The sequence below is a fragment of the Typopeltis vanoorti genome, chromosome 18 (assembly GCF_054136105.1).
Source record: "Typopeltis vanoorti isolate ZY-2024b chromosome 18, IOZ_Tvanoo_1.0, whole genome shotgun sequence".
Taxonomy (NCBI): domain Eukaryota; kingdom Metazoa; phylum Arthropoda; class Arachnida; order Uropygi; family Thelyphonidae; genus Typopeltis; species Typopeltis vanoorti.
In genome coordinates, this window is record NC_143566.1 from 37517739 (window position 1) to 37661917 (window position 144179).

The 144179-nt window shown below is 35.7% G+C and overlaps 1 protein-coding gene across 1 annotated transcript; it reads right to left on the minus strand.

Annotated features, from left to right (window-relative positions):
• Positions 1–41637: 41637 nt before the first annotated feature.
• YL-1 (Vacuolar protein sorting-associated protein YL-1) lies at positions 41638–113086 on the minus strand. The gene is made up of 7 exons (XM_090408302.1): positions 112830–113086; positions 109836–109947; positions 93856–94008; positions 81170–81251; positions 67628–67816; positions 64714–64858; positions 41638–42006 (listed from the first exon to the last, which is right to left on the minus strand). The coding sequence occupies exons 2-7, from the start codon at positions 109944–109946 to the stop codon at positions 41658–41660; spliced, it is 1029 nt and encodes a 342-aa protein (XP_090264428.1). The 5' UTR covers position 109947; positions 112830–113086; the 3' UTR covers positions 41638–41657.
• Between the last annotated feature and the right edge of the window lie 31093 nt (positions 113087–144179).

Genomic DNA, 144179 nt, shown 5'->3' on the forward strand with positions numbered 1-144179 from the left:
GACTAATATGGTAATGAAGGCAAAATCAGATTATGAGAAGAAACTAGCCTAGCAGACAAAAGGAAATCACAATGAGTTCTTTCACTCTGTGGCAAGTAAGAGAAAGAATGACTATGGAAAATTAACATTAATGAGCGATGATGATCATGAGGTGAGAGAAGCATAAAAATACTCAAGTTACTGAGTGACCAATTTGCAAGGGTCTATCATCCTAGTGAGGTTACTGCTTTAACATATATGACAAACTAATGTTGGAACAGAGGTGGATGAACTGGAGGTACTTAGAATATTGTAGAATCTCAGTTCTTTAATTTAAGTCTCAGCTCTGGTAGAGTTCCAAGGGAGTGGAAAGAGGGCAAAATAATTCCATTGCATAAGGAAGATTCTAAGACTGCAGTAACAAATTATAGACCAATCAGTATCTTAGACATGATGGTAAAAGTACTGGAAAAATTGGTGAAAAAGAGAATTCAAGAATGGGTGATAAAAATGTGATACTGTATGAAGGGCAACATGGCTTTGTGTAGGATCAGTCATGGTTTAGTAATTTACTGTCTTTTTAAACTAGAGTAACAGGACTGAATAAAGGAGAAAACTACATGAAGATCCCACTGGATTTTGCAAAATCATTTGACAGAATACCACATGGAACTCTGCTATGCAAATTAGAACAAACATAGATGGATATAACATTGGTTAAGTGGATAAGAGGGTGGCTGTGGACAGATATCAAAAAGTGGTATAAGGAGGGCAGAATTGAGGCAAAAACAGGTGAATAGTGGTGTGCTGCAAAGTTCAATGCTGGGACCATTGCTGTTTAATTTGTACATAACTGATAAAATAATAACCTGAATAAATAACCTGAAAGGAAATATTCAGTTGTTTGCTGATGATGCAAATTAGCTAAAGTAATAGTTAATCAAGGCAATGTGGAAAGTTTGCAGGATGATTTAAATAGGCTTCAGTATGGGCAAAAGATAATGGGTATCAGTTTAATGTCGAGAAATGTAAACTTACACATTCTTGGGATAATTAGATTACAAGCTGTCTATCACATTGATTGGACTGCATTATGCATCACTAGACCAAGTGCCAAATTGATGTTTTAGGAAAAAACATCAATTCGGTGCTTGGTAAAAAGGAACTTATTCCGTTTGGTGGTTAGTTCTTTGAAACAAAACTGTGAAAAGTGTTGAAAGTTTATTTTTCACTTGGTTAGAGTATAATAAATTTAGATTAATCCTTTATCCAAGTGTGGGCAAACAATGTTTGCACCTGAAAGTATCTTCAGGACTGGGTTAAGGTGGTACAACACCAGGCAACTCGTTGCAAAGGTGGAGCAAGCTACCAACACTCCTATCTCAGTATCTCCTATAATGCAAAACACATCTCCTTGCGGATATGTCTAACGTTATGCATTAAGGGAAGGGCCACTACCCAGACTAGTTTCGACCTTTATTGAGGTCTCTTCAGTGGGAGCCAGGCCCAAGTGGAGATATTGAGGTCTCTTCAGTGGGAGCCAGGCCCAAGTGGAGATATTGAGGTCTCTTCAGTGGGAGCCAGGCCCAAGTGGAGATATCAGGCAGAACCATTAGCAGGTCATCTCTACCTATAGGAATTGCCAATTGGTGTGCCACCCTTTTTTTAATAATTTACTCTGGATTTAGAGAAAGATGTTGGAAGTTTATTTTTCACTTGGTTAGAGTATAATAAATTTAGTTTAATCCTTTATCCAAGTGTGGGCAAACAAAGTTTGTGCCTGAAAGTATCTTCAAGACTGGGTTAAAGTGGTACAACACTAGGGCAACTCGTTGCAAAGGTGGAGCAAGCTACCAACTTTCAGGCGCAAACTTCGTTTGCCCACACTTGGATAAAGGATTAAACTAAATTTATTATATATTATAAAAACTGCGAAAACATAGACTCCTGCTCTGTCTTGATTATTTTATGGGTAGGTCACACCATTATACTTCAGATGGCAAACTAATCTCCAAAACATCAATATGGTGCTTGGTCAAATTATGCATAATGTGGTCCGATTGCACTGTACTCCAGGAAATGTATGAAACTAGAAAGTTAGGGGGGTAGTGGTAGACAGAGTTAAAGTTTGGAGGATATATGACTAAGGTATCCCATAAGATTACTTGACTATTGAAAAACAAATTAACAAATAGATATGGAAGTTGTTATTCCTCTTTATAAGGCCTTGATAGATTGAGAGCGTGTAGATTGCAGAAGTTGGTTGATAGCAGAAAATGAGGGGATATGATAGAAACATTTAAGTTGCTTAAAGGGTTTTATAGGATTGATGAAGAGGAAATATTTCAGCACTTTGGCTGGAGGGGCCAGAACAAGAGGTCATCCTGGAAGTTGAATAAAAGTGTGATTAGTAGGGGTGTGGAGGACTAGATTTTTTGCTTAGAGAGCTGTGAATGAGTGGAATGGATTGCCACATCAGTTATGAGTGCTTGGATTCAAGGAGAGGTATGATAGATTGTGTGGATAGTTTGGGTCTCCCATGATGAGTCTTTGGACTCCATGGAGGTGCCCGTATAATGATAATAATACCGTTTTCCCCAATGAATACAAATGACTCTCCAGATCTTCAAGAAACATACATTACCAGATTCCTTCTTTCTTTCTGATCACTTGCTCACATGGAGCACTGATGTTATAGGGTTTGTTATATTATATTTTGTGTGCGTGTTTGGTTGATTAAAAATTTATATATAGATAATTATCGCCAGTCTGGTTGGCCGAGTAGTTAGCATATCTGCTCTCCAGCCAAAAGGCTGTGGATTCAAATCCTGCCATGGGCATGGATGTTTGTGACTGTCTGTGGAAATACTAGTGGTAGTGGGTGGTAGAGGGAGTGGTGGATTGAGTGGTGAAGACGGAGAGTCGTAGAGTAAGTACTGTCCCTTGATGAGTCTCTGGACTCCACTCCCTCGAGGTGTTAGGTAATAATAATAATATTTTCTGATGGTCTGAGAAACAACAACTGCTCAACATGTAATATTGACTATTTTTCATTGGATTCAGTGAAAATCAGAGTAGGTTATTTGACAAATCTAACTTTTTTTGGTGAGGGTGGGGGACAGTTCAATTTCCATAGGAAATAGTTGGCCCAAGACTGTCACTAATTATAAATGCCATCCAGCAAGGAGAGACAGAGAAGTGCCAATCTCATAGTCCCTAACTCTATCACAGTATACTATTTATCTGAAATAGTGTGGATTTTACAGTCAATTTTCTTGAGTTTACAGAATGAAAAATCTGAGTTTCCAAGAGAAAAGCACTTGCCCATGCCTGAGATCAACTAACTTGGGAACCAATCAAAGAAAGGGTTAGAAAAAGTTCCTTTAGTCGGAAACTAGAGTCAATCTAAAAACGGCTTTCTTCAGGTGGCCTAGATAAATTCCTATTGTAAATTAGAAACAAAATCATGGCTTTAATTTTGTAATGAATAAAATAATTTGTTACTGATATGAAGAAGATGATGATGATGAAGCAGATGGTCATTTCAGAGAACTGAATGAAATTCATAAGCTAAAGATTGGCTGCAAATCACCGATAGAAATAAGTTGAACTAATGAAGTGTGAAGACTGACTGCTACTGATTTCTGAGAGTTAGGAATAGAATAGTTTTGCCTAATTCCCCTGGAGAATGAAAAAGCAATGGTTAATTTATTCACTTAATAAGTAATTACATTACTGCTAGATATGCAAGGAAATATCTGCTGCTGCATATTAACCCGGTTCTAATGGAAACTTTTGTTAAAGCATCAGAAAAAATGAATATGCATTCCAGTACTTTACAAGATTTTCAAAAGACAAACTTAAGATAGGTATATTTGTTACAATTCAGAGAACTACTAAAACATAAATTCAAAAAGTCCCACTGCAATAAAGAAGCACAGAAACTGTTGAGAGATATCACTTAAGGATTTCTGAACAATAATAAAGCTGAAAATGATAAAAAAAAATATTTGATTAACTTATAAACAAAGTGTACTGCTAGATGAAGGAGCCAGGATGTTACTGAATATTTTCTTCTTTTATCGTAATCTGGACTTCTTTCCTGAAAAACCTTGGTGCAACAAGTGTCATACATGGTGAATGGTTTCACCAGGACAGTATGGAGCAATGCTGATATCACTGCCATGGGATTCTTCATAGAGAGAGAGAGAGATGATGGTGCTTATTGAGAAATTGAAACACTTTTCAAATTGTGTAGTTTACCAAAGAGCTCCTCTAGCCCTATTTAATTTTTTTTTTTTTTTTTTTTTTTTTTTTTGAAAACCGACGATAGCTCCATCCAGTGGCCATTACTGACAGCTTAAGGCTTTCAGTGGAGAGATTATTATTATTTTTGTGACCTCCAAGGAGTCCGAGGACTCATCGAGGGAGAACACCTACTCAACAACTCTCCATCCACCAACTGCACCGAACCTCTACTATTATCATCTACTGCCCGCCACCACTAGTATTTTTGTCTGTAAAATGCATGTCTGAAGGGCCGATTTATCGGTATGCGAAATGAAAAAACCGAGTTTCCAGGAGAAAAACCTTGCTACCTCCGTATGAGATCGGCTAACTCGCCTTCAACTGAAAAAACTCATATAAGGATTCCTCCTGTCATGACAGGAATCGAACTTAGACCTTTTCCAATTGAAAGGAGCAATGTACCGTCTTTCTTCCAATTGCACTACAACAGACAAATGCTGCTATCTCATCTTGTGGTATCTTTCACATTAATACATTCCCTTCTCCTCTTCTCATCTGTCCCTTAGGAATCTCTCTGCTGTCCATTTTCAGTATGTGTCCAATCCATTTCCATCTCCGTTTTTTTTTATTTTTTTTTTTTTTAATTTCATTGGTGATGTTTTTTGTGCAGTCAGCATTTGCTACATAACTGTTATATGTTGGGACCAAAATATTTTTAATATTTTATGCAGCCATTTCGCAGGTTTGAAAACTATTTAATTTAGTTTCCTGTTTTTTTTTTGTATCATATTACAGTTCTATTATTCTCTTCCATAGCACAGGGGAACATTACCAAAGTCAAAACATGAAGAAAGATAACTGAGTGTTTCCCTTCCCGAAACTCAGGTTTTTCATCTTACATACGGCAAATTGTTCGGAGAACCCATAATCGGCTCCAAATTTTCTGCATTTTTTTCCCTTTTTTTTTGTATGAGCTTGCGCTATTGTTGTGCAGAGCCAACTCCGCAGTAATAATTATTATTACTGCGGAGTAAAAAAAAAAATGTTGTGTTTCTGTTAATTTTTATGTAGTTTGCACTCAGGAAAGGCTGTAAACCTTTACATTAGCACCGGGAGTGGGCTAAGGATTTTATTTATTTATTTATTTTTGTATTGTTTATTTATTTTTTACACAATCCAGAAACCCTGCTCTAGAGACGAAACATGGAACTTGTTTTCAGGTCTCCAACAATCAGGGCGACGAAATTCTCCCACCTAAACACAATCACAAACATTCATGCACACGGCAGGATTCAAACCTGCTACCTGTTGGTTGTTGAGCGGATACTCGAATTACTCGGATCTCTGAGAATTGCAACCAGATTTGTCTTGCTATCACTTTTTTGCTCTGACGATGCTAGCACACACTAGAGAAATAAATGCTGCTGTTTTTAATAACCTTTACTCGTAACCTTCAATGTGTTTTTTTTATCTTTAAGGAGTTACTCTTCATTGCAAAAAATGTATAAAGAAAAAATAAATTAATATAACAAGTAATAATGATACAATAAATGTAGATAAGATTTCCTAACAGTTGTATTTTATCCTAAATCAAAGTCAGGGTAATCTGCAACCACTGTTCCTTAGTTTTAAACTTCTGATCCCAGTTAAGTGGCAAAACATGAAATATGAAGAACTTCTCTGTTTTTCAACTAATATTTCTCATAGCTCATGCATCCATGGCTAGAAGATATATCTTTTCAATATCTTCCAATGGGAGATGAAGATAATGTAGTAAATTTCAATGCCATAAAAACTCATGCCTGCCTTATTACCTGCAAGAAAGATCCTACTTCAGTCCTTCTTACTTTTGATAATGTTCCAATTTTCTTTCAAGATTAGCTTTCTCTTCTTAGGTTGACTGTCAAATCCACTTTCTCTCCATACTGTTTGTCCAACCGAGTACAACCTTCAACTCATTAAGAAGCATATCAATAGGAAAGAAACACATCTTTCTCATTAAGCATGGCTAAAACAACAGAGACTTGTCTAAAATATGGAAGGATGGATCTTTCCGCACAGATACAAAGTCGAGGATTGTGGATGCAGCTGTTTTTCCAACAGCAACTTACAAATGTGAGATTTGAAACTTAAAGAAGTCTGATATGAAAAGGATAGATGTTTTTATGTGGTGTTACACAAGGCTGTTGAGGATATCATATGCTGAAAGATGGTCAAACAATGAGTGGTAGAAAGAATCAGCAGAACTTTAAGGCTCCTTAAGGATATTGACAAAAGAAAGTTGAAATACTTATGGACACATTGAGACAATGGAAGAAGAGCTTCTCAAAACTGTAACAGAATGCAAAGTTCCTGAAAAAAGAGGAAGGGGTAGTGTGTCTGGTGTGAGTGATCTTCAGAAAGTTGAATCCTCCAGAAAAGTATACAACAGGACCACCTGGCAAGGACTGATGTGACACATCACTGAGCATCTGAGTGACCATACGGCACCTGCTGATGAGTAATTAATAGATGGTTGGAGACCTTTGTAATGACCTGAAGCCGTGAGCTGTAATTCAATTATGTGTATTAAATTCGGTCATGGCTAAAGCTTAATTATTATTACAATAATTCTTCAGGAGTCAAAGGCTCTTCAAAGGGGAAAAAGTAGTTTATACCATTAACAATTATATACATTATACAATTGTATATAACTGTTAATGGTATAAACTTCCTCTCTTTCCTCCTCAATGAGTCTTACTCTGGGAGAGAGTGTGTGTGTGTGTGTGTGTGTGTGTGTGTGTGTGTGTGTGTGTGTGTGTGTGTGTGTGTGTGTGTGTGTGTGTGTGTGTGTGCATGCACATGTACAGAGTGATTCAGAACTCTTGGGCCAAACTTTAAGGGGTGATAGAACACACCTAAAAAAGCATGGTCCGAACTCAAGCAGTGAAGCGCTAGGGGTTAGCAAGTACTGTGTCAGGAAATGAAATAACATAAGAATGACAGAGGAGATTTGAAACAAATAGAGAAATTACAAATTACAGAAACTGCTCAAAAGAGTGACTGCCAACATTAATGTAGGCTTCACACCATCGACGTAGTGATTGGCGTACATTGGTGAAAACAGCAGCATTTCTCGTGCAGCGGCAATAGAAATCCTGGCAATAAGTCCTCAGTGGAATCGATCGGGCTATCGTAGATCAGGCTTTCATATGGCCACATAGGAAAAAGTCCAGACATGAGAGATCGGGCGATCGTGGCAGCCAAGCGATGGGACCACCCCGACTAATCCATCGTCCTGGAAATGTTGCATCCAAGGTGTTCCGCACATCCATGCTGAAATGGGGTGGTGCTCCATCGTGTTGGAACCACATACATGTTTGAATGTTTGCTGGAACAGGGTTCAGTAATTCTGGCAAAGACCTCTTGTAAAAATACGAGGTACGTTCTCCCATTCAGTGAGAAGAAGGGGTCGAGAGTTAGAAAGATTTAATGATAGAGAGAATGTGTCGGGAGATTCGGAAAGTGAATTGGATTGGATGAGGCAAGAAATGAAATGGATGCGGAATGAAATGAAAAGAATTCAGGTCAAAACTATTAAAATAAATCATGATGGCATAAAAGAGTTAATGAAAGATGAGCGAGTGGCGTTGTATGGCGAATCCATTATTAAAGGTGTGCTAGAGGATAAAATGCACAAGGTATGTTTTCCAGGTGGTAAAATGAGTAGAGTGATTGAGGCATCGGATATGAGGCGAGAGCGAGCAAAAGAGTTAATTGTATTAATTGGTACAAATGATTTGAGAGAGAACAAAGAGCATGTCAGAATGAATGTCAGGAGGCTGCTTGGAAAGATAAAAGAGAATAGTGCGAACAGGAAGGGTAGTCAGTGTGTTGCCTAGGTATGACTGTGGTGAAATGAGACGGAGAGCAAGGATTATGAATGATATTCTGGCTGAAATGTGTGAGGAGATGGGAGTACAGTTTGTTAATGCGTGGAATGAGTTTGAGGGACGAAGTGAACTGTATGGGAGCGATGGACTGCATTTGAGTGGTTATGGTATGAGTCGCTTGGAGACTGCTGCTGGAAGGTAGAGAAGTGAATAGAGAGAATGAATCAGATCGAGCGGGGAGTGATGTGGAAGAGTAGGAGAATAAGACAGGAGAGATTGAAGAAGTGGAAATGACTGGGGAAGTGAGTGGTATGAGTACAGAAAATGAGAGACTGGGTGTGCAAGAGGAGCAGGGAAACGGGGAGGCTCAGGGTGGACAGGGGTACACAGCGTAAGACAGGTGGATGCTCCAAAAGGAGGTGAGAGCATGTGTAGGCAGGAAAGAAATGGGATGACCAGGGATCAAGAGGAAACAGATGAAATTGAAAAGAGTTCTAAAATGAAGAAGCAGAAAGGGAAATAGCCCCAGTCCAGCATGGAGAGATCACATCGAGTAAGTGGTATCAGTGGAACTAGCTGTAGATCCAGAAATGAGCTGTCGTGTTTGTATATATGAAATCGTTGCACTAATTGCGTCTGTTCACCCAAAGATTGTCGGAATAAGTGAGACATGGTTAGATGAGGACGACATCCTGACAGGAATAGAGATGGAAGGGTATGATATGTTTCGTGAGGATAGAAGGGGTAAAAAGGGAGGGGGGGAGTGCTAATGATGATAGAGAAAGAGTTATGACCATACAAGATAGAGATGCAAGAGAGAAATAGGGCCAGTGGTTTTGAGGCAGTATGGTGTGAGATAGAGGTGAATAGAATCAAATACTTGGTGGGATGTTGTTATAGACCTGGTAATGTGGATGGTGGTGATAGTGAAATGTATAGTCAAATAAGCCAAGCAAATAAGAAAAGGGTGATCATTATGGGTGATTTTAATTATGGCAATATAGACTGGAATGAAGAGATAGCAACTGGAAGTAAAGAAAATGAGTTTCTTGAGTTTTTAAGGGATAACTACCTCAGACAGTATGTAACAGAGGGCACACGAGGATTAAGGGTCTTGGATTTGGTCATCTCATCAGAGGATGTAATTATAAATGAGGTGTCAAATCATCCACCAATTGGTGGATGATTTGACACCTCATTTATAATTACTACTCTCACCAACCAAGTCACCCACCTCAAGGAGGGTGACTTGGTTGGTGAGAGTAGCTAAAGAGAGGTATGAACAGCAGATAGCTAATGAAGCCAAAAAGAATCCTAGGGAGTTCTTTCAATATGTAGCCAGCAAAAGAAAGAATGATTATGGAAGGATGAATTGATTGGAGGAAATGGTCTAAAGACAGCTGTTGCAGAATGTGTGGTGGAGATACTTAATGAGCAGTTCACAAAGATCTTTCAATCTTGTGAATGTGACTTCATGGAGAGATTGAGAGCAGTTGATGATGGGGAGGAGAGACTGACTGTAAGTGAGCAAGAGGTGTTTGGAGAGTTCAGTAAACTAGATGTAAATAAGGCTATGGGGCTTGATAATATATCATCGCATATTCTGAAGGAATGTGCCAGAGAGTTGACACCTGCCTTGACATAATTTTTTAAGATGAGTCTTGCACTTGGTCAAGTTCCTAAGGAGTGGAAGGAGGGCAAGATTGTGCCACTTCATAAAGAAGGTGATCGAACTCAAGCATCAAACTATAGGCCTATCTCTGTGTCAGGTGTTGTGGTTAAGTTGTTGGAGAAGCTTGTGAGAACTAAGATCCAGAGTTGGGTTGACAACAATGGTATAATCTTTGATGGACAGCACGGATTTTCTAAAGGGAGGTCATGTTGTTTTAGTAATCTACTTACTTATTACAATAAAGTGACTGCTTCCTTGGACAGAGGAGAAGGATACACAGTAATATACTTGGATTTCGCAAAGGCTTTTGATAGAGTACCTCATGATAAGTTGACAGTCAAACTAGAGCAGATGGGGTTGGATATTAGATTAGTGCATTGGATTGGAGACTGGCTATCTGATAGATATCAACAGGTTGTGTATGGGGGTGCGATATCCAGGAAAAGGAAAGTCACTAGTGGAGTGCCTCATGGATCTGTTTTAGGGCCATTACTATTTAACTTGTATATTAATGATATTGGCAAAGATTTGGATGGAGATATTCAGTTGTTTGCAGATGATGCAAAGTTGGGACAAACCATAAAGAGTAGTGAAGATCTTGTGGCCTTGCAAGAAGACTTGAATAAACTGAGTGATTGGGCAAGCAAATGGGGATGTGAGTTTAATGTTGCAAAATGTAAGGTTTTAAAATTTGGAAAACATAGATGGGATGTGCAGAATTTATGCTTGGTGAGAATATATTTTTGGAGGTAGAGGAAATAAGAGATCTGGGGGTGATAGTGGATAAGGATCTAAAATTTAGGGGACACATCGCCAAAATTGTGAAGACAACACAAAGACTTCTGGGAATGATGTGGAGGACACTGACGTGTAGAAGTAGGGAGATTCTTGTTCCATTGTATAAGGCTTTGATTAGGCCACACATGGACTATTGTGCCCAGATTTGGTCACCATGTTTTCAGAAGGATGAAGAGATGTTGGAAAGGGTCCAAAGGCAACTGACTAAGGTAGTTTCTGACCTCTGGAATGTTGAGTATGAGGAAAGATTGAGAAGATGTAATTTGCAGAGTCTGGTGGAGAGAAGGAACAGTGGAGATATGATAGAGATCTACAAGTTGGTAAGGGGTTGTTATAAGATCAATGGTGGAGAAGTGCTACAGAGAATAGTGGGAGATCAAGGGAGAACCAGAGGTCATCCCTGGAAACTGTATAAAGAGGGTGTGAGTAGGGGAGTGAGAGGCAGGTTTTTTTCGTGCAGAGTTGTGAATGATTGGAATGCCTTGCCTGAGAGTGTGGTGTCTGCAAGGAGTTTGAGTGTGTTTCAGACACGGTATGATGAGATGTGTGTGTGATAAAAGGATCTCCCAGATGAGTCTTTGACTCCATGAGGTCTTGAGAAATAATAATAATAATAATTCAGTCATGCTGGCAGAAGGTATGGACCAATGAAATGGTCATGCAGGATTCCAGCCCAAACATTTATGGAGAAACGTGGTACGAATGTGGACGTGTGGTGTGCAGATTTCTGCTCGCCCACACATGATAATTGTGGGTATTAAAAATGCCCTCACATGTAAAGGTGCATTTGTCAGTGAATAAGACGTGTATCAAAGTCCCGCTGCACTGCAGGAACCACTGCAAAATCCACACGAGGCCAGTAATCTGCAGGTGTCAAGGCATGCACCCTCTTTGCATGGTAGGGGTGTAATTGTTCGTCTCGTAGAACTCGCCACACCATCGATTGGGGCACACATACGGCATGGGAAATTGCTCACGTGCTAATTCGGGACGATCTGCAACCCTACATAGAATTTATTCTGTAACACGTGTCGTTCTCACACTCCTTGCACACCCTGTTTCCTGCATGCCACTGACAAAGGAACCTATTTCGCACAGATACCGGTGCAATCACTGAAAGGTTTTACAAATGCGTCTGGTCGGAAAGCACTCTCGGTACAGTCTTTGGGCTTCCCTCACATTCCCGTCCACAGCTCCCTAAATGAAATGCATGTCAGCCTTCTCCTGATTTGTGAAAGAATCCATCCGTTTTGCACTCCACAGTAGAAATAACGACTGCAAAAACCAGTGCTTATAAGTGTTCACTGGAAAGCGCCTTCTAGTGCTTGAGTTCAGACTATGCATTGTATGATGAAAAGTGCTTGTTTAGGTGTGTTCTATCACCGCATAAATTTGGCCCAAGAGTTCTGAATCACCCTGTATATATATATTATATATAGTTAATCGAAAATCCTACTCCAGATACCCAACATGGAATTTTTCAAGCCAATAAGGCCTTTAGCACTTAGGGCGGTTCATTCCAGGAAGTGAAATTCATCTACCACCTAAAAAACCTCTACAGACATCCAGGCCCCATGACGAAATTCGAACCCACGGTCTGTGGATTTGAAAGCGAAGAACTAAGCTCGGAAGCCAGCTGTTTATCGATTTCAAAAAAAAGTTATGGCTAAGAGTTCGCCTAATGAAAGGTGTTAAAGATTTATTTATTAGGTTTATTTATAAAGTGAACTCGCATTTTCTTGCTAATAATAGGCTTAATTTCGTACACAGTACACTGAGGGATGTAGCTATCGCACCGTAACGAAAGATCGTGATAGCGGTAAGTTCGAGAGCTTCGTTCTGACGAGCAGTAACAAAAATTTTGAAGATTCAAAAGGTCCATGGGAAGCTTGTTGCAAATCGTAGATGTTTCATTGGATAACTCTGACAACATTATATTATTATTATTATATAAGGTGCCTCCATTGAGTCAAAAGACTTATCGCGGAAGACACAACATTGACATACTAACCGTAACTTAATGCAATTAAGTTACGGTTAGTAATTAATGCAAGTTAGTTACTTTATTATACTTTTGTATAATAAAGTAACTCTGTACACGTCATGTAAATAATTTTTAATTTTTGAAAAAAAGCAATATTTCGTGGCCTATTAGTCGATGTAGCCACTCAACTAAACCTTATTTATGAACTTAAGGGCTAAGTATGCGTTTGAATATACTGAGTTTTATTCTGAACTATGTAACGAAATGAATTAAACTAAAAAAAGTCACAGAATATTGTTGCGCTTACTCAGAAAACGATCTGATGAAATTTTCTCCGCACTCTTTTCTTTTAATGCTAACCGTAAAGGTCACCAAAATAAAACAAAATAATATAACACTAAAATTAGTATTATCCTTTTTCATTCCTGAGAAAGCCGAGCAGTTCATAGTAACGAATAAACTATCTGAAATACTGTACTTTCGAATTTAACAAGGTCACGTGTTGCACTGTCAATATTGTTGGAATCGGCTTCAAACATCCCGAAATCTTTAAAATTATATGTATACCAAACAGTGCGAAAAGGAGGAATATGGCTTTCTTATTTATTACAGATTTATTTATTATTTGTAAACTACTGGTTGAAAGTAATGCTTATTTGTCGAACAATGTTTTTAAGACTTGCCTCTCTATACTAAATACGGACTTTATCTTTAATTTTTTCAGATTTATATTTTAAAATATATTGTTTGTAATGTGGTATTTTCAAAAGCATAAGAAAAATCGTTCAATAGATGAGTTTGTATTCAGCAGTTGTTGGATAAGTATAAGAACCAATTTTTTATTTATTAAAAAAAAAAAACCGAGTGGAATGGGTTGCCTGAGGTGGTTGTCAGTTCTTCGTCGGTGAATCAGTTTAAGGAGCAGTATGATAAGCACCGTGTTAATAATACAGTAGTTAGTTTCTTATTCCAATGTGGGAGGTATGATGGATATATTGTGAACGATGTTTGTGAGCCACCCGCTAACAATAATAATAATCTTTTTTTTTAGATATGTTATAATACTGTTTCGTGAAAACTTCAAAATTGCGTTAAGTTTTTTTTTTTTTTTTGTGAAATGGCATGATTCTAGATTCCTGCTCCAATGAAGGGTATGCCATTATTTAAGAATATTCATACGGATTCTTTCAGAGTTAAGTTTGCTTAGGAAATTGTAACTAGGTATATTTAGTACTGTGAGAAATTCTAATATGATATCCCATACAAATTGTGTTAACTATGTGCAATGCTTCCTCCCCGCCCTTGACTGAAGAAAGCCCCACAAGTTTTAATTTTCATTAGAGATCGTTTATTCAAAATTCTTAAGCGGACTCATCATTGGAGGTCCATTTTAAAAACATTAATAAACAATTGTCAATATCTGTCATGTTTTGCCTTGAAATAATTCATTGACAAAGTGCACACAACTGATTCTGGCCACCTGTTCCACTCATTCATCACTCAACAAGCAAAAAAAAAAAAAAAAAAAAAAAAGTACTGAAATATTTCGTCCACATAAATCCCGTAACCCCACCCCTGTAAGCAACTTATGTCTCTCTCATATCTCTCTTTATCCACCAATCAACCAGCCTCTATAACCACAAATCTTAAATCTCTCCTCACATGGTATCATACAGTCCAACTTAGTTACTTGCCTGTGAATTCTGTTCAACCTCATCCATATCTCCAAGAAATCCAGGTGACCAAATCTCTGCATAGTAATAACCAGGTAATTCTTTAACCAACTTCTCCAATACATTGATCACCACTCCTGAAATACTAATTGGTCTATACTTAGCTACTTCTGTTTTGGAACCACCTTTATGCAATGGAACTATTTTTACTTCTTTCCATTCTCTTGAGACTTCTACATGAGCTGAGACTCAGATTAAACAATCTAATCAAAGGGACTACTAATTTCCTAGCACATTCTCATAATACATGAGCTAATATCCCATCCAATCCCATAGCTGTATTAACATCCAGATTCTGTAAGATCCTGTGTACCTTGACTCCTGCTATTCTTACTTTCACACTGATCCCTGACATGTCTATTACTGTAATATCATCACCTGAATGATACACTGTTGCAAAATGCTCATTCGATAATTCAACTAGTTCATCTACTTCAATCACTTCCGTACCATCTGCATTCTTCATAATCACCATACTGTGGTCATTCTTTCTTTTGCTTGCCACATACTGAAAGAACGCTTTCAGATTCTTAGCTTGTTTGGCTAGTCTCCTCTCATACCCTAATTTTGCCTGGCTTACTATGCCAGTCACTCTTCTTGCTTGTGCTTTATACTGCTCATGGACTTGCTGGTTACCTCTATCTATGAATCTCTTCCACATGGTTCTCTTTCTTTTTAACTCCTGCTTAATGCTGTAACTTATCCATTTAATTTCCATTTTATTAATTCCCTTAACTCTTGGTATTAGCCACTTGTTCCTTCAAACACTCCTTTGCCACTCTTGCACTACTACTACCATCTTTTCCCTGAAGCATAATAATAATACGGTAATATACTTTATGTTCTGTCTTATCTTGAAATTCATCATATTTGTGTTTTTATTCTATTTTCTTTTTTAAATTCAAGAGTGGCAAGCTTCTATAGCTAGCCGATACTGATGATACCCTTTGGTTGATGAGACTCGAGTTGCTCATCTAGAACATGAAAAACATTTATAAGGGCTTTTCAACTAAAGATGAATGAGCTGGTTTCATATGGAGGTGGTAGGGTATTCCTCCCAGGAACTTGGGTTTGTCTTCCCACAAAACAGACAAACTGACCAGAAAGACATGCAGTTATCAGATATGGTACAATGGCTCATAGCCTTAGTTGTTTTGGTCATGGTCACAACTCGAATATGGTAAATAAAACCAATATAAATAGCTATTTCACACATTAAAAAACACTAACAATACTCACAAAAAACATACAAAAAAATCAGGTGTTTTGAGAACTCCTACACCACTGAATATACATTTCACTAGAATACCAGCTCAAATAGTAACTCAGTCTCTATCCTGTCAGCGACACTTATTTTACCTGATTGAAACACCTGTCAGCTTTTACACTAATCAACCACTTCACCTTTCCCTATTATATCCACCATCATGTCATAATGTAATGGCTTATGATGTGTTAGCCTATAACATGTTATAGGCAGACATGAACCTCCATAGCTCAGTTGGTAACAGTGTTATTATTATTATTATTGCACCCTCCATGGAGTTGGCAACTCTTTGTGGGTGATTCATTCAAGTGACAACATGTTTATCATACCAATTCTTAAAATCCTTAGCACTCCTTGCATTACGACACATTCTGGTAATGCATTCCATTCACTGGCAATTCTCCATGTAAAAAAATCTATTTCTCACACACCTCTTCATCACACTCTTACATAACTTCCAGGGATGACCTCTAGTTTTTCCCCTTTCACCTTTTACACTTTTTATAATCTTACCTGGATTAATCCGATAAAATCCTCTCACCAACTTAAATGTCTCTATCATACCACCTCTTTTCCTCGACAGTTAAGAGAGAACAGAAGCGAGAGCAATCGAAAATAGTTTGTTGGCTGACTTTTATCGCCTTTCTTTGTAATCAGGTGAATGTTGGTGTTGAACTGTGATTGGAAAGTTCAGTGTTCAAATGCCATCTAGGATGAAAAGAATCATAAAGTATTTTTAACTGACAGTGAGTTAGCTCATCTCATACAAAAGTAGCAAGTTTCTCTCTTGGAAATGGAGATTTTTTTTAATCCTCAAAACAGAAAATATATGCAGTTTATAGGCAAAAAAACATATTACAACCAATGTATTGGTTTAATAAGATGGTGCCATACCTATCCACATGGATAGTTCAAATGGCTGCCTCTGCCACACTGTATGGTGCCATACTTGCCTCATTCTGTATACAGTTCAATAGTTGTATTTTTCTCTCTCTCTCTCTTACCTTAATTCAACCAAAACCACTGAAGTTTTTAATTTTTTCTTTTTTTTTCCCAATATAGATCTTCTTCAGAGCAACTTCCTATCAAGTCAGTGCAAATTCAATATTCAAACGTTGACTGGCTAATTTACTCTGCTTTCACAAATCTAGCTGGAAGAGATACCAAAGCGTTTGCTTTTGACTGTGCATCTTACACAAATAGTACAACCAGAATTATTATTATTATTATTTCCCAAGACCTCATGGAGTCAAAGACTCATTTGGGAGGTCCTTTTATCACACACACATCTCATCATACTGTGTCTTAAACACACTCAAACTCCTTGCAGACACCACACTCTCAAGCAAGGCATTCCAATCATTCACAACTCTGTACGAAAAAAACCTGCCTCTCACTCCCCTACTCACACCCTCTTTATACAGTTTCCAGGGATGACCTCTGGTTCTCCCCTGATCTCCCACTATTCTCTGTAGAACTTCTCCACCATTGATCTAATAACAACCCCTTACCAACTTATAGGTCTCTATCATATCTCCCCTCTTCCTTCTCTCCACCAGACTCTGCAAATTACATCTTCTCAATCTTTCCTCATACTCAACATTCCAGAGGTCAGAAACTACCTTAGTCAGTCGCCTTTGGACCCTTTCCAACATCTCTTCATCCTTCTGAAAACCTGGTGACCAAATCTGGGCACAATAATCCATGTGTGGCCTAATCAAAACCTTATACAATGGAACAAGAATCTCCCTACTTCTACATGTCAGTGTCCTCCACATCATTCCCAGAAGTCTTTGTGTTGTCTTCACAATTTTGGCGATGTGTCCCCTAAATTTTAGATCCTTATCCACTATCACCCCCAGATCTCTTATTTCCTCTACCTCCAAAAATATATTCTCACCAAGCATAAATTCTGCACATCCCATCTATGTTTTCCAAATTTTAAAACCTTACATTTTGCAACATTAAACTCACATCCCCATTTGCTTGCCCAATCACTCAGTTTATTCAAGTCTTCTTGCAAGGCCACAAGATCTTCACTACTCTTTATGGTTTGTCCCAACTTTGCATCATCTGCAAACAACTGAATATCTCCATCCAAATCTTTGCCAATATCATTAATATACAAGTTAAATAGTAATGGCCCTAAAACAGATCCATGAGGCACTCCACTAGTGACTTTCCTTTTCCTGGATATCGCACCCCCATACACAACTTGTTGATATCTATCAGATAGCCAGTCTCCAATCCAATGCACTAATCTAATATCCAACCCCATCTGCTCTAGTTTGACTGTCAACTTATCATGAGGTACTCTATCAAAAGCCTTTGCGAAATCCAAGTATATTACTGTGTATCCTTCTCCTCTGTCCAAGGAAGCAGTCACTTTATTGTAATAAGTAAGTAGATTACTAAAACATGACCTCCCTTTAGAAAATCCGTGCTGTCCATCAAAGATTATACCATTGTTGTCAACCCAACTCTGGATCTTAGTTCTCACAAGCTTCTCCAACAACTTAACCACAACACCAGACACAGAGATAGGCCTATAGTTTGATGCTTGAATTCGATCACCTCCTTTATGAAGTGGCACAATCTTGCCCTCCTTTCACTCTTTAGGAACTTGACCAAGTGCAAGACTCGTATTAAAAAAATATGTCAAGGTAGTTGTCAACTCTCTGGCACATTCCTTCAGAATACGCTGTGATATATTATCAAGTCCCACAGCCTTATGTACATCTAGTTTACTGAACTCCCCAAACACCTCTTGCTCACTTACAGTCAGTCTCTCCTCCCCATCATCAACTGCTCTCAATCTCTCCATGAAGTCACATTCACAAGATTGAAAGATCTTTGTGAACTGCTCATTAAGTATCTCCACCACACATTCTACAACAGCTGTCTTTATACCATTTCCTCCAATCAATTCATCCTTCCATAATCATTCTTTCTTTTGCTGGCTACATATTGAAAGAACTCCCTAGGATTCTTTTTGGCTTCATTAGCTAACTGCTGTTCATACCTCTCTTTAGCTACTCTCACCAACCAAGTCAACCTCCTTGCCTGGTCTTTGTAGACCTCATGAAATTGGTTACTTCCACTTCTCTTATGCTTCCTCCACAATGCCCTTTTTCTCTGTATCGCATGCTTAATCTCTTTATTCATCCATCTCACACCTACCTTATTTAACCTTCTCACCCTTGGAATATATTTAGAGATTGCATCTACTAATCTCTTTTCCAGCTAACTCCTCATTCCATGCTACACCCGCAAGCTGTCTCCTGAGCTCTTCATAATCCCCCCCCCCCTTTTAGTTCCACATATACCCTTTTTTCACAGGGGTCCTTGCACTGCTACCAACCTACTCATGGTAACTTTCACCAATTGGTGGATGATTTGACACCTCATTTATAATTACATCCTCTGATGAGATGACCAAATCCAAGACCCTTAATCCTCGTGTGCCCTCTGTTACATACTCTCTGAGGTAGTTATCCCTCAAAAACTCAAGAAACTCATTTTCTTTACTTCTAGTTGCTATCTCCTCATTCCAGTCTATATTGCCATAATTAAAATCACCCATAATAATCACCCTTTTCTTATTTGCTTGGCTTATTTGACTATACATTTCACTATCACCACCATACACATTACTAGGTCTATAACAACATCCCACCAAGTATTTGATTCTATTCACCTCTATCTCACACCATACTGCCTCAAAACCACTGGCCCTATTTCCCTCCTGCATCTCTATCTTGTATGGACATAACTCTTTCTCTATCATCAATAGCACTCCCCCCTCCCTTTTTACCCCTTCTATCCTCACGAAACATATCATACCCTTCCATCTCTATTCCTGTCAGGATGTCGTCCTCATCTAACCATGTCTCACTTATTCCGACAATCTTTGGGTGAACAGATGCAATTAGTGCAACCATTTCATCTGCCTTGTTTCTTATACTTCTAGCATTGGTATACAAACACGACAGCTCATTTCTGGATCTATAGCTACTTCCACTGATAGCACTCACTCGATGTGATCTCTCCATGCTGGACTGGTGCCATTTCCCTTTCTGCTTCTTCATTTTAGAACCCTTTTCAATTTAATCTGTTTCCTCTTGATCCCTGGTCATCCCATTTCTTTCCTGCCTAAACATGCTCTCGCCTCCTCTTGGAGCATCCACCTTTCTCACGCTGTATACCCCTGTCGACCCTGAGCCTCCCCGTTTCCCTGCTCCTCTTTCACACCCAGTCTCTCATTTTCTGTACTCATACCACTCACTTCCCCAGTCATTTCCACTTCTTCAATCTCTCCTGTCTTACTCTCCTGCTCTTCCACATCATTCCCCGCTCAATCTGATTCATTCTCTCTATTCACTCTACCTTCCAGCAGCAGTCTCTCCAAGCGACTCACACCATAACCACTCAAATGCAGTGCATCGCTCCCATACAGCTCACTTCATCCCTCAAACTCATTCCACATATTAACAAACTGTACTCCCATCTCCTCACACATTTCAGCCAGAATATCATTCATAATGGTTGCTCTCTCTGCCTAATTTCACCATAATCATACCTAGGCAACACACTGACTACCCTTCCTGTCACACTATTCTCTTTTATCTTTCCAAGCAGCCTCCTGACATTTATTCTGACATGCTCTTTGTTCTCTCTCAAATGATTTGCACCAATTAATGCGATTAACTCTTTTGCTCGCTCCCGCCTTATATCCAATGCCTTAATCACTCTACTGATTTTACCGCCTGGAAAACATATCTGCATTTTATCATCTAGCACACCTTTAATAATGGAGTCGTCATACAACGCCACTTGCTCATCTTTCGTTAACTCTTTCATGCCATCATGATTTATTTTAATAGTTTTGACCTGAATTCTCTTAATTTCATTCCGCATCCATTTCATTTCTTGCCTCATCCAATCCAATCCAATTCACTTTCCGAATCACACGACACATTCTCTCTATCATTAAATCTTTTTAACTTTCTAACTCTCGACCCCCTCTTCTCACTTTCCCTCTCATTCATCCTTCTTTGTTTCCATACTTTCAGTCCAACATACGTCCAACTTTCACCATCATTCTTCTCACTTTAATCCTACCTGTGCCCTGAAAATGTATTATTAATTCATCTCTTGCACAGGAAGTTCAGATCACACTTTGATATAGACCTCTTCCTTACAACACCTGTGTCCCCCCACAGTTATTTCAGCCTTGTGTCATTTCACTCTACAAAATTATGAAATTGTATAAACTGCAGTTTCAACTTCCCATTTTCTAGTCACAGCCACTTTCAAATTTCCATATACTGAAATATGCTTTACAGAAATTATTGTTTGAGAAAATTTCTTTTGGATTTATATAGTGGACCATAGTTCTTATAAATATATATAATCGTCGACAAGTTTCGCCAGCTTAAGTCTGTCTGGCTTCTTCAGGACAAGAAATGGGTACGCTAACATTAAATGCTAAAAAAAAAGAAAAAGTAACATCAGTTAAATTAAAATTGAAAAGATGCAAAACATCAAGAGCATGGAACCTTAGTCATTGTTTGTTGACTGCGTTTTATAGTTTTTTGCGAAGTTGAGTTCTGCTAAACATAGTGAATTTATTAAACTTTTCCAAATGTCTTTTTGTATCATGCCTTGATTTCTGTTGAGATTGTCTCCTGTCCGGAGTACCACTGCAGCTTCTTTAAAGTTTCTACATCTGAAATCTTCTTCAATGTACGGCATGGAGCTTTTGTCCCAGTCAAGGAGTGGTTTGAAATCGAGAAATGATGGGCTAATCCTGAGTTATCTGTTCTGTTGTTGACATCCTCTATATGTTCTTTTTTTCGGATTTCTAGGCTTCGTGATGTTTGGCCTATATAATTCAGTCCACAGTTTTTCGCGAAGTTGAGTTCTGCTAAACATAGTGAATTTATTAAACTTTTCCAAATGTCTTTTTGGTATCATGCCTTGATTTCTGTTGAGATTGTTTCCTGTCCGGAGTACCACTGCAGCGTCTTTAAAGTTTCTACATCTGAAATCTTCTTCAATGTACGGCATGGAGCTTTTGTCCCAATCAAGAAGTGGTTCGAAATCGAGAAATGATGGGCTAATCCTGAGTTATCTGTTCCGTTGTTGACATCCTCTATATGTTCTTTTTTTCGGATTTCTAGGCTTCGTGATGTTTGGTCTATATAATTCAGTCCACAGGAACATGGGATGTTATATACACTTGCATACTTGTAGACGGCGATGCTGTCCTTAGGAGATCTTAACATGTGTCGTGTAGTTTGAATAGGTTTGAAAGACCTCGTGATTTTTGCTGAAACTGAGCCACATAAGGTATGACAATGGATGATGTATACTGCGTGACTGGAGAGTGTCGCTGTGGGTTGTTTCTATGGAGAATCTTTTGGATTATATTTTTTGGTAACCATTTCTGACTAGAGTTTGAGATATGAGTGAGAGTTCATCAAGCAGATCTTTTTCTTGTGATGATATTTGTTGCTCTATTTTTAAGCATATGTATAATGCTAAGTTTTTGTGCATGATGGTGAGTAGATTTAAAGTGAAGATAACATCCAGTGTCTGTAGGTTTGCGGTAGATTGTGAGCTAGATTTGTCCGTTCTTTTGTTTTTTTTATTACATAGTGAATTGATTAAGCTTTTCCAAATGTCTTTTAGCATCATGCCTTGATTTCTGTTGAGATTGTCTCCTGTCTGGAGTACCACTGCAGCTTCTTTAAAGTTTCTACATGTGAAATCTTCAATGTATGGCATGGAGCTTAATAAAAGTAATATTACTGAAACATAATATTACCTCCTCTGAAAGAAGAGCACTCTTAAACTTAAGAAAGAACAAAGACATTATCATCCTAAAAGTAGACAAAGGCAACTCAACAGTTATTATTATGAATACCAAAGATTACATAACGAAGATTGGTGATTTAGTTTCCGATATGTCTCCCTATCATATATTAGATGTAGATCCAACCATAAAAAACCACAAAGAGACCAATCTCTTAATACGTAATATGACTAAATGACCCTCGGAATTAATTTTCTGGCCTAGTGCGTCCAGAAAAGGTAATTGATTGCTATTTTCCAACTCTAACATGAACTTGATTTTTTGGTGGAAAGAATTTATATTTTGAAGGAACTCATGTAAGGCATTTTCTTTGTCTTTCCAAATAATGAAGACCGTCCACGTCTCCAGACTAATGGTTTTGGATTTATTTTGGATAGGATGTCAGCTTCTAGTTTTTCCATGAACAGATCCATGCAAGGTGGTGACTAGGAACTGCCCATGGCTAAGCCATCAAGTTGTTCATACATTATATTATTTACTTTAAAGTAGTTTGATTTGAGACAATGGCCGAAAAGCTGAGCAATGTCGTGTGAATAGAGATTTCCTATGATCTTAATCACTTCAACTGGTACGTTTGTGAATAATGACACTACATCTAGGCTTGCAAGTATGTCTGTATTTGAGATGTTGATACCTTTTAATCTTTCACTGAAATGCTTAGAATTCTTTATAAAAGAGTCAGATTTATCTTCTATTTTTAACAGACCAGCTAGATGTTTGGCCAGTAGGTATGTTGGAGAATTTCTACTGTCCACGATCGGGCGGAGCAGAACGCCAACTTTATGAACTCTTGGTACACCATATAAGCATGGTGGTAATGGATGTAGAGATTTTAGATTTCACTGTAATTCTGAGGGCCATCTAGTCATATTACGTATTAAGAGATTGGTCTCTTTGTGGCATGGTTGGATCTACATCTAATATATGATAGGGAGACATGTCAGCAACTAAATCACCGATCTTCGTTATGAAATCTTCGGTATTCATAATAACTGTTGAGTTGCCTTTGTCTGCTTTTAGGATGATAATGTCTTTGTTCTTTCTTAAGTTTAAGCGTGCTCTTCTTTCAGAGGAGGTAATACTACGTTTCAGTAATGTTACTTTTATTAAACTCTATGTCATACATTTAAGAAGATTTCAGATGTAGAAACTTTAAAGAAGCTGCAGTGGTACTCCAGACAGGAGACAATCTCAACAGAAATCAAGGCATGATGCTAAAAGACATTTGGAAAAGCTTAATAAATTCACTATGTTTAGCAGAACTCAACTTCGTGAAAAACTATAAATCGTGATCAACAAACAATGACTAAGACTCCATGCTCTTGATGTTACGCGTCATTTCAATTTTAATTTAGCTGTTGTCACTTCATTCTTTTTTTAGCATTTAACGTTAGTGTATCCATTTCTTGTCCTGAAGAAGCCAGACAGACTTAAGCTGGCGAAACTTGTTGATGATTGTATATATTTATAAGAACTATGGTCCACTAATAAATCCAAAAGAAAATTTCTCATATTTAGTGTAAAGGGACCAAATATTAACAGTTACAAAGAAATTATTGTTATTTGTGTGAGTACATTCTTTCTTCATTCCTCTGAAACTTTCATATAAACCAAGGTATGAATTTATCCATGGCATTTCAAAGTAAAAATGGAGCATAACTATCTGAAAAAAAAAAAAAAAAGTTCCACCCACATTTTCTGAATATCCCCATGTAGGCCCACATTCAGCTGATTACAAAGAAAGGTAATAAAAGTCAGCCAACAAACTATTTGCAATTGCTTTCACTTCTCTCTAAAACTGTGGAGGAGGTCATTAGCAGTGCTTCTGCACCACCTGGAGTCCTACCAATTAATCAGCGACCAGCAATATGGATTTTACCACTTGTGATTGACAGCTGACCTTCTAGCCTTCAACGCCACCTCTGGACTCAAGTCATAGAAAAATTTGGAGAAGCTCACATGGTTTCTCTCAACATTTCGAAAGCATTTGATTGGATTTGGCACAGGGACCTACTCATCAAACTGGTATTCTTATTTTTTATACAACGAAACCTGTGGTGAATTCATCACTAAAAACACATATACTATCCACAGTAATGACTATTTAATTCGTAAATATTTCATCCCAAGTATCTTTAGGCATCATCAGTACAGTAGTTCAAAAAATACTAGGCATAACATACAGTTTGGGCACATGATTAAAATGGAATCTCAATATGCGTGCAATAATGTGTTATAGAAGTAAATTAAATATAACTAAAAAACATATATATATATATATATATATTTTTTTTTTTAAAATTTAATTTAATTTTTATTTTTTTTAGTTATATTTAATTTACTTCTATAACACGTTACTGCACGAATATTGAGATTCCATTTTAATCATGCGCCCAAACTGTATGTTATTCCTAGTATTGTTTGAACTATTGTACTGATAATGTCCCAAGATACTTGGGATGAAATATTTATGAATTAAATAGTCGTTACTGTGATTAGTATGTGTATTTTTAGTGATGGTATTCTTATGGTTCTGCCTTCCACCCTCTGCAACTGGATTGGCAACTTTCTCAGTGCTCACTCACTACAACTATGGCAGATTGTTGCTTCTCCTCAGATTTCCCCACCAATGCAGGCATATCCCAGGATTCTGTACTTTTATTTATGCTCTTCCTCCTGTATATGTATAAATGTCTTGCTCTCACAAACTTTCAAATCCTGTCCATAGCTTTGTAGATAACAGTACAATCCATTCCTCCTTTTCATTTGACAAACCCTGTAGTGCCCAATTGCTAGAACCCTCAAGATCCACCCATGATCAATGTCCTAACTCTCATCTCCTAGCTATATCTCAATGGGGCAAGGATAACCTTAAAGACTTCAATGCCACCTAAACTCAGTCCTTTCCAATCTTTCTCAAGAAATAGCTCATATCCCTTCCCCTAACTTTCAGTAATACCCTGATATCCAAACATGATCAGATCTCCCTTCTTGGACTAACTACACCTCCAACCTTTTCTGGCATAAATACATCTCAACTATATCTTCTGCAGCCGAAACTCTGCACTTTTCCACTCCTTTACTGCTGCTAACTTTATATAAATCCCAAATCTGCCCAACCATGGAATATAACTAACATATTTGGGGTGGTGACCAAAATCTTCTCTAAGATTGCTTGATGCTATCTAGAAGAGAGCAGTCCAATTAATTAATGATCTCTCTCCCATGCATGCTCACTTTCTACCTTGTGTCTGTTCTACAGATACTTTCACAGACAGTGCTTTGCTGAAATAGCCATTATCATTTCCCCTATTTCTTCCAAAATTATAAGAACAGGAGCTGCTGCTGCTGCTAACCAATAACCCTTTACACTCTGACCTGAAACTTACTGGACCAACTTCTCTGCTTCATCTTTTATTCCATTTACTACTTCTGTTCTTTGGAACAGCCTCCCCCCCCCTCCCCCGCTTTCCCAAAAGAATGCAATCTTCTGCTGTTCAAAAAAAAGAAAATTGATTCCTGCTATTTTCTTATATGACACAAGATACACTGCATGTCATGCAACCTTTCATGTGTGGGTCATTATATATATATATATATATGTGTGTGTGTTAAAGATGCCAAGCTATTTTAAACCTGGTTTTACTCCATTTCCCAAGTAAGCAAACAGACAAATAAGTCAAGTTTGCGTCTGCATGTATTGCAAGTCTAGGCACAAGTTAGACACAAGACTTTTTTGTGTCTAATTTGGACAGTATTTTTCTGATCTCATCCTGGAAAAAGGATATAGGGGTCTATTGTATGTTGGATGTCTGGGGGACATTTACCATTGTCAGTTCTGCATGCATTGGAAGCAAAGTGTGAAGCCAGAAGATTGGCTTTTTCTGTGAGTGATGATGCAATAGAGCCATCTGGGTATGATAAGGTCGGGAATAGTGTTGGGCAGAAGTTACGGCCAATTGCTTTGGCGAGAGACCAAAAGGATCTATTTCGGGCATCGGTATAAGCTCTAAAGGAGGATGAGATTCTTGATTTCAGCCAGACATGTGTCTATCATATCACCGGATGTGTAAGACTTGTCTCTATCATATCACCTCTTTTCCTCCTATCCACCAAACTCTGCAATCCACATTTCTTCAACCTCTCTCCATAGCCAGAATTCCAGAGTCCTAATATTGTCGTAGTCACTCATCTTTGGACCCTCTCCAATGTCTCCACATCACATTGAAAACCAGGTGACCAGTTCTGAGCAGAATAATCCAAGTGTGGTCTGACCAGTGCCTTATTATTATTATTATTATTATTGTTGTTGTTGTTCCGGGCAACTCCAAGGAGTCGACAGACTCATCGAGGGAGGCCCTAACATCATGTCAAGAACAACTATTCGACATTGACACAGTATCTATCATACCTTGCCTTGAACTCATTCACGGTCGTAGCACCCACAACAGACTCTGGAAGCTTATTCCACTCATTCACCACTCACCAAGTAAAAAACCTAGCTCTAACTCTCTTGTCAACCACGCTCTTGCCCAGCTTCCATGCATGGCTCCTAGTCCTCCCACCACCAGTCATATTTTCAAAAATATCTTCTGGATCAATCTTATAGAAACCCTTCAGTAATTTGAATGTCTCAATCATATCACCCCTCCTTCGCCTATCGTCCAATCTCTGCAACCCACAAATCTTCAACCTATTCTCATAAGGTTCATTCCACAGACCTTCTGTCATCTTGGTCACTCGTCTCTGGATCCTCTCCACTTCCTCCCCATCACGAAGAAACCCTGGTGCCCATAACTGGGCACAGTAGTCCAGATGGGGTCTTATCAAGGCTCGATACAGAGTAACAACAACTAGTTTGTCTCTGCATGTTAAAGTATTTTTCAGAAGCCAAGTGATTTGATGAGCTGATTTAGTCACTTTTGCAATGTGCCCCCTAAACTTCGATTCCCTATCCACCAACACTCCCAAATCCCTGGCCTCATCAATCTCCTGGAGTATGGTTCCACCAATGCGATATACTGCTGCTATTCTTTTCACCCCAAAGTGCATAACCTTACACTTTGCCACATTAAACTGACATCCATTTTTCCTAGCCCAGTCCTCCAAACTATCCAAATCATCCTGTAAAATTTTGACATCCTGTGCACTCACAATTGCTCTACCCAACTTTGCATCATCAGCAAACAAGTGAACACTTCCTCTCAAATCCTTTCCTATATCATTGATGAACAAATTGAAAAGCAGTGGTCCAAGAACAGAGCCCTGCGGCACACCACTAGTCACAAGCCATCTTTTAGACTCCACTCCTACATAAACCACTCTCTAGTATCTCTCCTTCAACCACTCTCCTATCCATCTCACCAACCCTATATCTATCCCCATCTGCTCCAGTTTACTGATTAGGGTTCCATGTGGTATCCTGTCAAAGGCCTTACCAAGGTCCAGTAGTATCACTGTAAACCCATTACCCCTATCCAGTTCAGCCATCACTGTGTTATAAAATGTGAGCAAGTTACTGAGGCATGATCTACCCTTCACAAAACCATGTTGTCCCCCATACAATATCCCATTTTCATCTATCCAATCCTGTATTCTTTTCTTGACTAATTTCTCTAAGACCTTGAAAATGATTCCTGATATGCTAATCGGTCGGTAATTTACAACAGCAGTCTTGGAACCACCTTTATGCAGTGGAACTATTTTCCCCTCTTTCCACCCCCTCGGGAATAACCCAGACCCGAGACTCAAATTAACAAAATAGTCAAGGGTACTGACAATTCTTTAGCTGCTTCTCATACAACACGAGCTGGTATACCATCCAATCCCACGGATGTATTGACATTGAGGTTATGCAATAGACTACTCACCTCCACTTCATTCACCACAATTCCCGTATAATCTACTGGTTTATTCGTTTCTGCAATGTCACCACCTGGATGATATATACTTGCAAAGTGCTCACTCAGTAGCTCAACTATATCAACTGATTCAGTTACCTCCCTACCATCGGCATTCTTTAAAATCATTCTGCCATGTATATTTTTCCTTTTACTTGCTACATATCTAAAAAACTGTTTAGGATTCTCTTTAGCCTGCATGGCCAATGTTCTTTCATAATCCGTTTTTGCTTTTCTTACCACACTCGTTACCCTTCTGGCCTGCGCTTTATACCGTTCATGTGCCTGCCGGTCACCTTTCTCCTTAAATTCCCTCCATAGTTGTTTCTTTTTTTGCAGCTCAAGCTTAATGGTGTTATTCATCCATTTAATCCCTACTTGATTTATTATTCGGACTCTAGGTATACAGTCAGCCATTGCTTCATGCAAACACTTCTTAACTGCCTCCCATGCACTATCAACTTCTAGTCCTTGCAGTTGTACATGCCATGGCACTGAACCAATCAAACTCCTAAGCTTGTCATACTTTCCAGCCCGATAATTCCACATGTACCATGTCTTAATTGAAAATTCCACACCTTTAGCCACCTCCCAAGTCAAGACCCTATGATCACTGTCACCGATTGGTGGCAATGTGGTCATATTTGTTACAGCCAAATCCTCAGATGTAATTATTAGGTCAAGCACTCTCTGACCCCTAGTATTTTCTATTACATGCTGTCGCAGATAGTTATCCCTTAATAACCGCATAAAATCCAATTCCTTCCTCCCGTGTGTCCTCTCCTCACTCCAGTCAATGCGACCATAGTTGAAATCTCCCATAATAATTACCCTCTTTCCACTCATTTCTTCTATTTGCTTGTGCATACTGTCACCACCATCTTTTCCATCACCTGGTCTATAGCAGCACCCAATTGTATATTTAGTTCTGCTAGCCACAATCTCACACCAAATGGCCTCAAATGTGCTCTTTTCTCTATCCTGCAATTGAACTTCTATTCTCCTTGGCTGTAGCTCATCAGCTATCATCAACAATACTCCTCCCCCCATTTTATTCTCCCTGTCATTCCTGAACACACTATACCCATCACATTCAATCCCACTAGCTATATCATCTACAGTCAGCCATGATTCACTAATACCAATAACCTGTGGTCTGGAAGTGCCAACCATGGCCAAACACTCTTCCTTCTTGTTCCTAATACTCCTAACATTAGTGTACATGAATTTAAGACCCCCATTAGCCCAACCCTACCTTGATGCCTTATATTAACTATCCCACTCTGATTTGTTGTCCTTATTCACTCGGGCATGTTATATTCATTCATACATTCAACTGCCTCCCTAAGGTCTGTATATCTACCCCCCCTTAATAAATCTAGTTTCCCTGAATTTGCACATCCATTACATTCAGCAACACTTTCTCAAGTCTCCTTACACCATAACAATTCAAATGCAAGCCATCCTCTTATATAGATCCTTTCGCCCATCGAACTCACTCCACAAATTCCACACCACTCGTCATACATACCCATGCATAAAGTCATTTGCAATTATGGCCCTCCTTTTAAACATTTCACTGTCATACCGTGGCAAAAGACTAATCATTCTAACTCTCTCACTCTTTTCTTTTGGTACCTCAAACAATTCATTCAGGTCTTCTATCATTTCCATTTTATCTCCTTTCAAATCATTCGTACCTGCCACAACAATCATTTCTTTCACCCTTTCCTTTTGCTCTCTAATAGACTCAGTTACATCCTTTATGGTCGCACCAGGTTGGTACGATTTTGTCAAATCCTCTACTAACACACCTCGTACTAACGAGTCTCCATACAGCACTCTATCCTTCATTTTGTTCAGTTTCACACTCATACGCCTATTTTTTCTGTTATACTTTTTATTATTGGTTGGTTCATTCAGTCGACTTTTGCTCATATGCTCTAGCTGCTGTTTTGCCCTTTGTATCGCACCATTCACTAATTGCATCTATCTCATCTTTTTTATTCTCTGTAAAACCATTAATACTATCATTCACACTTTCACAATTTTCTGGTACTACCTCACCGTTTCTTGTCATATCCCTATTTTCTTCATTCTGAAGTTTGACAAAAATATCACACTCACGATCCGAAATACACTTCAATTCCTCATTCTCCCTACATTTTCTACACACACATTCACTCCTTTATTATCATCTAACCACACTCTGACTGCACTCCGCAAAGCGTACATTTCGCAGATAGTACACTGAATCATCTCCTTTACATTACCGTTCTTGAAAGAAGATGGCGAACCATCATTACTGGCCGCCATTTTCCTTTGTACTGGAGCCATACTTACTAGTAACGTATTTTATCAAATTATAAATTATAAACACCAAAAACACACAAACAGATGCACTAAGATACGCAAGGCAAACAAAACTACGCAATATTAAAGTAAATTTATCAATGATAACTGAAAATAATGCTTATCTTATCTGGAGCTTTCACGAACACTACACACTACGAATCCCTCTAGTGGTGACTTCCCGACATAGATTATGTTATAAAACACTTTAGTACACTAATTACACTAATAAAACTACAATAATATACTAAAATTACACAATTAAATCTAACAAAATATTAATAAATCAACAAAATTCACAAATCTTTCAACAGCTCTCAGCCAGTACATCCTTTCACCAGCTAGCCTCAACAACAGTCCTCAATACAGTGGCACAACCACTTCCGTATCTTGCATGTTAGAGTACTTCTTATCACAGTAGCACTACGATGTGCAGCCTTTGCAACAATAGCAATATGCCCTCTAAACTTCAGTCTGCTGTCAACCATTACTCCCAAATCTCTAATTTCATCCACTTCCTGCAGTATGGCACCATCGACTCCAAAATGCAACTCCTTGCACTTATTGATATTAAAACTGCAACCCCACTCCTTTGTCCAAGTAAAAAGTCTATTCAAATCTTCCTAAAGGGAATTAACATCAACACTGCTACTTATAAATCTTCCCAACTTGGCATCATCAGCAAACAACTGAAGATCCCAGTCAGTCCACATGATATATATATCGTTTACAAACAAGTTAAACAGCAGGGGCCCAAGAATAGAGCTCTGGGGCATGCCACTGGTCACCCTCCTTTTATGAGACACTGCTCCATCATACACAACCTGCTGATATTGTTCAGGGAGCCAAACTCTGATCCATCTAACCAGTATACTCTCTAATCCCATCCTCTGCATCTTGTACACCAACTTATGTGCTAATCTAGAGCTTATCCTGTCATAAATTATGTTTTTATATTTTCCTATTCTATAAACATTGTATACTGTACTAGTAGATTGTCAGTTTTGTCATCATTGTCAGTTACCTGATATGCACCTTCAAGGGTATACAAGATATTATGGCAGTACAACATGATTAAGTTTATATTATTGCTAATCTCCTGTCAACAATTTATCCCAATTTAGTCTCTCACTTCTCAGCACTCCAACCTTGTCACTCAGTCATCTAGGGCACTTCTGACTGCATCAGTTCCACCCTAGATCTTGGTTGCTTTGCATCTTTTTCCTGTCATCAAACACCTGTTTTGTTAATCTTTTCTCTCCCGATCTAATTAAGCAGCCAGTCTGGTTGGCCAAGTAGTTAGCATATCTGCTCTCCATACAAGAGGCTGTGAGTTTGAATACTACCATAGGTATGGATGTTTGTGATTATGCTACTAACTCTTTGTGGAAAGGGAATGTGCAACCCTACTTCCAAACCCTATGATGTATGGGAGTGACCATACAGTGTCCAGAGCCAAATGTGAATGACTAACTAGTTAAGTAATAATACCACCTTAAGAAATGGGATAAAAGTACTATGCTGTACATAGAAGAGGACTACACCTCCCGCTCAATAAAAGAAGCTGCAGAAGTAATTCGTTCATGAGGTAGCCTAAACAGAAACCCAAGGGATGATCCTTGGTGACATCTGGAAATCACTTATAAGATCACTTAGCACATCAGAGTTCAACTTCAGCAATTATAGGACGCACCTGCTGAACAATGACTGACCAACTGCTAACATACACGCTCCACGCATTTGTGTAACGGGTCATATGAATTTGATGTATTTTTCATCCATTCGGTTATGTATTAGTTGCAATTTAAGCTTTTTTGTTCTTTAAGCTGTTTTGTATAGAGTTATCTTGCTCAGACGAAGCCACCAGTCAGGTGGCGAAACTATTAGGCTAACATTATGTATCAAAAATTTCCAATGCCACCTTAGATTAGTTTTACTCACACATTTTTGAATTCTAACATTGTTCTTCACATCAAACATTCAATTTAAGTGGCCATACCACCTTAGATTAACTCTGCTTACACATTCTTGAATGCTAACAATGTCAAGTTCCTTTTTAACATCCTCATTTTTAATATGATTCTGCCATTGATGCCATCTGTTCACTTCCCTAATTTTTCTCAGAACCCTCATATCTGTTGTCTCTAGTCTTTGAACAAGTGCTTTATTTCTAACCCAACTCTCAGATTTGTAACTTAAAACTGGTTTGAATACGGTCTTGTATACTTCTAGTTTGGTGTTTTGGCTAATTTCTCTCTTATTCCATATAAATTTATTCAGCTGGCTACCCACCATACCAGCTTTAGCTGAAGTACTTTACTTGTTCTATAGGCTCTCCATTCAGAATGCAGTTGATGTGTTCAATGTTTCTGCCTATTTGCATAGTTTTGGTCTTTTTATTGCAGATTTTCATGCCAAATTTGTTACAGCTGTTTTTTAGTTAGAGAATCCTGAAGATTTCCACTAGATGTATTTAGAAGTACATCATCTGCATAAAACAAAGTTTGACATCTCCAATTGTAATATCAGGCCTAATGCTAATTTCATGATGTATCCATATAGATGATGAATAAAAGTGGAGATAATGTGCATCCTTGTCTGACACCCCTGATTTTACATCAGACCATCTTGTTGTATTTCCTTCAATTCTAACTGTTGACTTGCAACTTAAATATAGACTATGTATTGCTCTGTATAATGTTTCATTTACTTCATATAATTGTAGTGTTTTGAAAAAGCTTTTCTCTTAGTTATTAGTATGCAATTATGTGATGAAATTTATAGTTAGAGAGTGGCTTCTAATATTTCTTCAGTTTTTGAATTTATATTTGATTTTCTTTGAAATTAAAGCCAGCTGCCAGCCTGACTGGTTAACATACCTGCGCTTCAACAAGCTGCAGGTTTAAATTCTGCTGCGTGCTTGTGTTCAGGTAAGGAATGAATTTCATCATCTTGTGTGAGACCACTGTCCTCTTTATTGGAAGCCTGAAGTGGACTGACAAAGAAATATACCAAATGACTCTAAAGAAATATACCAAAAATACTAAAATTAAAAAAAAAAACACAAACCTTTAGTCCACCCATTATACTATAGGTTTACCATACTTTCATACCAGTAACTTATTTTTAGATTATATTTTACTTGATTTCATTTCAGTATAAAGGAATAACACAACTTTGCTGATATATTATTATTGCTCTGATTCAGCAAAGAATGGTTTTCAGTTGTCCATGCAACAAGCACACACACACACCTTTCTTAGAGATTATCTATTTGTAATAGTATCAAATAGTGAAGCTTTGTTGTAAGCAGGAAAATGCCTAAGCCAAGCACTTACTATTGCATAATCAAAAAACTTTGTTTTTTTTCAAAAATTAATCTATCTTTGGTGTTTTAGATTCACATTTAATACAAATCTTACATTCAGTATCTTCTAAGCAACACGTTTATTGTCATATATTTTTATGGTTAAATGTACAGGCAGGCCCATAAATCACGAAAGGGTTTAAAATGTGAATAACTTTTTTGATTATTAATTTTTTCAGGTATCCCCAAGGAACATTTGGTAAATTAATTATGGGAAAGTTTATAACTCAATAATGAATGAAAATTGAGCAATTTTATTTTTAAAATCATTTTGAGTTATAAACTTTCCCATAATCCCCAAGGAACATTTGGTAAATTAATTATGGGAAAGTTTATAACTCAACAATGAATGAAAATCGAGCAATTTTATTTTTAAAATCATTTTGCAAAGATCTGCAATTAATTGGCCTTCATGTTGTTCTCCAGATCTGAGAATTCCCAACTTCTTCCTTTGGGGTTACCTAAAGGAAAAGGTGTATGTGAACAAGTCCTAGAACAATCCAACAGCCGAAGGAGAACATTTGTGCAGAAATTAGGATGCTGCAACCAAAAACGTTAACAGATGTTATGGAACATGCTGTAGAAAGGGCTGAAGCCAAAAATGGAAGGCATTTACACAATGTGGTTTTTCATAACTACTAATAATAAAAAATAAAAAAACTCCAGGTTCTGTATTTCATTATAACAAAAAATAAAATAATATAAATAAAACAGTCATTAAATACTTAAATCCCTTCATGACTTATGGGCCACCATAAATGATTCAAGTATTAAAACATGGAGCTGCAAAATCCTAGTATTTTACGAATGCCTGGGTTGAAAATGATTCAAACCTTCATCTCTGTCAATGGTGGAACTTATCCCTAACTGAGCAATATAGTCATCCTGTGCATGCATTTAAACACACAGTTGTTCATACATTTATAAGTTAATTAGGAGTTTAACCATATCTCTAAACATATTTATATTAAGATATAAAATTGAATATCTGTATATGCATACAGATTTCAATTAAAAAAAAAATTTTTAATAAAAGATATGAGATTGATACATGTGTATACGTCCCCTCCTTGTGAATCCTAACCAGGAAAGGTTGTAAACCTACAATACATAAGTATATTGTGGACGGATATAAATTAAAGATAAGAAATTATATTCTTCACATCATGGATGAGCTAATTTTTTTTTAATTATACATTCATAATGCATCATTAAATATGCATTAATAATTTCCTATTAATTTTCTTCAAATTAATCTGTTGCTTATCAAGTCTACAATATGTACATCTAACCTTTTGATCTTCTAAAGGTATTTTTAACCGTAATCAGTCCATCTAGATTTTACATATCCTGTGTCTTTTTCCTGCTTTTCTGACACCAAACACCAGTTCTGCTCTCCTTTCCATTCCATTTAAGTGACCATATCATCTTAGATTAGCTCTGGTCAGACATTTTTGAATGCTAACATTGTCAAGTTAATACCTTCATTTTTCATGCAATTCTTCTATTGATGGCACATGTTCATCCTCTGAATGTTTTTCATAATTTACTCTCGTATTTGTAATCTTTAGTCTTCACTAAGCTGTTTCATTCCTGATCCAACTCTTCAATGCATCAGATAAAATTATTTAAACTGTGTCTACTGACAGTTTAATGTTTTGGCTGATTTTTTTCCTTAATCCATATAAAATATATATTCATATTTTATTTGGATCTCCACATACATACGTTGGTTTGTTCTAAATTATTTAGAATAAACAGAACAGAATTATTTCGAAATTTAATTTGCCCACCCTCACTAAATTATACCTAAACAGCTGAAGTAATTTACATAATTTACTCCTTTTATAGATTCTCTGCTGAGAATGCAGTTTTCCTGCCTGTATTAATTTTTTTTTATTGCCGATTTTCATACCAAACTTTTTATAGTAGTTGTTTAGTTAAAGAGCATTGAAGTTGCAAGGCTAACTAAATTTATGGGTTTCCACGGAGGAGCAGAGCACACAAGCCGAACATCACAACAATGAATAAGGCGGCTCATCTAGCCTGGTGCAAAGACCGTGTGAACTGGACAACCGACAGTGGAAAATGGTACTCTGGAGAGATGAATCAAGGTTCACCTGCTTCCGGTCTGATGGCAGGGTGTAGGTAGCCTGGCGAACACTTGTTACCACAGTGTGTTCTACCACAGTAAAGTTTGGTGGTGGAGGAGTAATGGTATGGGATGCATTCAGCTGGTTTGGAGTGGGACCACTGGTCGTTGTCCGTGGTACCTTGATATTCTGGATAATCAGGTGCTGCCTACACTGTGAAGTGTTTATGTAACAGACCCGTGTTACTATCAAGACAATGCTCCATGCCACAAAGATGCAGCTGTTCTGGAATGGCATGAAGAGATGGCTGTTAAACTACTGCCCTGCACAGAGTCCTGACCTCAATCCCATCGAACACCTGTGGGACAAATTGGAGCAGCGATTGAAGTCTAGAGCTACATATCCTTGATCTGTCGCTGAATTCAGTGCTGCTTTGATGGAGGAATGGAGACAAATTCCACCTGATGTCTGCTCCACATTGGTGGAAAGCCTCCCTCAAAGGGAGCAGGAGGTGATCAAAGCCAAAGGTGGACATATCCAATATTAGGGTTCACCTGCTGGTAATTGCTAAAGTGTCCAGACAATTATTGGTAGATAGTGTATATTGCTCTGTGTATCATTCCATTAACACCATATAACTATATGATTTTGAACAGCTTTTCTTTTAGCACCTTCCCATATGTGTTTTCCAGATCTACAAAGCAGAAATCTGATCCCCGACAACTTCTGTTTGGCCTGAACCCAGCTTATTCTTTCCCAAATTTCTCTTCACAACTATCTTAACCTCTTTTCAAGTATGCTTGTATAAATCTTACTTAGAGCACTTAGCAAATAAATTTGGTTTTATTTCTCTCTTTTACAGATGGATACAGCAGTAGCTCTACTCTAACCATTCAGAATTCAATCTTCTGACCAGGCATCTTTTTTTTTTTTTTTAGCCACCATTTCCCTTTTTCAGATATCCTGTTTTACCTCAAGTATTAATATGTACTCCTGACTGCATTCTTTTGAATATTTTCTACCACTATTGTCACTACCTGTTTCATTTAATAATTTTTCAAAGCAATTTCTCCAGATATCTAGAATAGTTGTTATATCACACTGATTCCTTTTCTTCTTTCTTCCATTTCTAAGCTTTTCAATAGCTCTCAGAGCTTTGTAATCTTCATATTTATGTTCTGTTTTCTTATCTTATCATTAATTTTTTACTTTTATACACAACTTTCTTACGATTTTCTCTGTATTCTCTCAGGACACTTGCCTGGAGCTTTAAATATAAATTTTTCCTTTCATAGACTGCCTATAAATTTCAAACACATGTTATCCTACCTGAATCAGTGTTTTCTTAACATTTTTATTATTTATTTTTATACATGATCTGGAAACCCTTGCTATAGATTACACTTTTTCAAGTCCCTGCTGGCCTCGACAAACAAATGCAATGGTCTCACCAGGCAATAAAATTCACCTATCTCCTAAAAACATTTACAAACATCCATGTCCATGGTGAAATTTGAACCTGCTGCCTGGGGTTTTTACACTATGCATTTTACACTAAACAGGCTGGTAGTATGTTATTTTTTGTTACAGTTTAAATTAGTTGCTAAATTATGTAACAGTTTCCTCCCGGTTCATAAACTGTTTGATCCTCACTAAACATGCCCATCAAAAGCTTATTACTTCCTTTCCTTGTAGATTAGGAAAAGGTTACTAATCATTAATTAAAGTGCTTAAAGTGAAATTAGATTACTAACCAGAACTTAGTTCATTCATAATTAGCAACAGAACAGCTGTCAATAACATGCATGATGAAAAATAAATACATATGCTCAGATCCTTGTAGAAACTTTGGTGTGGTACAACAGAAAAATTAAGAGTATATAAAAGTAAGAAAAAAAAAAATATATATATATATCTTCTCCAATCTACATGTTAGGCCTACTGGTCTGTTACAGAGCAATCTTAAGCCCTTCTAAGTTGTGCCCGTCCCAAGGATAAGGTGACTAGCCCAATGCCTCCCAGTATATTCTATGGCTGTAGCTGTGTGTGTTCGCAGAGCCGGTTTACCTGCTTGCAGGAGGTTTATCTCCCCAGATAAAACCTTGCTGTCCATCCCCAAGACCGACTAACTTGGCTATGTTTGAGAAAGATCCTTAAGCTCCTCACATTGGCGAGGGGAATCGAATCCAGGACACTCCTTTCCCAGGGATATGGTTGCAAAGTGCATAGCCACTAGGCTAACCGTGCAAACATCTATAGTAGGCTTTGGCTAATGTGAACTTTATGGACTAAAGAAATAGTGTTATATTAAAGGTTTGCTATGGTCAATTTCCTTTACCATAGTACTGATGTTATTGCTTTGGCTAGATTTCTCAAAAGTAAGCAAAGCTACTTTGATAGTGGTGACTACAGTGATAGTCCACTATGCACATATCTAAAACCACAACAGAAACCAATGTTTTTTTTTTTTTGTTTGTTTGTTTTGTTTGTTTTCTTAAAAAAAAAAGTATATGATGAAGTTACATCATTTAATTATTTATTCCCATTTCTGAGAAAAATATTACTGGTGTGGAATTATCCCTCCCTATCTTTTTTATTTACAAAATAAGTTTCATTAGATTTCTTTTAACTTTTGAGATTTCATAAAAAAAGTCTAAATTAATCCCCCCCCCCCCCCACACACACACAGGTGGCATTGCAAAATTAAATATACCAGATCTGGTTGGTTTTCACTTCATATCCTGCATTAAAAAATCCCAATCAATATTAGGTCTTAGATTCTATTCTATTTCCTCAGCCATACAGCTGGTGGGGTTAGCTAGCTATATGCTACCATACTAGGGAAATGATTATGAGCAAGGTGGTTTCCCATTGCCTTCCTTGCTGTACTGTATCCTATGACTGTAGCCTGTTGTGTTCACAGGGCCGGTTTGCCTGCTTGTGGGATGAACCCCCTCCAGATAAACTGGTGGAAAAAACCCTGCTGTCCACACCCAAGACTGGCTAACTTGGCTATGGCTGAGGAAGATCCTTAAGCTCTTCACATCGTCGACGGGAATCAAACCTAGGACACTCCTTCCCCAGGCATATGGTTGCGAAGCACATAGTCACGAGGCTAACCATGCAGACTGTCTTAGATATCAATGTTAAAATTTTGACAATTTATTTGCATTGATATTTAGATATCCCCATCCCTCACTGCAATGAACTCCTCAAGGACCAAAAGATTAGTCTTTCTGAATTTTCATTCTAGCTTTGTTACTATGTGACTTCTACTAAGAGTTTTTACAAGTTTGTTACTATGAAAGTTGACTGTCTTTTGCTTCCAACATGCAGAAGATACCCATTTCAGAAACAAGAGTTAAAATTTCTTACTAGCTAACATATATCATTACACTTATTGCATGTTATACAAACTGTTGCATTTTTTTTTGTAATACACATTTTATGCTTAACAAGCAAGGGAAAATATTAAGGAAAAAAAACTATTTATTTAGCATATGGATAAAAATACAAGACTGATGAGCAAAAACTATAAACAGATTGGAAGTTCAGTTAACTAATTGATAGCACTATTCGATAGTGCAAGTTCCTCAGGGAAGGAGTGTGTGGAGCATTTGTTCCACAAATGCTCCATGGTGAATAGTCTGTGCAGTGCCACACATGCAAAAAGATGACTGAAATTCCCTGCAAATGTAATAAGTAAGCATAGCAGCCTGGTCCAATCCTAAATCTCTTTAGCTGGCTTTAGAGATATCAAACTAGATGGAATCATCCTGGAAGTTTGACAGTTGAATCTGTGATCAAGTACTTTGTATTTTATTTCAGTCTTCTCCACCAGTCCTAGGGACCATCATCTGGCATTTCCACAAGCCAGATGGAAGATCTGAAGGTCATCAAGCTGCGAGGGGGGGGGGGGGGACAGTCAATGTTATTTTTGATTTTTATTTCTTTCTCTTTCTTTGATGGTAGCTTCTCTTCTGAAGCATGGAAAAGGAGTAATCTTAAAGTGCCAAAGGGAGTTATTATTATGTTGAGCTGTTTCGTTCACGTGGCACCAGGACTGCTATGGATCAAAAAAATTACAACCCCAAGTTGTGCCTATGAACTTATGTGAGCAGGCATATATCTTTAACTTAGTTTTTTCCAAATGCTGTCATGTACAAGGCGGCAGGCAGAGGAATTCTTATAAACACCTAGAACAAAAATGATACTAAAGCAACTGATATAACCACAAAAAAAAAAAAAAACGGTTAAACCTTTTAACCCCCATGTTTCATCAAATTGTAATAATTTGTTCTTTTCTTTTTCTTAAAGGATATATAAGAAAAAATTAATTTTCATTCTGGGTGTTTATCAGCACTTTCCAGACCTCCCTTGTAGGTGAGGCAGCAATCAAGTAGTAAGGATTGCTTTCATGGATTAGGATCCTGTTGCAGAGGTTTATTTTTAGTTTTCTGTGGATCCTGTGGTAATTTAGGTTTAAAGCTGAAACAACAGTTTTGCTGGGGTTTAGGGGATATTCCCCAGATTTCAAAGCAGTTTTGCAGTGTGATCAGATCTTTTCTCAATGTTTCCTTGAGGCTTTGGAAGGTACTGTCTTGGATAGCAATTGCCATCAGTGTAGATAAACCTTTGCCCTGCTGTTGGAGAGCTGTCACTTACATAAATTTTGAATAGAGCCAAGACAAGAACAGATCCCTGTGGCAGTTTCTACTTTTTGTGAATTCAGATGAACACTTATTTTTACTGGAAAGGATTTGTTCTTGTTTTAAAGTTTTATGACAAGTTATTAGGTTGGCTGTTTTATATAGTAAAAGCTTTCTTCCATGTAGTATCAATAATTGTTTTAGGTCTAAAATTGCTAAACCATTTCAGAAACCTGTTTTTAAACCCTTTTGTATCCACCTTCTGTTTGGATTGTGAGGATCAGGACCTGGTAGCAGCAGCTTGTTCATTAGGTAAGATGACTTCTATTTTTGGAGAAATCCTAGAGAGAGAGAGAATAATCCTTTCAAAAGTTTATAAGGAGTGCAGAGCAATGCTATAGGAGTAGGACAACTAATAACAATACTAAAGCTTGTCATAAGTTGACTTGTTGGGTTTTGGCAAGGCTATTATCTTTGATTCATTCATGCCAAATTTTTGGAGTTGTTCATTTATTATTGAGGAAGAGAAATTAGATAGCTAGCATTTTGCCTCTTGAACCAAGGACCAATTGAGAGACAATTAAGTCCTTGGTTCAAGGACTTAATTGGAAAACTAGTAACTAGTATTTGTAGTCCTTTCCCCCCCCCCCTCAAAAAAAAAACTCGACTTGAATGAGTCATAATTGATGTTAATCCAACACCTTATCTAAACCTAGATCTTTTTATTAAAGGTTTGTTAGCTTATTATTTAATAAAAAATGAATTGTGAATACTTATATCTACTGCGATGAGGAAGTCAATATTGCAGTTTGTTTCTTGGTATTATGCTGAAATAATTTAAACAAATTGAAATACAAACACATTTATTATGATTCTTTTTCTGTTTTTATTACAGGCTTTACCACCTGTTGCTTTACAGCATTTTTGTTTTTTTTTCGCCATTCAACCCATGCTGCAACATCAGGTTGACTAAGGTCTCCTTTTTGCTCAAGTTGTTGATAGTAAGCTTCTCTAAGTACTCTGAAAGCTTGTAGATTTGCATATGGAAGTTGAGTTACAGGATCAAAATAACGAGCTGGGAAACGAGTAACAGGACAAACATTTCTTGGAATAGGCTTTGGCTTATGATTTCGAAAATATTCCTTAAGGATCCTTTCATCAGTAAAAGTTATGAAGTTTCTGGAACAGCGCTGGGTATGCTCTTCTTTAATAATGCTAATAATAATAATAAAATGTTAGTTCTTAAGTATACATTCATTACCATACAAACCACTACAAGACCGGAAAAAAAAAAAAAAAAAAAAAAAAAACGCACACACAGTGCTACAGAAATACAACTTAAATTTGCTAGCCACAAAAAAAAAATTTTTTTTTTACTTGCCTGAAGTATTACAAGTGATTAAAAAAAAAAAAAAAAAATGTTGCCAAAACAAAATATATTCTTTAATTCTCACTATACATTACAAGTAATTATACAGAAATTCTTTGTGAGTTTAAAATGTATGGCACAATTCAGTTTGTATTTTCTTTCATTTACTGTTCATAACGAAGGGTGAATTTATATAAACTATCCATAAACAATAATTTAATAGGAAAGACAAATAATAAAATTCAAGAAAGTAGGTAGCACTCAATGCAGAACCAGACTCACTTTTCACAATGCAATCTGGTCTTTGATTCATCTTTGTAAAATAGCTGTATTGCTTAAATAACAGTATTAAAAAGCGTTTTTGTTATGGAAAATTTAATTACACTAAGCTAACTCATGTTGGAAGCTGTGAAAATAAGCTTAAGACAATACTATATTACAATTGCATACCTCCTACTTAAGGGATAAAGGTGTTGGAAGAATAAGATGTATAGCTATACTACAGTATTTAATTAGATTGTGCCAATTTTAATTTTGTTTATAATTACTGGTTTATTTTGTTAATGAAATTATTATATGCTGAGAAGAGTACATTTTAAAAAAAAAATTAATAGATTGTCTATTACATTATGTCGTGCATATTGTAATATACGTGTACTTAATATTGAACTAAATGAACGCATTGATTTGATTATTGGAAATTTTAACTGCAATTTAATTTAAAGGTATTCATAAAACGAAAAACTTAATTGTTTTGCAATGAAAAATTTACGTTTTCTTGCAGACTTCCAGTGTGAGAGATTTATTTTCAAGTAAAGCATCTTAGCTATGACATGTAATGGCAGAAGTGTGATATATAGTAGAGCATGTGTGGAGAGAAATGAGGGGATATTTATAGTCTTTCATACAGAAAGAAAAATATTTAAAAATTCTAAATCGTTATATGACGACAGAACAACTGCTGAAGGAAGAAGAAGATACAGCATGTTGAGTTTTTAATTAGTAGGAAAAAACGAATAGTCTTTTATACAAAAAGAAAAATAAAGTGAAGATGATTGGTTTATGTTATACCATTTAGAGAAAAGATCATTTTGTAAAACCAGCCAACTAAAATAGCGACTGTTTTATGATTCTTTAAAAGGGAAGCTGCAGTTTTCAAATTAAGGATTTCGGATCCAGAAGTTTTATATCCTCTCTGTAAATAAAGCGTCTTTAATAAATTTGTTGACAGCCACCCCGTGATCAAATAACTTCACAGTGAATGAGATGTTTTAAAATGAAAAAAAGTGTAAATCATGTGAAAAAAAAAAAAATTTTGAATCTATTTAGAATGAGGCTGAAAATTCACTCGCCTGTGGCAAGTGGATTTCTAGAGCCCTATATATATATACAGGGTGGTTCAAAATCCACGTACAAACTTTGAAGGGAGGTAGAGAACATCAAAATCAACCATATTCACATAGGAAAGCATAACCAGAAACGCCACTGAAAGGTACTAACAGGACACAAAGATACAGAAATAACACAAGGCAGTAAGTAGTGTAAAAAACTTTATTAACTAAACAGTTCAATAGTAGTTGGATACATAATATGGTTTCACATAAGGTGCTCAAAGTTACGACCATTAGCAGTGATGCATTGATTGCCATACATTTTCGAAAATATCTGGAGTTTCCCTAGATATTAGCAGCGACAATGGCAATTCTTGCCACGAGGTCCATGTCAGAGGCAACAGGTGTTTTGTACACCATGGCTTTAAGGGTCCCCCCACAGAAAGAAATCAATGCTCAATAAATCAGGTGAGCGTGGGGTCATGCAACGGGTTCACCATGCCCAATCCATCGAGCCCCGAAGGACCTGTCCAAATACTGATGCACAGAAATGCCAAAATGGGCTGGAGCCCTGTCGTGTTGGAACAACATCTGCCGACACACAGTCATTGGAACATTGTTCAGTAAATCCAGCAGAACTTATTCCAGAACCAATACTTCTGGGAGTCCAGTCGGAGTGGTAACAGGTATGGGCCAACGAAACAGTCAGTGACGATACCTGCCCTTACATTAATGGCAACGCATTGTTGATCGCACAGTGTGTGGGTTCTCATGGGCCCACACATGAGCATTGTGGTCATTGAAGACCCCTTTGTGGATAAATGAAACTTCATCCGTGAACAAAACACAAGTTGTAATAAATTTAGTTTAATCCTTTATCCAAGTGTGTGCAAACAAAGTTTGCGCCTGAAAGTATCTTCAGGACTGGGGTAAAATGGTACAACACCAGGCGACTCCTTGCAAAGGTGGAGCAAGCTACCAACACTCCTATCTCAGTATCTCCCATAATGCAAAACACATCTCCTTATGGATATGTATAATGTTATGCATTAAGGGAAGGGCCACTACCCAGACTAGTTTCGACCTTTATTGAGGTCTCTTCAGTGGGAGCCAGGCCCAAGTGGAGATACCAAGGTAGAAGCATTAGCAAGGTCATCTCCTCCTATAGGAGCTGCCAAACGGTGTGCCACCTTTTTATTAAATTACTCTGGATTTAGAGAAAGATGTTGAAAATTTATTTTTCACTTGGTCCAAGGGAAAAATAAACTTTGTTTGCTCACACTTGGATAAAGGATTAAACTAAATTTATTATAGTCTGACCAAGTGAAAAATAAACTTTCAAAACACAAGTTGGAAAATCCGGGTCTACAGCACTTTTCTGCAGAAACCACTGCGTGAATTTCACACATCGAGGATAATCTTCGGTCATCAATAACTGGACCCATTGCAGATGGATATAAGGACTCAGAGTGCAAAATGCGCAATACACTGGATCGAGATACTCCTATAGAAGAGGCAATGCCATGTGTGCTTGTCTCTGAATTATTGTCCATCGCATGCAACACCTCCTCTTCCATGGAGGGATTTCGCATCGATCATGGTTGCCCACTATCATGCCTGCGATCTCTGAATGATCCATAGTCACACAAATTCTGATGCAAATGTGTAAAGATTTGGTGATGCGGTACACGTCTGTTTGGGTACCTTTCGTGATACATTCATACGGAGGCTTGTCTATTACCGTCAGCTAACCTGTAAATGAGGTGCATGTCTGCCACTCAGCATTCGTAAAAACAACACGTTTTTTGTACGACGCCGAAAGCTTGAATGAGGAAGCCCCAATTGCTCACCTGGAGCGCTGGCAAACAGCAATATCTATCACTTTCAGGTGGCATTTCCAGTCATGCTTTCCTATGTGAATACGGTTGATTTTGATGTTCTCTACCTCCTCTCAAAGTTCGTACGTGAAATTTTTAACCACCCTATATATATATGTGTGTGTGTACACACACACAGGGCTATAGAAATCATAAGTAAATCGGCATTACACATACATATGAGAACATGTTCACAGTTTTAAGGTAAGCATTTAAAATACTATTTGATTATAATATACATTCGACTCTTGCCATAACAAACCCACAGAGACTATAGAAATAGTGTGCTATAGTAAGTGAATTTCTTTCTATTCAATGATATATATTCTTGTAAACAACCAAACAGATTTTTTTTAGCAATGAATTTCTAAAATGAACCTTCATACGTAGGACAATGATAGTTTAAAACATTTTGATTCTGGTTTCTTATGAATCAAAGTTCCTTCCTATATTATTTATTAGGATTAATTTATTTAGTGCTTACTTTTCTATCTTCTAAGACAAATCCTATGCCAATATCTATAACCCTCCCTGCTTTCTTATGCTTCTCTTCCACAATTGTTCTTAACTATTTCTCAAGTATACTTGCATAAATCTTACTAGGAATACTCAGTAGGGAAATACCTCTAATTCTCACATTCCGTTTCTTTCTCTTTTTATAGATGGGTACCATGAGAGAGTTCTGCTTCAATCATCTGGAATGTGGCCTTCCGAATTATGCAATACAGCCAATGCAAAACTTTTATACCTCCATATTTGAACATTTATAGCCAAATTTCATCTACTGCAGCTGCCTTCTACATTACAGGTTTTTAATGAGTTTTTCTACTTCATGGATGCATAATATCTATTCCTGACTGCATTGATGTTGGGAGTTTTCTATCATCATGCTAATACTACTTGTTTCATTTAGCAGGCTTTCAAAGTAATAACTCCAGACATCTAGAATATCGTTATCTTCAGTTTTCATGTTACCGTTATCACCTTCAATTTTTTTTACAGTACTTTTTCCTCCATTTCTAAGCTTTTACAATAGTCTCCACAATATTTCACTTCACTTTCTTACATTTTTCTCTGTATTCTCTAAGAGCATAAAACTGACTTACTTTTAATATGCTTTCTTCTTTTTCATTTTTTCTTGAATGATGTTTTTGTATTTGAGTTAACAGCTCACCTCTGATTTGCTTTAAATATTTCTTGCACACTGCTCCTTTCACAATATGAAATTCAATTTTATCCTCCTCAAAACTAAATAGTGATTACTTCCTATTTCAAATCCTCTGTATACTCTTGTGTTCTTAACCAGTGGGAAAGCATAGCTATCAACTGTAACATTGTCAATGAGACTTTTCTTATATCTTGCATCTTCTTTTCCATGTGAATTTGTGCACAGTATGCTGGAACATGGTGTTAGTAATAACTAGTCCACATCCTGAACAGAAATTCAGCAAGCAATTAACATTATTATTTGTTTTGCTATTTTCTCCAAATTTTCCCAAAACATTTCTATATGTCTGATAAGCATTTCTTACTCTGCTCTTAACAAGGACCAACTTTTTCTTTTTCATCATGTCAGCTGCCTTCTCTAATGCCTCAAAAAATCCCTCCATTTCTTCCTTGGTAGATCTTTTTGTGAGACCATAAGCACAAATTGTCCAGTTCCCCATTCTGATATTTGCCCACATCACTCTACTTAATATTGCCTGCCATTGAGAATATTATCCTCATATTTAGTATAGAATACTGTAGCTACTCCCTCTTTTCCCTGATTGTTTTTGCCTGAGTATAACATTTTGTACTTGTTGCTTAGAAAGATCTCACCTGTTTTTGTTCTTCTTTGTGTCAGTCACGCTTATTATGTCAAATCTGATAATTATCCATTTCTTTTGCTATTTCCATTTCTTTTTTTATTGATGCTTCTTATGTTTGTAGTAACAATCTTGAACTCTGATGTTGATTTGGGACATGTTCACTTTTTCTCCCTGGGACAAACAGTGAAAATATGAAAACAATGGGGGCCTTGTTTAACCGAGCGATGTCACAGCCAGCATGAAATTCTGTCATGTTGTACCATCATTTTACATTGTGGTGTAAGCCAATAAGAATTCAATGTGGTCAACTAAATTCCAAATTGCCAACCCATCCTCATTCATTCATTCAGTATCCAGATAGCTATCCAACAGGGTGCACCACGAGAAAATGAGGATTGCACATTAGGTCAGAAACCCCCAATCGGTTTTTTTATTCCTTAATAAAGCTATGTGGAGCCCTCCAGTTATACAGCTCTGACCCTTAAACACCCCTGCTAAATATTTTAATAAAAAAATAAAAAAAATGTATGATACATAATATTACAAATAATAAAGTAACAACTGTTATAAAAAAAAATTTAATAAAATTAATATTTTTACAATTCATTGATCTCCCCCCCCCCCAACACACACTTAGAAATTAAATCTAATACAAGTTTTGGCAAAATCTTAGGGTTCCATGAACATCGTTTAAGAAACACTACACTAAAGCTCAGCAATTCAAGTTTTTGAACACAATCAGAGTCTTGTAATTTATAGAAGTAAATTACAAGGTTGTAATTTACACGAATCTTTTTCGTGCCACTTTAATCTTTGAATAAGCAGGGTGATGGACTCGCACTGAGCAATGACATTCATCTCCCCCCCTACAGAGATTCACAAACATCCATGCTCTTGGCAGAATTTGAATTCTGTTAGTTTGGAGAGTAGATACAATAATCACTCAGCCAACTTTAAAATAAGATTTTTTTTTTAAACTTTGCTTTTTGTTTTTTTTTTTAAATAAGTAATTCATTTAGAGAGAGTACAAAGCATGACAATTTGCTCAATACGTGTTCATATCCTTATGAAATGAATATATTGGTATCATTTGTGTATGTTTCCTTTTGAAAAAGTGCAAATGCAGAGAAACAGAATAACAGAAGCAATCAAAGGGACTTTTTTTTTTGGCTGCTGTTACTTATTATTTTATTTATATTTATTTACAAAAATGTACTCCTATCTCCCTTTTCCTGGCTGATCCTTTAGGTGACAACTGAACCAATTGGAGTTCTGACCAATTGGAGAACTACTGTTCTCCAATTGGTCAGAACTTCTCAATTTGTTTATCTTGCTCTGAAAGTTGCAATAATTTTATTTGGTAATTTGTTATGATCTATGATAACAGGATAAACCACATCATATTTGTTCATTTTTTGATCATGTATTTATAATACATGGTCACATACGTGGAGTTGCTAGTTCACAGTGAGTAGGTAACCTCTTTCCCTTTTTTTTTAATCCTTCAGGATAGTTCCAACTTGATTGGCATAGCCTTTGCAGACTAGATCACATTCAAGCGATCTAGTCATAACTGTACTGTAGCAGATTTTTGTCATGTGCACATCATTCCATCTCATCCTAAAAATGCTCAATTGGGATTATAATTAGATGACTGACCAAGCCAGTGCAGTTTGGTAAAAGTCAACATCATGCATCTGGAACAAATGCTAATTAATATTTAGCATATATGCTGTGGGTTCAAATGCCAAGGTAGATATGAATGTTTGCGATTGTCTTTAGGTGGCAGATAAATTTCATTGCCCTATGTGAGACCTAATCATCCTGCTTATTGGAGACCAGAAGACATGATAGAATTCTATGTTTTGCTCTAGAGCAGGGTTTCTGAACTGTGTAAAAAATAAAAATTGCAAATATATATATATATATATATATATATTTTTTTTTTTAATGAAATCAATAAAAATAGAAAATTAATCCTTAACTCACCCACTGTGTCATGATACGTTATTCTGCTGGAAGTAATTGTTACCAGGCAGATCAACTATGAACATAAAGTGATGTACTGATTAGTAACATTATTCAAGTAGTTTGTTGCATTCAGATATAGCTCTAGTATTATCAGTAGGTTTAAACATCTTCCACAGTGTTTCTGCATGATGAGTTCTTTGATTCATGCTGCTATTGCCAGTGCCTTGGCAACAGTGTGAACCAACATGCACTAGGCAATCCCCCCCCTCCCCCAACTCTGGAAATATCCAGAGTTTGCATTCTTGTATATGTGTCCTTGTCTGAAGTTGGTCCCCCCACCTTCTGTGGTAGGATCCAATGCACTGTTTTCTGATTTTCAGGCAATCTTGGTTTGCATTGCATTGCTATTTAACTGATTATAGCCTGTCTGTTAGATTGCATGCTTTTTATAAACTTCTGTTGCACATAAGCCATCTCTTTCCACAGGATTGCCATTGGCTTGTTATTTTCTGGATGTTGGACTGTTCTCCATACACTGATCCAAAACTCTAAATGCGTGAAAAGTATTCTAGGTTGGGTGGATCTGTGCCAATTTAGTAGCTGAGAAGGTGAAAGGTATCATCTTGAACAAAAAAAGGAACACATTTTTTGGAAGCTGAAAATCATGGATGTGATGTTTGTGCTAGGAAAGGTACAGGTAAATGTCATCCTGAACAGAGCACAATCTTGGATTTATCAAATGGAAGTGAGCCAAAATAATTTTTGCAAAGAAGACAACATAAGACATGTTTTTGTAACATTTAAAGATGTCTAGAATGTCTTCATCTAATTGAAGAATAGTATGGAGATTAGTGCTTTAGGCACACTGGTGTGGAAGAACACAAAGCTTGGGATGGCAAGGTTTCTTAAATGAGCTGAAGGAATGGAGTGTGTACTGTTATCAGCAAAACTGTTAAAAGCATTTACATAGGTCAGTGAATGAAGGTAATTTTTCTACAGGAATAAGATGCATGGAATATAAAACAGGCACGGCACTTTCTTGAACTGGTCAAGAAATTTGAAGAGAGGAAGCGGTCTATCATGACAATGCAGCAAATGACCAGAGAGAAAACTGAGTACAAAATTAGAGGACAAACCACAGGAAGATGAGCAGGCTTCTACAGTAGGACTAATCAAACATTTTAAGCATGTCATCAGCAACAACACAAGTTTCTCTAAACTTTTTTGAAGATATCCAGAGGTAGATGATTTAAGCTAGAAGATCTATTGCAGATCCAGTATGGATCCACAACAGATCTCATAGTAGACCATGAGATCTCATCAGGACCAGACTTTTTTTTGTTGTTGTCGTCATCTATGTTAATTAAGATTCTTCTGACAAAAAATACAAGGATGTATCTAGTGCACCACTTCTAGTATGGTAGGATGGTATTTGTGCTGGTCATCTATTCATATCACCTTTGTTCTTAGGCACCACAGCTTTGTTATGGATCTGGAGGAGGCAAGTTGGCCACAACTTATGCTTCGACTTGTCTCCTTCAGATCCATGGAAAGGGATAAAAGCAGAAAACTTACTTCTTATACAAATGACAGTTGTCTTTGCACGAGACTAGATGATAACTATCACTTGTATAAGAAGTAAGTTTTCTGCTTTTATCCCTTTCCAAGTCAGATTTGGATATTTGTTGAGTTGTTTGTGTGTTTGCTGAATGCTAGCTGAAAATGAAACTGGATTTTTAGTCCCAAGCTCCTCCAATATGCCAATCTCTCCCATCCCCCTTTCTGACTAACACTGGCACAGTTAGAAAAGCAAGGCTGGATAGTGAGTAGGCAAGGGACCTGGTATAACTATGTGTCACTGCTGCTAGCATAATGTATATATATTGTTGACTGACTATTTTATCATTGATAGTGGTTCACAATTAGGATACAAGAGAAGGATTTGAAATATGATTCACCAGTTAGTTTTGAACAAATATCCAAATCACAATGAAAAGAAAAATATATACAAAAGTTTCAAAAAAATTCAAATTCAAATAGCTTTCAGAGAGCAACTGTAGAAATATACATGTATTATACATTCAAGTGTGTGTGTGGGGGGGGGGGGCATGGATGTTGAAAAAGAATAACTAAACCTTAGTGACTCAGTGGAAAAATATGAAGGAAATACTAACAACCAGAAGGCATGTAATGAAATTGTTTGCAATGATAGAAAAATCCCAACTTCATGGTAGACTCAATACGTTTAACAGACAGTCATGGGGAAGAAATGCTATCAGATACTATGAAAGAATATGAAGAAGTATGTAAGAAAGCTATGTGTAAAAGTAAGCCAAAACAAAAAGTCATGCAAAAACTTTACAAAGAATATAAATATCACATTTATCTCAAATTCAATAAAAGTCTACATGATTCTTAACTACATTGACTAACTGCTATAATAAATTTGTTATGAAAATCAGCAACACATTATGAAAATATCCACAAGTAGGATGGGATTTTTTTTGGATAAAAAAAAAAAAACACAAATAGGAACACATAAAACATCCGCTGCATCCTGAATGAGGAGACTTATAGAACAAATAAAACATTTTAGCTATTTAGGCACAATTTTTAATGAAGATGGTAAATTAGATATAGAAATAGACACAGAATAAAGTAGAGCTGGCATGGTTATAGAGTCCAATGAATAAATCTTATGGAATAATAGAGAAATTAATCAAAACTGTACATAAGACAGTATCCATCGATCTGAGAGCCAAGTTAGAAATAAAACAATTGATATTAGTTCTCAGAAAAATTAAGGAAATGAACAGATTGCATCAATGTAGAATCATTAAAATTAAGCTATCTGGAAGGAACATCAGATTGTTAGCATTCAAGAATGTGTAAGCAGAGCTAATCTGAGAAATAAGACTAAATTGCATAAAACAAAATAGATGTTTGATGCCAAGAAAATGACCAAGATCTAGGTAGATTGATGCAGTTAGAGATGCCTTAAAGATCAAAATATAAGATCTGACAATATTGGAGTACTGAGAAATAAGACCAATTAGGAATTAGTAATAACATAAACTTTTCATTAATACTATCAAGAATTTAATGATGATGCTATTGCAAATGCTTAGAAATGGAGGAACAAAGAGTGTACAATGAATCAGAAATAAAGGTGGCATAAAAACTGAAGATGTTCTGAATATATAATAAATTTAGTTTAATCCTTTATCCAAGTATGAGCAAACTTTGTTTGCTCACACTTGGATAAAGGATTAAACTAAATTTATTATAGTCTAACCAAATGAAAAATAAACTTTCAACATGTTCTGGATATCATCATCATCACATTCCTGACATGTATCCTCAAAGGGTGTACAGGATATGATAGTAGTACATGAAAAACTTACATCACCAATAACTTCCAATGTACAATTTTCCTCCAAATCAATCTGTTACCTATATAAAAACTTAAGATCTTATATTTCTGTCTTCTAAGGAACTTTTTACTGTATCAATCCACCTATATCTTGGTCATCCTCTGAATCTTTTTTCTGCCAAACTGGCAGAGAATACTTGTTTTCTTAATCTTTTCTCTCCCAATCTGTTTAAGTGACCATATCTCCTGAGATTAGCTCTGCAAACACATTCCTGGATTTTAAACAATGTCAAGTTCTATCTTAATATCCTCGTTTTTAATATGATATTGCCATTGATGCCATCTGTTCACGTCCCTAATCTTTCTCAGGACTCTCATTATCTGCAGTCTCTAGTCTTTAGTCAAGTGTTTTATTTCTAACCCAGCTCCGAAAGTTAAAATTGGCTTGAACACTGTTTTGTAATTTAGTGTTTTGACTAATTTCTCTCTTATTCCATATAAATTTATTCAGTTGACTTCCTACCAGCTTTGTTGATTCCATTGACTATTTCCATATTTAATTTACCATCTTCACTAAAAAAGCATGCCTAAGTACCTGAAATGTTTTACTTGTTCAATAGGTTCTCCATTCACAATGCTTCTGCCTGTTTTCATTGTCTTGTTATTGCTGACCTTCATACCAAATCTATTACAATAGTTATTCAATTTAGTCAGTGAATCTTGAAGAATTGTACCAGATTTATTTAGAAGTATAACGTCATCCGATAAAGTAAAGAGCTGAGATTAACATCTCCAATTTTGATATTAGGTTTAATACCATTTTCATTCATAATGTGATCCACATAGATAATGAATAACAGAGGGGTTAATGTACATCCTTGTCTGACACCAGATTTAACATTAAACCATCTTCCTGTACTTCAATTCTAACTGCTGACTTAAGTATTGCTTGATATAATGCCCCATTGACACCAAGCCATACAACTGTAGCATTTTGGATAGATTTTCTCTTGGCACCTTGTCATATGTCTTTTGCAGGTCAACAAAACTTAAATACAGATCTTTGTTATATTCCCGGGGCGTTTCAGTTAAAGACATAACCTCCGACTCCAGTTGGTGACAGTGATCATGCAGTACTCACTTGGGAAGTGACTAAGTTTATGAATGTTCAGAAATGGTTACATGTTGAACTACAAAGTAGGAAATTATGACCAACTTAGGAGTATACTGAGTTCAGTGGAATGGGATCAGTTACTGGATGGACAGAATATCGACAATTCATGGGAAGAATTTAAATAATGCTTAAAGGTCAAAGCTGTATAACTGAAAGGAGACCACCACACAGCCTTTAAAGGAATGCGGAGAACCGACCAGGGCTTCTGACCTAATGTCCAATCCTCACCTTCTCCTTGTGCACCCTGTTGGGTATCTACTTGGATACTGAACGAACGAGGATGGGCTGGAAATTTGGGATTTAGCCAACCAAATTGTATTCTTATTGGTTAAACCAAAATATAAAAAAAATGATGGTACGACATGACAAAATTTCATGCCGGCTGGGGCGTCACCCAGTTAAACAAGGCCCCCGTTGTTTTCGCCAGGGAACCACGCCGAACAGCAAAAAGTCATGGAACAAATCTGAAAACAAATCCCAACTCAACATCACCAGAGTTAAAGATTGGTACTATCAACATAAGAAGCCTGAATGGCAAAGAAATGGAGCTAGCGGAGGAATTAGATAAGTACCAGATTGACGTAATAGGGGTGACTGAAACAAAAAAGACAAAAACTGGTGAGATCTTTCTGAACAATAAATACAAAATGTTATATTCAAGCAATGACAATCAAGGAAAAGAAGGAGTAGCCATAGTATTCAATGCAAAATACGAGGCTAATCTTCTTGAATGGCAGTCAGTCTCAAGTAAAGTAATGTGGGTGAATATGAGAATGGGGAACTGGACAATGAGACTTATTTGTGCCTATGGTCCCACAGAAGGTTCTACTAAGGTAGAAGTGGAGGAATTTTTTGAGGCTTTAGAAAAAGCAACTGACAACAATGAGAAAGGAACAGCTGGTCCTTTTAGGGGATACTAAATAGCAGAGTAGGAAATGACTGTCAGACATACAAAAATATTTTGGGAAAATTTGGAGAAAAGAGCAAAGCTAATAATAATGGCAAATATCTGTTGGATTTCTGCTCAGGACATGGACTGGTTATTACTAACACCATATTCCAACATAAAAATGTGCACAAATTCACATGGAGAGAAGAAGGAAGGAATAAGAAAAGTCTCATTGACTATGTTATTGTTGATAGTGATGTTTTCTCCCTGGTGCAGGACACCAGAGTGTACAGAAGATTTGAAATTGGAAGTGATCACTATTTAGTCTTGAGCAGGATAAAATTGAATTTCATATTGAAAAGAATAACATGTAAGAAAGTTTTAAAGCGAATAAAAATTGAGCAACTCTCAGATGTGAACTGTAGACTAAAATACACAAAGATTATTGAAGAAAAAATGAAAGAGTTTGAGAACAGGAATCAAACCTTGGAGATTCAGTGGCAAGCCTTGAAGAAAGCCCTGATTGATTCAGCTAGAGAGGCATGTAGTGAAGTTGTCTGCAAGGATAGAAAAATTAGAAATCCATGGTGGACACAGGAAGTTAAAGAGACAGTGAAGGAAAAAGAAGAAAGCATATCAAAAGTTCCTGGAAAATAACTCAGCTTGTGCTCTTAGACAATACAGGGACAAATGAAGAATGCTAAACTCTGTGTAAAACTAGCTAAACAAAATTCATGGGAGGACTTTGGTAAGAATATAGAAAATAAATATCAAGGAGGTGGCAAAATATTCTGGAGGTTGTTGAAGAAGCTTAGGAATGGAGGAAAGAGTATAAAAGGAGTTAGAAATGATAAAGGTGACATGAAAACGGAAGAAAAAGATATCCTTGAAGTATGGAGTAATTACTTTGAAAAACTGCTAAATGAAACAAGCAGTGATGACAGCACGGTGGTAAAAAACACTGACCAGGCATGCAGTCAGGAATACATATCCATACTTGAAATAGAAAAAGCCATCAAAGGTTTGAAATGTGGAAAAGCAGCAGGAGTAGATGATATTCAACCAGTAATGCTGAAGTATGGTGGTATAAGAGTCTTACAGTGGCTGCACTGCACAGTTCAGAAAGCCTGGACAGAGGAATGAATTCCCGATGATTGGAGTAGAGCTCTCATAGTACCCATATATAAAAAGGGAAATAAAACTGAATGTGAGAATTAAAGAGGTATTTCCCTAATGAGTGTTCCTGGCAAGATCTATGCAAGTATACTTGAGAAACGGTTCAGAAGAATTTTGGAAGAAAAGCCTGGTGAAGAACAAGCTGGATTCAGGCCAAATAGAGGCTGTCAGGATCAGATCTTCACTTTACGACAAATAGTCTAGAAAGCATGGGAATATAACAGAGACCTGTATTTAAGTTTTGTCGATTTGGAAAAGGCATATGACAAGGTGCCAAGAGAGAAGCTATTCAATACGTTACAGTTATATTGTGTCAATGGGGCATTATATCAAGCAATACTTAGTCTTTATTTGAGTTGCAAGTCAGCAGTTAGAATTGAAGGAAGTACAGGAAGATGGTTTAATGTTAAATCTGGTGTGAGACAAGGATGTACATTATCCCCTCTGTTATTCATTATCTATATGGATCACATTATGAAGGAAAGTGGTATTAAACATAATATCAAAATTGGAGATGTTAATGTCAGCTCTTTGCTTTATGCGGATGATGTTATACTTCTAAATAAATCCACTACAAGTCTGCAAGATTCCCTGACTAAATTGAATCACTGTTTTAATAGATGTGGTATGAAGGGTCAGCAATAAAAAGACAAAGACAATGAAAATAGGCAGAATCGTTGTGAATGGAGAACCTGTGGAACAAGTAAAACATTTCATCTACTTAGGCACGATTTTTAGTGAAGATGGTAAATTAAATATAGAAATAAACAACAGAATCAGCAAAGCTGGTATGGTGGGAAGTCAATTGAATAAATTCATATGGAATAAGAGAGAAATTAGTCAGAACGCTAAATTAGCTGTATACAAGACAGTGTTCAAACCAGTTTTAACTTATGGATCTGAGAGCTGGGTCAGAAGTAAAACACTTGACCAAAGACTAGAGACCGCAGATATGAGAGTCCTGAGAAAGATTATAGGCGTGAACAGATGGCATCAATGGCAATATCATATTAAAAATGAGGATATTAGGAAAGAACTTGACATTGTCAACATCCAGGAATGTGTTAGCAGAGCTAATCTCAGGTGGTATGGTCACATAAACAGAATGGGCGAAGAAAGATTAACAAAACAAGTGTTCTCTGCCAGGTTGACAGCAAAACGACCCAGAGGAAGACCAAGATGTAGGTGGATTGATAAGGTACAAAGTGCCTTAGATGATAGAAATATAAGATCTGATAATGTTGGAGTCTTGACAAGTAACAGACTGATTTGGAGGAAAATTGTAGATAGGAAGCTAGTAACGATGTAATTTTTTTCATGTTGTACTATCATATCCTGTACACCCCTTGAGGGTACATGGCAGGAATTTGATGATGATGATGCGACATCAAAATGTGTTCTGAGAGTTCGAAGAATAAATATAGTAGGAGTCAAATGAATGTGTAATCTTATTAAGCAAGAGATTCATAAGAAAAGGATTATGTGGAAGGAATACCATTTGCATAAAGATGACGTCCGTTGTGACTATTCTAGCCTGCTGCTTACAATGTTCATAACTGTTGTATGGAAAGCAAAGTTTGATTATGAAAAGAAACTGGCTCTGTGTGCTAAAGACAACCCACAAGAATTCTATCGATATACTGCAAGTAAAAGAAAGAATGAATATGAAAGAATAACTCTCTAAATCCAGATAGTGTGAGGGTGACAGATGCAGAAGAGGTTGTTCAGTTAATGAGTGCCCATTTCGTTAAAAGCTATCAATCTGGTGAATTCAACATTGAGCTCACTGTTACCTCTTTACTAGATGAAGAAACACAAGTGTGTGAAGCCGAGGTATTAGAACTGTTGCACAAACCGAATAAGAATTCATCACTAGGGACTGATGGAATATAAGCACATATGCTAAAAGAGTGTTCAGCCGAACTGGCCATTCCTTTGTACCAGGATGTTTAATATGAGTCTCAGAACAGGCAAGATTCTGCAGGAATGGAAGGAATGTATGGTAATTCCATTGCACAAGGGTGGTGCAAAGACTGATGTATCCAACTATTGACCAATTAGTATCTCAGGAGTGGTGGTGAAGATTTTGGAAAAATTGGTTAGGGCCTGCATTCAGAAATGGGTTGACAGTGAATATTTACTTTGCGATGAACAACATGGGTTTACTAAGGGAAGCTCATGTTTTAGCAACTTGCTCACATTCTATAACAATGTTATTACCATTGAGCTAGACAAGGGGAATGGATACATCATGATACTTTTGGATTTTGCTAAGGCTTTTGACAGAATACAGCATGGCAGACTGCTGCATAAATTGGAGAAAATAGGTTTGGGTTATACAATATTAGCATAGATAAGAGGATGGCTGACTGACAGATATCAGAAAGTAGTATACGGGGAATCTGAGTCTGCAAGGTTTAAGCGTTGTTTTTTGGCTTGCACATGCCCTGAGACACTTCGCAAGTGCGACAGTAGGCGGCCTTCTAGGAGCGATTCCCAGACTCCTTCGGGTGACTGACTAGCCTGCTACGTTATTCTCCCCTTCAAGGGTTAGCAGCCCTGATAGGGTTAAGTTTCCTCGCTTGCAATAACTTATCAGATGAAGGCTCCGACTCTTATAGGCCAGAACCAGGAAACTCGTCGAGTGTGAATCCAGATGTCTGTTTCTTGTTTGGAGGTGATCCTGCCGTCCCAGCAGTTAGGAACGTCCTCCCGTCCTCAGGAAGAAAGTTAAAAGAAAGCTCTGCAAAGCCTGTCATCAATCCATTTCTTCAAGTTCTCATCATGCTTGTTCCAGCGGTCAAGGAGTCCCCAATCTCCGACACTTCGTATATCGGGTCTGCAATTGTGCATTCTCCACTGGCCTGCATTGCACCTCAAAACATCCAGCCGAAGCCAATGCTGCAATAAGAATGGAGCGCATCAAAGCACGTTGGACTGCTGAAGAAGAAAAGATCCTCACCGCTCGTGACATCGAGTTGATGGCTCGAGGGGTGAGGATCAAGTGTCATAGATGTAAAGCCAGTTACAAAGCCTTAGTTCCAGAATTGGCAGCCCATCGCCACAGGTAATATCTCCATATCTCCTGTCCCTGCCTCTCCATCTTCCAGCCACCATCCTGCTGTTGAAGAAGAGGCTTTGATTCTCAGACTGACATCATCTCTAGATGATCCTCCTCTTCCAGAATATAACCATCAAATTCTTAAAGCTCTCATCCAGACTCACCTCCTGGGAATGAATATCACAGATCAGTTGAATGACCACCTCCATGCTGAATTCTCCAAACACTTGATGCCTCGTCAACATCAGCCTATCTCATTCTACAATGACTTTGTCAAATTGGAAGCAGAGGAAGAGAGCCTATGCAGCTATGCAGGCCCTCTATAAAAAGAATAAAGGGCAATGCACCAAAACCATCCTTGACAGTGCTTCCCCTCCACCTCTAGCAGACTTACATGATGATTTTGTTAAATTCTGGAGTACAGTCTTTTCTGCTCCACCTCCACACTTCCCTGATTATGATGACCAACCCACAATATTGAGGTCCATTCCTGCCTTGAAATATACCAGCCTGACTCCATCCAGGAGATTAAAGCAGCTCTTCCATCCAATTTCTCTGCCTCCGGACCTGATGGCTTTCCTGCATTTAGGCTTCGGAAAGTGCTGTTGAAGATTCTTCAAGACTTACTGAACATTCTCCTTTCCAGTAAAGCAATACCACCATACCTACGTGCTTCAAGAACTATCTTCATTCCAAAGAAAGAAACTTCAAGCTGTGCATCAGACTTTAGACCTATTACCATCTCTCCTCTCCTGTGATACTTAGACTCTATCATAAAATCTTAGTTAAACGACTTCAACAACATGTACAGCATGATTATAGACAGAGCGCTTTTGTCCCTTTGGACGGCTGTGCTGAGAATATATATATCTTCTTTTTTCTCTTCTCTCTGATTCCCGATGCCACCTTAAGCCTCTATATATGGTGTCGCTGGACCTCCAAAAGGCCTTTGATAGCGTTTCCCTTCCTGCTTTCCTTCGAGCGCTGTCTATTGCTGGATGTCCAGAACCCTTTCTTTCTTTCCTATGTTATGGAGCTATACTTGGGTAGCTCCATCACTATCACTACAGGGTTCCATGCGACTTCTATTCCCGCAGTGCGGGATGTTCGTCAGGGTGATCCTCTATCTCCCCTTTTCTTTAATTGTGTCATAGATGAGTTTCTTCATTCTCTTCCTAGCCATATAGGCTACTCTCTATTCGCTTCTTCCTATAATGGCCTTTGTGGATGATCTTATTCTCGTAGCCGCTACTAACAAAGGCTTGAAGGAACTCCTTGACCAGGCAGTTCACTTCTTCTCTATTCGAGCCCTTTCTATTAATGTAGAGAAGTCCTGCTCTTTAGCTCTTGTCCCCTCTGGTCATGACAAGAAGCTTAAGTTCGAGACTATAGAGTGTTCCCTGCACGGGACCAGCATGCTTTGACCATCCTGGAAGAGTGGAGATACCTCGGTATCATGTTCATCCCAAAGGGAAGGTCTTCTGTCCCTTTTATCCTAGAAGCTGGGATCACTTCTTTGAGGAAAGCTCCTCTTAAGCCCCAGCAAAGACTGTTTCTCCTTTCTCCTACCTCGCTTTTACCACAAGTTGGTGCTTGGTAGGACATATATCTCGGTACTGTCCTGAATGGACAGGGCTATCCATCAGCTGTTAGATCATGGCTCCAACTGCTGCCTGACGTCCCTACTGCATATTTCCATGCAAAGGTGAAGGATGTTGGGCTCAGGGTTCCATCAGCCATTAGATGGCTGATCCCATGCCTGCGGCTGTCAAGAATCGCAAAGTTAGAACTATCTTCTTCCCTATCTGCAGAGAGGCTTTCTATAGCCCATTAATACAAGAAGACTTAAGGCAGGCTAAAGGCTGGTCCCATTATCAGGGTACCTTAATTGAGTCAGCACCTGCAGAACACAAGAGGTGGGCATCTCTGTTGCACTGTTCTGTAGATGGTGCTCCTTTAAAAGAGTCATATCTGGTGCCTCCCCCAGCATGATTGGGTAAGGGATGGCACCAGACTCCTCCCTGGTTTTGAGTATATTGACCTTATCATGACAAGAATCAATGCCCTGCCTACTCGAGCCTGCACAGCTCGATGGGGTAATGATGACTCAAACTGTAGGACTGGCTGCCACTACAGTGAGACATTGCCTCATAGAGCCCAGTGTTGCTTTCACACCCATGGGGTCCACGTGCGGAGGCATGATGCAGTGGTCTCCATTCTGAATAACCGGTTTAAGAACAAAGGTTGGGAGACTGCGGTGGAACCACATTATAGGATCTCCGCAGGTTTGCATAAGCCAGACTTAATGATTAAAAGAGATGGTGATGTTTGGGTAGTTGATGCCCAGGTGGGTGGGAACAGGGCACCCACTAGCCTTTAGCCATAATAATAAAGTAAACTACTATAAAAACAACCAAGAATCTAGTAAGATATGGGAAGAGCATGGGGCAACTCTGAGGTTTACCAGCACCACCATCTCTTTACATGGTGTATGGAGCGCAGATAGTTATAAGGACTTAAAACAACTTGGACTTATGCAGAAGGATATAAAGTTCTTTCCTTGATGGCCCTACAGGGCACACTGGTGGCATGCCGTTGCCACCAGAGAATGACTACAATGATAACTAGAACAGGCATAGGGTAAAACACTTGTAAAGGCTTAGGCCTATATCAAGATTGGACGAGATGTAAGGGTAGTACTGACCATAACCAGTACAAAGATTAGTAAAAAAAAAGAAGAAAAAAGTGGTGTACCACAAGGATCAGTGCTTGGTCCACTGTTATTCAATCTGTACATTAATGATATTGGGAAGGATTTGACAAATGACATACAATTATTTGCTGATGATGCAAAGATAGGTAGGGTAATCAGGAATGCTGCTGATATGCAGTCTTTGCAGAATGATTTGAATAGGCTGGAATTGTTAGCATGGGAAAATGGGTGTCAGTTCAATGTGAGTAAATGTAAAGTCATTCACTTCGGCATGATTAGATATCCAATGTCGTATTATATTGGTGGGATTAGGCTAGAAGAAACTGATGAGGCCAGGGATCGTGGAGTGTTAATAGATAGGAAGTTCAAGTTCAGGGGCCGTGTGGCAAAGATTGCAAATACAAATCAAAAGATAATTGCAATGCTGAAACAAACGTTCACATGTAAAGATAAGAATGTTATTTTGCCTCTTTATAAGGCCTTGATAAGACCTCACTTGGACTATTGTGCGCAGGTCTGATTTCCTGGTTTCTGTTGTGATTCTGATATATTGGAGAGAGTACAAAGGAGAGTGTTAAAAATGATATCAGGATTGTGGAATACTGATCATGAAGAAAGACTGAGAATTTGTGGACTACAGACACTAGAAAACAGGAGAAAGAGGGGTGATATGATTGAGACTTGCAAACTTCTGAAAGGATCATACAGGATTTCAATTGATGGAGGGTGGGGAAAGGACATCTTTGGAAGCTGAGAATGAGGGCCGCCAAGAAGGGTGTGAGAGCTAGATTTTTCTCTCAGAGGGTGGTGAGTGATTGGAATGGATTGCCATTGTGTTGTGAGTGCAAGCAGTGTGAATGAATTCAAGAATAAGCATGACAGCTGGTGTGTTTAGTATGTGCCCTCCCCCCCTCGATGAGTCTGACTCCATGGAGGTCTCTCTTAATAATAATAATGATTTCTCAACTATTTGTTGTAAAGCGAAAATCTGATCCTGACAGCCTCTTTTTGGCCTGAATCCAGTTTCTTTACCAAGCTGCCCTTCCACAATCCTTCTCAACTGTACTTGCAAATTTACCAGGAACACTCAGTAGCGAAATATCTCTGTAATTCTCACATTCAGTTTTATTTCCCTTTTTATATATGGGTACTATGAGAGCTCTATTCCAATCATCTGGAATTTGTCTTTCTGTCCAGGCCTTCTGAACTATGCAGTGCATCCAATGTAAGACTTTATACTTCCATACTTGAGCATTTCTGGTCGAATATCATCTACTCCTGCTGCCTTTCCGCATTTCAGGCTTTTGATGCCTTTTTCTAATTCAAGTATGGATGTGTATCCCTGTTTGCATGCCTGTTGAATGTTTTTTTACAACTGTGCTGTCACTGCTTGTTTCATTAAGCAATTTTTCCAAGTAATTACTCCATACTTAAATGATATCTTTTTCTCTAGTTTTCATGTCACTTTTATCATCTCCAATTGCTTTTACAGCATTCTTTCCTCCATTTCTGAGCTATTTCAACAATCTCCAGAATATCTTGCCACCTTCTTGATATTTATTTTCTATATTCTTGCCAAAGTCCTCCCATGACTTTTGTTTAGCTAGTTTTTTACAGTGTTTAGCATTCTTGCATTTGTCTCTGTATTCTCTAAGAGCACAAGCGGACTTATTTGCCAGGAACTTTTTATATGCTTTCTTCTTTTCCTTCAGTGCCTCTTTAACTTCCTGTGTCCACCATGGAGTTCTGACAACCTCACCACATGCCTCTCTGGCTGAATCAATCAATGTTTTCTTCAGAATTTGCCACCGAATCTCCAAGGCTTGGTTCTTGTTCTCAAACTCTTTCATTTTTTCTTGAATAATGTTTATGTATTTTAGTCTACAGTTCACATCTGACAGCTGCTCAACTTTTATTCCCTTTAAAACTTTCTTACATGTTCTTTTCAATATGAAATTTAATTTTATCCTGCTCAAGACTAAATTGGTGATCACTTACAATTTCAAATCCTCTGTACAGTTTAATATCCTGCACCAGTGAGAAAACATCACTGTCAACAATAACAAATAACACAGTCAATTAAACTTTTCTTATTCTTTGCCTCTTCTCTCCCTGTGAATTTGTGCACATTTTTATGTTGGAACATGGTGTTAGTAATAACCAGTCCATGTCCTGAGCAGAAATCCAACAGGTATTTGCACCATTATTAGATTTGCTCTTTTCTCCAAATTTTCCCAAAATATTTTTGTATGTCTCACAATCATTTCCTACTCTGCTATTTAGATCCATAACAAGGACCAACTTTTCCTTTTTCATCGTGTCAGTTGCTTTCTCTAAAGCCTCAAAAAATTCCTCCGCTTCTACCTTAGTAGAACCTTCTGTGGGACCATAGGCACAAATAAGTCTCATTGTCCAGTTCCCCATTCTCATATTTGCCCACATCACGCTACTTGAAATTGCCTGCTATTCAAGATTAGCCTCATATTTAATGTTGAACACTATGGCTATTCCTTCTTTTCCTTGATTATCATTGCTTGAATATAACATTTTGTATTTATTGCTCAGAAAGATCTTACTAGTTTATGTCATTTTTGTTTCAGTCACCCTTAGTATGTCAATCTGGTACTTATCCAATTCCTGAGCTAGCTCCATTTCTTTGCCATTCAAGCTTCTTATGTTGATAGTATCGATCTTTAACTCTGGTGATGTCTAGTTGGGGTGCGTTTCAGGATTTGTTCCAATAGCTGACTTTTCGCCGTTCACCCTGGTTCCCTGGCAACATCAACGTGGGGGGACTTGTTTAACTGGGCGATTCCCCAGCCAGCTTGAAATTCTGTCATGTTGTACCATCATTTAAGAATACAATTTTCAATTAACAATTCAGCTGCATGATCCCCATCTTTCTCTCCACCATTACTGTTCTCTTGATAATAATTTTCTATAAGACACAGCACAATATAAGTTATACTTCTAACGAGCCAAAGAAGTTCTCTATTTTTGTATTACTCAAACTCCTCAATACAATTATAGGCAAAAATAATTAATTTTCCAATTTGAAAATTGTACATATCATTTTAGTTAATACTGCCTTCTGTTTATGAACATTGTTATCTTCTTTACAGTTGAATACTAGAACTACTACAAAAATTTAATGAAAAAAAAAAGTGAATGTAATACCTGACATTTTCTCCACAAATACCATCTTGAGGTAGTTCTTCTATTAAAGGCATAGATACGGAATGATATCTAATTAATGGTCCCTTATAGCTTTGTTTAATTAATTTAGTTTTCTTCTTTTCTAGTTCTAGCCGTTGATATGATTCTAAAACATGAATGGAAATAATTATATTAATAAGACTTAATTTACTATTATTTCTTTACATTTCAAATTGAAAACCTTTCTTTATGCTTTTTGATGAATAATAATAATATAAACATTTTGAAAACAAGTACAGGAAAGATTATAATAACAAAAACAAATGCATGATTTTAGATAGAAACAGTTTTTTTTTAATGCAACATTACAAAAAAAATAATAGTGCAATTTAATTATACCTCAGTAAAATAAAGCATCTTTACCTTAAAAGAGATAAATGCAATAATTCAAAATTAATATACAGTAGTATGCTTCGAAATGAGTGTTTTCCAAATTTTCAGTATTTGTATAGCCCATTTAAAAATTTAGGCTTGCATACTCACTCTCAGGCAATCACAATTTCAGGAGAAGTTATACTAATTTTTCATTCAAACACAAGTAATTATTTGTGTTTGAATAAATAGCTTTAGAATTATTTAACAGCAACCCCCCCCCCCCCATCTCCAGGAATTGAATGAGATGCATTAGCAGAGGCAGAAAGTATGAAATTCAGTTTAATTGAAATTACTTATGTCAAAACAATAGCACCCTCACAGCTCAGCTTCAACAGTGTCCTATTAGTTAGAAAGACCCTGGGAGTTGAATCCCATCTATGATGTGAAGAACATCTGTGTTTTCAACTGAAAGTGAGTTAGTCAGTCTCATATGGAATTGGCAGGGTCTTTCCTCCTGGAAACTCAGGTTTTTCATCCTGCAAGACAGGCAAATTAGCCAGAAGAAGAAGAAGAAGAACATATCCAACTGACAGTTATAATTCACTATGCTGGTAGGATCAGCTATCCCATCAGAGCTTTAATATGTGAAGGCTAAATTAGGAAACAAGTGTTGCCTAATTTTTTAGTTAGATTATTTGTATTCATAAAAGGTATAACTATGCTAATTAAAACAGTAGTTAGTCAGAAAAGGTTTAAATAAATATATTTATGTTTTTTTTTTTTTCTTACACATGATGTCAAAGTAAAAAAGGGGGTATATTATTTTCATTTCCTAGTGCAAGATGAATAGCCTGCTTATTGTTATCTAGTAAAAGTTCCATGTTTGATCTCAGGGTTACTGGATTATCAAACTTAACCCACCAGTGTTAAAAATGGTCTTTAAGTTTCCATCCTTTTGTGGATGGAATTGACATGCAAAAAAAATACTATCTCATGGTTATAAAAACATTAAAATTAGATGCAGTTTAGAGTACAGTAGTTTCAGAACTGAAACATACCAATAAATAAAATAATAAATATAATAAAAATGCAAGTCCACGCCGTTAGCCTAGTGGCCGTGCGCTTTGCAACCATATGCCTGGGGAAGGAGTGTCTTATGTTTGATTCCCATCGGAGACATGAGGAGCTGAAAGATCTTCCTCAGCCATAGCCAAGTTAGCTGGTCTTTGACATAGATAGCAGAGTTTTTCCCCCTTTATCCTGGATAAAGGGGGAAATTTCATCCCACAAAGCAGGCAAACCAGCCTTGAGAACTCAACACTATGGACGTAGGATACACCAGGACGTAGGGCTGACCACCTTATCCTGTAAATGGTTTGAGGTCCGATGATTAATAAACCCTCGACACCGCAAGGTAAAAGAGGGAAAGGAAGATGAGATGAGATAAAAATGCAATAATGTTTCAAGTGTTCTGTTGGCTTTCGGTACTCTATCCTGAGTAACAACAAAACAATTAAGGTCTTATTTTCTTAATACTATTAATAAAACTTTATTAGACCAGGGTTTCCCAAACTATGTTCCATGAAAGGTGAATAAGTGTTCCGCAAGAAGTTCTCCTGGAATTTGTCATTTCAGTTTTCTAAGCATTTTTCATAAATAAATATTTTATAGTGGAAATATTCTGAGGAGAATAATATTCTGAGTCGAAAAGTTCAGAATGCCTAATAACATCTGTGTAGCAAATGTTAGTGACCAAGCTGTGTATTTTTAAACGTGGAGGTATTCATGAATTATCGTTAATTTTCACACATCCAAATCTTTCAACATTTAGGAAAGGGGATACCGCTGTTTATGACCAGTCATAAAAATTGCCTGCAAGCCGATTACAACAATGGGCGGCATATCCTCTGTTCTCAAAACTGAATGAAATAATATCTGTGTTGCAAATGTTAGTGACCAATCAGCAAGGAATTATAAAGAAAATTTTTCCACTAAAATTGAAGGTCAGGGTAGTCTGTATCCGGTTCTCAAATCCAGTAATATTAAATACTTTCTTCGCAAGTTCATATTGTAGGGTGAAAGTTTTGAAACTGTAGTGCCGTGAGTTTTTAAAAGTAATAGGCCTGCAGATTTAAATTTTAAAATGAATAAGAGACAAGGGACTTTGTTTAATTTTGGTATTAAGAAATCTCTTATTGAAGGTGTTTGTGATGCAACAGATGTTTAATTAATAATCAATGATCAATTATTAATAAAAAAAATTACCTAAATTAACAATTAATTAATACATTATAAAATAACCAAGGTGTTCCGTGAATATTTCAGGATTTGTGAAGTGTTCCGTCATAGGAAAAGTTTGAGAAACGCTGTATTAGACAATGTAGTAGTGATCAAAGAATGAGAAATGTGATCAATGATGGTTATATAACATATGAAGCTTTTCACTTGGAACCAAGTGGATGCAAATGAAGAAAATCTAGAGAAAAATTTATCAAAATTGAAAAATTATCACCATTCTTATGCATGCAACTTAATTACACATTTTAACAACATAATTTACCTAAAGATTTTAGATTCTTTTCTTCTGTGATTTTAGCTTCATCTAAAAGTTCTTCTTGAGTAAGAAATTTATACTGTGCTCCACTTCTCCTGTGCTGACTAGATTTCCTTCTTAATTCTTCCTGCTCTTTCCACCTTTGTTCCGTCTCTTCAGATTTCTGTTTAGTGGACTCACGTACTTCTTTCTTTTCTAATAAAATAAATATTCATATTATACAATAAAATAACTGATATATATTAAAAAATCTAATATACTGAACTGTATTATTGCAGCTGTTATAACATTACACAGCCTTGCAAAGACAGATGAGGAATTTTGTTATGAACAAATCAAATCATCATAATCTGTCATTACATTTTCTGAGATTTAAAAAATACTGTAGTCATTTTGATTCACTTTCAATGTAAAACATATGTCATGCAACACTAACCTACACAAAAGCATGTCATAATATAAAATTTTACTTATTTAATGTGAATCTGCAGGGACAAAGGTAATGATGAAAAGTTTGCTATAGTCAGTGAGTTTTCTGTATATGAATCTTAGAGAATCAACAGTAGCTAATATTTTTGAAAGTTATGCTACTGAAGCATTAAATATGAAGTAAACTCTTCATAAGAGATTCCAGTGTTCGTAAAAAGCAAAAATTAAGTACAGCATGTATCACATCAATGAATGCATGTAATCAGCAATGCTCTTGGATTATAGAAAAACAGAAGTCTACAATATAGACCAATCAGTTAATTTGCTGCATGATGCCTGAGGAATACATTTGCAGTGCTTGAATATTCTTAATGCTATATCATATCACCAATCAACAGTCCATAACCAGTGAGGTCATGAACAATGAGGTAATGCAATGGAATGAGACTTCTGTGATTGCACATGGAATGTTATATTTGCATACCATCAAAGAAGAATAGAAAAGGATCTTGACAAGGGATTTTCCAATTAAGGTTTGGCCAGGTTTTTCATTCCTAAAAACAGACATACCAACCAAAGAATGCATGTGCATGCACACACACCAATTAGGACATGATAATTGTATTGGCTTCACAGTCTTAATTGCTTCAGCTATAATTCAAACCATACTAACCCATCCTAAAGCAACAAATGCATTTACAAGAGTATCGAAGTTTTAATTTCTCATATTTTTCCAGTTTCTTTACTCTAAATAGTGACATTATCCACCTAACCAAAATTCATGTGACAAATCTGGTATGATTATCAGAGAAAACTGAAAACAGATAAATAAACATTCTTTGTAAGGAGTCTATAACTTTTTACCAGTTTTAGCTTTTGTTAGCAAAGATGGTGAATTAAATACAGATAGAGATAACAGAATAAGATTATATAATGAAGAGCCAGATGAATATATATATATATATATAACATGAAAAACTAGTTTTATCAGATTTAACGTCCTTCTCCTTCACATTGTGAATAATATGGATTATTCATCATCTCCATGGATTAACATTATGAAGGAAAAGTGGAACCTGTTATAAAAATCGCAAATATTCAACTCAACTCTTTATGTAGATGTTATACTTCTGATATATAAATGTTTTATAAATCCACTACAGGGGTGCTTAAGGGTCAAAGCTGTATAACTGAGAGGAGAAATCCACATAGCCTTTAAAGGAATGTGGAGAACCGACAAGGGCTTCTCACCTAATGTCCAATCCTCACCTTCTCGTGGTGCACCCTGTTGGGTATCTACCTAGATACTGAACGAATGAGGATGGGCTGGCAATATGGGATTTGGCTGACCAAATTGTATTCTTAAACCAAAATAAAAATTGATGGTACAACATGACAAAATTTCATGCTGACTGGGGCGTCGCCAGGTTAAACAAGGCCCCCGTTGTTTTCGCCAGGGAACCAGGGTGAACAGCAAAAAGTCAGCTACTGGAACAAATCTGAAAACACACCCCAACTCAACATCACCAGAGTTAAAGATCAGTACTATCAACATAAGAAGCCTGAATGGCAAAGAAATGGAGCTAGCTGAGGAATTAGATAGGTACCAGATTGACATAATAGAGGTGACTGAAATAAAAAAGACAAAAACTGGCAAGATGTTTCTGAGCAATAAATACAAAATGTTATATTCAAGCAATGATAATCAAGGAAAAGAAGGAATAGCCATAGTGTTCAACATTAAATATGAGGCTAATCTTGAATAGCAGGCAATTTCAAGTAGAGTGATGTTGGCAAATATGAGAATGAGGAATTAGACAATGAGACTTATTTGTGCCTATGGTCCCACAGAAGGTTCTACTAAGGTAGACGTGGAGGAATTTTTTGATGCTTTAGAAAAAGCAACTAACACAATAAAAAAGGAAAAGTTGGTGCTTTTCCTTTTTCAAGGTGTCAGTGAAAAAGGAAAAGTTGGTGCTTGTTAGGGATCTGAATAGCAGAGTAGGAAATTATTGTCAGACATACAAAAATATTTTGGGAAAATTTGGAGAAAAGAGCAAAGCTAATAATAATGGCAAATACCTGTTGGATTTCTGCTCAGGACATGGACTGGTTATTACTAACACCATGTTCCAACATAAAAATGTGCACAAATTCACATGGAGAGAAGAGGCAAGGAATAAGAAAAGTCTCATTGACTATGTTATTGTTGATAGTGATGTTTTCTCCCTGGTGCAGGACACTGAAGTGTACAGAGGATTTGAAATTGGAAGTGATCATTAGTTTTGAGCAGCTCTCAGATGTGAACTGTAGACTAACTTACACAAAGATTATTGAAGAAAAAATGAATGAGTTTGAGAACAGGAATCAAACCTTGGAGATTCAGTGGCAAACTCTGAAGAAAACATTGATTGATTCTGCCAGAGAGGCATGTGGTGAGGTTGTCTGCAAGGATAGAAAAATCAGAACTCCCTGGTGGACACAGGAAGTTAAAGAAGCAGTGAAGGAAAAGAAAAAAGCATATCAAAAGTTCCTGTCAAATAAGTCAGCTTGCGCTCTTAGAGAATACAGAGACAAATGCGAGAATGCTAAACACTGTGTAAAACTAGCTAAACGAAAGTCATGGGAGGACTTTGGCAAGAATATAGAAAATAAATATCAAGAAGGTGGCAAAATATTCTGGAGGTTGTTGAAGAAGCTTAGGAATGGAGGAAAGAGTATAAAAGGAGTTAGAAATGATAAAGGTGACATGAAAACGGGAGAAAAAGATATCCTTGAAGTATAGAGTAATTACTTTGAAAAACTGCTAAATGAAACAAGCAGTGATGACAGCACAGTGGTAAAAAACACTGACCAGGCATGCAGTCAGGAATACATATCCATACTTGAAGTAGAAAAAGCCATCAAAGGCTTGAAATGTGGAAAGGCAGCAGGAGTAGATGATATTCGACCAGAAATGCTGAAGTATGGTGTTATAAGAGTCTTACACTGGCTGCACTGCATAGGTCAGAAAGCCTGGACAGATTGACGAATTCCCGATGATTGAAGTAGAGCTCTCATAGTACCCATATATAAAAAGAGAAATAAAACTGAATGTGAGAATTAAAGTGGTATTTCCCTAATGAGTGTTCCTGGCAAGATCTATGCAAGTATACTTGAGAAATGGTTCAGAAGAATTGCGGAAGAAAAGCTTGGTGAAGAACAAGCTGGATTCAGACCAAATAGAGGCTGTCAGGATCAGATCGTCACTTTACGACAAATAGTCGAGAAAGCATGGGAATATAACAGAGATCTGTATTTAAGTTTTGTCGATTTGGAAAAGGCATATGACAAGGTGCCAAGAGAGAAGCTATTCAATACGTTACAGTTATATGGTGTCAATGGGACATTATATCAAGCGATAATTAGTCTTTATTTGAGTTGTAAGTCAGCAGTTGGAATTGAAGGAAGTACAGGAAGATGGTTTAATGCTAAATCTGGTTTGAGACAAGGATGTACGTTATCACCTCTGTTATTCATTATCTATATGGATCACATTATGAAGAAAAGTGGTATTAAACATGATATCAAAATTGGAGATGTTAATTTCAGCTCTTTGCTTTATGTGGATGATGTTATACTTCTAAATACATCCGCTACAAGTATGCAAGATTCTCTGACTAAATTGAATAGCTGTTGTAATAGATATGGTATGAAGGTCAGCAATAAAAAGACAAAAACAATGAAAATAGGCAGAATCATTGAAAATGTCAACTGTGTTGTGAATGGAGAACCTGTGGAACAAGTAAAACATTCCTGGATGTTGACAATGTCAAGTTCTTTCCTAATATCCTCATTTTTAATATGATATTGCCATTGATGCCATCTGTTCACGCCTATAATCTTTCTCAGGACTCTCATATCTGCGGTCTCTAGTCTTTGTTCAAGTGTTTTACTTCTGACCCAGCTCTCAGATCCATAAGTTAAAACTGGTTTGAACACTGTCTTGTATACAGCTAATTTAGCGTTCCGACTAACTTCTCTCTTATTCCATATGAATTTATTCAATTGACTTCCCACCATTCCAGCTTTGCTGATTCTGTTGTTTATTTCTATATTTAATTTACCATCTTCACTAAAAATCGTGCCTAAGTAAATGAAATGTTTTACTTGTTCCACAGGTTCTCCATTCACAACACACAGTTGACATTTTCAATGATTCTGCCTATTTTCATTGTCTTTGTCTTTTTATTGCTGACCTTCATACCATATCTATTACAACAGCTATTCAATTTAGTCAGAGAATCTTGCAGAGTTGTAGCGGATTTATTTAGAAGTATAACATCATCTGCATAAAGCAAAGAGCTGACATTAACATCTCCAATTCTGATATCATGTTTAATACCACTTTCCTTCATAATGCGATTCATATAGATAATTAATAACAGAGGGGATAATGTACATCCTTGTTTCACACCAGATTTAACATTAAACCATCTTCCTGTACTTCCTTCAATTCTAACTGCTGACTTACAACTCAAATAAAGACTAAGTATTGCTTGATATAATGCCCCATTGACACCATATAACTGCAGCGTATTGAATAGCTTCTCTCTTGGCACCTTGTCATATGCCTTTTCCAAATCGACAAAACAAATCGAAATACAGATCTCTGTTATATTCCCATGCTTTCTCGACTATTTGTCGTAAAGTGACGATCTGATCCTGACAGCCTCTATTTGGTCTGAATCCAGCTTGTTCTTCACCAAGCTTTTCTTCCACAATTCATCTGAACCTTTTCTCAAGTATACTTGCATAGATCTTGCCAGGAACACTCATTAGGGAAATACCTCTTTAATTCTCACATTCAGTTTTATTTCTCTTTTTATATATGGGTACTATGAGAGCTCTACTTCAATCTGTCCAGGCTTTCTGAACTATGCAGTGCAGCCAGTGTAAGACTCTTATAACACCATACTTCAGCATTTCTGGTCGAATATCATCTACTCCTGCTGCCTTTTCACATTTCAAGCCTTTGATGGCTTTTTCTACTTCAAGTATGGATATGTATTCCTGACTGCATGCCTGGTCAGTGTTTTTTACCACTGTGCTGTCATCACTGCTTGTTTCATTTAGCAGATTTTCAAAGTAATTACCCCATTTAGTGAAGATGGTAAATTAAATATGGAAATAGACAACAGAATCAACAAAGCTGGTATGGTAGGAAGTCAATTGAATAAATACATATGGAATAAGAGAGAAATTAGTCGGAACACTAAATTAGCTATACAAGACAGTGTTGAAACCAGTTTTATCTTATGGATCTGAGAGCTGGGTCAGAAGTAAAACACTTGACCAAAGACTGGAGACCGCAGATATGAGAGTCCTGAGAAAGATTATAGGCATGAACAGATGGCATCAATGGCAATATCATATTAAAAACAAGGACATTAGGAAGGAACGTGACATTGTCAACATCCAGGAATGCGTTAGCAAATCTAATCTCAGGTGGTGTGGTCACTTAAACAGAATGGGCAAGGAAAGATTAGCAAAATAAGTGTTCTCTGCCAGGTTGGCAGCAAAATGACCCAGAGGAAGACCAAGATATAGGTGGATTGATACGGAACAAAGTGCCTTAGATGATAGAAATATAAGATCTGATAATGATAATATTGGAGTTTTGACAAGTAATAGACTTATTTGGAGGAAAATTGTAGATAGGAAGTTAGTAATGATGTAAATTTTTCATGTAGTACTATCATATCCTGTACACCCATTGAGAGTACATGTCAGGAATTTGATGATGATGGTGATAAATCCATTACAAGTAGTCTTTAGGACTAATTAAACTGAATAACTACTGTAAGAAGTGTAAACGAACATCAGCAATAAAAAGATGAAAGCTATGAAAATAGGCAGGAAAACAGAAAACATCAACTGCAATCTCCAAGTAAACCTATAAAACAAGTAAAATACTCATGCCATTTTATGTATAATTTTTAGTGAATATTCAAATTAAATTTGGAGATAGATAATAGAATAAACAGAGGTGGTATGGTGGAAAGCGTGAAATAAATTTATATAGAATAAGAGAGAAATCAGCCAAAATACTAAAAACTATGCTATAACAGATGGTGTGAAAACTAATTTTCACTTATGGATATGAGAATTTGGTTAGAAATACAACAATTCATTAGGACTAGAGGCTACAGACATGAGCGCTGAGAAAAATTAGGAGAGTAAACACATGGCACCAGTTGAAGAATCATATCAAAAATGAAGATATCACAAAGGAATATGATAGTCATCTAAGATTATGTGAACAGCTAGGTGGTATTGGTCAGTTAAACCGAAAGGAAAGAAAGGCTAGCAAATGTGGATTGATGCAGTTAATAATGGTGGATTGATGTAGTTAATAATGCCTTAGAAGACTAAAATGTCAGTCTTCTAAAACTGAAATGAAAGTGTTCGTGTCATATAGCTATTGGTGATGTAACAAATCATGGATTAATTAGGAAGAAAATTGTTGACAGTATCCTCTACTTCCAAGGGGATATGTATCATGAATTTGATAAATGAGTGAAACATCAAACCATCGGCATACAAGATGGTGTTCAAACCAGTTTTAATATATGGATCTGAGTCTGACTTGAAATAAAAGAGCTGATGACAGATTGGACACCACAGAAATGAAAATTCTGAGAAAAAATTAGAAGTGAATAGATGACATTAATGGTAGAACCATATTAAAACACAAGTTTTTAATAGAAGTATTTGAAGCTTAAAAAAAAAAAAAAAAAAAACAGATCAAGTCAAAGATATATACCTAGTATAGCCATAAATACTGTTAAAACTTGAACAGTGCATAAACCTTTAATCTATCAGTAAATCATTTACAGCTTTCAGCACATACAAACCACATGTGTAACGTGCACATATAACAGCACTCAATGTTCGAAATGCCCAAAATCCACGTGACAACATATTGATGGCAGCATGCACAACATCCAACAGAAACACTGCCACTGCTAGCTCCAAATCCTCCTTCAGGCTGGCAGTGCTGGGGTGTTGTTTCTTGCAGGCTACTCTCTCAAGCTCAGACCACAATTTGAAGTCCAACGGATTCAGATCAAAACTTTGAGATGACCAATGATATGTGGTTGAACACATTTATCTCTAACTGCTGTTGTGTGGTCCTCGCCTTGTGTGTAGGTGCTGAGTCCTGTTAGACCACACATTCCATGGTGTCTTGATCCACTTGGGTGAAGGTTGTGACCCCTTTCTTGCAGAAATGCAACTTGGATACCCCCCCTGATATGCCATCCCCCACTCCCGCTAAACCATCCCTGATGTGAGATGATGACCTCTCTGAATGCTGGGTGCTATGGCATGTGCTGTCAACCATCCGGGGCCTAAACCAGATTGTTTTTGTGGTTAAATGACTCCTTAATGGTGAAAATCTTCTCATCTGTGAAGAGGATATCTCTGTGTCTGTTATTCACGTACTACCAGAGAAGTGCCTTTGATTTTTATCTCTGTTACATCACATAGGTTGTGGTGTTAGGAAGCATCCAGTAGAATGATCATACTCTCACTCCCAGATCATCAGTTAGCAGTGCCGTAACGAGGGCATGGCGAAAGAGACGCCTGCCACGGGTGCAAAAAGTAAAAAAAAAAAAAAAAAAAAAAAAAAGATATAAAAGTTTGCTATTTTATATTGAATTTTCAAATTATGGCAATACACCACGTTAGACACACATATTCTGCAACACACTGCAACTCATTTTAATGGGGTTAATAGCAGTGGTGAGCTATGGAAATTTTAACAAAGAGCTTGCATCGTCGAGCAAAAAAACAAGTCGTATTTCACAAAAACTTTTATTAATACAGCTTGTGTACAAATGCCAATCAAAAAGTATGAAGGGACAACCTGTAAAGGTTATCATTTTAAACCAATATTTCATGATCTAAACATGAAATATTTGCACACAATCATCTGTGTTAATTCCTACATAAGAAAAACATTTTTTTACTATCAAAATATAATAAGAATAAAATCTTTTATAATTGCACATATGAAATAGTCTGCATTTTTTATAAACAAAATTAATTTCTTTTGTTTGCGATAGAAGTTTTTATGACAATCTATAAAAAATAATTAAATATTATCTAAACACAATCATATTGAATGGGTGCTTAAGGGTCAAAGCTGTATAACTGAGAGGACACCTCCACATAGCCTTTAAAGGAATGCAGAGAACCGACCAGGGCTTCTGACTTAATGTCCAATCCTCACCTTCTTGTCGTGCACCCTGTTAAGTATCTACTTGGATACTGAACGAACGAGGATGGGCTGGCAATTTGGGATTTAGCTGACCAAATTGTATTCTTATTGGTTAAACCAAAATAAAAAATGATGGTACAACATGACAAAATTTCATGCCGGCTGGAGCGTCGCCCTGTTAAACAAGGCCCCCGTTGTTTTTGCCAGGGAACCAGGGTGAACAGCGAAAAGTCGGCTACTGGAACAAATCTGAAAACACACCCCAACTCAACATCACCAGAGTTAAAGATCGGTACTATCAACATAAGAAGCCTGAATGGCAAAGAAATGGAGCTAGCTGAGGAATTAGATAAGTACCAGATCGACATAATAGGGGTGACTGAAATAAAAAAGACAAAAACTGGTGAGATGTTTCTGAGCAATAAATACAAAATGTTATATTCAGGCAATGACAATCAAGGAAAAGAAGGAGTAGCCATAGTATTCAACACAAAATACGAGGCTAATCTTCTTGAATGGCAGTCAGTCTCAAGTAGAGTAATGTGGGCAAATATGAGAATGGGGAACTGGACAATGAGACTTATTTGTGCCTATGGTCCCACAGAAGGGTCTACTAAGGTAGAAGTGGAGGAATTTTTTGAGGCTTTAGAAAAAGCAACTGACACAATGAAAAAGGAAAAGTTGGTCCTTGTTGGGGATCTAAATAGTAGAGTAGGAAATGATTGTGAGACATACAAAAATATTTTGGGAAAATTTGGAGAAAAGAGCAAAGCTAATAATAATGGCAAATATCTGTTGGATTTCTGCTCAGGACATGGACTGGTTATTACTAACACCATATTCCAACATAAAAATGTGCACAAATTCACATGGAGAGAAGAAGCAAGGAATAAGAAAAGTCTCATTGACTATGTTATTGTTGATAGTGATGTTTTCTCCCTGGTGCAGGACACCAGAGTGTACAGAAGATTTGAAATTGGAAGTGATCACTATTTAGTCTTGAGCAGGATAAAAGTGAATTTCATACTGAAAAGAATAACATGTAAGAAAGTTTTGAAGTGAATAAAAGTTGAGCATCTCTCATATGTGTATTTTAGTCTACAACTATAGACTAAAATACACAAAGATTATTGAAGAAAAAATGAAAGAGTTTGAGAACAGGAATCAAACCTTGGAGATTCAGTGGCAAGCCTTGAAGAAAGCCCTGATTGATTCAGCTAGAGAGGCATGTAATGAAGTTGTCTGCAAGGATAGAAAAATTAGAAATCCATGGTGGACACAGGAAGTTAAAGAGACAGTGAAGGAAAAAGAAGAAAGCATATCAAAAGTTCCAGGAAAATAACTCAGCTTGTGCTCTTAGAGAATACAGGGACAAATGAAGAATGCTAAACTCTGTGTAAAACTAGCTAAACAAAAGTCATGGGAGGACTTTGGTAAGAATATAGAAAATAAACATCAAGAAGGTGGCAAAATATTCTGGAGGTTGTTGAAGAAGCATAGGAATGGAGGAAAGAATATAAAAGGAGTTAGAAATGATAAAGGTGACATGAAAACGGGAGAAAAATATATCCTTGAAGTATGGAGTAATTACTTTGAAAAACTGCTAAACGAAACAAGCAGTGATGACAGCACAGTGGTAAAAACACTGACCAGGCATGCAGTCAGGAATACATATCCATATTTGAAGTAGAAAAAGCATCAAAGGTTTGAAATGTGGAAAAGCAGATGATATTCGACCAGTAATGCTGAAGTATGGTGGTATAAGAGTCTTACAGTGGCTGCACTGCATAGTTCAGAAAGCCTGGACAGAGGGATGAATTCCCGATGATTGGAGTAGAGCTCTCATAGTACCCATATATAAAAAGGGAAATAAAACTGAATGTGAGAATTAAAGAGGTAAGTCCCTACTGAGTGTTCCTGGCAAGATCTATGCAAGTATACTTGAGAAACGGTTCAGAAGAATTGTGGAAGAAAAGCTTGGTGAAGAACAAGCTGGATTCAGACCAAATAGAGGCTGTCAGGATCAGATCTTCACTTTACGACAAATAGTCGAAAAAGCATGGGAATATAACAAAGATCTGTATTTCGATTTGTTTTGTCGATTTGGAAAAAGCATATGACAAGGTGCAGAGAGAAGCTATTCAATACGCTACAGTTATATGGTGTCAATGGGGCATTATATCAATCAATACTTAGTCTTTATTTGAGTTGTAAGTCAGCAGTTAGAATTGAAGGAAGTACAGGAAGATGGTTTAATGTTAAATCTGGTGTGAGACAAGGATGTACATTATCCCCTCTGTTATTCATTATCTATATGAATCGCATTATGAAGGAAAGTTATATTAAACATGATATCAAAATTGGAGATGTTAATGTCAGCTCTTTGCTTTATGCGGACGATGTTATACTTCTAAATAAATCCGCTACAACTCTGCAAGATTCTCTGACTAAATTGAATAACTGTTTTAATAGATATGGTATGAAGGGTCAGCAATAAAAAGACAAAGACAATGAAAATAGGCAGAATCATTGAAAATGTCAACTGTGTTGTGAATGGAGAACCTGTGGAACAAGTAAAACATTTCATCTACTTAGGCACGATTTTTAGTGAAGATGGTAAATTAAATATAGAAATAAACAACAGAATCAGCAAAGCTGGAATGGTGGGAAGTCAATTGAATAAATTCATATGGAATAAGAGAGAAATTAGTCGGAACACTAAATTAGCTGTATACAAGACAGTGTTCAAACCAGTTTTAACTTATGGATCTGAGAGCTGGGTCAGAAGTAAAACACTTGACCAAAGACTAGAGACCACAGATATGAGAGTCTCGAGAAAGATTATAGCCATGAACAGATGGCATCAATGGCAATATCATATTAAAAAAGAGGATATTAGGAAAGAACTTGACATTGTCAGCATCCAGGAATGCATTAGCAGAGCTAATCTCAGGTGGCATGGTCACTTAAACAGAATGGGCGAAGAAAGATTAGCAAAACAAGTGTTCTCTGCCAGGTTGGCAGCAAAACGATCCAGAGGAAAATCAAGATATAGGTGGATTGATATGGTACAAAGTGCCTTAGATGATAGAAATATAAGATCTGATAATGTTGGAGTTTTGACAAGTAACAGACTGATTTGGAAAAAAAACTGTAGATAAGTTAGTAATGATGTAATTTTTTTTCATGTAGTACTATCATATCCTGTACACCCCTTGAGGGTACATGGCAGGAATTTGATGATGATGAATAATATTGAAGTACGTTATATTTCTCTTTGTTTTTAAACTTGAAGTGATAATCAACGGTACCAATCAAGGGCATTATTTTATAATACTATTTATTTATATGTGATTACCAAAATGGTTGCCAGCCTCCTTCTAGGGGGATGACACTTAAAAGAAGATTACCAAAAGTGAATTCTTATTTGTAAAATGGTAGTAACAGTAACTATAATATGTTATTTAATAAAATCACTTTGTTAGGTTACCGTATGAGTTTGTCACATAATATATTTCAAAAAAGTATGTTTTTTTTTTGTAAAAATAAAAAAGTAAACAAGAAAAATAAGGGGCTTGTAAATTTGAGAAAAATTTAACAAAGGGCTCGGGGCGAGCCCCTTATAGCTCACCACTGGTTAATAGTAAGTATTTAACATACTGCATTGAGTAAAATTTAACTTGTTACATTTAAAATTTTTGTCATTTTTGGGTTAGGGGAGCAAGTTAGACACTTGCCACAGGTGCTTCATATCCTCGTTACTGTACTGTCATTTAGTACATGTGACATCATTCTCTGGGAAATGTTCACAGGATTATGGCAGAGACGAGCTTTCACAGCTCTCACAAGCTGTTGCATCCTAATGCAGCATAGTTGACCTGTTCTTTGGCAGTCAGATACAGGGTGTGTGGAAGTTGTAACATTATTGTTACAACTATAGTATTATAGTATTGTTATAACAGATAATAGTCCAATACATAAACATCCTACTGATCCCGAGTGTTTTTAGCCTGTTGAAAATAACAGGTGGTTGCAATCCTAACTTATGAAGTGCTATTACAGCTACATGATTCTCATAATCTCACTGCATGTTAACCTGAATAGCTAGACAACTCTCTATTGATAAACATGCAAATGCTTGTTTTTTCTCACAATTCTGTGGGCAGCACATGGTGTGTGGAAGTTGTAACATTCTTTATGGCAAGACTGTGTAGATGGAGTGAATGAAGCTAAGATGCTTTAGATGAGTGAAAAGTAAAAACTAATCAACTCAGTAGTCCAGCATCTTTGTTGGACTACTGATTTGATTAGTCTGAGAACCTGACAATAAGATTTATCAATTCTTTTTATCTACCACCTTTATTACATTAGTGGTTGACTAAGGAAGGCTCATACAATTTGCTGTAGCATGTTGTAACTAACTACTTGATGAAATTCTAAGTTATAAGCAAATTACTGCAAACTGTACTGACAGATAACAGTTATGGCATTTTCTCCTTTATACCTGTTCCTTTTTTTTTAATTAAGCTGACTCACATCACTACTTCTGAAGCAGTGAGGAAATACTATAGAGTACTGTTTCTTAAACTTTGTTCAGCAGAACCAAAATGTTCCAAAACTTTAAGGGAGGGGGGTGGGGCTCCCTGCATGTTTAAAACCTTCAATGAATGGAAAAAATACTAATTTCTACTAGGCTGACTTATTTCTAGAACAGTTATATTACTTTATTTGTAATATGTATTATTTAGACTTTTTTCAGACTCTTTGTATGTTAGGTTGGAACTGAATGTGTGGTTTAACAGTAAAATTCAGACTAAAACAAATATCAGTCTATTCTACTATTAGATAATATTTACCAAAGGAGATGTCAAGTATTTCTTTCTCAGACTTAGGTTTTCTTTCCTGTTTAACTTTTGGCTTCTCTTCTCTTTTTGGTTCCTGAGATTAAGGGAAAAAAAAATGCATAATGTGTATTTATTTAATAGTAATGATAAACAGTTCAAAATTAAAAAATACCTCTGTAAATTACTAAGAAATACCTCTGTAATTCTCACATTCAGTTTTATTTCCCTGTACTATGAGAGCTCTGCTCCAATCATCTTGGACCCTCTTACCAGGCCTTCTGAATTATGCAATGCAGTCATTGTAAAAGTTTTTTTACCTCCCTATTTGAGCATTTGTGGACAAATTTCATCTACTTCAGCTGCCTTTGCCTTTCCACATTTCAGGTTCTTAATGACTGCTTCTACTTCAAGTATGGATAGGTATTCCTGACTGCATTGATATTGGGAATTTTCTACCATCGCGCTGACACTACTTGTTTCATTTAGCAGTCTTTCAAAGTAATTACTCCAGACATCTAGAATATCGTTATCTTCAGTTTTCGTGTTACCATTATCACCTTCAATTCCTTTTACAGTACTTTTTCCTCCATTTCTAAGCTTTTACAATAGCCTCCAGAATATTTTGCCAGCTTCCTGATATTTATTTTCTATTTTTACCAAGGTCTTCCATGACTTTTGTTTATCTAGTTTTACATAGCACTTCACTTACTTACATTTTTCTCTGTATTCTCTAAGAGCATAAAACTGACTTCTTTTGATTATGCTTTCTTCTTTTTCATTTTTTCTTGAATGATGTTTGTGTATTTGAGTTAACAGCTCACCTCTGAAAACTGCTCAATTTTGATTTGCTTTTGATTTGAGGAGGATTTTATTCTCCTCAAAACTAAATAGAGATTACATCCTATTTCAAATCCTCTGTATACTCTTGTGTTCTTAACCAGTGGGAAAGCATAGCTATCAACTGTAACATTGTCAATGAGACTTTTCTTATATTTTGCATCTTCTTTTCCATGTGAATTTGTGCACAGTATGCTGGAACATGGTGTTAGTAATAACTAGTCCATGTCCTGAACAGAAATCCAGCAGGCACTTAACATTATTATTAGCTTTGCTATTTTTTCCAAATGTTTCCAAAACATTACTATATGTCTGAAAATCATTTCCTACTCTATTGTTAGCAAGTACCTACTTTTCCTTTTTCATTGTTTCAGCTGCCTTCTCTAATGCCTCCCAAAATTCTTCCATCTGTTCCTTAGTAGAACCTTTTATGGGAACATAGGCACAAATAAGTCATTATCCAGTTCCCCATTTGGATTTGCCCACATCACTTGATATTGCCTTCCATTCAAGATTATACTTGTATTTAGTGCTGAATAGAAAATAGGCAGAATCGTTGAAAATCAACTGCATTGTGAACAGAGAACCTGTGAAACAAGTAAAACATTTCAGCTACTTAGGCACGATTTTTAGTGAAGATGGTAAATTAAATATAGAAATAGACAACAGCATCAACAAAGCTGGTATGGTGAGAAGTCAATTGAATAAATTCATATGGAATAAGAGAGAAATTAGTCGGAACACTAAATTAGCTGTATACAAGACAGTGTTCAAACCAGTTTTAACTTATGGATCTGTGAGCTGGGTCAGAAGTAAAACACTTGACCAAAGATATGAGAGTCCCGAGAAAGATTATGGCCATGAACAGATGGCATCAATGGCAATATCATATTAAAAATGAGGATATTAGGAAAGAACGTGAATTGTCAACATCCAGGAATGCGTTAGCAAAGCTAATCTCAGGTGGTGTGGTCACTTAAACAGAATGGGCAAGGAAAGATTAGCAAAACACGTGTTCTCTGCCAGGTTGGCAGGAAAACGACCCAGAGGAAGACCAAGATATAGGTGGATTGATACGGTACAAAATGCCTTGGACAATAGAAACATAAGATCTGATAATGTTGGAGTCTTGACAAGTAACAGGCTGATTTGGAGAAAAACTGTAGATAAGTTAGTAATGATGTAAATTTTTCATGTGGTACTATCATATCCTGTACATCTCTTGAGGGTACATGGCAGGAATATGATGATGATGATAGTATAGCTAATTCTTTTCCCTGAATATAACAATTTGTATTTGTTACTTAGAAAGATCTCACCTTTTTTTTTGTTTTCTTTGTTTCAGTCATGCCTATTATACTTGTAGGAAACCACAGGAATAGTTTGTTATAGCAGGTAGTTTGCTATGCTGCAATTTTTCTTTAGAACAGCTCATTTGCTTAAGGAATTTTAATTGGAACTTTCTAGTTATTATAATGAGATTCAACTGCAGTTTGCAAACAATTTAAAATTTACTCATTTTAAAAGTTACATATCTGTTTTCTGAAAAGTATTCTCATGGAATGTGCAGGGTCCTGTAATAGCCAAACAATCAAGCATTCAGTGAAAAAAAGCACCAACACCTCACTACCATTCTCATTTTCAGCATTCACAATACAGTGTTAGTATTATTTTGTTACATAACACACACACACACACACACACACACACACACACACACTCATGTTGATTATATTAGTACTTTAAAAAAAAATGCAGAAACTCTTTTAGAACACTATATTGAGATCATATGTTAATGTGCATTTGTAATAACCATGACTGGTACTATGGTTTGCTGTTATGTATATAAATATGCAAATATAATGCGAGACAGAGCAACAAATTTAGATTTACTAATATTGTATTAAAATGTAACTATATATCCATCTGTTCAATGGATTTCCACAGACACTGTATGATCACTCAGATGCTTGTTTTGCCACACCAATCCTCACCATGTGGTCCTGTCACATGCTTTTCTGGAGGCTTCAAATCCCTGAAGATCAGATACACCATCCATCCATCTCATTGACGGTCTACTACTTTTTTTCCCAGGAACTTTACTTTTTATTACTGTTCTAAGAAATCCTCCTTCCATCCTTTCAATGTGTCCAAAGTATTTCAACTTTCTTCTCTCAATATCCTTAAGAAGCCTTAAAGTGCTACTGATCCTTACTAGCACCCATCCATTTGTCTGCCTTTCAGTATATGATATCCTCAACAGCCTTCTGTAACACTACATCCCAAAAGCAGTTAACCTTTTCCTATCAGGCTTCTTTAAGTTCCAAGTCTCACATAAATAAGTCGATGTTGGAAAAACAGCTGCATCCGAAATCCTCACCTTTGTTCCCATGGAGATAGAAAGATTCATCCCTCCAGATTCTAGACAAGTCTCTGACTGTTGTTTTAGCCATTCCTAATCTTCAGAAGAAGATTAGGAATGGCTAAAGCAGTTCTACACATTAAATTCTGAAATGGTGATGTACTAATTCACAAACAATAAAGATAATTATGTGCTATCCTATTTCTAATTTTAGATTAATTTTATACAGTTCACACCTGTTGACAATATGTCAAAAATTAGTATTAAAATGAGTCAAAAACAATTCAGCAGCAGGCACTCTTTTTAGTTTGTTTACATGAATGTCTTTTCTTCCTGCTTAAAGTACATGAGTTGCATATCTTCTTGTAATTATTTCTTTTGCACTACTACATTTCAGATTATCATTTTAATAACCATGCCAGTAGTGATATTTATATTATTAATAACAACAGCATAAATAAAGCCTGTGTAGCTCAGTGGAAGTGGTGCTTGAATCCACTGCACTAGGCTGCCCAAAGATAGACTTAAATTCAAGTCTAGTTGCAGACTGGAGGAACTTTTTTTCTAAGCCTTTCTTCAACAGGTTCCCAAGTTAGTTGATCTGTGATGCGGGCAAGCGGGTTTTTTCCTACCAGAAACTCAGTTTTTTTCATTTGGTAAACTCAAAAAATTGACCACAAAACCCACACTATTTCAGACAAGAACATATCCTGTTAGGGTTAGGTACCAAGAGATGGCAGAATAATTACTTGTTTGGCAGTCTCTTCATCAGCTGCCACTTATAATTAGCAATAGTTTTGGGCTAGCTGTCTCTGATTGGCTACCAGTGGAGATTGAACTGCCAACTCAGCCTTCAAAAGTTTGATAGGGTTAGGGTTAGACAGTCTTCAAAAGTTAAATAGGTGAGGCCATTCCCTATAAGAGAAGAAAAGGCATGCTTTTTATTTTTATACAGTGTAAACAACAATGAAGCCACAGTCAAGCAATGGAAATCTCTCTGTATTTCAGCCGATTTCATGTATTTCATTGAGCTGCTCCTGCAAAATCTCAGGTCTTTAGGCATTCTTCTATTTTGAATTAAATGAACTGCATCATTTTGAAACAGTACTTAATTCAAGCTTATTAAATGCCCGAACTTCACTACCAGTGGGAAGGTCTCAGTTTATAAAACTGGAATTTGCTACATTCAACAAGTGCACATGCTTGTTGAATGTGCATAAACATAAACATACTTAAGTATTTAGAGATACTTAAGTATGGGATCTAAGATCTTGTCATGCAAAGTGGAGCTTCAATAAGGTGCCATTTTTCTTGCTTAATAATTCTGATAAATTACCAAAATCTTTAGACACTTATTTCCAAACCCAATATGTAATCCTGATTCAGTAAGTTGTTCAGGATATGATAAACAAATCTGTCCTAAGCCTATAAGTTTCAACATCAAAGATAGCAACAATGTCCCAGCTTCAACAGGAGAATCATTAGAAAATATATGGTTATATTGGCCAGCCTGGTTGGCCAAGTGGATAGAATCTCAGCTCTCCAACTTATAGGTTTTGTTTACAAAGTTTTTACACATGACCACAAAGTGTTTAATAAGTTTAATCCTTTATAAAGGATTAAACAAAACTATAATCTCTTGGTAAGTATAATTTACAATAGGTCATGGTTTTAAATACCACAGCAAGCATGGATGTTTATGAATGCCTTTAGGGTAGAGCTGAATTTCAATGTGTAATGAGAGATTATCATGTTGCTTATTGGAGGCTTGAAGTGGTTTGTAAAAAGTTCCATGTTTGGTGTCTAGGATCACTTTTGTGGGCAGGGTTTGTTTTAAAAAAAATGTTTGGAGAAGGCATCAAATGGGTGAAGAAAGAAAAACAGCAAATTGTTATGCATTTTTCCACTTGTTAAAATGTATATTATACTTGAGAAATTATATTCTTGTTTTAATCCTATACCCAAGCATATGCATAATGTAACTTCATAACTAGTCTCCTAGTATATGGAAGCTGTTGACTTTACATCAGTTGCCTTTGTATTTCATAATACAAAAAATGATGATACCAAGATTAAATTAATGCAGAAGCCATGTTTCCCATATACAAGCAGGAAAAAAAAAAAGAAAGTGTATCACCTTAAGTGCTTTTAGCAATGGGGAAGGCTTATATGGTAAAGCATTTGGGTCTGAAGGATTTTCATCTGATACAAGTATAAACTTGTATATCAAGCTTAAACTTGAGCTAGAAACTATGAGCTTTTCCCTTTTTTTCTTCAGAAGGAAGAAAAGATTATAATGCATGCTTGAAATCACATGCAAGCCTTTCCAATGACTGGGATATTGATAATTGTAATGCTCAAAGAAATGTTTTAATAAATCAAAATATTTCTTTGAACATTTACATAAATAGATTACATGATATTCTCCTTTCTTGAACTAGTAGATCCCTTCCATAAAGATGTTTTTAATGAAAGAAAATAGCTATTTGAGATGATAACTGTTTATTACATTATTATTAGCTGATATTTTGCCTTGGCACTAAGGTATTTTCATAAGAATGAGATACACATGCAATACAGACTGAGTTCAAAACAGCATGCCTCATCATGAGTGGAATGATCAAAACTCTCTGAATTTGCATCTTCTATTGACCTTTGAGGGAATCCAGATTATTCCACTCATGGCCTGATGATAAGTCTTCAAAATTTTTGGTTGAGTATATACATCTTTATACTAAAGTTTTCTCCCACTGGATCTGATGGTCAGTAAAAATTGGCATAGTATTTAACTCCAGAGCAGTTGTAGTAGGGATATTCAACTGGATGTATCATCCAGTTGAATATTGGTTTACTTTCAGTATGACCAAAATAGTTCAATATTATAAGAAACAGGTGATCTAGATAATGAGGATTTTTTGGAAATATGGTAGTTAATTTTTGATAAGGGCTGAAGCAAGTTTGAATACAGCAGGCCATTGATTTACAAGGTTGATTTATGCTAATTTCAGAAATTTCTAGTAATTTCCTTATTTTTCCTCAAAAATACTGGAAACCCTATCCCATGTTGCCACCATAAAAAATAAAAAAAATTAAAAAAAGGCACTACACAGAACTATTGGATGGACATTGAGTCTTGTGTCTCAAATTACTATGTTGAATCCTGTAGTGGTTTGTTTACTTAATGGTGAATTTATTTTAAAACTGGTTGTAATACTTCAATACTGTACTGTGTTAATATCTCTGCTACATTGAGGTTTATTCTGTTCTTTAACATTGTGCCTTTTTAATAAATTTGTAAAAAAATAAAATAAAACTGGAATCATGTCTGATTGTAAGAGCAGAAGTGTCATTGCATTTCTGCTCTTACAACCAGATATAATCATTCTGTCAAAGAAGCTCAGAGACTGTTGCTAGCTTTGCTGGTGAAATGTCTGAGCCAAGAGATAATTTGGTTATCATATATTGAATGAAGTGTGAAATCAGAATCACATATGAGATTTAGAAATAAGTTATAAAATCAGCATAAACTTTAGATGGCACTACCAGAATTACACTTGAAAACAAGACTAATCAAAGGATAATGAACTGAGAGACAAGATATATCAAAGTGAACAATATGAGTAATCATTACATTTAAAGTGAAAGGAATCTCACAGTGAACCATTACTTCCAATCCAAAGTGCTGCTGGTGTGTTACTAGTCTTCAAATCTTTGTGGATAAGAATGCAATAATAAAAAATGGAGGTAAGATGGGAATGGTACTAGAAAAACTAAGAGTTGAGATTCAATTTGATTAAGCAGAATAACCAAAAAAAAAAGGTTAGAAGTTAAAACCATATACTTGGAAAAACAATCTGGAAGTTTTTGGAGTGTTGTTATTATTATTAGTGACTTTTTCAATTAGCCAAGTTCCCCACTTGTTGTATTTGTATATTTCCATTAGCAAGGCAGAAGCAAACTAGTTAGTCTTGCAACCACATTTTGTGCTGAAAGATTCTAATTAATAGCTATTAATAAGCTAGTTAATTTACATTCAATTGTTATGCAAATGCACTAATTAATACAATAAAAAATCTGCTTACTGAAAAATAATGTTTTATTTGAAAAATGAAAATTGCGAGTCTGCTGCCCTAGTATGATAGGACAGAACTGAGAAGAAGAGCCATGATTGAGAAGATTGTGCAGGAGAAATGGTATGCAGTTTCTTGATATATGGAGTGAATTTGATGGATGAAAGGACTTATATATGCTCAAAAGACTACATTTGAATGTGTTTGGAGTTAGATGTTTGGAGAAAGTGTTATTTAGTGAGAGTGTGGTAGTGCAAAACCAGGGAAACTAAAGATATTAGGGAGGATGAAATGAAGCACATGTCTGGCCCCTGTGATAAATGAGCATATGTACGAGGGTGGTCTGAAAAGTTCTTGAAAGAACTTCATGAAATATTTTAAGCCATAGGGGTTCACAAAGTAAATGAAAATAAATTCAGTTTGCAAGGATGTATACTCAATGAACAAAACAATAGAGATACCTACCTATGAGGATGGTCTGAAAAGTTCTTTATTCAAATATATTAGTCTTAAGGGAAATTATGTTGAAAAATAAAAATAATTTTGAAATTATAAATTCGTTTTTTCATTGTTAGGTCAAGAACTTTTCAGACCACTCTCGTACAGTAATGATTATGCAATGCCAAATGGGATTTCACAGGTTTCTGATTTGAATGGGCGGTTGCTAATGACATTAAACAAGGGTAACTAGGGGTTCAAAGGGATGTTGAAATGCATGCATACAAATGCAATAAGTATCAGGAATAAGAGTGAGGAGTTTTGGCATTGGTCAGTTTGATTGGGCCAAAAATTATAGGCATCAATGAGACCTGGTTGACTGGAAATGACATAGTTACAGGGATAGAATGTAAAGGGCATTGTATATTCAGAGAGGATAGAGGGAACAGGACAGGAGGTGGAGTATTGCTGATGATAGCTGAAGAATTACAACCAACAAAATTAGAAGTTAAAGAGGATTTTAGGTCGGAAAGTCATTTGAGGCTGTCTAGAATGAGACAGAGGCAAACAGGACAAAATACGTCACCATGGGGGTCCACAAGAAGATGCAGATGCCATGAATTGGCAGATTAGCACAATGAGTGTAGGCCAAATAATTATTATGGAAGACTTTAACTATGGGAACAACTGGAGGGAGAAAAGGGGGAGAATGGCAAGATGGAAATGGGATTTATACAGTTGCTAAGGGATTAAGAACCTCCATAGCTCAGTCAGTATAGACGAAGCCATTTGATCAGAAAGACCTGGGTTTGATACCTGTCAGTGATGTAAGGAACTTTTATCTGGTCTCTTTCAACGAAAGGAGAGTTAGCCGGTCTCATACAGAGGCAGGTTTTTTTCGCCCAGAAACGTGGGTTTTTCGTCCCCCAGAACAGACAAACTGGCCCCGTGAACACACAAATCTACAGACATAGGACACACTGGGAGGCATAGGACTAACCACCTTATCCTTGGGAGATATGGCTTGGAAGGGCTAAGGACAGCTCCTTAACAGTCCATTAATACGTAAAAAAAAAAAAAAAAAAAGAAGCTAAGGAATAATTACATAAACAACATGTTACAGAGGTGACATGGGGTTTGAGAGTGTTGGATCTGATAATAGCATCAGAACATATATCCATAACCAAGGTAGACACTATGCCTCCAACTAGGGATAGTGACCATGCAATCTTGTTCTGGGAAGTTGCCAAATATGTGGAGTTCTCTGTCAAGTTCAACTATAAGGCTGGTGATTATGAGAGACTCAGGAGTCATCTTGGAATGGTGCTGTGGCTTGAGAAGCTACAAAGAAGGAATGTCAGTAGTGCATGGCAAGTTTTCAGAGATTGCTTGAGTAGCAGTATCAGACTGCATACCCAAGGCCAGGAATTAAGTGGATGAGTAGGGATATAAAACAAGGGCTGCAAAAAAGAAAGCATTGTGGAGGAAATATGAAGAAAAAAGTGATCAGCATACTCATGAGCAGTACAAAGTGCAAGCAAGAAGAGTGACTAGTATGGGAAGGAAAGCCAAATCAGACTATGAGAGAGAATTAGCCAAACAGGCCAAAATAAACTCAAACACAGTTTGTTTTTTTTTTTGTTACGTAGCAAGTAAGAGGAAAAATGACCATGGTAGAATGACTTTAAACAATGTTCATAGGAATGACTGAACCAAAAGAAATAGTTGAGTTGCTGAGTGATAACTTTCCAAAGATGTATCATTCAGGTGGTGATTTTACAGAGAAGCATATCAACATTGAGATAGATGAACAGGAGGTGTTCAGCATATTAAAAAATATGAATGTAAACACAGCAGTGGGACTGGATGGCATATCAGCCAGTGTACTACGTGAATGTGCAAAAAAATTGGACTTCCCCTGATGAAGTTGTTCAATCTAAGTTTCAGCTCTGGCAGGGTTCCAAGGGAGTGGAAAGGGTAAGATAGTACCACTGCATAAAGGTGGCTCCAAGACAGAGGAAGCAAACTACAGACCAATTAATATATCAGGAGTGGTTCTAAAAGTATTGGAAAAGTTGGGGAAGGATAAAATACAACAGTGGATGGATTGAGATTAGATATTCTATACTGGGCAGCATGGCTTTGTAAAGGGTAGGTCCTGTCTTAGTAACTTATTCACATTTTATAATAAATGTAAGAACAGAATTGAATAAAGGTAATGCTACACTATCTACTCAACATTGCCAAGACATCTGTCAGAATACAAAATGGAAAACTATTACAAAAACTGGAGCAAATGAGAATGGATATGAGGCTAGTAGCATGGATGGGGGTCGGGGATGACAGACAGACAGATAACATAGAGTAGTATATGGTGGTATATACCTCGGGTTTTGGTACTAGATCCACTACTCTTTAATTTGTATATCAGTGACATAAGGAATGATTTAAGGGGAGATATTCAGTTGTTTGCTGATAATGCAAAACTGGGGAGAGCAATAGTTGATAAAGATGATGTTGATATCCTGCAGGATGATTTAAACAAATTGGCATTGTGGGCAGAGGATAATGACTGTCAACTGAATGTTGCAAAATGTAAGGTTATGCACTTCAGGTTGAAAAGGTTGCATATGGTGTATCATACTGATGGTATTGAATTGCAGGAAATTGATGAGGTAGGGACTAAACCACTAACAAGTAAAGTTAAGGAAGTTATTATCCCTCTTTATACAACTATTATTAGGCTATATCTTGAATACTGTACACAGATTTGGTCACCTGGGTTTCTTGGGAACCAGGAGGTGGTAGAGAGAATTCAGAGAAGTGACCAAGATGGTGACAGATCTGTGGAATACTCCCTACGAGGATAGGTTGAAGGTTTGTGGGTTACAAAGTTTAATTGATAGGAAGAAAAGAGGGGACATGATAGAAATTGTTAAGATATTGAAGGGATTTTATAAAATTGATGCAAATGAAATTTTTCAATGTATCACAAATAGTCAGAGAACTAGGGCCATCTGTGGAAGCTGTGTAGGAGTGTGGTTAGTAGGGGGTGTGCAGACCAGATTTTTTGCATGGAGAGTGGTGAGTGAGTAGAATGTATTGCCAGAATTAGTTGAGAGTTCCCTGATGGATTCAAGGAGAGGTGTGATGGGATTTGTGTGTGTAATGGCTAATTCGGGTCTCCCATGATGAGTCTCTAGACTCCATAGAGATGCTGTAAAATAACAATAATAAATGTGACTTACTATTCACATTTCATTTTGAAAAAGACTCATCAATAGCCATTTGCAGGCTACAGTTAATTAATCTGTTAATAAAACCATCATGAATCTATCACATAATGCTATGGCATTATGATATTGAAAAAAAAAAAAAAAAAACATTTGCTGGAAGTGTTTGAAACCCTGACAGAATCAGTGATTTTGTCAGGGTTTCAAACACTTCCAGCAAAACATAACTAAAACTGTAGGCAACATATAATAGGAAAACAAGAATAATCTTGAACTGAAAAAAAAAAAAAAAAAAAAAAAAAAAACTATTTTTACAATGAATGAAAAACATAATCAGGAAAAAAAATAGAGTCATCATAATAAATAAAAAGATACATTTTAATAAATGTATACAAAATAAAAAAAGTTGAACCCCAGAAATCTTGTCCTGGCATAAACAATGCCAGACAAAGCTTCAAAAGAGAGTAACTCTTTTGCTTGGTAGTAATTATTCTGGTTACTGTAAGCATAAGCTGCTGCTAATCTATCATTCAGAAAATCTGCAAGATTTGAAAGGCATTAGTAAGGCAACTCTTCATATATTATTATTTAAAAACAGGTTACTACTGCTCTTTTTGATGACTGATTAATTGTTTCATGCCTGAAGATGAGAAATATTACCAAGAAACTGATATTCCATTCAAGATTTTGTTTATTCTTGATAACAGTCTTGTCTTATATATTTGGTTGATTTTCATCCAAACATGAAGGTACTCTACCTTTAAACCAACACAGTTTTCTAATCCAGCTCATGGACCAGGGGACGATTGCCAACTTTAAAGCCTATTGAACAGGCACTGGCAGCTATGGACAGAGATTTTGATTTTTGAAAGTCTTATAATATTTATTAAGCTATAAGATACATTGTATAATCTTGGGAAGAGTTTACACAAAATTGTGTGTATTTGGTTTGGAAAAATTTATCTACAGTTTGTGCATTGGTAAGGATGAACTTTTGTGAAGACTTGGCTGAAAAAACAGAGAGGCTTACTGAACAATTAAATTTGACGAACACGATAGAGGAATTGCCTGACTCCCATGGGGATGAATAATCAAATAAACTTATTGAATTAAAAGTTTATTTGATAATTCATCCCCATCTAATAATGAAGCTGAGCAAGCAGGCTTTATAACCAGAAATGAAAGGGACCGAGATATTTAATGAAGAAAGAGATGACAATCATTTTCCATGAGATTTTAGCACAATGGCACAATTGAAGAAGATGGATCCTAATGCTTCATCTTTCTTAAAACTCAAAAGAGAACATGATGACACTTTAGCCTGTTATTCAGAGATTTATGAAGAGAAGAAAGAGGCCACTCTTTAGTTATCTCTTGATAATTTCATAAGGGAGTTTGAGTAGCCAAATTAAACTTTTATTTTTAATATTTCTATTTCTCATACTATTTATATTGGATTACTTTGCACTAATAATTACATACTAACATCCAATTTGTGTGTGAACTCTGTGAATGAAACTAATAGAAATAACCTTTGAAACATGTTAATGTACTATTGTATATACATAACACAAATTATGCATAATTTGTGTTATGCATGTTGGGATCTGCCTATATACATGTGCTAGGAATCCATATTAAACAAGAAATATTAAATTCTATTTTAAAAAATTTAAAGTGGTAGTAGTTGTGTATGCCATATAAAAGAGGAAAATTAATCATAAAAAAAATAAATTAATGGTAGAGAATTTTTTTAACCTTATAGGCTTTGGTGACCACTCTTCTCTTTCGTTTTAGTTCATCTTCTGCTTCAGGATCGGATACAGGTTCATCATTTTCATCAATTGAAAAATCTGAATCTACCTCATCACTTTCATCTTCTTCTGTTTGATATTCATTGTCACCCTCTTCCTATATAAAAGAATTATTAACCTTTATTTTGTCTTCAGAAATGAAATGCAAATTTAACACAATGTTCATATATAACCAAAGTACTGCACAGGGCTCTCAAAAACATGACTTTTCCAACTCTAGTAAGTAAAGTGGTGGTTAATAACACCACTTTGCTGGACAAGAAAAGTACTCGCCATTTAAAAGGAAAAAAGAAAGCATTTTTTGTTTTCAAACATACGTTACTTTCAGATTTATCTGCTTCTGATAGAGCATTTGTAATTTTTTTAAATGTTAGGAATATATCACTGCTATTTTGTAAATCTTAATAGGCTACATTCAGTAATGATGCATAAAGTTAAAATAATCTCAAGACCATCAGACATATATGCCATGTATCTGACACAGAGTTCAGCACAACTAGTTATCAATTCCACTTAGGTAACGTTGTCTGTGCTGAAGTACAGATTCCCTATTATACCTTAATTTGCCATTATGATACACTATATATAACAGAAGGAAAAGTGAAAATTCAAATAAATGTCATTGTATACAAAGAAATTTATCTATAAAATTCTGAAAATAACTGACTGAATGAACAGATAACTCAGAATTTATTACATCTTTCATAGGCTAATTTAAACAAGGAGTGTTTTGAAAGTTAAGGAAGGAGAAAAATATGAATGCTGCAAATAAAATTCTGAATAAACATTCAGTTTATTTATTAAACATGAAATGGGTTTTTAAAATTTTTATATTTATATAGACTAACTATATAAATATTATTCAAGAAAAAATAAAAGATCAAAAACAACAAACAAACTTGAGTCTCAGTGGCGATTTTTGAAGAAAACACTGATTCAGCTAGGTATTCTCATTATATCTTCTGGAAATGACTTCACCTGACATCTTCAGGCAGATTAGTGTTAGACCAGCAATAATGCAAGCTGTTTCAAAGTGTTGACCTCTGTTTAACTTTTGTTGGTTTTTCTTAGATTTTAGTGCATCTTTTCAAGTAGGTGTAGTGTACGATATCAATGGTAGTATAACGCCAGTATATATTATTTTTAGTGCTTGTTAGCCTAGTCCCCAGTTTATCCTTGCTAACTAGCTAGAAGGTTTACAATTTGTAAACTTTTTCTGGCAACATATGAGATGTGCTTGTGAAAGTTAAATTTGTTATCTATTATTACTCCTGGATATTTTAACTCACTGGGCTACTACCTCTAGAACTTCTCCATTTAGGAAGACCATTATAGGTTATTTTAATTATTTATGTGAGATGTGGAGCACTTTAGATTTGGTGCTATTGAAAGTAACTTTCTTTTCATGAGCCCACTCCACAATTTTAAAAAGTTCTTCAATGGCTGTTACTTCTAAATGTAAGGTGTTGTCCTCAAATCATTAATAAATAATTGGCAAAAGCTATGAGTTTGATTGCAGTTGTGAAAGAAAGTCTTAATAACGAGTGGTGCTGGATGTTCTAGATACCTGATCCACAGCAAGAACTTTACGGCAGCCTCATTTGACTTCTTTCGTTCCAGTTGTAGTTTTCAATGCTATGGTTACTCTTTTATCTGGGAAATAATTTTTTGTAAGGTAGAGTACTTTCTTGGACATTTGAAATCTTTCAATTGAGTAATTATACCTAGCCACCATGCAGCATCGAAGATGGCTTGCACATCAAGTGAGGTCAACAGCACGTAATTTTTTTTTCTGTAGACTGTCTTGTGTGAACTTTTTAACTTCCATAATAGCATGTACAGTGCTTGATTGAGGTCTAAATGCATACTAATTGGTGCTTAATAGATCTCTTGAATAGACAAAGTGCATTATTTGGTTTACCAGAAGTTTTTCTAGTACCTTACCAACAACATTTATGTTGTTGGTAAGGTACTAGATTCAGTAAATACAGGCCAGTTAGCATCTGTTGAGGCTAACTGGCCTGTATTTACTAATTTTGTTGGATGTTTCATTTCCTGGTTTGATTATCAGTATAATTTCAGTGTTTCCATAATAAGGGGATCGTCCTTCTTGAGGCATTCATTGTAAACTGTTGTTATAAATTCAGAAAATTCAAGAAATATTCTTAAGAGTATGTCACTAGTTCTTCCATCCTCTCCAGGAGTTTTTCTTGGATCCACTGATATTGATTTGATATCATTAGATGTAAATAAATCATTGTTAGGAATATCTATATCTATTTCCATTCTTTGTATGTTTCATGAATTTCCTCATCTGTTGATTGAGTATCACCAGGAATAAACTTGTTTATCATAACTGTAGTTTCTAGTACAAGAGCCATCTGTGTTTTTAATAGTTGATAACATGGGTGTTTTTTTTTTTTTTTTTTTTTGCTTGATGCTAATTTATATATACAGTTCCAAAAATTCAATGCAGTCAACACAGCACAAAATTTTTTCCATAATTTTTTTTTTTTTTTTTTTTAAATTTTGGTTTGATAGCTCTATTTGGTTTCACAATGATTCTGTCATCAACTCTGCCCTAAATCTGGACTGGTGTAGGATCTTTGATAGTGTTGTCAGTGCATTAACACGTTTTCAAGACTTACTTTGTCATTCTACCAAGGAATTGATTTTTTTCCATCGATGTTTAGCATCTTAGATAATCTGAGTGTTTCATCACAGAATTTTTTCAGACATGATGAAAGTTTGGAAAGAAGTAACTACATATTTATGTGCTGATGCCTACATGACTAAGATCTTGTCAAGGCTAAGCCGTTGTTCACTGGTGACAGTGAAGTGAAGCTCTGGGATTAGGCTTGCAAATTCTCCTTTCAATGCTATTACGAAATGTATTTAGGCTGGTTTTCTATATGATGTACTTAAAGTTACCTTACTGTTTTGACTCATGTATTCCATTTAAATTTTTGTTGTTAATTATAAAACAATGTGATGATCAGAACAGCTTTCTTCTTTGTATCTCCATTGAGAAAAATTTCGGATAAAATAGCATCATTTGCTAATGTCATTTCAATGAAGATGCTGCTTCTGGTATTTTCACACAATGGGATATTAGTGTCATCATTCAGTATGTGTATAGAATTTGATGCTAAAAAAAACTTCCAGATTTGTATGTCTATTGTTTGCGCTCTTGTTAAACCATAAAATGGAATAGATATTGCTATCCATTGCTAGGATTAAGCCATGATTGATGGTAAAATTAGACAGCATCGTGAATTTTACTAAGTCATATTTTATGTTACTATGATGCTCTAGATACATACAAAAGTTTTGATTCTGCAGTATGTAATTTCGACGAGTACCGAGTCCTCATTGCTATACTGAGAAATTAATACTGACTCAACTTCAGAGTTGACCACAAGTATTGCAGCTCTCTTTCTTTCCGATTCTTCGGAAAATATTTTATAATCTGTTGAAAAGCCATGTATTTTGTTGTCGATATTGTAAGGCTCTTGTATTAATGCTAATCTTATATTTCTTTTGTTTATGAATTCTTTGTTATTTACTTGATAGAGTGTTGAAGATTTATTTGAAGGCATACTAGGAAAGTGGTGCTGTTTCTACTATCTTTATTACTGCTTTCCATAATTAATGTTTCAAATTTTGAATGCGAATTTTTCCAAATCCTTTGGTATGGAATGGATTCAAGGAAAACAGTTTTGCAGCATGGCAAGGTTCATTAATAATAAAAAAATTAAGGTCCAACACATTCATTCATCTTGGATGCAGTTTACACTTAAAAATAAGAATTGAATTTTCTTTTCTAAACAGATGGAGACTTTCAAATCTCAGTTTTTTTAAAGGACAGAACACTGATGCTCAATCTCACTAACATCCATGTCGTAAGGATTCACAGTTCACTCTTTGTTCCAAAGACACCTTGCTACAACAGAACCAAAAATGTAATGGTGTTTAGCGGCACTCCCATCTGCAAGACCATGAACAAATACAAAACTACTCCAATTGCTCAAGAAGTGGTGTGTGGCTATCTAAGAAATATGCGCCTCCACCGCTAAGATATTCAGTACTACTGACATTCAAGTTGTATTCCATCCTGACTAGAAGCATTTTTCATTTTTGAGTTCTGTGTAAAATAAATTTCTTCCAGTGACATTCCCTGGTGCTTATCAGATCTCTTGAACCTGTAATTTATTTTGACTAACCTCAGAGATCCACTAATATTTGTGGCAAAGGAATGACAGCAAGATAATGAAAAACATGAAGATATAAAGCATATCGCCTTGGATTTTAAGTGGTAGAATCCATATTACTGGTCACTAATTAGTTGCTTGGTGTTTTCTTTTGGAATAGACTAAATATAGCCTTGCTTCCATGTTGCAGGATAGATTTCAGAAAGTAGGTAATATTGTAAAGATCATATAGGAGATATAGGATGGGTGTTAATTCTAAAGAAAAAATTTTGAAGGGGGGGGGCAAAACCAGAAGACCTGTTGATCTCCAAGCTATTAAAAAAAAAATAAATAAAAAAGGCATAGCATGAACTATTCTTGGAATTTTAGGAGATACTCTACAACTGTCATTATTTTGGATATGAATGACATTAGGATGTCTGCATTATCATTACGTGATGGTATGCTTCCACCTCACTCCATGTAGATGTGAGGAAGGTATGAAAGGTATGAAAGTATGCCAGAAGTTGTACCTAATAGCCCCTGGTAAGGGACCACAAGCCTCAAATGATATTTGAGCAGGAGGTAAGTTTCTGCTTTTGGACATTAAAAAATCAGATTTCGATGTATGTAGGCAATTTTTTTTTTTAAGCTGTAACAAGCTAAACTGGAGGGTTTTTCTCCCAGAAACTCGAGTTTTTCTTCCCTCAAAACAGGAAAACCGGCCCCGTGAACATACACACACATCTACAGACATAAATACTTACAGTAGGGCTAGAAAGTCAACCAACCATAAGGATGAGGACATAAACAACAAGCTAAGCATAGGTAACGTGCAAAAATGGAATTTTTTGGGCACAAGCAACTTGTGAACTGCCTTAGCACACTTTTGGAGAACAAAGGTCAAAATAGTGTTGGGAGTTTGAACAATACCCACTGAAATGAAACCCTTCATTCCAGCTGGAATTATTTCTGTTATTCGAAAGATAGGATATGAATATGTGATACAGAGTGGATCGGTGAAGGAAGTTAGACAATAAAAGGAAACTTGATGTTAAGATATGGGCTACCAAGAGGAGAGCTAACGTCTGCATATTTGAAATGAGAAATTATTAAGCAAAGGTCAAGGGTGTTCAAAGGAGTCAAATTTAGGAAATACTCTACAACTGTCATTATTTTGGATACGAATGATATTAGGATGTCTGCATTATCATTACGTTATGCTTCCACCTCACTAATGTGAGGTAAATTTGCAAATACCTCAGCTCCAAATTTATAACGAGAATTAATGTTGTTATAAATCTTGTATAGATTTGAAGTTATCTATAACTGCACAGATCTAGTCTTTAACAATGAAACTATCAGCTCCTGGAACAAAACTTCACTTCACAAAATCCTAGCTTCATATTTTGAGACAAAGAACAGAATTTGTTAGATGATGTCAATGAGCCAAAAAAAAAAAAAAAAGTAGTGCTTGTTTGTGAAAAACTTCTAAACCAAAATTTAAAAAAAAAAATCAGTTTTAGTGCATAATAGTAATGAGACACTATTCATACTTTTTTTTGCACATGCAATAAGCATGAAGCAGAATTAGTGAAAATATGTCCAAGATAATGGAAGTAATAAGGGACAAGAAGAATTAATAAGAGTAGGAGTGAAATGAATGTGCAATCTAATTAAGCAAGAGATTCATAAGAAAATGATGATGTGGAAGCTATCAACTTGGTATATGCAACATTGAACTCACTGCTACCTCTTTGCCATATAAGTAAACACATGCAGATGAGGAGAAAGTACTAGAGCTGTTGCACAAACTGAGTATGAATTCTGCAATAGGAAATGATGGGATATCGGCATGGATGCTAAAAGGATTCAGCTGAGATGGCTATTCCCTTGACCAGGCTATATAATTTGAGTCTCAGAACAGGGAAGATTCCACAGGAGTGGAAAGAATGTATGGTAATCCCATTGCACCACCCTTGTGCAAAGACCGATGTATCCAACTATCAACCAATCAGTATCTCAGGGGTGGTAAAGATTTTAGAAAAGTTGGTTAGGGCTCGCATTCAGAAAGTTGGTTAGGGTTAGGGGTTGCATTCAAAAATGGACTGACACAGAATCTCTATTTTGCAACAAACAGCATGGGTTTACTAAGGGAATGTCATGTTTTAGCAACTTGCTCACATTCTATAATAATGTTACCATTGAGTTAGACAAGGGGATTGCTACACCATGATACTTTCGGATTTTGCTAAGGCTTTTGACAGAATACAGCATGGAAGACTGTTGCATAAACTGGAGATTATAGGACTGGATTATAAACTATTGGCATGAATAAGAAGATGACTGACTGACATATCAGAAAGTCTTATGGGGGGGGGATTCAAGATAACCAGCGGTGTGCCTCAAGGATCAATTCTTGGTCCATTGTTGTTCAATCTGTACATTAATGACATTGAGAACTGCTGATATGCAGTACTCGCAGAATGATTTGAATAGACTGGAATTGTGGACATGTGAGAATGGCTGTCATTTCAATATTAATAAATGTAAGGTGTGATTATTATATAATCACACTTTGGTGTGTTATATATCCCATGCCATATTATATTGGTGGGATCATGCCAGAAGAAATTGATCAGGCTAGGGTTCTTTGAGTTTTTAGTAGACAAAGTCGAAGTTCAAGGGTCACATAGGAAAGACTGTAAATACAGCTCAGAAAGTAATGGCAATGCTGAAATGAACCTTGACACTTAAAGATAAGGAAGCCATTTTGTCTCTTTACAAGGCCTCGATAAGATCTCACTTGGGCTATTGCACACAGGTGTCTAGTCTCCTTGTTTCTGTGGTGATTCTGATACAGTGGAGAAAGTGCAAAAGAGAGTGTCAAAAATGATATCAGGACTGTGGAATACTGATTATGAAAACCAATTGAAAATTTGTAGGTTGCAGATACTAGCAAACAGGGTTGATATGATTGAGACTTACATACTTCTGAAAGGGCAGGGAAAGGATGTCATCACATACTTCTGAAAGGGCAGGGAAAGGATGTCATCACATCCTTTCCCCGCCCTCCATAAAATGAAAAATTTGAATAGATGGAATTTTTCATTTTATGGAGGGTGGGGAAAGGATGTGATAACATCCATGGAAGCTGAGAATTAATGCTATCAAGAAGGGAGTTAGGGCCAGAATTTTTTCTCATGCAGTAGTACGTGATTAGAACGGATTGCCATCGGATGTTGTGTGTGCAAGTGGCATGAATGAATTCAAAAACAAGTATGAAAGCTAGTGTGAATAGTATGGCCTCTCTTGACGAGTTCCTGACTCCCAGGAAGTCTCTCTTAATGATAGTAATAGCAATAATTCTAAAACAACACATAGATATACACTCAATGGACACAACATTAGAGATAGGGGTGATAGGAATTTGACACTGGCACCTCCAGTGCAGAGTGAAACTTACCCCAAAATGCAGATGATAAACAGACAGACATCAGTGCTTCCCAACAGTGTATTGCAATCAACGAACATAGGAAACGTGGCACTCTTAGCAATACTTATCATGGACGTATTATCGACATAAGACAGATAGGGCATTCTATTGCCCAAGTGGGTAAAAACCTTAGGGTTCTCAAGGGCAACCATATCAAGAGTTTACTATGCATACCACCAGACGTACCACCAGTGCTCAGTGGGCAAGCGGTGGCTGACCACATGCCATTGATGACCTTACACACTTTCGTGGCCTTCATGCATCCTGCAGCTTAGGCATGGCTCGAGGAACATTCATCTGAGTTTGGGACCATCCAATGGCACCCTAATGCCCTCCAGATTTAAATGCTACTGAATCTCTCTCTGGGATGCTATAGAGTGAGACATCAGATCCATGTAACCAAGTAGCATTAGCAGTAAGTGAATGGTACGGCATACCTTGGGCTATGGGAGCTGATGCCCTAATTGTGTACCACTGTTGACAGCTATTCATTATTAGGCATTGTGCCTTTCCTGGTGCCGGGACCATCAAAACTGGACCTCTGCAGAGTGAACCAGAGTTATGTGGTCTGATGAATGCCATTATCAGTTGTACCAAGATGGTTTGGGGAGCCTTGTGTGACAATTAGGTCCCTCAGTGTGTCTGGAAAGGTCCTTAAATGCTGCAAGCTACCAGAATGTGCTGGTTGATAATCTACACACTTTCATGGCCTTCATGCATCCTGCAGCTTAGGCATGGCTCGAGGAGCATTCATCTGAGTTTGGGACCATCCAATGGCACCCTAATGCCCCCAGATTTAAATGCTACTGAATCTCTCTGGGATGCTATAGAGTGAGACATCAGATCCATGTAACCAAGACCAACGTCTAAGGTGCAGTTGGACAATCCTGCAACAGGAACGGCTGGAATTACCTCCAGCATCTGGTGGAGTCAGTGCCGCAGAGAGTACAGGCTGCTATTCATGCTAGAGGAGGAATGGCATGCTATTACGAGGATGGAAATTTCTCGGCCTAACAATGAAAAAACGAATTTATAAATTCAAAATTATTTTTATTTTTCAACATAATCTCCCTTAAGATTAATACATTTATTCCAGTGATGCTTCAGCGCCATTATCCCATCTCTATAATGGTTCTCAGTAAGATACCCCTCTACAGCTGTGATTACCTCTTGATTCGAAGAAAAACTCTGTTTTCAGTGAGGAAGAGTTTTAGTTTTGGGAAGAGATAGAAGTCAGAGGGACCCAAATCTGAGTAAATAGAATGGATGTTCCAACAATTCATGGTGCAGATCCCTTAATTTTCCCATTGCAAAAACAGCTTTGTGGGCAGGTGCACTGTCCTGATGAAAGATGATTTTTTCTTCTGCAAATCGGGTCTTTTCTCACGAATTTTTTTATGTAGTCTTTTTAAAAGATCAGGATAATATTCCCCAGTTATTGTTTTACACTTTTCAAGATAATTAATAAACAAAATGCCTTTAGCATCCCAAAACACCGATGCCATGACCTTTCCTGCTGATGGAACTGACTTTGTCTTCTTTGGCGCTGAACACCAACTTCTGTCCACTGTTTTTTCCCATTGACTGCCGTTTGGATTCTGGTATGTAATGGTGAATCCAAGTCTCATCCATAGTAATAAATCGCCACACAAAATCAATTTTATTCTTGTTAAAATGCTCCAAGCACTGTTCAGAGATTTTCATGCGAGTGGGTTTTTGATCTGCTGTGAGCAACTGCGGCACTCATCTTGCGTAAAGTTTTTTCATTTGCAATTCTTCATGCAAAATATATCCTACACATTCTTTTGAAATCCCCATAGTCTCAGAAGTTTCATGCACTCTGACTCGCTGATCATCCAATACCATATTATGGGCTTGATCAATGATTTCCTGTGTTGTTACACTTTTTTTACATCCTTCACGTGGATCATCTTCGAGGCTGGTACGGCCACATTTAAACTCAGCAGCCCATAAACTTTTATGAACTTTGAATGACTTTCTTTTGGCTTTAAACCTTCTTTTACAAAGAATTTTATAACCACACAATTCTCAATTTTATCAATTTCAAGGGATACAGACAACACTTTTACTTCAGACAGCTGTATAAAACAAACTTCTTGATAGAACGACTCGAAATTTCACATGGATGCTTATGACAGATGTACCGACTTAGAAAAAAAAAATCTTGCCGATAGTATTGCCATCTATGGTTGAGGCCGAGAACTTTTCAGACCATCCTCATAGGTAGGTATCTCTAATGTTTTGTTCCTTGAGTATACATCATTGCATAACTGAACTTATTTTCATTTACTTTGTGAACCCCTGTGGCTTGCAAAATTTTTCATGAAGTAAAACATGATTTAATAAAATTTTAATACACTGAAAGTACATTATAATAAAAGTTCATAAATGTTGGATAAAATGTTATATTGAATGCTCATCACCATATATAATTCAAGATATGTACCATCAGGAGGTATACAGGCTACTATACAAGTCACACCTGACTAAGTTTACATTATTACTTGCAAACAATTTTTTGCTAGATTAGTCTTATTTGTCTAAAATCCAATAATTGTCAGATCTTATATTTCATCAAACTGCATCAGTCCACCTAGATCGCAATATTCCCCTTAGTATTTTTCTGCTGAACACTTGCCTTGCTAATCTTTCTTTTTCATTTATATGATCATATTTATGGTGCCACCTCAGTTAAGTTCTGCTCACATATTATTGAACACCTATATCAATTTCCTTCATAACATCTTCATTTTTGATCTGATTCTGCCATTAATGCTATATGTTCACTCCTTTAATTTGGACACTGCTATCCAAAGCAAAAAAACACATAAAAATTGTAGATTATGTTGAAAAGTCTTAATATTTCATATAAAATTATTTATGATATCATCCACAACTGCCAATGTTACAGGAAGAGCAGCATATGGTTAGTGGTGATAAAACTCACTCAGGACCAAACAGGTATGTACGTTGCATACAATACAACCTAGAACATGAGAAGTGCTATTTAGAATGATACAGATGAATTTATGGATTGCCCTTTCATAGGAGATGAAGCTGGATCCACCATTATACCCAAAACAAAGTCCAAAGTACATGATGGAAACAATCTTTCCAAAAAATTCCACATGATTCAATCATGTCAGTATCACTTTCTCTACAGTGCTCCTACTTTCTGATAATGCTAGGATATACAGCTATTCTCATTCAATGATCTTATGGGGGGGGGGGGAATACCCCATCATGCTTCTTATCTAATTACTAGGACTGTTTTTGGCCAACTGCCAGAGTTAACCCGGCGTTAGTAAGGGGGAGGGTGTCACAGAGCCCAAAGATTTTAAATTGACTATAACTTTTTAACAATGCATGGCAGTGAGTCATGCCTCAGTATAGCTTCCCTTCCCGTAACATGCTACTCGATGGCATAGATCAGCATTTCTCAGCCTTTCTAAGCCCAAGGACCAGTAAAATGCCTAAAACAATTCTATGGACCATGGACCACTATGTTACATAGGAGTAGCTGGGGGGGGGGGGTATATGCCCTGGGCGGCACTTTTTTGGCGTTTTAAGAAATCTTGCCATACTCTCTATAAAACAGCAAATGAGTGATGAAACAGACTTCAACAATGTCATCGACAATTTTACGAACAGAAAAGCAAGCAAAATAACATTTTAGAATGTTGGAATTAAAGCTTTACTTCAAAAATAAACATAGTGTTTTTAATTTATTTCCCTATACGTCATTTTGACTTTTTGTAATTTTTTTTAAAAAACCAATGGGAATTACTGACATTTCGGAAAAGCTGTGCCATTTATAACATAATAAATCTAAATGCATGTTTTGAATACATATGGAAACTTAAATTGGAAGTAAACGATTAAAAGTGTATCAAATACATATAATATAATTATGTTAATACTTATTTTAATGAGATGGTTGAGCTTCTCAGCCCTTGCAGGGTTTCTGGATATCTGGCTCAATATTGGTCAAATTCAGTCGAAGATAGGCACACAAACACTAAGACAAAGTCTGTATTTTGTTTTTATTTGAAGGAGCGATGAAAATCCTTTCTCACAAAGATAGGTTGTAGAAAACTGCATGAAGATTTTCAATGCTTCTTCAGATAATTCTGGAAATTCGCTTCTCACTGAAGGCGAGATCCAAAATCGAGCTAAACCAAGATCACGGAATTGCATTTTAAGTCCACTGTCACTTGAAAGCTCGATTAAATGTTCTTTTTTCGATAACGAAAGGTTTCTCGTCACTGCAAGCCTGAAATGGATTGCGAACCCACAGAAATTTATTATAAAAGTTATTCGGAAAATATGTTTCAAAATTCCATTTCAGATTTTTGAGGTGGTCACAAACCCTTTCCAGAAACTCACAATCAAAAAATTATCATTTTCCACTAAAAAGGATTCCAATGTTGGAAAAGGTGAAAATTGTCTATCATTTACATAATTAATCCATAAAACCAGTTTTTTCTCGAATGCCTTTATTGTGTCGTACGCATCAAGAACAGTTAAAAAAATTTCCCTGAAGGGAGATATTTAGTTCATTTAATTTTAAAAAAATGTCCGAAAGATAGGATAGTGTTGATAACCATGCTTCATCAACAAGGAGTGATGCAAAATCAGAATTACGTTCATTTACAAACAATAAAATTTTGTGCCTTAATTGAAATAGTCTTGTTAGTACTTTGTCCCTGGAAAGCCAGTGAATTTCAGAATGAAGCAAAAGTTGTATATAGTCACTGCCCATTTCGTCGCAGAGTACTGAAAATAACCCGTTATTTAACAGTCGATCTTTAATAAAATTAACTAGCTTTACAGCGTTGTATAGCAAGTTTTAAATTCTGGTGGCATTCCTTTGGAGGCTAATGCTTCCCTATGTATGGTACCCAATTCATGTCCAGACCATAGAAACAACCCCATTATGCCTGCCTGTAAGGGGATGAGCTCCATTTTTCCCATTGGATCCCTTTGTGTATTATGTAATTATTGAGATTGTGAAATATTTATTCTCCAGTTGTTCAGGATGGCAAAGTTCTACAAAACAGAATATCATCATGAATGTTGTTATCATGCGCATATCTTACATAGCAGATTAACTGCGCATCATTTGTAATATCTTGTCTATTTTTAACGCATAATAAGGGTCGTTCTTTAACTCTTTTGATTAACTGAGATTCTACGTCACCTGCCATATCATTAATTCTGCGACCGACAGTGTCATTTGAAAGAGGAATCAAATCAACATCTTTTAGTAACTTGTTGCCAAACATAGTTTTTACCACATCTTTTATAACTGGAAGTAGAAAATTTTCCCTGTTTTCGCTATGCGCAAACTTAAGAGGTAGGATGCTTCCAGTGCCTTGCTATTAATGGAACCCATGGCTGAAACTATATCTTTCCCATGATTTATTGTCCCTAAGCGTCGCTGAAAAAATTCATTGGCTTATTTTCACATCACAATGTTTAGTTTCTAAATATCGGAGTTTCGCAGATTTCATGCACTCATTCGACAACACTTCATAACACAAAACACATTGAGGTTTCTGTTCACTTTCATCTCCACACCAAGTAAACCCAATTCCAAATATGAACTGTTATATTTCCTACTGTATTTTTTCTTTGAACTGCTTGTTTCTTCTACTTTAATAGTATCAGATATACTCGCCGTTACAACACGTGTATCACGATTAGGGTTAGCATCACCTGTTTCATTTGCTCTTTTTTTTCAAAGTCCTAATTCTAAGCAACTTTTCCATTATTAAAAAATGTTTCTGAAAAATATATAAATTTATAAATACTGGAATTAACTCAGGACACACTTTGTCCAAGTATCACTTAGCGCTTCTGAAGATATACTGAGCCTTGGATGAAGGAAGGAGACCTTCAATAATAAAAATCAATAAACAACAAGCAATTGGTTAAAATGTGGATAACACATGTTCACTTCAAATCTGACAAAACAGCAAGAAGGCAGCAGCAATAAAACTATTACTTACTATTATAATAACTGAATTAACTAACATAAATTATTCTTTATTCCTAGAATTTTCGTCTGAGTATCACAGGCATCATCAGTTCAGGTACAAAGGCTAATTAAACAATGACTTATATTTACAAAGTGCCGCCTAAGTAACTAAGGTTAAATTTCCTAAATTTATTTTATATGTTAAAGATACCAAACTATTTTAAACCTGGTTTTACTCCATTTACCATGAGCTGCCTTGGTCTTGCACTACTTGCAGGATCAGCTAGACTTGCAACACTTGGAGGCGCAAACTTGACTTGTTTGTCTGTTTGCTTGCTTACTTGGGAAATGGAATAAAACCAGGTTTAAAATAGCTTTGTATCTTTAACATTTATTATACTCAAGGTAAAATACTTTCTACATTTATATCTCCTCCTGAGATTTTTATTATGGTAGCTTGTTCTGGTAAAATACTTATAAGCTCTGTATTACTAAAATCTTGGTATTTCTAGCCTGGCTCCCACTGATGGGGGCTGGCTTTGAGAGGCTCTGCTTGGGGATAGGTTTTTGCCCGTCTCTGAGCAGAGCCACCGCTGAGATTATGGCTCTGGCTGGTGGTGGGGTGAGCCTGCCACTGGGTAGAGCCAACACTGAGAAGTTCTTCTCGGTGACGGGGTGAGCCTGTCACTGAGTGGAACAACGTTGGACGGTCTTTCGGCCACTATGGAGTGGTCTAGGGATCATCCTAATTTTTAGAAAGGTCTTTACTTAAATACACCTCAATAAAGGTCGAAACCGGTCTGGGTAGTGGCCCCCCTTGCCTTTAATACAAAGCATCATACATCTCCTCCAGGAGATATGCTTTGCATTAAGGGTAAATATTAAGATTAGTGATCAGAGCTTATTCTATTTTTACCATGAGTTGCCTTGGTCTTGCACTACTTGCAGGGTCAGCTAGACTTGCAACACTTGCAGGCACAAACTTGACTTGTTTGTCTGTTTACTTACTTGGGAAATGGAGTAAAACCAGGTTTAAAATAGCTTGGTATCTTTAACATTTATTATACCCAAGGTAAAATAATTTCTACATATATATGTGTGTGTATATATATGGAAAAAATTTTTTATATTGGAAAATTTTTTTTAAAAAATAAATTTAGGAAATTTAACCTTAGCTACTTAGGTGGTGCTTTGTAAATATATTTAATTAGCATTTGTACCTGTACTGATGATGCCTGTAATACTCAGGCGAAAATTCTACGAATAAAGAATAATTTACGTGAGTTAATTCCATTATTATAATAGTAAGTAATGTGTCTACTCACGGTATTTCCTTACTGAAACAATAAAACTATATCGTCGTTCACTTCACCCCTCTTTTATTATTTGTCATTCTGCAGCTAAATTTGTAGTGACAGAATGTCGAATAATAAAAGAGAGGTGAAGTGAACAACAATATAATTTTATTGCTTCTGCTTTTGAACATTCTGATGCTATTTGTTGGTTTTTTTTAAATCTCCATTTGATTTCAATAATTTTTACTTACTATTCAATCTTCATTTGTTTTGTTTGGATAATTAAAAAATATACATTTATTTAATTAATTTAAGTCTGCCTGCAGACCACCTGTCCCACCATCATGGACCACCTATGGGCCACAGACCACAGGTTGAGAAACACTGGCATAGATGACAGGCTGTTGTGCGCAAGCAAGTTTAGTGTGGTACCCCACCTTACCACTTTTGTTACATTTTCCCACCTTACTAATGACAGGTTAATTTAAGACTCTAAGGAGGGTGATGAATCTAACATTCAGTGGGAGACTCACCACCTTAGTGGATGAAGTGCTGTCAAACTTTAAGCATTCATCTCTGTATATTTATTTTATATATTTTGACTTCATAACAATACCATATATCAAAGATAAAGACTGAGTTACTCTCAGTGGCCAGGTTTATTAATGTTATCTTCTTTTTTAGGTTCAATAGTGATTCTGTAATTACCATACTCATGATGTAATCTAATAGATCATATATCTATCACTAAATCAAAATAAAAAAATTATGTTGAGGTCAAAAAATTATTAATTGAATACAAGTAAAACACCAAGTTTAGAAGTAAAAAAATACTATATGAGAAAGATTTTGCTAGGACCTCAAAAAATAAGAAACAGATGATAAATACTAAATCAAGATTTCATCATTCAGAGGCTGGATACCTCAGAAAATGAAACTAACCTCATAAAAACCACCATATGTAGTTTTATAAAAATCATCTTCCTCTTCAGCTTCTAACAGCTGAGTCATTTTGCTACCTGCATTGCTTCTTCTGTCTCTTGTTTGTGTCATGCTAGTAATCGATTTAAAAATAAAATAAAAATAAATAAATATATATATATATATATATATAGCTACATTAGTTATGCACTAAACTCACATAAAGATTAATACATATCTATCAGTGCGAAGGATCATGTAATCTGTCACACTGAATAGATAGCTAAACTCAATTATGAAGTGAAGGAAACATTACCTGAATTGTGCCCCCAGGAAAAAATTAGGTATACTTCCAGTAGGCTAACATGGTTGGTAAAGCACGTTAGGACCAAGTACCTGATGTGTGGATTTATTGCTGATTACGAAAGGAATAAGAGACATAAAAATCATGTAGTGCACTTTCACTGACAGGCTTCATAACTTCTCTTTGAGAAAAAGGCATTTTGGGAATCACAAAAAATAGAAAGACCTTTCATGTACCACAGTACAACAAGTAAAAAAACGGATATTTTTTTTGCCGGCCTGGTGGCCAAGCGGTTTGCATATCCACTCTCCAGCCAAAAGGCTGTGGGTTCGATTCCCACCGTGGGCATGGATGTTTGTGATTGTCTGTGAAAATACCAGTGGTGGTAGTGGTCGGCAGTAGATGGCGTTGGTGTAGATTATGAAGGTAGTTGCGATTGGTGGGTTGGTGGACACGGTGAGTTGTAGAGTAGCTGCCCTCCCTTGATGAGTCTTTGGATTCCCTGGAGGTGTTATGTAATAATAATATCTTCTAGCTTAACTATGCAACATTCATAACCTTGTCAATCTGCAGAGTAAAGAAAATGGACCTGGGAGCAACCAAATGGAACAGGATCACAAACTAATATTATAATCAATGGAAAGTTGATGAGATCAATTCTGGGTAGTGACCCTTCCCATAATGCATAGCATTATACATACTCATAAGGATATGTGCTTTGCATTATGGGATACTAAGGTAAGAGATGTGAGGTCATTAGCTTCTGTATATGAGTTGCCTTGTCCTCATTATATTTCAGGTGCAAACTTTGTTTGCTTACACTTGGATAAAGGATCAAACTTCAACTTGGTTATACTATAATTAAATTAATACAATTAATACACTCTTGTTAGTTACTTTTAGCCTAACCCACGTGGGCAAACCAACGCTGATGTCAGCAAGTTGCAGAGCGATATTTGTTTAGTGTCTGTTGTCTACATGTGACAGTCCATTCACATGAACTTGTGCAAACAGTGATGGATTTTTGTAGCTACATGGATTTAAGCAAATTAATTTAGTGCTCACAACTTGACAGATTATAGCTAGATGAAAAACAGGCAATTAATATGAGAAATATTACAGTGGTGGTTTTAATGCATTAAAACCTCAAATGGACAAATGTCTCAATTTTCACATAATTTGCAAGAAAATTCATATTATCCAATGTTATGTTAACCGTGTTATCAATATCTAGATAGAGCAAAAACATAATCCTCAGCAAACTTCTTAAGAAAATGTTATGACTTCTTTATGTTCACTCCCCCTCGTCCCACAAACAACTGCATCATAAAGATGATCTGTGAGCTCTTATTCATCTGACAATAAAATTAAAAAAGAAAAAAAAAAACTACTACACTGGTATCTCATGGATCAAGAATTTATCATGGGAAGTGTACTCTATGTATAACATCAGCTTATTCATCACTAACAATAACTTGCAATTCATTTACAAATAATGTAAAACTATCAGCTAAGTATAATAATTTTCAGGGATGACTCATCCAATTCACATGCTGTCTTCAATACATCCTCCTCACAGTCATTCACTGATGCTGCACTTGTCAGTCTCCTTAGCAACATATTCTGCTTCCAATGATAAAAATCTGCCCCCCCCCTGTTGACTTCTGTGAATGAACTCCGATTATTTCTCCTCCCACCACATATTAAAAAATGTCCTCTGCATCCATAATATAATATCTCCTCACTAACTTATGTTTCTATCACATCCCCATGACTCTGCCTTTCTGACAAACTGCAACCTATAGTCTCTTAAGCTGTCCTCGCAGTCAGCATTCAATAATCCTGAAATCATCTTACCTCTGAACTTTTCCAATGTTTCTTCAATCTCCTTAAACCCAAAAGGCGAAATCTGCATATAGTACAAATGCAGTAGAGTCAATGCTTTATATAATGACAATCACTTCTTTTGCAGTTCCAGCAATTATCTGCATCGCTGCATCTATTGAATATTGGAAACTCTTCTGCCCGCATTCCGACGTTATCTAAATCCTACAGTTAGTTCTCATAATTATTATTATTACAGGCGACTCCAGGAGTCCTTAGACTCGAGGGAGGCCCTAAACATCATGTCTGCACAACTATATGACATTTTCACAGTATCTATCATACCTTGCCTTGAACTCACTCACTGTCATAGCACCCACAACACTCTGGCAGCTCATTCCACTCATTTACCAGTCCTTAACATAACGAGTCCTTAACTTTTCGACATCTGCAAACAATTGTGTGTCTCCCTTTAAACCAGATGGTATGTCATCAATAAAGTTAAATAGTAAGTAGTGCTGCCATAGAATCCGGTGGCAAAAACTGTCTCTCTGAGATAGTTTTTCTTACATGTTGATATACATTGATCAATAAGTATACAATCCACTGTCAACAATCTATTATTATTATTTTGACACCTCCATGGAGTCCAAAGACTCATCGAGGGAGAGTGTGTCGACAGCATCGAACGATTGGTGGCCTTCCAACTACTAACCGCGCTCAAACTTACTTAACTGAGCCATTAGTAGCAGAAGCTCTACCAATCGACCAACCTTTGCCGGCTATTATCAACCTTCATCCCATACAGCTTCATTTTCATTCAAAACTTTTCATTAAATGTTTACATTGATACCGACCGTATTTTTACTATATAATTATTCTCTTACCTATTAATCTGTTTGATTTAAAAAAAAATAAAAAATCTTGATTTAAAATACACAAAACTGACTCCAATTCAAAACAGATATGTGCACTTCTCTGCGAATGACATCCTTATGGAGCTTTTAAGCAAGCTAAAAGAAATTACACTTTGGATATACCGTTTTATTTAAAATAGACATACAGCACAAAATAAAACACATCACTCAAATCACTATAAAATTCCTTTTAACCGAGTATACCATTTAAACATTTCTTGTAACCACTTTTCATATTAAATAAAGCCATTAGCGCCATCTGATGTAAATAAAATAGTTACTCTTAATCAAAACTGGATTAGTACAGCCCAATATAGCCAAAGCTCTTTCCTGTGGAACGAGAACTGGTGGGCATTTGTGCGACGCATTTTAGGCTTAGAGAATTTTATTTGTTTATTTATTAGAAAAAAACAAACAAACTATACTTTCTTTTTAGGCAGGCTCTCGACATCAAGCCTTCATGTTTATTCACTGGCGGATCCACAAGGGAGTTGGGATGTTCGAGCACTCCTAATTTTGTACAACAACAATTATAATTTATTTTTAAATTATAATTGTTGTTTATTTTTAGTATAATTGCGCTGTTTATTTTTAAATTCCAATCACTGATATCAAGGGCTCCGAGTTTGTCCTATCTTGGTAAGTAAGTTTTTTTTTTTTTTTTTTTTTTTAGTTCTGGTGCATAAGAAATATTAAATTAAATTTTACATGCGGAATATGAGCAGACACTGGATACCTAAACTCATATTTCCGTGTGCTGATTTTAATTTTCAATACACTTTTAAACATTGATGACTTAGGAAAAGGGCATAATCATAACTCCAAAAATTCGATCTTATCAGTATTACATGACTACTATTACGGCACACTTATGTAACATTAATTAAATAAATAACACTGATTAAATTAAAAATATAACTAATAGTTATTAATAGTGCCAGTTTTATCCTATGGAAATAGTATTAATATTCATAGTTCTAGGACCCTGAAAGAAAGCTCATTATAGTCTCAACTCTGTTGCTGATCACAGGAATTTTTCTTTTTTTCTAAGCTTTTCTTTGGCTGGTTCCTGCGTTACTCAATTTCTGCCAGAAACAAAAAAAAAGAGACATCCTCCCTGAAACCAGTGTTTTTAGCGTCTCGTCTAAAATATAGTGATCGTGTAACTAATGAAGACAACACATCAGGGTCATCAGGTGGACTCAATTCTCAAGCCTCCCCTCCCCCCGCTCTCTCCCTTCACACACGTACATACACACCTGAAAAATCTTGAGTCATTGATAGTCTGGCTCACTTACAATGAAAGCTTCTAGAATAGAGACTGGTTACCAACGTGGCTTCAAAAATTTAGGGTTAAAGGAATTCAGAGAAAAAAGAACTGTACATTTTTTTACTTCTGATAATAATAATAATAATAAAATTCCAGCATATACCTTCAGGAGGTGTACAGGATTATTATTATTACTATTACTATTATTAAGAGAGATCTCCAGGGATTCAGGGACTCATGAGGCCACATACTCATGCACCAACTATCATACTTATTCTTGAATTCATTCACATTGCTTGCACTCACAACTTCCGCTGATAATCCATTCCAATCATGAACCACCCTGTGAGAGAAAAATCTAGCCCTCACCTCTTCTTAGCAGCATTCATTCTCAGCTTCCAAGGAAAGCTCTTGTTCTTGCTCCATTAATTGAAAAAATTATATCAATTGAAATCCCGTATAACCCTTTCAGAAGTTTGTAAGTCTCAATCATATCACCCATCTTTCTCCTGTTTGCTAGTGTCTGCAATCTGCAAATTCTCAATCTGTCATCATAATCAGTATTCCACAATCCTGATATAATTTATAGCATTCTCCTTTGCACTCTCTCCACTGTATCAGAATCACAATGGAAACCAGGTGATCGGATCTGCAAACAATTGCCCAAGTGACGTTATCAAGGCCTTGTAAAGAGACAAAATGATATCCTTATCTTTACATGATAAAGTTCTTTTCAGCATTGCAATTACCTTTTGAGCTGTATGTGTAGTCTTTGCTATATGGCCCCTGAACTTCGACTTGTTATCTATCAACATTACAAGATTCCTGGCCCGATCAGTTTCTTCTAGCATAATATGACATTGGATATCTAATCACTAAATTGTATGACTCTACTTTTACTGGCATCTATTTTCCCATGTCCACAATTCGAATCATTCTGCAAGTACAGCATATCAATGGCATTCCTGATTACCATGCCTATCTTGCATTAGCAGCAAATAGTTGTATGCCACTTGTCAAATCCATTGAATAACACTAATATACATATCGAATAACAGTAGACCAAGGACTGATCATATACCACATTTTGATAACTGTCAGTCAGACATCATCTTACCCACGCTAATAGTGATTGGTCGATAGTTCGATATATCGATCTTTGCACCACTCTTCTGCGATGCGATTACCATACATCTTTGCATTCCTGGGGAATCTTTCCTGTTCTAAGACTCAAATTACATAGCTTGGTCAAAGGAATAAGTAGTTCAGCTGAACATTCTTTTCCACCAGTCCTTATTGTTGAATATTTAGTTTGTGTAACAGCTCTAATACTTCCTCTTCATACACTTGAGCATCTTCATTCCGTGAAGAGGTAGCAGTGAATTCAATGTTTAATACACCAGGTTGATAGCGTTTATCAAAATGGGCACACGTTAGTTGAACAACCTCAGCATCTTTCACTCTAACACCATCTGCATTCAAAGAGTTCTTTTTTCATATTTATTCTTTCTTTTACTTGCAGAATATCGATAGAATTCTTTTGGGAGGTTTTTAGCTAGCAGAGATAGTTTCTTTTCACACTCTAACTTAGCTCTGTGTACAACAGTTGTGTCTCTTTTGTCCTGCTGCTTATAATTTACACAGCGAACATCATCCTTATACACACGGTTTTCCTTCCGCATCATCTGTTTCTTACGAATCTCTTGCTTAATAAGATTACACATCCATTTGTCTCCTGCCCTATTTAGTCATCGAACTCTCGGCACACATTCTGATATTGCATAATTTAAGAATTTTTTTTAAATGCTTTCTATGCACTTTCGATATTCTTCTGATGCAGCAACTGATACCATTCCTTTGAACTCAGTTGGTCATAATTTTCTGCTTTGAAGTTCAGCATGTAACCTGTTCTGAATGGAACATTCATAAGCTTAGTCACTTCCCAAATGAGTACTGCATGCTCACTGTCACTAACTGGAGGCAAAATAGTTTCATCTTTAACTGAAGCTTTCTCTGATATTATCTATCCTACTCACCTCGAGGTCCTTCTGTCACATGCTGCTTGAGGAAGTTTACCCGGTACAGCACAATAAATTCAGTCCAGTCTTCTCATGAAAGTTTACTGCTACCAGATCAATATTTGTATATTTAAAGTCTCCCATCATGATTATTCTTTTCGCACCCACTGTCTCTATGCATTTCTTCATCTCTAACAAGCGATCCACCAGGTCTGTAACAACATTATGTAACTGATCTTGATAGATTCCACCTCACATCAGATGGCTTAAAATTCACTGTCACATGAAATACTGTTACTAGTACTACAATCATAGGTAGCAACACTAACTGCTTTCAAGTCATCCCATATATCATTAGCAGCAAGACGCCTATCCTCTCTGTCCTTGCAAAAAATACTGTATACCCTTCACACTCGATACCAATTAGTATGCCTGATTCTGATGCCCAGGTCTCACTAATGGCTACAATCTGAGGTCCTAACATATTGACTAAGGCATCAAACTCTATACCTTTGTTTCTGATTGGTCCGAACCAGAACAACATAAAGTCAAAATATTTCTCTCCTCGTAATCATTTCCATGATAATGCCCATTCCCATCATTAGCACAATTATATAACAGTGTTGCTTTTGCGCTCATATTTTCACCATTTCTCCCATTATGATTTAGTTTCGCTGACTCTCTGTGTTAGATCTCATACCAGTTATTAGTTTTTCAAGAAACCTGACACCAAACGCATTCAAGTGTAGGCCGTTTCTCTTATACAAATCTAATCTTCCCTCAGACTCACTCCGCACATTAATGTTTGCTCTCGCTTCTTCCAACAATCCTTTAATGTCCTCTCTCATTCTGAACTTATCACTAGTTAAGTCGTTAGTGCCTACTACAGTTACGTTCTCGTTTACTTTTCCTTTCTGTTTTTGAGTTGAATGTGCTATATTTTCAATGTTTGCTCCTGGAAAACATGCCATTATAACCCACTCATCAACAGCATGTTTTATGATACCAGTCTTCATACCAAATAACATCCTTATTTTTACAAACAACTTGCTACCTGATTCAGTGCTTTGTAGATTCTTATTTTGCTGCTTAATTTTCCTTTCCTCCCTATATTCTTTCAAATTGATGAGGGTATTGAAAAATTCATTTTCAATAACCTCGTTAGCGGGTCAAGCCTTCCTGTTTTCGACTTCCGTTGCTCTTCTTATTGTCTTTTGTTGTGCGTTTATGGCGCCATTTTGAACTTATGTTTAAAAAATGTTATAAAACATATATATAAAACACTGAAAACACGAAAATCTATACCAATCTAATAGATAACACTTATTAGCTAAGGGAAACACACAACATAAAAATAAAAACCGCCACTTTTACACGAGCTCTAAATTCACCAACCAGTTACAATGAAGCCTCGAACGTGATCTATCCCGTTCGAGGCTACGTAATAGTAGTATTACTACATGAAAAAAGTTACGCTATTACTAATTTCGATCAACGCTTTTCCAATAATCTGTTATCTCATAAGACCTCAACATGGTAATGTAGACAGATATATTTCTTATTTACACCAGATGTGTAAAACTGTAACGTTAAACTGTAAAACTTTAAACTTGTAACGTTTTCAAGATCTTGACACCTTGTCATATGCGTTTTCTAGATCTACAAAAGATAAATGCAAATCTTTGTTATATTCCCAGGATTTCTCAGCTATTTGTCCTAAAGTGAAAATGTGATCCTGACAACCCTGAATCGAGCTTGTTCTTCACCAAGCTTCCCTTCCACAAGTTTTCATGTGGAAGGGAATTTTACGAGTATAAATCTTATTAGGGCACCTCCTAGTGAAATACCTCTGTAATTCTCACATTCCGTTTTATTTCCATTTTTATAGATAATAATAAAGCCCCTCCATGGGGAAACATCTCGTCGTAGTGCATGGGCTTGTGTGCTCTGAGGAAGCTAGGCGCTATGCTGCCGTAGCGTAGCTACCAGTAGTAGTAGTGAGTAGCCGGACTAAGTGTGCTCATTTCCCCCATTTAAATGTTGAATAGAGGAAACAATTTATCTGTACCGGATCGGTCGTCGTCCGGGTCAATGAGGACAGCGGTTGGTGTTATAGGTCTTGGGCATCAGACGATAAATAAGCTACAGAGTTCAAAGTCTTTTGCGGGGCAAAGAACTGAAATTATTGGAAGAAATAGACACCATCTGAAAATAAGATGATTATACAAGTTTATTAAGAATCAAATATAGCATCAAGAGGATATCAAACGCGAATGTACAAAATTGAAAACAGATATTTCCAGATGCAAGAATCATAGCGCAGCGATTAATAGACCAACAAAGATTTATTGTAAGAAACAAAGTTTTTAGTGATGTTCAACCTTGAAGAATTGCAAAGAAAAATTAGCATATAATCCCAACAAGAATCTGGCGCATCTGAGAGACCTATGGAAGAATCATTTCAGGTAAATTTCTTCCATACAGGTAATCCAAATAATAACAATTTTGTTGTACTATGACACTTCCTGGTATCTACTTCCTGGATGTACACATCCAAGGAAAAGAAGATATTTCTATCTCCACGTCTGTCTATCATAAGCTGACATTTTCAGGTCGCTACATTTACAATTCTTCGGCTCATCGTCCATCTCAAAAATCTGGCATCACTAAAACATTAGTAATCAGAGCACAGAAATTCTGCTCCTCCGAAGAACCTTTAAACCAAGAATTTGAAATAATCAAAAATACAGCAATACAAAATGGAAACAATTCAAAAACAACTCAAAAATAATCAGTCACTTCCCATGCATCTACCTAGAAAAGAACAACCCCGTAGGATTTCCATACCTTATGTCAAAAGCATATCCGAATGTCTTTCAAAATTTATGAAGAAATATAAATTGGCTGCCATCTACAAACCAATCAACCAGATTTAAATTGGTTATCTTCTCCTAAAGACAAACTCTCACCTGTGATGCTACCTGGCGTATACCAGATCCCAAGTTCCTGTAAATTGTCCTACTATGGATAGACAAGTAAATCCATTAACAGACGCATTTCGCAACATCAAGACCATATCCGTCTTATCAAACCACAGAAATCTGGCCTCGCACAACACGGAATTGAAAATCCAAAAACTATAGGAGCCATTGGAAAAAGACCAAACTACTACATAGATCTTTATATAAACATGAACTTTTATATAAAGCTGAAGCCCTACGTCACACACCCGATCTGAACCGTAATGACGTTCTTACTATCCCTAAAGTCTGGGAAATTGTCATCCTATATTGTGTAAAATAATGTTTATATATGTTATCTCATTTTAATATTTTTTATTCAAATATATTTTGATTTAATTCTATAACACACTACCTCGCGCATAGAGGGATTCCATTATAAGCATGCGCCCTAACTGTATGTGATTCCTAGTATTGTTTGAATTAACTGTACTGAAGATGTCTATGATACTTAGGACGAAATATTTACTTATAAAAAATCTTATTACTGTGGTTATGTGTGTATGTTTAGTCAAATAATAACAAGCAGGATCATTGAAATACTACACAAAACTTAGGCGTATGATTGTAGAACAAATGCAGAACACTAGAGAAAGATAACGACTACGGACACTGAACCAAAGCCGAAGACAAGATCTAGCCTGCAATAATGAGCACCATAAAATTGGTTATAGAAACGATCCTACAAAAACGGTTGGAGAAACAAATCAGCTGTAGTGCAGTGCTGCAATTGTAGTTATAACCAAGCGCTCTTATAACTACAATTGCACCACTGAATAGGAACCCTAAAATGAAAATTACGTTCAGAATCAAAAGTAAACAAACTTCAAGCAGATGTTAGCAATTTAAAGATTTTAAAACAAGGAAAACTTGAAGCAATAAAAAAAATTAGTTGAGTAAACCGATGCAACTTTGAAAAAAAATCGATATCTGAAGCATTAGAAGAATTAAAACAAAGAATTGCGGCTACAGCAAAAAAGACCATTCGCAATGAAAGAAAAATTAATTAATGCAGGCAAAACATTCAGTTTAGAACTAACCGGAGTCAATTTTACCAAAATATTGAAGGGACATCCGTACAATGTTGAACCCGTAATCGCAGAAGAAACACTCAATTTCTGGTAGCAGCTTTTGATAACCCTAAAGAACATAATAAAATTGCTAACTGGATTAAAGGTGTTGAAAGACAATTGAACAAAACTTAGATGGAAGACGTTGTCATAATGGCAGAAATTATCTAAAGACAAGCAATGAAAACAAAGAACTGGAGGGTACAAGGCAAAGATGAACTCCGTGGATTTTGACTCAAATACTTGCCCAGTACTCATGCTCAATTGGCTCAACAATTTAATAATCTATTGCAAACAAGTCAATGGAAGAGTGGATGAAAATAGGAAAGACAGTTCGGATATTGAAAAACAAAGAAAGAAGAGTCGTTCCAAGTAATTACCGTCCAATAGCATGCTTGCAACAACATTTAAGTTAGTCAGTCGACTTCTAGCAACTTCGATTAGTCAATATTTTTCAGGCACTGCTTCTGCCTATTGAACAAAAGGGGTATTGTAGAAAATTCAGAGGAACAAAAGACTAATTGTTAACTGATAAAATGATTTTGAAAAATTCTAAAAGACAAAAAGCCAACTTATATATGGCATGATTAATTACCAAAAAAAACATTTGACTCTTTGCCACATAGCTGGATTATAAAATGTTTCGACATTTCTGGACTGAGTAAAACCATAAAAAATTCCTAACAGCTGTCATGCCTACTTGGAAAACTCAGTTAATGGTCAATGGTGATAACGTAGACACAATGAATATCAAGAGAGAAATTTTTCAAGGTGAATCATTATCACCTCTATTTCATCCCAGCACTGATTCATCTAACATTAACACTCTCCATAGTTCGCGTGAAAATAACAAGCAACAAAAGAATCACATTTCCTATAAATATTTAGGAATTCTTGAGGCGTACGCAATTTTAACTTCGGAAGTCAAAAAGAAACAGTGAGAAAAAAAAGAAAGAAAATATCTGAAAAGAGTTAGAAAAGTTCTAAAGTCTAAGCTGAATGGAGGCAACACTGCAACAGCAATCAATAAATGGGCCATGCATGCAATCAAACAAACGGCAGGGATAATTGACTTGACTCAAGCCCATTTTAATGCAGTCGATCGTAAAACACGAAAATTAATGACAGTGAATCATGACTCGCACCTATGCAATGATATGGATCAGTTTTACATAGCCAGGAAAAGTGAAGGACGTGGTCATTTGCAAATGAAGCAAACAGTAGAAGAAGAACAGTGAGAGCTGAATGATTACATCAAGAAAAGCAGAGAAAATATGTTAATTTAAGCTTACAAAAAAGTAGTGAATGTAGCAGATTCAAAAAAGCAGTGCAGAGAGAAAGGAATGTTAAAAAGATCAGAAGGGTGGAAAAATAAATCACTCCATGGTCAGTATTTGAAAGATATTCAATGGAAAGTTGACAGTCGTTTAACTTGGCAATGGCTTCAGCAGGGTAGCATGAAGAAAGAGATAGGTCTGATTCTTGCTGCTAAACAATACTTGCTGCAGTTATGGAAAAGATCTGTATCGATTGCAAATGCCGAATGTGTAGGTATAAAGGAGGGACAGTGGACTGTCTAATTACTTTTTGCCAGAAGATTGTCCATACAGACTATAAACAAACGCATGATCGGGTAGCAAAATGTACACCGGAGCTTGTGCAGGAAATATCGTTTCCCAACTTGCAAAATCCCTTTGGAACACACAGTTGAAAAATTTATTGAAATGAAGATATCATGGGACTTAGACTTTAAAATTCAGACAGAAACATCTTGAACATAATATGCCAGACATTAAATACTGATCAGGTATCGCGATCTGGAGATTGAAATTCAACTTTAGAGCAGGAAAGCAACAATCCAATTGTCATAGGAGCGCTATGAACAATACCAAGAATAATTATGGAACATCTGGAAAGTTGAGCCTCCCACATTATAACATCATTTCAACTCCAAAAAACTGCACTTTTAGGGATATCTCACACTTTATGGCGATATCTTGTCGATTGCTTGGCCTTTGGATAAGGCGCGAATTGGACTCATTTGCCAATCAAAGATTTCATTATTCTATTTCATGATTCCTTTTACTTTTTGACCGTGAATAATAATAATAATAATAATAATAATAATAATAATAATAGTTGGCCAGTTGTGGCTTAAACACAACCAAAGTGATCCCAATAGTTATTGGTTCACTTTGTGCAATTTCAAAGAAGTTATCCAGCTATCTATAAGAATTAAACATCAACAAAGCGGCCACATATATTACAAAAACAGCAATACTTGGAACAGTCCATATTTTACGACGCTACATGACAGACCATTCTTAGATTCTTTGGAGTGAATCTGAATTGCTCTGTATTGCCAGTCAAACTTTATATGAATGATATCTTGTCAAAAACAAGATATCATTCAAATAAAATAAGTATGTATTAATTGTGAAAATAAAACAATAATAATAATAAATATCGTAATGAATTTTTATTTACCAAAAGCAGTCGAAGAAGCTCTTGGTAAATAAAAATTGTCTTTCTGTTGACAACCTAACATTATGGTATATGAAACATTACTACAAGGGGACAATGTCAAAATAAGAGAAATATTATGATTAAGGACCTAATTAATTATTCTGAAGACACCAAGAAAGTCTCATATTAAGGCGATTACTCGTCCTAAAACTTTATGGATCTCCATAATAATAATAATAATAAATATAATAATAAAAGTAAGCAGGTCAACCGCTAAGATCCATTGTGGATGCTAGATATCTCCAACTTCCATATTAGTCAGGTATGTATTAAACCTCCTAAGCCTTTACACACATAGCAAAACAGACTTATATATATAAAAAAAACAGCATACTTCATTGAACATACAAAAGATCGTACAGTAGAACCACCAGACCTACTCGGATATCTTGATATCACTAATTTATTCATCAATGCAAGTGTAGAAAGTATACATTTGCTTCATGCTCTAATTCCATTGGATACTGTGGAATTTTTTAAGCATTGTATTAACAACAACTTTAACTTCCAAGAAATTTTTTTTAACAAAAAGTGCTAGAAATAGAAACGAAACTGTTGAATTCACGCTCTTACAGACAATAAACCGCATCTTAAGGTTTAGGACTATGGAATGGTGGCAGTCGTCTGTAGTACTGTCTCTCCTAGAATTTATATCACTCATAGCTTAAGCTCACTGCCAGTGAATGGCAGTTAGGAGGTAAAGGAGCCCGTTTACACCCTTTGGAGAATAAAATGCCTAAGGGGGATTATTTTATTTATTTTAGCTTAGTAAAGCAGGAAAACTCTTAACATAAGGCAGCAAGTTAATGGTACCAGAGAACTGAACAGAAAACAAACTAAATAAATGACTGATTCAAAAAAACGTTTTCAGAAAATTGCATCAACCTGCTTCACATCAATATCCGAAGCAATAATAAGTCCTGGCTAAACCGCTGGGCCCATCTCCACAATATTATTGAATATTGAATTTTAATCCAAACTGAAATCGTCTGTACAGGATGGAAACAAGTACTCGCTGCGGAACTTCCATTGAGTAGTTAATTTACTGTAGAACAACAAAAACATACGGAGTATGAGTAATATAATACATTTTTATGTTAATTAACCTACGGTGTAGAAGAAGGAAATGTTCACTTTACTAGCATTTACTATTTAGCATTATAGAAATCCCATTTTGCAAGGTTACCATGACACAGTACAGGTTATGAAATATCTCGACCTTCACATGAATCATAATATGAAGTGGACAGATCATATTAGGCACGTTCAAATGAAATTAAGAAATGTCTCAACGAAACTATTCCAAATTAGAGATATAGTCACATTCAACATCAAATTTGTTCTACAAATCTTTGTGGGAAACGAGAATCCGTTCAGCAGCTCAGTCCAAAGTACAGTACATGAATAACCCAAGAAAGAGAAAGAGAGAGAGTTTTGTCAATGGTAAATTTATAAATGTAACCTCTTTACAGCCAATAGTAAGCAATTCAAAGACAGAGATTCTAAATATTTCTTCTTTAATACTCGAAAGGAAATCGGCGATCATAGATCCACCCCTTTTGCAGACAGTCATTGTATCTGTTTCAACCATTCTTCTGAGAAGCACGCGAGTTTACATCTATTTTGAAAGAAACACAACACATATTCAGTGTCTTTTTTTTTCTTCGTGTGTGTGACGTGCTTTTAGCTTTTTTTTTTTTTCTATTTTTTCATTTTCGTTTTCGGTTTTCTTTTGTTTTCAATTTCTTATTTCATTTTCATTTTTTCCCCTATATTATTCTTATTCATATTTTCATTTAATGTTTCATTTTAAAATTTTAGTCATGCCGAATTATGTTTATAATTAAGAAATTCAAACTTAATAAATTACTTGTAAAATCAAACTTTTAGATTCATTTAAAAAGGCAGATATGGATTAAAGCGATAACTGTATCAAGAATGTAAAGCGCTGTTTGAAATCATATTAAAAATGTAAATAAAAACAACACATCTTAAATGACATTTTTATTCATCTGTAAACACAAAAATAGATAAATTCAACCGCAGGCAGAGATAAATGTTATGAATTGACAATGCTAAACTGATGTAACTAATTTGGAATAAAAATCAAATGTAGCAACAAGAATCATTTCCATTATTTCTCCAATTTCATGTTCATTTGTCTTTTGATGACCTTCAGATTATTCATATACATCTTCTTTGTCTCGTCAACAATAGTTTTGTAGAGTCGAAAATCCTCTTCTTTGGTACTAACCGCCTTCTGTAAAAACTCTCTTAAGAAATCATTCTCCTGTCTTAATACTCCGATACTAGAGAATTTAAAAAGAAAAAAAACTTTCTTATATACACTTCTCAAATATATTAGCCAATTCCTATTATATACAATTTGCAATTCTAAAAGTATTGTTTTGGAATGCATAAAACAATTAGGTAGCAGCCAGATATATTCAGTTAGAATTAGGTGAAAGGCTATTTTATATTAACTACTTTTTAAAATTATATATATATATATATATAATTCCAGTCATGCATCCTCTTTAAATAAACATTGGCTCTTAATTTTTAAGTAGAGTTGGTTTATCTAAAAAACAAAAACAAAAAAAACCTAATGCCTTTGATTCTCTTACAGGAAGTAGGTGAGGCTGTTTTAGCCCTATTTAACTTTTGGAGACTGAAGGAGCAGTTCAGTCTCCACTAGAGGCGAATTAGAGATAGTTGACCCGCTTGCCTGTGCTAGAGATCGACTAACTCTGGAACCAGTCGAAGAAAGGCTTAGAAGGAGTTCATCTAGTCGGTGACTAGATTTGAATCTCGGTCTTCCTTTGACGTGGAGTGCAAACGCTACTTGCACTGAGCTACACAGGTTCTTATGTAAAACAATTCGAATGTTGTACATAATTTTGTATATTTTACTCTTCTAATTTTGCTGTCCCCTGAACAATGTCCAACTAAAATATTTTTATCTCCAGTACTTTTCAAAATACCTGTGTAGCTCAGTGGAAGTGACGCTTGCATCCTTTGCAATAGGTTGCACGAAAATAGACTTATAGTTCAAGTCTAGTCGCTGACTGAAGGAACTTTTTCTAAGGCTGTCTTTGACCGGTTCCTAAGTTCGTTGATCTCTGGCAAGAGCAAGTGGGTTTCTTTCTTCCTGAAACTCGGTTTTTTGTCCCTTAAACTCCAGAAAATCGACCGTAGAACCCACATTATTTCAGACAGTAACATATCCTGTTAGGGTTAGGTAACAAGAGATGGCAGCAGTTGTTTGCCGGTTTCTTCATTGGTGGCTGCCTATAATTAGTGATAGACATGGGTCAGCTATTTCTGATTGGCTACCGGTGGATATTGAACTGCCCACTAAGTCTCCAAAAGACAGATAGGGTTTAAAGGCCTTACCTACTCCCTATAAGGAAATAAAAGGCATTAGCTTATTGCTATTATTATTATTATTATTATTATTATTATTATTATTATTATTATTATTATTATTATTATTATTATTATTTCAAAATATTTGAAGTGCATGTTTCAAAATACATGAAATGCATACATTTTATATTCCAGTTTCGAATAAATATAGGTATCCGTTGATTAAAGCAATTAATTAATCCCTCGAGGTTACCGCATATATCAAAATCGCGTTAATCAAATATAATAATCAATTATATTCTGGTAAAAATTGCAATTCGTCCATGATCGATTACTGTATTAATAATTCAGTAATCGATCATAGGAAAGATAAAAAAATGAATGCAAAATGAATGTTTAATAAATGCTTGTACCTACATCAGTTACAGCAATTTTCATAAAAAAAAATAGTTATCAAGAGTCGTTTGAACAGTTTTTTTCTTATCAGCATAAATTCTATGACAACAAGCAAAATGACTCTTCAGACCTCGGCAAACAAGGACATTCTTCGATTAACATCTGAATCCATGTCCATTACTTGTTGCTTACGCGATTCTAAACTGCGATATATTTTATCCAGTTCGTCGATTGTTATCTTCTTTAGGACCCTATCTTCACATTCCATTTGTTCGTTGTCTTCATATGCATGTTGTTGTTCAATTTCAAGATCGTTGTCACTGAAATCTTTTTTTTTTTTTTTCTTGAATTTGAATCCAATAATTCTTTAACATCTTCTGCATCAACATATCAAAACAAGGACTTCACCAATTGCAATGATTTCTTCAACCACGTTGTTCACAGGATTTTGAAAACCACCTAAGTCGCATTTTGGCACAAGGTTTTTCTAAACAGCTCTCATGCATCTAGAAGACACTTGCTCCCACCAGTCATTAATGTTTTCAATTGCGTGTTTAATGTTAAAATTTTTACAAACTTCTTGGAGCCTAATCGCATTTTTTCCCGTTGTTGTTTCTACTGCCTTTGCGAATGTCTTTTAAAATAGGCTTTGAAAGCTGCAATGACGCCCATGTCCATGGTTTGTAGCAATAATGTCATATTTGATGGAATATTAGTAAATTTGAAGGTACGTTAATCAAAACTCTTCACACGTATATCAAGGGATTGTCGCAATTAATTTCGCGAGTTAATCGAATCCTGCGTTAAGCAAAACCGTATTAAGAAAGGGATACCTGTAATATTTATGGCTTGTTAAAAAATCTGTTATTGATAGTTAATAATATTTTAATTTTTTAATAGATCTAATTTAGACTATTGACCTGAAGCAGTATTTTAAGTAGTTCAAGAACCTTGCACCTTGTCCTTCAATGCATTTTGGTGTACTTTTCTCAGTTTTGATTTCCAGCAAAACCGGATTGCTGATATTTTTATATCAGTTTTACAGACTGCCAATACTGATTTTCTGCTTCATTTGCTACTTCACTCTTCACAATACGAACACACAATTTCATATCGTCCTTTTATTATTTTTATTTTTTTTGGGGGGGGGGGGGAGGGGGAATTTTTTAATCATCTTGTTTTGAGATGGGATATATGAAATATTTAAGTCCCAGATTCTTGTTCTACATGCTGCTAGAAATGTTATCTACTCTTAAGTTTTATTTTATTTTATTTTATTTTATATTTTTATTTTATATATATTTTTTTTTTTTTGCGAGGTGGTGGTGAGATGAGTCAAAAAAGTCCAAAAACTAAAAAAAAAAAAAAAAAAAAAAAACACTACCGCCAAATCTTCAAAACATGGTTACATTATGTATTTGTGAGAATTCACAGAGAACAGTTATATGCATGTAGACATTTCGCTCTTGAAGTTAAAGACAACAGGACTCAACCATCTCTAGATATACTCCTAGAAGTCCTTAAAGAGAACAAAAACTGAGTTATTTGATAGAGTGTTACTTCCAGGCCTTCAAGAGTCGGAGGGCTCATCGCAGGATATACAAAAAGCATACCACCAAGGGAAGATACCTCTATGTCTTCTCTTGGCAAGAAATAGCAATAAATAAAATCTTGCACTCCCATACAACAACGAGTAAGCAAGAATACAAAGATAGGTAATCCTTCCTTTCTTATATCCAACATATAATGGATAAAACGTTTGAAATACTTCGGCAATAAGACAAAAGTAACTTTCATCCCACTATACAAAATGTCAAGATATAAAATTCTTGAGACCTTGCATAGTGAAGGATCTCGCATATATCTTTAAAAATCACCCCTTATGCACATAATGTTTTGAAACCCAAGAATTTACTTAATAAATAAGAACCACGTTTCACTTACTAGATTTCCATTTCTTCAGTCCCAGGAGGGGCTTCTTTTTTCCCTTTTTTCGCCCATGGTTTTTCACGTTTCTTTTTCTTCAGCAATTCATCCATTCTTTGTATTTCTTGTTTTAAGGTTTGGCATTCCATATCCTTTTCTAAACACATTCTTTGAGTCTCGACCAACTGTCTTGTCAATGTATCCAATCTATATTTTTTAAAGTATGTAAATAAATAAATAAATAAAGTATAACAATAATAATGGCATTAAAGGAATTAAACCTGAAATTAAAGCCTAAGGATAAGTTTCCAGGTTGAATCTTTAAATAATCAGTAATTGCTAAGACTATTATTCTGTTCTTCTTTGAAATTATTCTTCATCAGTGCACGGTAATTAAGGCTATAATCCAAGTTCACTTGTTTCGATTGGGTGTGTTTTCAGGGTTTTTTTTTTTTTTGGTATGAAAAACCCGAAATCTGGAGGTAAAATGCAGCCACATTCAGTTTAAATAAACCCACCAAACTTTGAAGATTGTTTGTTAAAACTCATGTCTCGAACCTAAAGAAACATTTAACCAAGGCAACATAGGCATCTCTGGCGCCAAATTAGGAAAGGTATATACTAGCTAAACTTTTCCATAGTAGATACTATCATAGAACAATTAATTGGTTTTAATTTAATATTTTATCAAGAGAAAAAATCTTTTTTTTTTTTTTTTTCAACGTTACAGATATCAGGCCATGTAGTTGGTCCATCCGAATGATCTTATTTACGCCACACTTTTTCCTCTTCTAATTGAAACGAAAGATCCGAGTTCGAATTTCATTATGGACTCTAGGAATTGTTTTTATATTTAAAATCGAGGATGTGTTGCATAAAATAAAATATGGCACACCACGGCGCTTGGCCGCACGAAGGAAGACTTGGTTTCGAGTCTAGTCGGCGACTAGAGGAAATTTTTCTAAGCCTTTTTTCGACCGGTTCCCTAGTTAGTCGATCTCTGGCACGGGCAAGCGGGTTTTTCGTCCCGTAAACTCAAGAAAATCGACCGTAGAACCCACATTATTTCAGACATTAAATATATTGTGTTAGGGTTAGGGACCACGAGATGGCGGCACATTTGAGCCGTCTCTCTTCACTGTGTACCGCTTAATTAGTGATAGCCTTGGGCCATCTATCTCTAATTGGTACCAGTGGAGATTGAACTGCCCACTCAGTCTCCAAAGTTAGATAGGGCTAAATGGCCTCGCCTACTCTCCGTATACGGGAATAAAAAGGCGTTAGCTGATTTTTTTTTTTTTTAAATAACAATGAAAATATCAAATTAAGTTCATAATTCTAATTGCCATTTGCAAGAAATCAGAAATTTAACGAAGTAAAGTTTACACATTGAGGGTTTCCCTACCTTTGGTTAACATTCCCAACAATTTCTAACAGTTGAGCTTTTTCTTTCTCCATTGAATCTGTTACAAGCCGGTACTCTGTTATTTGGAGATTTAATTTTTCAATGTCCCTCCGTAATACATCTTCAAGTGGAACTTCTTCTTCTCCTTCTACTTGTTCTCCTTCCTCTCCTTCTGTACTCTCTTCCACAGTTTCTTCATCTTTTCCCTTTCTAGTTATGAAATTAATGAAAAAAAAATCACATGGAAGCCTTATTGGTTGTAATGAATTCCATAGGCAATATTTAATGATATACATGTAATGATATAAAGTAATCTGTCATTAAATCTGAAAAAATACAATTCTATATAAAATTAAATTATTCTTTGCCAATTCATTTATCCACTCATTATAATAAAGTCATTTCAATTATTGCAAAGAAATACAATAATTTGCCAGTCCACAGGATAGAATTTACAGGTACAGAAGATCATTATTACTAATTTTAAAAAAAATTACAATAATTTAACTAATTTAAAATGATTAGAATGATTTTGCTATTTAAAAGATGATTAGCTAATTTTATAAATGATTAGAAGATTTAATTTAAAAAACTAGTTAATCATTAAAACATGAACACACGTTTTACTGGAGAAAAAGAATCATTGACTGGATGAGTCGAAGACTAAATGTAATCATAAAAGAACTGATTTGGTTACATTAATAATGTAACCAAATCAGTTTTTTATTTCGTCTTTCTCTGAACTAGAGCAGGTTTTCGTTTATTTAATTATTTATTTTAAATACCATTTTATACTCTTCTGGACTGTGGCACGCCCAATGTGACAGTGCCCAATTTAAAATATTTAAATGAATTAAATATTTTAAATTTTAATGACGATAACGGATTAAAATAGAGAAATATATAAATTACCATGGATTTAGTTTTGACGATTAATATGTAACTGATCAATTCATGCCTATTTTATTGCACTCGTTGTTTATTTCTGAATTATCTAAAACGATATAGGCAACTGCACCAGAACTGGATGAGTCAGTTGGCTAGTCATGAAAAAATATTCTAGTCCTAAATAAATAAAGAAACAAAAACCAAAACATCCATGCAATGTATAATAACTTCTGATGACGTTACCATGCAATACATGTAAACAGTACTTGACAGCTGGGAACAATACAAATATACACGTATGATGACAGGTGATTGAATTATCATTCGAGATACTGAAATTCGAAATTGCTGCCCATCCCTTTTAATTATGAATTGGAATAACTAAACATAAAATAATACAGAACAAACAAAAATATCTCACTCTTCATCTTTTCCTGCCTCCTCACTTTCATTAGTCGATTCTTCTTCAACACTCACATCAAGCTGTATAAAAAGGAATTCACAATAAATTAGATTATGTTGTCTAGATACATATAAAGTAAATACTATGATTATGTTGAGACATTTTAAAGCATAAAGCATTAAAGTATTGAAAAACAAACACTGATCTAAAAAATAGCGTAAACTTAAATAAAAAAAAATTGTTTTTTGTTAAAATAATCGCTAAATAATAATACTATTTAACGCCATGGTATCGTTGTCAGCTGCATATCAGCAATTACTGTTTATTTTTTTTTAAATTACTTATCTATTTTTCTAGATAGTATGTCTGCAGTAGCCCTTCTACATCCATAAGGCTGAACTCCTGGAAGTAAGGTCATTATTAACATTGTTTTATATTACAGGAATTTTTTCCTAGCCCTTTTTTCATGCCAGTTCCGAATTAGTCAACCTTTGTTACTTTGTTGTATTTTCGCCAAGCAATGTGAGTTTTTAATTCAATAACTCAGAAAAATGAACTGTAGAGCTTAATGTTTCAGACAATAATATGCTGGTTACCAGGACAGTAAATGTCTGGCAACTATCTCCTAAAAAGTTTGAAATTAACAATAGCTATGAACTCAGTTATTGGAAACAAGTGAGGGAGAGCAGCTACCCACCAATTTCCAAAAGTTAGAAGTGAAAGAGTTCCCTGCAGTTCCTCTACTCCTTTTGGGAGTAGAGGAACTGCAGGGAACTCATTAGCGGATTCATTAGCGGATTCATCTAGAAAAATATCATATATTTTTCTAGATGAATATCAATATGCTATTTTCGTTTGCTTTTGATCCTCAAGTCTTGTTAATTTTTCTATTGAAATACAAGGTCCTGCTGTCTTAATCTAAGAATACAAAATACAAAAACCATTTTAATACTACACGCATCACTTTGTCCAATTTATTCAAATTTACCTGAAGTTCCGTGGATAGTTCCTCCTCTAGCTTATGAATGATTTCTTCTTTCTGGGCTAATGTCGCTTGAAGTTGCTCAAGAATGACCGTGTTGTTGACATGATTAGCATGCATCTGACGAAGAGATTCTTTATATCTTTCAGTATTTTGATGGTTGATCATCTTTTCTCTCTCTATTATACCTTGAAACTCCTTCTGTTGGGTCTTCAAGAAAAAGAAAAATTATTAGCAAATGAAGAGTGTAACAGTTGATATTTTTATTATTTACGAGAAAATATGATGCAAAACATGTTATTTATTTTATTTTATTGTTTAATGTCGGTCCATTCAAACCATAAAGTATAATGAAAAGAAAAGGACCATGTTCTAAATGAGTAGCAGTATAAACTTACCATTAAAGCTTCTATCAGTTCAGTGTCATCTTTGTTTTTCTGTCTTAAAATATAAAGTTGATTTTGAACAATTTCCAAGTCTTCTTGCAATTTCGAGTTTCTGATTCGTACACTTTCCAGGTGCCTTCGTATTTGCTGTCGATCGTCAAGCACGTTCTTTAACTGAGTTTCAGTATCCTGGATTGCCAAAACATAAAATAGAGTTACAGATGTATCAGCTTCAATGCAGAAGAATTCTTTAGAGATACAAGTTTAACAAATTCTAAATGAAATTATGTACACACTAATATGTTATACCGTTTTGATTTATTACAGCTTAAATTCTCTAAAATGCCTTTTATTTAATAAAATATTGGGAAATGATTTCAAATGAAAGACTATTATAGGTTTTCGATTCCAGTATCCAAAGAGAACTTTTTTTTTTTTATTATTCGGTTCTCAAGTTAATTGATCTTTGGCACAAGGGAATAGCTTTTTTCTCCCTGAAAGCGGGTTTTTATTCTTGAAGTCAGAAAACAAACTCACCATTCGTAGAATGTATTATTTTAGACACTTTCCCAGAAAGTATCAAAATTATCAAAATCCGTGAATTCAGCGATCAGTAATGAACTATGGATCCAGCTGATTACCGATCTAAAATATCTGAAGCTGAAATAATTTCTTTCACTACTTTTGGAGAGTAAAAAACGGCGTTTCAGGATTGATTTATATATACTGTATCCTACTTAAATCATTCTCTAAAAGAAATAATCAAAACAACTTATGTTCCTTCCAGAATTTTCAGAGCATTTAAAAAAATGGTGATGTATTAAATCGCTTCTAATATGAAATGGTTAAATGTGAAAGAAATTTACCCTAAGGGAATCGATGACGATCGCGTCATCTCTTCCTTTCTCCATAATTGTTGACAATTCCTCACGTAACATATGAACTTCATCCATCAGTTCTCTGTTTCTGGCTTTGGAGTAATCCAACCGTCTACGGTACTCGGTGCACTCATCAGATAAGCCTTGTATATCTTTTTCTGCCATCTGTAAGTAAAATAATCATTGAACGACAACTGAAAAAGAAGTTGACATTTTGGAGGAGAGAAATACAGAGAAGGGAGTTTAAAGTATTTGTTCGTTATAAGAAAATTTAGGATTGCTAGGAAGGAAGGGTTTTGAAAAGGGTATGTAACCACCAGGAGAGTTTTGCCTGCAACCAGGCTTTATCGAGTCCCTTGCGAGTATCTAAATTTTATTTATTCTGGCTGTCGACCTACCTAAATTTTATTCATTTGTAATCATCAAGAAAATGAAACTTATGAGCGAAACCATTCTTGGGTAAGTCTGCATTTAAATTATCGTTTATGACGGAATCTTGAAAAATGCTTAGAAGCAGTCTTTATTTAACCAAACCTTATTAAGCTGCAATAGACAATTAGAACTGAAGACAAAAACAGTAATCTTTCACCAACTAACTTTTATAAGGATTTCCCAAAAGGAAATACTGTATATTCGAAATTTATTGCTCTGTAAGATGACTTTAACAACAGATAACAACACGTAACAACAGATACCATTCTACCCACAAGAAAGGAGGTAGAACATATAATTAAGACTCTTCCTAATAATAAATCCTCTGGGTCTGATAATATTCCGGCTGAGCTGCTGAAAGCTTTGACTGGCAATAATTGCAACTATTTAGTAATTTAATATTTAATATTTAATAATCCATTCAGGACATCTATAAAACAATACAATTACTTGAAGTTTTTACAACATCTATTTGTATACCAATTCCAAAGAAACATAATGCACAAAATTGTGAGGATTACAGAACTGTGAGCCTAATATCCAATGCATCTAATATTATTTTAACGTTCGTTAACAAACAAATTGAAAGAGCCATAAGCAGTGAATTGAGTGAACAACAGAAAGGCATCAGAAGAGGAACAGGAACCATTAATGCTATCATGGAACTAAAAATACTAATAGAAAGATCACTTGAAAGAAACAGGAACATTTACATATGCTTCCAAGACTTTCAGAAAGCTTTCAACCGGGTAAAACATAATAAAATGTTCAATATATTAGATAAATTAGACATAGAAGATCATGTACTTAAGATTATAAAAATGATTTACACCAAACAGAAACTGCAGCTGTTTAACTCTGAGACTTCTAAAGTGAAAATAAAAGGAGGAGTTAGGCAAGGTTGTATCCTTTCACAAAATCTATTTAATATCTATAGTGAGACAGTGATGAAAAAGATTGAAAAACAAAAATAGGAATTAGTATCAATGGTATAAAATACAACAATCTTAGATATGCTGATGATACCATTCTACTAGCAGAAAACAGAAACAAATTAATCAAATTACTGCAGCTAATTGAAGAAGGTAAAGAATTTGGATTAGATATTAATGCAAAAAAACAACAACAAATTTATGAAAATCTCAAAAGAAAGCAGATTCCAGCCAGAAATATTCATAAACAATATGAAAATTGAACATACAACAGAAAGAAATATTTAGGCACCTACTTTACTGCAGATGGAAAGCAAGATAAAGAAATGAAAATAAGAACAGCCATAGCTAAAGATGCATTCTGAAAAAATAAAGATCAGCTCAGAAGTTCTGTGAGTATCGAGACAAAGAAAAGAATGATAAGAACATTAGTGTGGCTAATTTTCACATATGGAAGTGAGACCTGGATATTCAAGAAGAGAGTAAGGCAACAGATAATGGCCTTTGAAATGTGGTGCTATAGGATAGCTCTGAAAATCTCATGGACAGAACATGTGACAAATACAGATGTCCTACAGAGAATGAGAACACAGAGATCTTTATTACAGGAAATGATCCAGAGAAAGATGAGATTGGCAGGACATGTACTGAGAGGTTCAGCAGGACAGAGGATATTAACAGTTTTAGAAGGAAAAATTGTGGGAAAAGGATGAAGAGGCAAAAAACGAAGGACAGGGCTTGAAGATATAAGATCATGGACAGGATCACATGGCTATGCAAAAACAAAATGGAAAGCCACCAACAGAGAGAACTGGAAGGACATGGTGGTGCTGCACCCTCTCACTGAGGAAGCTACATGAAGAAGAAAGATAACTTTATTGTGAGAAACTTAACCATTAGGGTAATTGTATCTCCTTCAAATTTAAGGCGAGAATGCGAAGAGAGATTCTGAATAAAGATTATGAATTGATTTGTATCAAAAGAGAAATGGTTTCAAACACTGTCTGACTTCGCTCGATTTATTACAAATTTTCATTTGTTTTTTATTATACGCTTTAAAATATTTTCATTTGTTAAAACCTTAATAAGTTAAACCATCAACTAGCAGATAATACTCCTATGTGATATGGAGAATAGGCCATTGAACACATAAACACACAATTATTACTGTTTGGGCAGTAAAGCATAAGTTAAATGTGGAAATAAGTGGTGTAAACAAGGAATTGTGTGCATAGTGCCATCTTGCAATGAGTCCTTGGACCTTTGATGAGTCGTGTAATGATAATGATAATGATATAAACAGCATTTATATGAATCCATGCATTGGTGGACCAAACTAAAATTACTGGCATGAAAAACAATAATAGTAAATAAATAATAAATAATATTTAACAACATATTATTTTGGAAAACATAATACAATGGAGAAAAGTTGTCATCTACCTCATATGCCTGTCTCCTTTCTAGTTCAAGTCTCCAGAATCGTTTCCTCTCATCTTTCATCACTTCTTTATCATATCCATGGAAAGTTGATGAGCCTCGAATATTGAATTTGGGCGGTTTCGGTTCTTCTCTGTTGGTTCCATTCTCAGCAGCTTCCTCTGCTTGAAGTTCCGCCAGTTTATTTTGCATCATTTCGATTTTATGTTTTAGTAACAAAATCATCTCATTTCGACCTTTCCAGCCTTTTTCTGTACCAAATTTCATCAAAGTCTTAAAATCCTTTGCATTTCCTCCAACTTCTTGTACAACAACCTGAAAAAAAATGAAAGGTGTCAAATGGAGATAAGAGAAAAATTTTTCATCCAACCTAAACCAATTTATTGCCATGTATTGGACGAGGAAATAATGAAACGAGAAGGTATTCTTTCCATATATACGAAAGACAACTGACCTGAGATGATGCAAATCGAATATTGCGAAAATAACGTCTGATGAAGTACATAGCATTATCGAAAAAAATAGTCGTTAAATAAGAAGATTGAAATTAATTTTTTTTTTAATATTTCGTGTTTCTTTAAAGATCTATTTTATTCAGGTTTCAGAAATTTATTAAATACTTAATATTTATTTTAATTTTTGTAGCCAATTCCTAAATTTGTGATTTTATTAATGAATCAATTATAATTAATGCGATAGGATTTTTTTGTTTTCCGATGATCTTTGTAGGTACGAACAAGGCGAAAAAAAGTATTCCATGGTTGAAGCATTATATATTAAGTATGATAAATTTTTCTCCTTAAATTCAAAGTTTCGAAATGAGGACTTGAGGTGGTCATTAATTTATTTCGGCATTTGGTAATCTTATCTTCGCAATGATGACTAGCTAGATTTATTCAAGTTCAATGGCAGAACTTGAATATTAGGGAGGAAAGAAGAAGAAGAATTAATTCCTTCAGATCTGGACATCCGTAGTATTCAATACCAGTTGGATCGATACTATATTCAGCTCATTTTAATTTACTTTCATTAATAATTACTAAAAACTTAGAGAATCTTATAATTATATTCTAATTAAAGCATTAATTAATGTGAATTTTTTTTCCTCAAAAGCTTCGAATGTGCGATCCAATTTTTTAAACGTAATACATTTAGATTAAGAGGCTGTACAAAAATGAAAAACAAATGAACACACACACACACACACGCAACATGTACTTATATACAAATTACTGCTAATGATGAGGATTACTAGTTGGCAATCTCTGATTTTTTCAATAATTCAGTTCACAGTATGGTTGGCAAGTAGATAAAATGAAGGAAGTCGGAAGCGAATCGAATACAGTACTGTAAAATCTATCCAATTTCAGCACTCTGCTACTTTCAATAGCATATCTTCATGCTATCTTATTCCTCCTACTCAGAGAAGAAAGAATAAGATAATCTTGATGTTTTCACAAAGGGATACTTTGGTTTGGATTTCAGCAATCCAATCCCTTGTGATTAATCAAGCATCAATTTCATTCTGGCCTGGTTGCATACCCGTTCTCCAACCAACAGGTAATGGATTCAGAATCCGGCTACGGGCATGGATGCCTGTGAAAGAAAGCTCTGAACGAGATTGTATAGCTCTTTGAGTTTATATGGCTTGTCTTTCAAAAAAAAAAAAAAAAGCAGCAATTATCAGCATCAAAACCGGAGTGCAATGAGTACATTGTGATTTTTTTCCCCTTTTCTTTAGTTTTATGCTGAAGAACAGTGTCCACTGTTCTTCAACGTTTCAGTTTCCAATATAAGTAGAACAGTGTGTGTGTGTGTGTGTGTGTGTGTGGTTAATTACTTACCTTTTTAGCGATCAGAAGTTCTCTTCTTAGCAAACTAATTTGATCTTTTGACTGCAGTAGCTGGTGCCTTAGAGTTTCTACTCTTTCCATGAGTTGTCTTACCAGTGGATTTCTCTCCATTTCCTAAAAGTGATAAAAATCAATCATCAGAATTTTATCAGTAATAAGTAAAAACAAAATTTAAATAACTACCAAATGATGAGTTAAACTGCTGTTAGGAAACCATGATTACCCAGACTAAGAGATGATAATTTAATTCTGAAAACCGAATGGATATATAAAATAAGATGGGAAAAAGAAAAAAAGTATAATAATTTCAAGAGTGTAAAATGTAAAATTTCTTAATTTGAACATCAATCCAATAAACTTAAAAAAGTAATCGGATATTAATCAAAACATTTTAATAACAGAATTATACATGGCATAAGAAGTACTCTGATCGGCTACCACAACCAACGATAGCAACATAATTTCTTAACTAGATATTAACAAGAAGAGTAAAGAAACCACTCTCAGATTAATCCCGCCTCACACATCAAAATGTTGGACTTCATCAACAAGAACATTACATCATCTTATTTAAGAGGCAGAATTGAAAAGCTAATAACAGAGGACAAACGACACTATATTGGAATCATCCTGGAAATTAAAACATACGAGGCAAGTAAAAGATAACAGAATCTTATAATTTCCTGAGATACGGTGTATAAGGTAAGTTAAGAGTTATGTCTGTAATTCGTCTATCGTTCGCATCAAGAATGACAATCTCTTATTTTAGTCCAGTCATTTTGCGAATATCACAGAAATGTGAGATTAACTGTTGGAAGAAGACCAAGGAAAGTTACTGAAATGGTTCCCGAGTAGTAGTGAAGTGCAGAAACATGTAGTTTTTTAAAACTATAGGCATTAACCGATAAGAGGACGTTGAAATTTGTACACATGTTACTTAATTTCATAATTTTAACTAAACAACATAATATTATAATATTTTACCTTGACGACTTCACTATCGCAGCCACCACAACTGCGGGCAGTTTTCTTGCTCAAGGCCGCCTCTGCAAGCATTTTTTCCAGTAGGGGATCCTGAATGCAAAGAAAAAGAAAATTCCCTTTCAGATAATTGTTTTGAAATACATGTTATACGTTATTTAAACCACACTTATTCATTTAATGTCACTGAAGATCCTTAGCGTCATCTGACTTTTGAAATTGCGTGATTTACTTTTGCGAATGTGGTCTGATTTGGTGTTCGAATCACACACGATTAGGCAGAGGTTTTCTAGATTTTTAGCAGACTGGAATATAATGATATATTAACGATACATACATTCCTCGTTTAAGTTAAAATAATCAAAGATAAATTATAAAACATTCGACGTATGCAAACGTCATGTATAACTTTAACCATGTTCTCTTAATGAACGGTCTATAGCACCTTGAGCTAACTAATATTTTAAATTTATAGCAACTTCATACTCACCATTTTTTGTTGAATTTCCAGGTGAGATACTCGGTTTTCAGTACTATCTAGATTTTGTTTTTCCTTGTTAACAGCAATGGCAAGAGAATGCACCTTCCTCTTGAGACTAGGAATTTGCGAACTAGTGTATATATTTTCGATATTGGTACCCTCTGAATTAAAAAGAAAACATGAAATAAAATACCCATAAAATTTATAAGAAATAGAATATTTCTTTGGATAACAAATCGGATTGTGAAATCTTGTGGATTCAATCCATATATTTTTTATATATCTTTATATATATTTATATATCTTTATCCATATATCTTTATTACTACTGTCCGACCACAGATGCGAGAACCTTGGCTGGCACAGTGCAAAGAAGAGTCAATTCATGTTGAAGGGGACAAAGGAATAAGGTGATGTACGAATTCGTCACCATCAAGCGAAATCACGTACTTTATACGTAAAATTTTCCAACTGTTCTACAAGCAAAATAATCACCACTTTTAAAACTAGAATTTTTATAAAATAAAAGCTTAATGACGTATAATAATAAATAATGATTATTGATTACCCTATTATCGGAATGGATTCGCCTTCTTCTGCCATGCGCAGAAGTGTCGAGTGGTCTCGCAATGTGGTCGGACAGTATTATATCTAATATCTCGGAAAACCTTTTTTCCAAAATAAAAAAAAGCTCCAAATTTTATAATTAATCTCTTTACGAATTATTATAACTTGATACTTCATATGAGTTTTTAATCAGAGACCAATGGATAAAAATTAATAAAAAATAAATACAAAGCAAGAATCAAAGTATCTTTCGAATCTGACTTTAATTTCATATCACTTTGCCATTTTTCGTATTTAGTTTTCCATATTATAATAATTTTCATTACTAGCTAATGTTCATGGCTAATGTTCTTCGCAAATCTACAGACAATGATATTTTTCCTCAAGATTCGCGCAGTTAATTAAATTCAATTCATTCGATGAAGGTGAATTTAACAATTTAAGTATATTATAATGCACCAATAAAACCATTTGTATGAGTAGCAATCATCGCCGCCACAGATTTTTTTTTTTTCTCTCGCAAGCGCTTTGTTTGCACATTTTGAATTTTTTAAAACAAAAATTTTGAAATGTTCACTAGCTTAAGTTTTGTTTTTCACGTTAACTCAGAAATGCTTGTCAGCAAATATTTAGGAATTCAATTAAAATGTCTATCTTGACATCTTGGAGAGTCTCCATTCTAACACCTATTAGGAAAGTTTTCTAATCTCTCTCTCTCTCTCTCTCTGGCGTAAACGGCCTCTAAACCGTTTTGTGTTTATTTATGCAAAACAAAATTCGTACCAAAATCATTCCTCTTAAGGAGTTTACAGTTTTTATCTGCATGAGAGAACTTTTTTGATCAGGTAGATTCATTTTTTTCTGGTATGACAAAATGGATCATCATACAACTACGAAAGAAGGTCAGAAAGCAGTTGATATAAATGTCAAGTGGATGCATCTTGAAACCCCATTAATAGCATTTATGCATTGGAAAAAATATGAATGAGGCAATGAAAAATAAGGAGGCAAAAATGACAATTTATTATCCTTTTTTCATTGAAAATCTGATTTTCTTCTTTTGGATTGCTAAACCACTGTATTCATAATGAAATTATGCATACAGTGGTTTAGTTATGCAGTGGTCATTATGCATAATGAATGTATTTCATTATGCACTGTATGCATAATGAAATACAGCTGATAAACCAGGAAGTGTATTCCGTTTCTGTCTTCGATAAAACGAAATAAACCAAACCGAATAACATCTTGGCGAAATCAAAAATTCAGAGTTTTCTATAGAAATATACTAAAAAAAAAGACATTTAAAAAAAACATTTTTTTTTCATTTTATTTTTATTCATGATGTCGCTATGTACTTAAACTGATACAAAAGGATAACAAGCAAAAATTTTATCTTCTTCACCTACAAATATTGAACTCTTTATTTATCTAAATGGAAATTTCATTTTTCATTCTCTACATAAATCTGATATCTGAAAGACTGAAATATCTTATAATTTTGACATGTTTTGTGCCCGAGTTGGGGGATAAAATACTTCCTGTTATTGAAACAACAACTAGAACGAACACTTTGATCCATTTCGAGATCCATGTTGATAACAATAACACATCATAGATAAACAATCCTTATAAGTAACCGATAATCCAAGTTCTACAAACAGACCAGTGACAGAGGATATTGTCACTGGTCTATATGCAAAATACTGTGCTAGTTTTCTAACTGAACGCTTCTGAGTTTTAAGGATTAGTTTAACTTATTCTATCATTACTGCTCAGAAATCTTTATCTTACCAAATACAAAATACCTACCCGAATTTCTAAACATAGCCGACTACGGAGTTGTCCTGTGGACTTAGATGTAGGCGATGGTGGTCGTTTGCTGGACCACGATTACCTCTGAAAACAATACCTGCAAATATTAGTAATAGATTCGAGCACTTCTGACATACGAGTATATCATTCAATGATTAATATTATACGTTTTTGTGACATCTTGTGTATTGCGTTAATATAATAATAATAAACAAATATATTATCCAAAATATGAATTTGATGGTTGATATATATGTGGTTCTACAACCTTTTCTTTGGACGGATAACTTTGGATCTAATGCTTGGAAGGATAAACGCTGACAGGCAGAATACAACTCTACTACTACTATTGGAAATAATGTTACAGCTATGGTAGCCAAATCAAAAATAATCCACGTATTATTATTTATAAGCAGTTTATATATATATATATATATATATATATATTAGCATGTATTTCATCACACCCTCCGCCACCGAAATCAAATGCTTTATTGATATGCATTTGTATTAATCAATTCATCATGGTGTGCCATCTAATCCTCACCTGCATCAATATTTTATATCTTTAGCACGTTCAGAATCCACAGTTATTTGGATTCTTTCCTTTGCCATTCCTGCAGTTTTTTCTTTTTTTTTTTCAGCTGTATGGTATATTTCATTAAATGAAATATACCAGTAAAACTATTCTTACCCCCTTTTAGGATGTACTTCATCCTATTTTGCTGATACCCGTTGTGAGGAAGAATTTTGTAATTAGAATCAAAACAAGTAGAGGCTATGAATTTTAAGATGTCAAAAATTTAATTTAAGCGTCTCTAAAATATACTTCCATCTCAATATTTATTTCGATAATTAGTGACTTTAAAAGCGATCGGTTTCATTAACTTGAAATTTTCATCACATTGCCTACTAGAATCCTAATGTGGCTTAAAAACGTTCCATATTTGGTTTCTGGAGAAAGGTTTCTGGCTTTCACCTGTAGCCCATCCATTGTTTACAATAGTTCTTGACTACAGTTAATTCCAAAATATTTTGAAACCTAGTTGCGGTCAAATTAAAATCAGATTATCACTGACTACATACGTTGCACATACTTGAGTCTCTCTGAAGTTCCAGATTTACTTGTCAATCACATTCCACTTAAAATTCAAGATATTTTCCAATCCTCCAAACGTACGGCAATCCTCTAAAGATCTATGTCTCCAGTCCCTTAAACTATTCATGTAACCAATATCTTGCACTCAAGACTTTTACTGGCTTTACTTATCTTGAGAAATTTTCGCTCGCTGTATTGATTAATACAATATTTTGCTTTCAAAAAACTGCCTACATCAAAGTGTTCTCAACAATTTAATCAGAATCTGAATGGGAAAACTGATGATTCACTTTTCTTTTCCGTAATTAATTTTTGGTTCATCTTTGGGAGATTTGCAGAAGGTTGATTAGATAAGTTTTTTCCCCCTTTTTTAGCTAGAAATGATATTCTTACTGATTCAATCACTGATTAATCAACGAAATGAAGAAATCAGAATCTACTAAAATTACATTGCGTTTATTTATTTTACTTATTATTAAATAGCGTTTAACTCTTATATTTATAAATAGCTATCACAGCATTGGAATCAGTATATTTTCATGACTTAATTCTAATTTAGTTATTTGCTTTTTCGCCCATTTTCCTTGATTCAGTTCAGGATTGGTGTCTAACGAACAGTTTATTAAGTTCATGAACTTTAAGACGATATGCTATTCCCTCCTTTGGCCGCACTGTGTATTCACAAAAACTGTGTGGTTTTAAGTGTTTGCATGTGATAATATTACAGACAAGAAATTCAAAAACCTACCTATATTAAGAAGTAACTAAGATAATAGATGCTGACGGACTCCTGTCTGCCTGCTTGCTATTTCTTCGTGGCGCCTCAACTCGAACTAATTTATTATCGCATTAAATTTCTGAGTAGAAATTTAATTGTTGTTATAACAATACGATTTCTTTTCCATTTTGCCAATGTTAAGTTAATTATTAAACAGTATACAACAATAATGGAAGTTGGTCTGTGTGGCATAATGAGTATACATTTATTGGAAATAATGTTACAGCTATGGTAGCCAAATCAAAAATAATCCACGTATTATTATTTATAAGCAGTTTATGTCAAAAAAAAAAAATCAGCTAACGCCTTTTTGTTCCTGTATAGGGAGTAGGCAAGGCCGTTTTTGAGCCCTATTTAACTTTTGGAGACTGAGTGGGCAGTTTAATCTCCACTGGTAGCCAATCA

Excerpts from the sequence above, each read along its gene's own strand:
- YL-1 (XM_090408302.1), bottom strand. The coding sequence starts at position 109,946 with ATGACACAAACAAGAGACAGAAGAAGCAATGCAGGTAGCAAAATGACT. Across the intron at positions 94,009-109,835 it reads CATATGGTGGTTTTTATGAG|GAAGAGGGTGACAATGAATA; the intron begins GTTAGTTTCATT and ends TCTTTTATATAG. Across the intron at positions 81,252-93,855 it reads TGGTCACCAAAGCCTATAAG|GAACCAAAAAGAGAAGAGAA; the intron begins GTTAAAAAAATT and ends CCTTAATCTCAG.